General features: G+C 40.6%; 1 protein-coding gene across 2 annotated transcripts; it reads left to right on the top strand.

The window, feature by feature from the left end:
• Positions 1–50546: 50546 nt before the first annotated feature.
• Positions 50547–104679, top strand: ephb3b (eph receptor B3b; the record flags this gene model as incomplete). 2 transcript variants are annotated; one of them, XM_083887604.1, is made up of 16 exons in its annotated part: positions 50547–50604; positions 78307–78371; positions 83523–84195; positions 87255–87410; positions 88599–88934; positions 91077–91201; positions 91728–91884; positions 91999–92107; positions 93649–93701; positions 93940–94062; positions 96196–96443; positions 96830–97045; positions 98566–98715; positions 99050–99249; positions 102247–102402; positions 104529–104679. In XM_083887604.1, the coding sequence occupies 16 exons, from the start codon at positions 50547–50549 to the stop codon at positions 104635–104637; spliced, it is 2934 nt and encodes a 977-aa protein (XP_083743730.1). In that variant the 3' UTR covers positions 104638–104679. The 2 variants fall into 2 exon arrangements, with proteins under 2 accessions (XP_083743730.1, XP_083743729.1); XM_083887603.1 differs by having other exon boundaries at positions 91722–91884; positions 91969–92107.
• Positions 104680–144179: the final 39500 nt, after the last annotated feature.

Raw genomic sequence — 144179 nt, 5'->3', positions numbered from 1 at the left:
ATTAAAATTGATTTGATGGTAAATGCAGCAAAGATGAGTTATGTGGTGTTATTTATTGAAGCGTTTGGGGTCATTTAGTGGCATGTCTCTGTTTTCAAGGAGACAGACTCTGCATGTTGTTTAGTTCAATGCAAAGGTTTTTACATGTTTAGGAAATGAAAACAAAGCTTACAAAGCCAAATGTCTCAGCTCATTTTGGTTGGAAACAGACAATCTTTCAAGTCTGTCCCTTTCATGTTGGGACCTTCAGTCAGTGTGGCGATCTGTCCATTGTGTATTTGCATGCATGTGTGTATGCATTAAGTGTTTGTAGACGAGCATCTGAGCCAGCCCTAGATTCTGCAACCACACGATGACAGTGCCTGATGAAGTCATTGTAAACAGCAAGCTTGTCCTCATTATCACTTGTGTGCCTTTGGATTAACTTCACTCAGTTACTCATTTACGATCCACACCCCCCTGACTGAAGCACTTCAGTCAATAATCGTCTAACATGTTTTAGTATGGACATTCAGTGACAGTTTACCCGTGTGGCATCAAGTCCAGAGCCCCTGAACACCAAGTGACAGCTTTTACAGATTTGAACTTGAACCCAGAGCTGCCTCTCTTTTATTCAGGTAAAAATTGCTTTGCTCTAATGCTTGAGCAATGCACAGCATTGTTCATATGAAATTATTTCAACAAATATTTCAGCACTTGGCACAAGGCACTTGTGCACAAGGGCAGAGGAGGTCAAATGCTCCTCGGGGGCCTAACAGCCAGTATTTTTTACATTAAAAGAGAGATAATATCTCAATGCCTTTGATCAGCAAGGGTAAACCAATTGAGGGAGGATGGGAGTTCCACCATGGGATTGTCAGAGTCCTTTGGTAGAGAAAAATCTTACTTTTATGTTGTGTTAAAACCAAGATAAAGATTAAATAAATGAAGTTATTCTTGGAGGCTGTGCTAGTGTTTGTTTGAGCAGGATTGATTGACGAACCCTCACAACATAAGCCAACATCACACCCACTGTCATCACATTTAAGACCCTTTTAAACCGAGATCACACTATGTCATTAAGAAGACACTTCAACATCTTTGCTTGTTTAAATGGAACCAAACAATGACAACCACGAGTCTGATTTTTGCGAGCAATCATTTCCCAGGATCAGAACATGGAACACAATGGCATCAGCTGTAGTCACAAACAGGCTCTTCCTTTGACACAGATGTGGATTTGGTTCTGTATGAAGGCAGACAGAAGGAAGTTTCCCAATTGTGCGTGACTCATTTTATTCAGAACAGCAAGGCAGAATGAAAGCGAATCATTCCCACCAAGAATACGCTGAATAAATAAATGAGGCTTTAGATTCAAATATTGCTTATATCTGATTGCCACATGGGAGTTTGTGGCCTTGCTTGTTCTAAACTACTTATAAGTGCACAGAAAAAAAACCTCCAATACAGCAATCCTCCCCAAGAAACCCCAACAACAACCGGAGTTCTAAATTTGGCATGAAAATCTGAGTCCATACATCCTGATTAGAAATTGATTCGGGAAATAGGTTTTCAGGGATTTAAATAACCTACTCTTTTCCATCAATATAATTGTCTCTAAGATGGATTCTGAAACTGCACAATACAACCATCTGGGTAAAAAATATATCCATTCTGTCTTTTTCTTTTTTTGGTCGGTCAATTTTTCCCCAGACTTTACAGACTTTGACCCTTGAAGCATCTGGTTCAACTCATTTTCTTATCAGTGCTCGTCAATACTGACTGGACATTTTCCAATTTTTAAAGGCCAATGTCAACCTGATATTGTATATTAGATGTATTGGCCTAATCCTATCACACACTCATGCACAGACACACACATCACACACACACAATTTTCTTCTTTTCCCTCCTCTTTTAAAATATGTGTAACAGCCACAAACCCATTTTTTATCACCAGCTCCACTGCCTTTAGTCTCCATCCTTCTCATTAGCCATCACTGGGAAGTAAGGATTCAGTAAAAATACAGAGCGCCATTAAACACTGTAAACTGTACACTTGGAATGGCAAAACAGTCCCATAAAAAGGCTGGATGAGAGCCAGGGAACCTATTTAATCCCTCCAGCTGCTGGTGTGAGCTCCTGCTGCAAATCACCCGTGCTACAGGTCTAATTTGTAAAAGACAACAAAGTTAAACATATACAGAGTGTAAAATGTCTGCAGAACAAAGGTACTTGCTCTGTGCGGAGATATATGAGACTTGGTGGAATGTAATGTCTGAGAGATTAATAATTCTACACGCGTCCACGCTATCAGCCCACAGCACAATGAGGATGCAACAATGCAGATAAAAATGTTCAAGTAAATCTGTGGAATGTTGATTCAATAGAAAAGTGTAAAAGCCAGCAAACAACAGTTGGCAATACCGTGCAGCTGATTTTCACAATTATTCGGACAGTGGGTTAAAGTTAGTCCTCCCTAGCACTAAACCATGAATGTTAAACAGATTTCAGGCAAAAACATGAATAAAAGACGAAGGCTCTCAGCTTGTGGCTATTAGTTTAATGGCTGTCTTCCTTTCTTTACTTTCCCTAAAATGGAAATAACTCTAAACGATTCAAATATGTGGATGTTTCTGAGCAGCAAAGGTGACCAAAATATGCATCCAAAAATCTAAAAATGTGATGTTGACATTTCCACAATCTTACGTTTTAATAAACTGCGCTATGTGAGGGTGAATGAAGAAGACAGCATGGAAAAAAATGTTATTCTAGGTGGACATAAATAGTATCTTTGTGTGCACTTTTTAGCTGACGTGATTGGACCACAGACAGATCCGAGTTCTCAGGAAACTTGACCAGCGTATTTAACTTGGAAGCTCGAGGTGCCGCGAGACTGTCGGGCTGCGCAGAGAACCAGTTTACCTCACCCAGCCTCCCATAAATTCTCACCCTCTTCATTCCCTCACATGCTGTGACGCCTTATCCATTTTCCACATTTCGGTGGGGATGAACTTCTTGAAATTTGAGTGTGATGTCAAAGTGCAGCGCAAGACACCAGGAACCGGACCAAGCGACCAAAAATAGGGGCATAGACGTCGGCCTCCTCTGTGTCGCAGCAAGTCTCCTCCCAGGAGCACGTTTTTAAAGTCTGTCGTTCGTCTATTTTATGCTATTTTATTTTCATTTAAGTGAGGGCACAGTAAAACCTGAGTTGCCTCTTACCCTTTAGAACTCTTTATTTCAAACATATTACCTAAATCACTGGAGGTATGTTGGAAAAACAGGACACCCCATAAAACCCTGAAAAGGGCCTCTTGCTTTAACATACTCTAGGGGGGGACTGAATCAGGTTCTTTGTAAAAAGACCACTTGTGTTGGATGGAAGGACAATGAAATGGGACAGACAGAGTTCAGGTCCATTAATTGTCCCTTTCTGCCTTTTCTCAGTTGGCTCAGACCGCTTTGACTCAGAGGAGAAGGATATATAAACTGTATAGTGAATTGTGTCTTGAGATTGAAAACACAAACAGGCTATACTAACCAGTTATTTCAGAATATGAAACAGCATGGCTGCAGTTCTGAGGTTTAAACTGGTGCGATAGGTGAGAACAGGGGGTAAGAGGTTATTGAAGCTTAGAAAATCTTTGGCTCAACTTTCAATTTTGTTGATTGACAGATGGGCCAAACTGTGGCCTTTTTATCTTGTTGTCGGTAATCTGAGGGAGCGAAGAAGAGGAGCGGGTGGGCAGGAGAAAGACACAAAGAAAGACAAAAGTACATCATGATGGACAGTATGACATCATGCAGGTTGGAGGACATTAAATTGGTAAAACAATCTTCTAAAGTGCTTGCCAGATTTACCAGATTATTTTATCATTGCATATTTATAGGATTTGATGCATATACGCCAAGGTGCAAGCTCCAGGCTTCTAGTGTTGTCGGTTTTTGGGATCAGACAAAGTGCAGGACATGCGTTTGATTTGAAATGCCGGGCACTTTGCAAAGGCAGCTTTAGGTTACGGACAGGATTCCCCAAGATCACAGATGAACGTTACAGTAAATGCCTGAATTCCTGACTGTGGACATCAGACTTGATCATTGTTTTGAACACAGATTGTGCTGTTCACTTGATAACTTGTCAGACACACAAATGGTTGGAACTGCTACACATACTAATATACTTTTGTAGCATATTACACTTTTTTTTGCAGAGCATAATCTGTATTTGTATAAGTATTTGTCACCTGACTAACCAGGCACTTCTGCCTTGTCTCTACTGAAAACAGATCAATTCTTCTTGACTAAATTCTAGGTCATTATAGTTTGTATATTGTTTACATTGCATTGTATTTGAGTAGTACATTCACATATCTGACTGTGGATATGCATCTAACCATATATTTGCTCTCCTGTAAAGTTCCATATAGTATTAGTGGATGTTATGATAAATATATTATATGATAGTATTTATAAACTGAATGTATGCATAAGATACAAATCAAGTACAATGCTGCAGCAGTTGAATACACTATCTAAATCTTGATAATATCTAATATGTTCAATGTTTAATGCAACTTTTGTCATGCGTTTCTTTTTAAATTGACATCCCAAACCAGATAGAGGCAACATCACATCCACGCTCAGATTCCCACTGAATCAGGCAAGTGGGGACTCTCTCGTTTCATGCGGTAACTATAAAACATGTCTGAGTACTTGCAACATTTCTGCTGCAAGCCGCAGCCACAGTATTCCCCCCCGAAACACTCACCAAGGGGACAATTACAAACTTGTTGCAAATTACGGCCACATGCATTTGAGAGTTGTCACAAGACTGGAGTGGATTTAAACGCTTTGAACGCTGAAGGGATTGTGAAATATTGCTCTTTGTTGAGGCAGCAGTGGTAAGGAATGCTAGCTCAGGCTGCTAAGATCACCGTCAACGAATGTCAATGTGATTTATCAACAGAAGAGCTCTTTGGCATAGAGGGAAAAAAAAACGAAAAAAAAACGGTTGTATCTCAAAACTGTTCTCCGTTAACCTGAGCTTTCATGTCAATCAATGAGTGCACATCGTCACAGTGAATAATCATATCAGGCTATTTTTCACTCACTTGCCACATTTTTTTTTGGCCCAGCACTTCACGGGCTGATAATGAATTCCAGCGTGAAAAGCCTGCGATCGATATTTTTTTATTGCCTGTTGAGATGTTCTTAACCGCATTAAAGAAACCCTCTGGTGTCACAAAATAACCCCTGGCAGGGATGATGTGATTTGTTCCTCCCCGCGTACATTAGCAGTCTGGCAGAGATCATATTTGTGTACACGCCAGGTAAGAGATGTAATATTGATGAATTGTTATGGGATGAAGCTGGATCTGATGTTTGTTATCTCACCATCTCACGTTAAATCATCCCCTTAAAAGCTTGAACAATGAGCGTTATGCATCTACTCACGCACGCGCACACACACACACAGTCAGTGAGGGTTAAAGCTAACGTGCAGCAGATGCCCAGGCTGTGGTAGAAAGCAGAGCTAGCAATAGTTGCAGAGGGAGGAAGTCAAGTGTGTTTTACTCTCCTGCCATGCCACTTTATTTTTTTTTCCAGCTTGGCCAGTCCTGTTTGTGGCCCGTGATGCAGGGTCCCATGGGCCCGGCGGTGAAATAGTAATATGGACCATCTGACACCTGTCAAAACAGCCCTGTTAGTTGAGCGTCAAGCCCTGTCAGCTCGCGGAGGAAAGTGCTACGCAGCCTCTCAATTTACCCCCTCCTTCCCCCTCAAGTCTCCCTCTCTTCCTCTTCCCCCGTTTCTCTCTACCAACATTATCTCGCTCTCCATCTGCCTCCCTCTTTTCTTCACATCCATCTATATTCCTCATCTCCTCACATCTCTCTCACACTCTGACACACTCCCCATTTATCTTCGTCCGTCTTGCTCTCTTCGTCTGTGTTCGCATTGCAAATTTCCGTGCTCAACTCTCAATTGCCGCTGCGATCATTGTCATTTCAGATTCCACGCGTTCGGGTTCCAGACGCCGCTGACACTGATATGAAGTGACAGTGAAGAAGTCGCATTTGTTTCTTTAACTATGTTTCCCACAAGTGTCGTCTATGTGCTTTGAGCAAGCACAAGACCAGTAGAACTGCTCGGCATTCCAGCGTCTCAAGTGAATGATTCACTTGTTGTGGCAACACTGAGAAACTGGGATTTGGCATCAGGGTGTGGTTTCGTGAATATATATAAAACAGCTTTTGTTCATAACCCTTGATAGGAGTCTGAACTGAAAACATTTGTGTTTAAACTGAGCATCAAACTCTTTCTTTTCTCACATCTGTACCTTACTCTGTATGTTCTCGATTTTCTCCTTCCTCTTCCATAATTGTACCTCACAACATCGCACACTGACAGACACTGATAACACTAACACCACACACTATCCTCATCAGACTACAATGATTTCCTGCTGTGCTTACCTCTTTGCTCCCTTCACCGCACACCATGCACAGTTTCTGGTCCTACCTCCCTGATAGGCCAGCAGCTCCAGAGATGCGGCGGAGGAAGTGGGGAGGGAACTTCAGGCACTGTGCCACTATTAAGAAACACGTCCTGTCACGGTCTGTGTCAGTTTGGTTCAATTCAATCACTATCAGCCCTATCTGTTTACGTTGGATGTTTGCAATTGCTTAGTGTGGAACAGGAACCGAGCAGCGGGGCTTTATTTCGTGTGGTCTGCCCTCTCCCATGCTCCCGAGTCATTTTTTATTTAATAATGGTGAAAAAGTACGATGACGTTGAGGAAATTCATATTGCACTGCGGTCGACTTTTATTCAAACACCAACAAATCGGCTTTGTAGATGCATTTTCGAATGTACCCAGTGTCAATGAGTGAATGGTAAAACCGGAGTTAGGTTCATTCCTGTGGTCAGCAAAACAGATGTTCTGATAAAACTAATCTGGAACATTGCTGTCTATAGTTTATCTCACAGAGATTAAAACAAGACTGGTTTGGGAAGCAAGACAAATTATGTTTTACTGATCCAGGCCACTGAGTAGACATGGCGTTTTTTAGGCGAAAGGTTGGCGCTCTTTGGACAAAAGTATAAAACTTAACTGAAGACAGAAAGATGTTCCCAAGTAACCCACTGCAACAGGGTACACGTGTCAATAGGAAATGGTGGAAACATTAAGAAGACCCCACAAAGGAACCAGCTTGCTCTCCCTTCATGTCTTATTAGAAACATACTTCTGAATAATCTCTTATATCCTGCCCATTAAAAAGGCTTGTTGGAACTGCCACCACAGAAAATGAAGACAATTGTTTCCAGTGTAAAATCATTAGGGCTCATAATTAGTTTCAGACTGATGATTTCAGCCTTCTTCTTTTAAGTCATCCTTCTTCGTCAACCGTAGAGCTGTTAACGTTATTTCACTGATTCTGGTCCAAAATAACTAGGAAAAAAAGTATGATTTGCCCTCATGGATATGAAGCTTGACAGGAATTTTATAACAAAACCATTTTCACCCTGGAAAAATGACAATAATATTGACTTTCTTTTGCTGTGACCTATAGGTTGACTTTAAGCATGAGCCATGTATTTGATTGGATTCCACCGTGGCATTGATCCTGACTCACACAAGGCTTACTATTGAGGCTTTCGGTTTCTAATGCAAGCACTGCCTGAAGCACAAGCAGCAGATGCCGTAGATGTATTTGTGTTGCTTTGGGATTGTTTCTTTTGTTCTAGTTCCAGTTTAAGAAAATGGTGGTCCTTGAGTTGACAGAATGGTCTGAACCATCAAAACTGTCAATTTGTTCATAAAGCGATCTCATTTATTTTTGTTAAAGTTGTGCTCAATGTGGATTAAATGAACACTTCTGCTTTTTTTCCCCTTATTTTCAAATGTTTCAAAGTGATCATAGGACTGCAAGTGTCCACCATTATTTAGTGAAGAATGGTTTGAGGAATGACTTAGGTCTAGCAAAGTGGAAACAGTTGGTATTAGATTGAATTTAATGAACTTATGGTTCGACACACGAAGAACCACATGATAGGTTTCACTTCCCCTGCTTCCCTTTCCTCTTAATGCCACTCTGCTGCACTATGAGGAGATATTATGTACCAATATATGGCCCAGTTACATTTAAGTACATGAATTTCTGTGTCAGGATAATGGACCTTGACATTGAGATGTATGAGGTGTGTCTGATCCAAGTGGCTGGGCTGGTATCAGGATGGCTGATAAGAGCGTGGGATGGCGATGGATTCTGGCTAGCTTGGCTGACGTAAAATGTAGCTCAGATAAAAAATAAACACGCCCCTGTCCAAAGGGAATGGAAAGCATAACCCCAGTCAAAGTAAATGATATCGTATTAAACAGCGTTTATTGACAGCGCAGGAGACAACAGCTGTGACATCTTGGATCCAGGAGAGATGGTAAACAAGATGCGGCGGTTGGTGGCATTTATAGGCTTGTGAGCAGATGATGGTAACCGTGTGCACGATGTTGAAGGGTCAATAAAACTTCAAGAGATGCCGAGGAAAGATTGTAAAAACCTTTGCTCCATAATGATGTTGCACATGGAGTTATTTTATAAACAGATTCAAGCCTGACTGAGAAAATATGTATTCCCTAGTCATCATTAATCACCAAGGCTTAATGAATTAAGAGCATCTTTCATGTTCAATCTGATTAACCCAGGATGAATTCACAGTAACTATAACAATATCCAGAGCATACATATCTCTGCGTGTGTAAACATGTGTTTTCCACATGCTTTTTGGGTTTGTAGATTATGCCGAAAAATTGCAAATGAGTCACTTCAAGCCACAGATGTTTGTTTATATTGTTACTTTTCAGAGTAAGTTTGATTAAATGCCTCTTAATCAAATGGCGCCACTATGCCCTCAATGCACGGCAGTTGTGTATCCTAAACTCTGCCTCCTTTGCCATCATGCCATGTTTGCACATCTCTGGAGCAACTGAACTGCCTTCTGTTCTTGTCCTCCCTGGCTTTGTAAGGGTCACAGGGTGCTGACAGTGACAAGGGGGGAGGCCCAAAAATGGGAGGAGAGGCAGAATTGGTTTTGGCCTGAGCCACAGAGACTAACTGGTCCTTCTGTTTCTGAGCTACACCTGGCCCAGGACACAAACAGAGTGGCCCCAGGCCAACATTCTTGGCCCACACAGGCCAAAAGCAAACAGGTGGTGCTTGATATTGTCATGCTTGTTGGTTTGTTGCTTGGTAAGCATTTATTACAGTGACTCAGCCACTCGTAAACAGATATTAGTAAGGGATTTTTCCCAGCTCAGATTCGGCTTGGGGCTTAGCAAGCTGAGGCACCAAATTGTAGGTTGGCAAAAGGACAACTATCCACATATTGCATCAACATCTAAGCACTGTGTGGTGACTTCTCTAACTGGATCATCCAAATATCAAAGCAATGTAACTTTTTAAACCTTGTGTCTTTTGCTTCACCGAGATTGTGCCTTGGGGTCCATTTCAAGGTCAGCTTCAAAAATGCTCGTCCAGAAAAAACATCCTACAATTTCATGTCAGCAGTTCATATCTGTTCCTCGTACTTCCGAAACTCAAAACTAGATAAATAAAAAATAAAAAAACTGTCTGTGGGTTTTGTTACATCTGGTCTTAAGCTCTCTTACATCACAGTGAATTGTTTCCTATCCAAGATTGTGGTCCCTATCATAGCCCACAACTTGTGAGTTTCTATTTTGCTTTTGGACGTGAAAGCATATTATTTTCCTCTTTAATGGCATGATCTCTCAACAGCGACTGTCAGCAGCTCGGGACATGTTTTTTTCCTGTTCTTGCTTCAGTGGACAGAACTGTCACAAGCTCCATTGATAAGATTTTGACAAAATAAGTGTAAGCTGTGTTTTACAGCTCCTTCAGTACTAGATTAAAGGTGGGCATACAATGTTTTTTTCAGGGTGCAGTAGATTGTGCTGTGATGCGCAAAACCATTCTTACAATTAGTTCTCTTGTATAATCCTTGATATGTTCCATCCTATTAATATATTAAACTTAATTTATTCTACCTTACATTATATTTGACAGCAAATACTCACACCATCAGTGCTGCTGTAGTTTTGTTTTAACTGTCCACTAGATACAGTCTTTGGAGAAACTGTGCTTCAGTTACAAAGGTACAAAGGGTTTGTACCTTTCAAGGTATACAGACACACCACATAATCCCTCCTCACATTATCTTGCAAATGTCTGACAGGGACAATAATCCAAATATTACCCATTGCTGTTAATCATTTTCATTTAAAAGCTTGATAATATTCATGTCAAACCCAGCTACACTTGAATGCATCATTTTGCAAATCTGTTTGCAAACAGATGTTTCCTCATAATACATGCACTGTTTATATGCAAAGGAGGAGGCATCATTGATTTAGGAGATGTTTTCTTCTCAACCGCGTGCCAGGCCATCTTGTACATCAGTGCACATAGTTGATATGTTTTTTTCGGATAAGGCTGGTTTTACACTGGATGCATGTGCAGTGCATCACAACACTAGCTATGACTGGAACAATCTACAGAACACCCTCAAACTCCACAATCTGGTTTCTCTGGATCATTTTAAATGTGTTGTTTGGTTAGACTCTCTATTGTCTGTTATTGTCTTATTGTAACTTGGATGAGTCTTTGTTGAAAAAAAAGGATCCTTTTCACTGAGATCATATACATATTTTATTATATATTTACTGTGATATGTGTGTGACTGGAGGTATAGAGTTGATAGTTGTACCACTTGTGAGATGTGTAGCTCATGCAGTGTGAACCTTCTCATTAGTTGACATGTGAAACTGGCCTAAGAGTCGGAGCTTTGTGCATGTGCAGAATTAAGTTTGTTGTTGTTTGCTGACTCCAGAAAAAAAACTATTTTCTTCATCAAAAATTCTCTGAGCAGAACGCACCGGAGGGAGATGATTTCTGTTCTACAGATCTGCCGCAACATTCAGTTGTGCAACCATCATTGCTAATTAAGGGCTTTAGGGCTGTGATCTCAGCTCCAGTGCTAGTGTTTTCCCACCCAACGCAGGGCTCTCAGACTCAGTGGGCATCAGAGAGCTACTGAAGAACTTTGAGGGGCAATGAAGCATTCCAACTATGTCACATAGTGGGTCACTGTTTTTACCCAACTGGGCTTTTACTCTCGATCAGCCCCCAACATCAGGGTCTGCTGGTCACACAAATTAATGGGCAATTAAGGAAGTGAAACAGCAGAGAGATCAAAGTCTACTCTACTGGAGGAGAAGCCACTCTGGAGAGTTAGGCACTTTCATAAAGCAGTAACAGTCGAGCTTAATAGAAACCTCAACAATGAAAATACATCATATTGTTCTCTGCTATTTCAAAGTGAAAACAAAGAGAGAACTGTTTCAAGCGGGGTTGCATACAGCTTAGCCATTACTCTACAAGACATGTATATAAACAGTTTTTTGCATTAGTGCTTAGTGTAGTTACATTTATCCTAGCTATATCTCAATTGTTCAGTCAAAAAAGAGAGAAAGGCTTCAACAGAAACGGGTCTGCCGAGACTTTCAACAGCTGTAAACGATCATCAAGATTTCTTTATCTTTGCTGATTTTCATTAGCATGACAGAGAAAGGGGGAAAAAAAAGAGAAAAAAACAACAAACAGCTTTCATCATTCCTCGCTTGTGTTTCATTGTCTTGTGCGTGGCAGTAACTCTGTCAATCTCAGTCCAGTCAAACAATTTCTTCAATGGATTTGGCTTCATGGATTAAAATGTAATTTGCTACAGCTAATGAAAATGCGTTCTGTATAAACACATGAGTGCTTATTGAGTTGGGGTTTTGGGAGGTGGAGGCTGGCTTTAAACAAAGGGAACCAACAGGACTTTCATAAAGAGGCTGTCTGATGTTCGGGGATGGGTCCTGCTGCTCTTGGGAGAAATGAGATACCGTTAGCTAATTTAATTTTGATACGCACGTAACAGTATCTCACTGAGTACATGTGGCCTTATTTATTACGGGTGCAAAGATACATATTGAAGACCCAGGCATGTGTATGTGTTTGTAATAATTTATTTATGACTGGTCACATGTGTGTATCTGTTTTAGAAACTAAGCGAAGATTTAATGACCACCCATTCATGTTTAGTCTCCAATCCGTTGACCCACTCCATCGTGAATAGAAAACACAGTTGTATGGCACATTGAGGAGTTTACTGCACAGCCACACCTGTCTAGTTGGGAGGCTACATGAACATTTTTTTCAGCATGCCATGTTGCTTAGAAATATGTCAGATTCTCTATGTGACTTCTGTGTCTGTGACACCCAGAGAGCACATATTGATATATGTGTATCCGACTCAGCAGATTCAGCCTCGGAGAAAGCATATCCCTTGAGAATGTGTGTGCATATATATAGAGGAATGTGCACTGCGTTGGTACATTTGTCTGTCCTTGATCACATTTTTTCCTGAGTGGGTGAATATTTTCTTGTTTTAAACGAATGAGTGTACATTCACAGAGATTTGCGTGCTTTGCAGTGCTTCCCATAGACCCCGGCAGCATGACTATGTAGAGGTTAGGTTATATCCACTAAGAGGTTCTGTGAGTGTGGTGGTGTGTTGGGATTTGCTGAGAATGTTATCTGTCGGAGAACATTTGTCTGTCTGAATGTCTCCTCGTGTGGATGTGTATATGTGAAGAAGCAGCTTGTGGTGTGTCTCGTCTTCTTGGCGTAGAGAGGGTTTTGGCTCGGGGTGAAATGCACTCCACAAGTCTTATAAGAATATGTTTTATAGAAAAATTGAAGAAGCAAGAACATGATGGATTGAATGAGTAGAAAATGCATTATCTCTAGTGATTCTTAAATGATAGTGGAAAAACGTGTTTAACTCGGATCAAGTTGTTAAAATGAGGTATGTTGGGGAACCAGGCTTTGAGGCCAACTCACAACTCTCTTAAGTGGTTATGGATAAGGAAATTGATTCCTGGGCTGGGCCAGTCCTCTAACATCTGGGGGATACTTTATTGATTGGAAATTGACCGTGACTGTGTTCCTTGAATATAAATGATCACTTGCTGACTTGTTAACAACCCTGCATTGTGAGAGACTTGGCACATGCCAAGTAATAACAGGGTTTCAGCAGCCAGCACATTCATAGCCACCAAAGTACTAAAAGGATGAAAGGTTCCTAAGGGTGCTTTCACACCTAGAGCATTTGGTGTGTCCCAAACGTGTTTGTTTGGTCCCTTGGTTCGGTTCATTTGCATAGGTATGAATGTAATCTCGGTACTTTGGTATGCACCAAATCAACCAGTCCGAGACCTGCCTGAAGGGGTGGTCTCGGATCACTTTATCTGGCCTACTTTGGTACGGTTCCTCTGGTATGAAAGCAACCAAACCAAATCAGACGAAACAGTCTAGTTTAATGCATTATGGTTATGAGATGATCTACATGATAACCCTGAATTTCCACCAGGCACATGTGAAAGCAAACCATACCCATATCTGTTTGCTATATTGTAACATTTTTCTGAATGGTGCAGACCCAAGCAATCAAACTATAGGTGTGAAAGCGCCCTAAGTGATACAACTTTGGTCTTCATATTGACTCATTGCCTGCTTAATGCCTAAACTTGTGCGTATTGTTTGACAACTTCATTGTGAAGTGAAAATTGTATAAGATGGCTATTTAGAACAGGCAATATAACATCTTCTATATGTTTGGCCTCCCCATAAATATTATAACAGAGCAATTAATAAGGAAAACAGATGTGTGAATTCAGTTAAAAACAGCACGGGTGCCCTAAATACACACACACCAATGGCGTCATAACTACCGGCCTCCTTTTGATCTGCTCCCAGCGTCGTGATTGATCGCTGGGGAATGGGGAGAGGGTTGGGGGTTCACTGTAACTCATCTGCATGTGAAGGGATGCTGACACAAATGGTGCTGTCTGAATGTATGGCTCAAAATAAAGCCATTAATAAAGATCTCTGAGGTAAGGGATCGCTGAGGTTGAGTTCAAAGAAAGTAGTCGAGGGACTGTGCTGTCCTTAAAGATGTGGGTGGGACTCTGATTTGCCCCTCTGTCATAGGGCAAGATACCAAAGGGGTGCTTGTTGCAGGAAAGCAGAGGCGTCACAGAGAGCAAGAGGATCCACACATACTATATGAACCTCACCCCCCACACACACACTAACATTACATTGGCATCACAGGCCAATCTATCTCATTGACAGGTCACTGGCGTCAATTGCCAGGGGGGTGTGACATTGCAGAAGCTGGAGTGTGCCCTACACACACACATACACACATTACAGGAACTTCAAGAATCCTCCTGACTCACATCTGGAGAGGGGGCAACTCGATCTGTGTCTGCTGCTTGGGGGGTCGTAACAGGAAGGACGGGTAGAGGCCCTTTTACTTCAGCTGATCTCTTCCATGAAACCCTCTGGCACTTACATGTGAGGTCAAGATCGTAAACCCTCAGAATGTACAGTTGCTGGGGTTGGAGAGGACCTGTGGGCCACGCGGCTGAGGACGTGTGTTTAGTCCATGACTGGGCGCTGTGGCTGTTTTGTGCTTTTACTGATTCTGTCACAGAAGTGTTCAAGGTTTCCTGGAGTAACGTGCTTTGACTGCAAACTTTATCTTCTCTTTGCACCTTGTGGGAAAAGGCTGTTGTTTCTGACTGTGGAAATCAGCATAAACGGTCTCAATTGGCCCAGGACCTGTTCCGGGCCAGTTTCCCATTCATCCTTGTCATGTGGATGACATTGCATGCATGTGTGACTGTTTGACTTTCCCCTGTAATGAAAGTTCCATGTGTGGCACATCAGACAGGGCTGACGTGAGCTGTCTTTCCTGCTCTCTGCTCATCCTGGTCTGAAAGGCCACTCAGACATGCTCAAAGACGTACATAAGACCATGGAGGAAAAAAAACAATTCATCTTGATAAGCTGAATTGTTTAATTTTACACTTTCAAACCTCTTTGAGACTGCAGTGACATTGCATTGCACTCTCCTTCAGCCATTAACAACAACAAGCAGGAATGTAAAATTGAGTTGTTCTGAACAAAGCTGTTCTTTATCCTTAAAGGTATTTAAATACCAAGAACTTGTGCGATTGTGAGAATCAAAGCACACGCACCTTTTCAGACAAGGAATATTAAAGAGGCAGAAATGTGTTTGTCAATATTCCTTCGTTAATGTGCAATCGATGCAGTGACAAGGGGGTCACTTCACTGTGAGATGCATTCCATCGAGCTGAAAATCGACCAAAGCAAAATGGCCAACAAGTGCAAATCCAAAATGACGCCTTCTCGCTGAATGGTGAGCGAACATTTTCTGACACATTGTGATTCCCTATTCTGTAGAGCGGCTTTGAAAATTGCTTTGTGTTTTGGTATTCATTCCCCCATACTTCCCCTACTCTCTCTCTCTCTTTCTCTTTATGTATGCTCTTCACAGTGAATGGTGACAACAGGAATGGATCTTTAATAGATTTGTCTCAGGCAACACAATGGGAGGAGGGATCGTTGTTAACATTATAACGTATTGATCGTTTCGACTCCATTTCCCAAGGCCCTGTCAGATAGGAGCCATTACTCACAGCAGTCAACCCCATCATCGCCGCACATACACATGTATCCCTTTCACGTAGACGGCTGTGACAGTGCATGTCTCCACCATCTCACTATGTTCATGTCTTTTGACCCCTTTTATTCATGTTGTATACAGTTTCTTTACAATTTTACAAACACTGTAGTAACTTTAACTTTAAAAATAAAAACATAAGGTACATAAAGTAAAAACATAAAACATATTTAAAGTAATATTTGTTTGACTTTTTGTCTCAATGTCCAAAAACCGGGCAAAACAATGAAATTGTGACAAAGATGCCAATTTGCCGGCTTCTGGCAACAGAGAGAGTGAAATTACCGTAATAACCATATATTGACTCTGACTTTCAACTTCTCAGCTTTCAGAAATCGAGTAATTACGGTAATGCAAAGTGCGCTAACACGTCGTCTGCGATACACTCTGTGTTCAAGGGTTATTGGAGGTGCTGCGAACATCCCCCATTGTTCATGCTGATTTATTTATATAAGTGTGGTAGTCATGCCCTGGGGCCCAGCATACCAGTTGGTTGCTGAATGCACCCCAAAATAATTGGTAATATCTTGTTATTCATTGAGACTCTAGCAGCACAGAACAGCCTTTCTATGCATTTCTACTTTTCGTACATATAGAACAAAACAATTAGATTTAGATTTTATTTGGCAGGTGCAATGTTTTAACATAAAAAGGTCCCACATGAAAAAAAGTGATGCAGACAACCTCAAACTCAGTATATTGAATCACCTCTGTACTTCTGGCCGGTCATAGTGTGACAGTGGCACAGTGACAACCATCCCTGATGGTGGACACTATTTGCTTTAAAAGGCCCCTTTAAAGTCAGTGTGTTCAGTGTAATCCATTGAGTGTGGTTAGGTAACCAAGCAAACCACAAATGGCTCAGATGTTCTGCCTTGACGGTGATGGTACGTGGACTAGCTATTGTTCATTTTCAGTTTTTTGTGAATTAGAGGACTATTATACCTGAAATAATGAATGAAAGTGAACTCTGTAAGTAGGGATTGCTGCTATCACAGAAGAATAACATCTAAGTATAAATCTCCAGACTATCCCTTGACCTTTAGACAATATTTTATTCTACGTCCAGTAGATTTTAATTCAGCCATCGTAACTATTAAGTTGGTTCATAGGGACCAAAGGCACTCAACATCACATCATGGAGCGGGCAGGAGGAAGGCTAGTACTTTAAGAATGCTACACCAATTACCTATTTTTTTTAATCTTGAAAAAGCAATTTCCATCACCAGCCTCTGTAATTACTGCACTTGTTATTGTTTGGCAGTAAAAGGGAGTTAGTTGGAGAGCATAAAGGCAATTACTTTGCCTTTAACATGCAATATGTCAGCCATCATGTTTGTGGTCTCAATAGTGCAACAGAATTGCCGTTATACGTACTGCAACGATCAACTTCAGATGGAACATTGAAGGGCAGTAATGAGAAGAGTAGGAAAAGACAGAGGTATCTTTCTGGTCTTCAGATGTCTTCCAGCTGTAGAGGCTGTATGGGATGGAACTGACAAGCTTGAAATGTCCAGAGACAATTGGCTTCAGAGGGACTGTCCAAGCCAATATCCAGGGCAATGGATCGTCCCGGATGATAATGAGTTGCGATTGTTACCCGCTACAGGCTTGACCTTGTTTAAAATCTTTGTTGTGTGTGTGTTTGTTTTTAATGTAATGATTTTCATTCCAAAAACAACTTACTAATAATTCTTTTGCTGGTTTTCATACATCATGACACAAAATCTCCACTCTTCATCCCAGTGTTTTTTTTCACCGTTTTCTAAAAAAAAAAAAAAAAAGAACACTCAGCAACTCTTAGAGTGGATCCATCACAAATGGTGAATCCAATTGCCTTGGCCTTCTCTGTCCCTGCCCATTTGATGACCTGCTGAAGATTGATGAGCAGAACACTCCAGGGTCAGGGAAGATACCTTCTTTGTCCCACCACCTTGACAGTGAAAAGTCTTCCATGATCCGTCTTCTTTCTTTTCTCCGTATTCCCTTTGTTGAAAGATGGTATGGATAACGGAGGGCGAGGTCTGTTACTTAAATATCAATTTCCCAGATGGTCACGCATCACCTGCAGGTTATCTGTCTCCTCTGTTATTCTTCTGGGGTTTGATTGACTCCGGGCACATGCATATCACAGGCCTGCTGTTTGTAAAATCTTGGGTTACAGAGTTCATCTACGACCTGCTCCACCTAAAATAACTTTACTGCTTTAGGTCTAATGTATACTTTATGTTAATGGGCTCATTAGAGCACATTTGTGGAATGAAGACACTATGTCAGCTGGATGTTTGAACCACAGTAAGCTTAGTAAATTACATTTGTCTTAATGACATGCTTTATTACATGGGTCGGTCATCTTAGAAGCTGTAGGTCAAATTACACATGATTATGATCATACACAGGCATGTTATGGGAGCATTAATATGTGCATTTGTTTTGCCAGCATTTCTGTTTCAAGTACATGCTCACAGCTCTTGGAGCGATAACTTGGGCCCCAATTAGAGTATAGCAGAGCATGTAGACTGACCCCGACTGCATCCTCATTTAAAGGATAATTAAAGGCAATGGAAAAGGAAACACTTTATCTGGTAGTGAAAAGCACCCCCCTCTGCCAGGACATGTTCTGGTACACATCTTTTGTAGAGTGAGGTTCACAAAAGATGTGCACAAAAGGCTGAATGAGTGACTGCACAGCAGGCTTTGAATGGTGACTGCAGGATGGCCCACTGAACAAATCGCTCAACTCACAGAGGAAAAGGTTGTTCAAGCCCCTGCACTGAGCCCTTACGGAAAGAAAAACAACCACAAAAAAAAATCACCTTATGAAAGACTAATGGCGCCATGAAACAGCTGATTCAAACAGGCACAACAATGATAAACCTGGTATCCCTGCTGCTTGGAAATTATATCATGCAATATTACATTTTGGCTGTGGTAATTACTGTCATGATCTGAACTGACTCTATAATAGTGTTAGCACAAGCCAATTGAAAGTGCAAATTGGAAAATAGTTACTACTTTAAAGTTTTTTTTTTTCCTCTCTGTTTAAATGATCCTTTATCTCTTGAATGATATCAGAAATACCAGTAATAAAATAAACGTTGTGTTTAGAATTGCAGATGAGCTGAAACAAACAAATACTTCATATGTTGCTGCCATTGTGCAGGATCACTGACACAGTTACTCTGTCAGTGGCTCAATATGTTTGGCTCTTCCTGCAGCCAAAATAAAACAGACCATCAAATGTCCTCCCATTTCAAGGATAATCACCAAACATGTCAAAAAATATGACACATTTTTATTTTCCAATCATCTGACGGGCAGAAAACAGCGAAAGGTGCAAACAGGAGTCGGTACAGGATCCTGCGTTGTCACCGCTTTCCTCAGCATCCATCCATCTGCTGTCATCCTACATTCTGTCCACGGTACTTTGTCAAGTTATTACTATCATCATTCCTGGTCCTCCGGAGGAGTCCACTGCTGTCCTTGAACCGAGGGAGGGGTCGAGAAATTAATTTGTTGACTGGCATCGAAGCAACCCGGCGCAGTCGGTGGCCCCGACCCCGTGTGAGGTGTGTTGAATTTTAATCATGCGTGAGGCTGGAGTTGGGAAATACTCCCAGGATTGTCCATGAAGGACAAGCGGTGACAGCCCTCACTGGCTAACACTGCAGGTCCCGACTGCACTGTGCGAAATACATATTTTATTGTTTTTGCAGGTGATGGATTGGAAAAGGGCATACGTTTTGGTGGCATTAAGTCAGAGATATATTCACATCATACAGACAAACATTGTGCAACAAGACCTCACGTATGATGCAAATTGACATACATGTCACAGTGTCAATGTCGCTCGACATCTGATTCAAAACAAGGAGGACAGAGAAAGAGAGGAGGGGAATTACAGATTAGCAGGTGCATGTATTATAAATCGCAGCAAGTAGAATAGAAAAGTCAACTTTATTATTGTGTTTGCAGAAACTAAGGATTAGGGTATTTGCCATGTGGATGCTTATACATCAATGTTTGTTTAGAGCTGTTTCTCCGTAGTCTCAGATGTAAAAATACACAAACTTTTACCTTAAAAGGTCATCTCGAAAGACGTTACACTGAACAAAAACAAAAAAAAAGAGGCTGTGTGCGCTGGAACACTGGCAACTAAACACACAAACACACAAAAGGAAACGATAGAACAGCTAATGGTAAAGCTTGCTGAGTAAGTCTGTTTTTCATTCAATAACATTGGCAGACTCACAATACACAGTTAAAAAGGGGGGATCAAAATCAACACAACAGCACCAGGGACGTCATGTTTGTTTATTCCATGCACACTTCTTCCTGAGCCTATAACCAAAATGTAGCTCGTTCGCAAAGCAATTTGTAAAAAGGTTTAAGCATAATTATGCTACTAGAGCATCTGGTAATATAGTTCTATTTGTTTAAGCTTGTAGTTTCTAGTGCCAGTGTGATGTCACGTTTGTCGTAATATGAACAGCTTTACCCACAGCCGCAATATTTATTTGACAGATTTCCATTAATGCTAACGTACTATTCAAAAAAAACTGTAACGTTTGCCTTTGAAGTTGCACTCCCTAATTTTGTAATAACACCTACTATAGACCACCTATTCATATGTATTTAGAAACTAAACACACTTCACAGCTGCTTTTTCAAAACAATAACACCGAGGAGGAAGAGAAGAGGGTTTGTGGCTTTGGGGGCACAAGAAAAGAGCATCTGTTCCCACAAAAGTAAAGCTTGTTACAGAGACACATTTGTTTCACCAGATCTGCAACTTCCAAATATTCATGTGCTGAAAGATGTTAACATACTCACATGAAGCAATTCGTGCATGGTTGTCTTGTTAAGATTTAAAAATCAATACACTCTATGTAGGCACACAAGGTCAACAATAAGAGACTTAGTCTACAGAGTCTCCAGAAATGAGTTTGTTGTGTGTGAATGCAGTGGATTCTGAGTTTTGACTCGGTCATTCCTCAGCGCTGAAAAGGAACAACACCAACAAAAAAAAAAAGAAAGAAAGCAGAAAGAAACAGAACGATTTTTTTCCCCTTTCCTTTTGTTTTTTTAAGGCCCACAGAGAAGAGATGTCAAACCCTGGATGTCATTTTAAGGTGGAAGTGTGCTATTTTGTCTGCTGCTTTACAGTGACTGTTATAAGTGCAGTTTGGTTCAAAGATTTTTGGAGAGATTCCTTCGAGCATAACTATACCAACTCAGCTCATTTTGTGAGAGAAAATAAGTGAGCAGTGGTGTTGTCATGGCAACCACGGAACATTAAATTCTGATGCAGGCAACTACAAAACCCTCACAAACCAGACTGTTATTCATCCTGGAAGTATATGTTAAAGTGCTAATTGTCTCGCGGTTACTACATCTTGCTTGTTTCTTGAGGTTTGATGAAGTGATTTAAAGAGACAATGTAGGATGAAGTCTCCCAGATTGTTTTGCAACCGGGTGAACGGCACCGCTGTCAAAGCCTGAGCAGGTCTGCATCGTCTGCATTCTCACGATGGGACTTCTGGTTTTGGATGCAAGCCACAAAAATAACTACTTTACTTTTATTCTGCTAATGAAGGGATACTCGACAGAGGGCAACCTGGTCCTGTTACTGTTGGACTAGTAGATGTAAACTACTATATCTAGAGAGTTTCAACTTGTCAGGCTGTGACACTGAAGTCATCTTGTTTATAAATCGAGTACTTCAAAGAAGTTGATTTCAATGAGTTGAAAACGCAAGCTGCAATTGTTCTTTTGTCATTGTTTTGGGCTTAGTTTTCATTTCTAATATTTCAAAATAAAACAATGCGATATCTGTATAAAATGCTGGCTGCTGTACCTGTTCTGAAGACATGGTTGTTGTAAATTTGGTATCGCTGGCTGTGAAACAAACATTACCTTTTACCAACTGTGGGGGAGCCCAAGAGCAAATCCTAAGTTGTGATACTTTAATGTGAATACTTCAGCATCGTTTTCCAAAGTAGGCTATAGTTTTCATTCCTCTCAAAATCCCACAAGACACTTTTCTGCTGATCCACTAAATGATCCTTTATATTCCGTTCGTGAGATCCCACAAACTTCCCCAGTCTTTCTCTGCCTCTATCCATCCGGTCCTCTTTCCTTTTCCCCCCCAAATGCTCAGCATAGGGGTTGTGCTTGACTGAAGCATTATAATAGCTCAAGGAAATGGCCCTTCTTGAGAAACTTTCAGGGAGCTGTCAACGGGAGAAGATTAATGCCTGGCCAGGCTCTCCGGGGGACTGGGACCCCCCCCACGCCCCCACCCCTATTTCTCCCATCCTTACCCATTTTACCTACCCCCCCATCCCCACACTCATCATCCACACAGCCAACAATGGCATGTACCAAGCAAACAAAAGGTTCAGTCAAAGATCCACGCAAAATGCCAGACACATATTCACTTAGTTTAGTCACATTTTACTGAAGTTGTTGGTATTTTTTTTTTTTACCTCCTCTCAGGTGACACCTGAGTGTTTTGAGGACAATACAGCACTGATGCAAATAGATTATCTGCTGTTTGACACAATGAAACGTGTGAATGGCTGTCGTTTAAAGTACAAGGATCAATCTATTGCCCACATCTTTATGGAAATAAACGTATTAGTCACTCTTCTTTCTGAGTTTTGGAAATAAAAAAATCAGCATGCTGTGATAATAATAGTTATTGTGAGTGATATCCATCTAAGTACACATTTTCTCACAACTGGCACCTACTCTGCTCGTCACCAAAACTTCACTTCCTGCTGTTGACACTCTTGACACTGAGGCCTGTTCTGTCTCTGGGTCTTTCTTCCTCTTTGCACCCTCCCTCCCTCCCTCTGTCTCTTCTTTTCTTGTCTGTCCTCCACCTCTTCCTCCATCCATCCCTCACACTAGCTGTCTCTCATCATTTCTCTCCATCTTGCAGTTGATGTGCTTGACACAGAGGTCTTGCTCTAGCCTCTCGGTCTGGTTCCTCCAGTCCTTCTCTCTGTCTCTCATCATCTTTCCACCTTATGAAATGGAAGCAGTTGACATGTGTGTCCAGTCCGTGGTGTTGTGTTTTAACTGATCACAGGATAATGAGTTTTTTTGTTGTTGTCGTTTTGGCCGCCTCCTTTTCCCTTTGTACTTCCTCTGTGCATTTTTCAGAAATGGGTGTTTGACATTATGCACACAACTGTGTTCCTAATTGAGGGGAAATGTACGATAATGAGCTCAGCTTTCAAACTGTGTTCCGTGAGATTAATCTGCATTCTTATAGACTCTCCATGTGGTTAACATGAGATGAACATACATTTCCAAGTTTGTGAACTCGGACCCATCCTGCTGCACAGCTGTTGAGAAGATGGGAGGATAATCAACTACTCAAACAGTCCTCACTCTCTGTCTCTCTCTAGAACCCCCCCACCACCACCCCCACCTTCGTCTTCCCCAGATTTCAGAAAAGTAGGGGAAGTCTCAGCGGGGCATCTTCTCTCTCAGCTCTGTTGTAGAATCGCCCGTCCTCCTTGGGGACTGCTTGTTTGAACTTTCAGAATCAGAATTTGTAACGATAGAGAGCAAAGCAGAGAAGATGCAGCCCATAACAGAGCGGCACACATCAGACCGTGGTCGAGGAGGGGCCAGATGATCAAACATGCCTCTTATGTAGCAGTGTTGAACCTCAGAGTGAAATCTCAAAAAACTCATCCACAAAGCGTGGCTAAATTCAAGATGCCTTTTGTCTCGCACACTTTCCCCGACCTTTGTGACCTCAGTCTATCATTTACATCCAAGCAGCATAAACAAGCGTGTTATTCATGTGGTACCCACCCATCCCTTCCACTGACAGCAAAGAGAGAAATAAACCCTTTAGGGCAATCCCTGATTTTCTGCAGCATACACTTTGAACAAAAAAAGCAGACTAAAGCCCCTCCTAGCAGAATTTTATGAGCCAAGATATTTCTTTTTTTTTTTTCTTTTTTTTTTTAAACCCAATTCTAATTTACTATTGTACATTTATGTTGGCTCGGCTGCACTGGCTGTGTGATAGAGATGACAGGACTAATTACATAGCTCAGAAAACATACACAGAAATGAAAACAGTCATGTTGTTTTAATGTAGGACTGAAGCAGACAGCTGGTGGCACTGACCCCAAAGTCACACCGTATTTATTCCTCTGAAATAAACCAGGGCCGTGGTGCCACATGGACTTGTCTACATTGCGGGATCTAGCCATTTTAAGTTCTGCCAAGCCAAACCAATAACTTGAAACAAAGAGCTCTTTAAAAAAAATGGACTGTCCTTGCAGTTGGACACAGGTGAACTCAATGCAGTTTCCTGTGAAAGAAAAGCTCAATGTCAAGTAGTTTTTAGTCCTGGCCTGAACCCTAATCTGGGTGTAGTGAGGAAAAATACTATGAAGACCCTATAATATATTTTCTGCTGTAATTATACTGCAGTCATACAATGTGTATACAAAGCACATTGTGGTATAACAGTGTATGTGTGTGTCAGTGGGGAGATGTCTATAAGATGTCTTTTTTGAGTTCAAATGAAGTCAGTCCAAAAGAAAGACAAAAAAAAGTGATATGTGTGTGCATAAACATGCATATGCATTCACATGAACTGCTTGTTAACATTTTGAACTGTGTGGTCTATCGTTGCAGCCAAAACTATATTGGGTCAGACACCCACATTAATGTCTGTCTTTACACTGGCCAGACGCACATATTAGTGTATTTGACAGCTCTCACGACTGCTAACAGAAAAGGAAAAGGGAAAAAAAAGGGGGAACACGTACAACCTCTTGTGAGAAGTGGAACGTCATCTTAACTCAAGCAGTTACCTTTATCTATTACCATACAACGACGTGGACGACTGAGAACCCTCACAGACAACATGTGCAGTACATAACGGACGATAAGGTCATTATTTACAGAGAAAGAAAATAAACCAAACCTCCTCACAATGATGCTCATCCTTGTTTCCTTGTGTGCTTAACCCTGGACAATCAGCAAACCGGTTGTCAAAGCAAACCAGGCTGTAGTCATGACAATAGGCTATAGAGCAAATGAGAAATATTGGAAAACTCATCATTTGAAGTCCAGTCCCAGACCAACATCTGGTTAAGTCAAGAAAAAAAACACTAAAGGGAATGCAGACCAGGTCAACATGACGACCACACATGTACTAGAAGGGGAAATGAGATATTATGTGATTGTATCTGTCATAATGCTTTGTATGAATGCCAATCGCTGGTTTGGAAAAACAATGACCACCCGTAAAAAATCTAAACTCAAGATTCTTGATTTGAACACCACCATGGTGAGCTTTTGTAACTTGTAAATTCACAGACCTGCAACCAGGCTTCTATTAGACAATACTAGCTGTCAGTCACGATGGTGTCCACTCATAATGTGTTGTGCTTTATGATCTATTATAAGTGGAATTAAAAATGACAAACTTTACATCATGCTTTATTGAAGAAAACCTGAAAGTGATGGATGGATGGATGGAAGGACGGAAGTGGAGTTGCTTTCCCGGTGGCTGTTCAACAATCTATACTTCCAGGTTGGCCTCAACCAGCAAACCAGTCTATGTTGTGGTCATACAATTCCCATTGAAATGTATTATATATATATAAACAATAGAACAACAGGTAAAATGAGACAAAGATAAAATGAATTAATTAATTTTGAAATGATCAGTCCGACTGCTTTTTCTGACTTGCCCATCTTATTGCTTCCACACTAAGACTCTGACATGGTCTTAAGCTCATTTATGGCAGGTCTATCCATATCAGGAGGGATTAAGTGTGCTTTGTTCACCCAGCAGCTCCAAGTGTTAAAGGTGTGTAAAGTGTTATTGGCAGTAGCCCTGCCTGACCTCCCCAGCACAGCTGCCTCCCTTTTAACCAACAGGGTTGAGAGAGGTCACAGCTTAGCTAACCATGTGACCAGAAGAGGCCACAGGGGAGAGGTGAAAGGATCAAGTCCACCTCCAGAGAGGCCAGAGTTTAGAGGCAACAGCATAAATTCTGTCACAAGGTTATGGTACTAGTGGTCAAACTCCACAAACAATGGGTGTCGGTTTGTGCTTAATGGTGTAAATAAAAAAATAAAAAAATGAGTAAATAAAACCTCCCTCTTCTCTGCCCAAACGAGAGCAGTCAAAGTTCATAATGGATAAGTTTAGGCCTCGAGGATGCGCATGTCCTGCTGAATAAAGCATAAGCACGGAAGTGGAGTCTCTTTTCTCCTGACATCAAAGACAATCACTCGCACATGCACACATATCACACAAGGACACACACTTGTGTCAACTTGCATACATGAATGTCTTTCCATTTTCGTCTTTGATCAGCGCCTCTATCTCCTGTTTTCATATATCATCTTTTTCTCCCCTCTTGTTTCTCACACATACACACGCACACACCTGCATATGCATGCACACATTCATCAAAGCATGCATACATAGCATATGAAAAAAAAGAAATTGTCTCACAGTTGCTCCGTTCAGCCTCTCCCCCCCCCCCCCCCCCATGGTTCCTGTTGTCTCTTTCACAGAAACCTTTTCAGAACCATAAGAAAAGTGATGATGAATAGCAAAAGTGCACGTCAGACAAATTCTGTTAAGATTAAAACATTTATTAAGTTTGAATGAACCTGCACAGTTCTATATATATTGTATAAAAAGTCATTCAACATAACAACAGATTCAAACAGATGTCATATTACTTGTTGGTACAGTCAGCCAGGATGCTACTGTTAAGTGAGCAGCATTTTTTGTGTCCACTTAGCAAAGTGGAACTGGTGATCAGTGTGTTTTCTGCCCCTCTCTGTGTCCTCCCTGCAGACTCGTGTGTTCTTTGCAAAAAATCTGTATCTGCCAAATAAATATTGCATTTCACTTCTGTAACATAAGTAGGAACTGCATCCCTAAAGTAAACAACGACCAGTAGAAGCCTCAGTGGTGGGGGTTTAATGCTTCCATGATATTTGGACTGAAACTGTAACAGATCAAATTGTTTTGCTACTTTGCAAACACCTGGACATCTGGGAATGCATTTTTTTTTTTTTTACGAGTTTATTAGTCATCTGTAATTAAGGTGCTGCTAACGTCTTGCATCACGTTTGCTATGGAAAGTTGGCAAGCGCTTTTTAGATATACTGCCAGACTACTGTCAATCACACGTAATAAAAAATATATAACAAAAACAAACAAGCCAACAAACAAAAGAAAAATCTCCATTATCACCTCCAATAGTCTCTTATTTAGTTAATAAGCTCTCATATCTTTTAATCATGTGTTTTAATCTATTGATACAAAACACATCTTAAATGTTTGCTAAAGGTGTGTGTGTCTGCCTGGCAGCAGTGCTGAGACACGCTGAGGAAGAAGCCTCACACTTCGTGGTAGAACGCTGAAGTTAGAGCTTTGCTAGAGCTAATCAATATGTGAACATGATTCAGTTCAACTATTGCTTTTGCACTAGGACTTTCAACTAGTGTTTGACTAGTTTGACTAACTTTTTGCAGGACTTTGATAGGATAAATGTTTGTGTAATGTGCTCAGATGAACAGTGGTACACTAATTCTAAGCAGTAATATGTGTGTACTTACAAACAACACTTACTTGCATGGACGGGGCAGCCAATGGCGTATAGTGGAAAGGGAACTTTGCTTGTAACTGGAGGGTTTGCCTGAAAGAATCCTGACAGGTCGGCCCTAAGCCCGGATAAATGGGAGGGTTGCATCAGGAATGGCATCCGGCATAAAAAAAACCCTCATGACCTCATGGATTTTGTACCCACAAGTTTTTTTTTTTTTTTTAACTGTGATAAGGATGTTGTGATGAATAGTGAAAGCAAATGTGATTTCCCAAAGACAGCAAGAGACTTGCTGCCTCCTCTAAAATGTCAGAAGATTAATGGTCAAATATGGTCTGTATTTCAATTATACACACACACACACACACACACACAAACATTCTATAGAACTAGTCAGTTCAGAACCGCTGTTTATCCCAGATCGTCTGACACAGTTTTATTCTCATACATTCCCGTAGCAGCACACCACATTAAGACTATAGTAGAAGCTCATCTTCAATTTATCTCTACAACACAGCACAGGATACCTTTTTTATTTATTTATTTATTTTTTATTGCAGTGAGCGTGACGGTGATTGGGAAAATGTGGCAAAATCATCAGTGTCTCTGGGAGTCAATGGTGCAGTGGGCAGGCGCGGACACTGGACTGATTTTCAACAAAAATACACAATATTTTCAACAAAAGGAACTGAGAGCAGATTTTATGTATAAATTACTGGAACAACTGACATGAGCTTCCCCTGTTTCAAAGACCAGCAACTGCTACTGGATGAAAGATACATTGCCATGGCTATGCGCTACACTGAGGCCTATCAGAAGAACTGATAATATTCACTTCCCCTCAGGTACAGTGCTGGCACTTCCTTATATGACAAATTATTTATCCGGTTGTCAGTTGTTTACATTTATCTTGCTTTAGATAAAAAAGGAAATCCTTTGGAATACTTGAGGGTAGAGGTGAGGATCATAAACGTGGAATGTAGCTGACACCTTTCACTGAAGACACACCCACACATATGTTCATCGACACTCCTCTCTCACCTCCTGGTTTCCAGCTGTCTGAAGCATCACTTTATTCCTCCTGACCACCTACCCAAACATCCACTTGCTTATCGCCTTGCTTCATTGACGGCAATCATTCAGTGTGACTTCTCACAGATGAAGTGACCCACAGATCATCTACCCTTCCCCCCTCCACCTTCCCCATCCCTCCCTGCTGATTTCCTCACTCCCCCCGGTGTCCAGAAATTGTTCATTTAGGAGTGGATTTACAAAGGAGGGCTGTGTGCTTTATCTGTGTCGGGATTAAACTGTTAACTAGGGTGTGACAAGCTGAGGAGGCTATGTCTTTGAAATGCAAAGTGAACATAAATGGGGGTAAAAACCATGATGTTTTTTCTTCTTCTTCCTCCTTCCTGTGAACGCTGGTATGAATCTTGTCAAGGATTAAAATGATTGCTTGCTATGTATCAAGTCAATTCCTGAGAGTGTTTGTTCTACGTCTCGATAGCCCTGAGGCCTAGTGTGACTTTGAAGTGGTTTTGTTAAAAAAAATATATATATATATATAAATCTGCAGCATTTCTTTAAGCCCTGACAAATAATAAAATGGTCATAGCCAGAGAATGAAATTACTGGGCTGTTGAATTCCCATTCATCATATTAAAGGAATGTATTCATCCAGAAAAAAAAAGACGGAATAAAAAGAACACATGGGGAACGAGTGAAATAATCCTCTACCCCACTGATGCTCGGGCCAATTTTTTTTCTTTAATTACATGTGAACCAGGTCACTTTTGACAGTGTTGTTAAAGGAAACATAGCAGCAGTCATGTGAGGAAATATCTCAACATTTGTAACGTACAGAGACTAAACCAATGGACACAATACATCTGGTATGTCTGGTCTTGCGGAGACACATTGGGACAAATGGTCAGGGGTTAGTGGTTTTACAGAACCAGACAGCTTTGTGCTGTGAACCAGACTGCTGTAACAGAGAGTGAGCACTAAAACCTGAGGTGACAGATGGGGCAGGAAGTGTGAGCCACTTGGCCACCAGGACATCCTGTGTGACTTATTTTCAAAGGGGACAGTGGCCAGGCTGTTTTTGGATAGCTGGTCTCTCCGGCAGATTGAGTGCAGGCATCCATTAGGCACTCATTACATCTAAAGCGGCCAAATTTCAAGGAGTTAATCTGTAGGCCATCACAAGGCCCCACGCTGAAACAAGACCTGACTCTGAATAAAGCAATTATGAGGTGCACACATATAAACATGAATAATGAATGACTGCATGCTGAATAAATGCATTCACAATCCTGGCATGTTGGCTGAAAATGTGCCAGTTTTATTTGTTGAAAATCTAAATTTATGTTAATTTGCATCCCTTAGTATACCACACTGAAAGTGAAATGGTTTGCATTTCAATGACAAATCCACACTGAGCCTCCACTCAGACATTTAAATCCAAAGTTTGAAATTCAAACGGAGAATTTTCATTTCAGGCTCAATTCATCACCACCACCCTGTTAGCATCTTACTCTCCGTCTTATTGACACAAAGTCATATTGTCTGTGGTCTATTTATTTTGATGAGTGCGCATCTTACCGACATCCACATAATGGGGGGGGGCGAATGCTGTTAATTTTCATCATGGCATACAGTATGGCAGTGAGGTGACTCCAAAGCCAATGGAAAACCTAGATCATATGGTTGCTAGGATGCAGAACAGCTCATATTACGGGACAAAGAAACTGCCGATGATGAGAGGCCCTGAGTGGAATGGGGACCTGAGCCAAAAGATGGTTATAATAAAACTTTAAAGAGAGATCAAACCAAGTGATAACATGTCTAAATTCAACTAATGTAAAAGGAAACATTGACGAGAATCCATCTTGCATGTCATACCATTTTTTTTTCCAGAATGGCTCCATCGACATGTAAGTTTTGGCTCTTTAAGACGCAGTGTAATAAGCCAGGGCCATCCCTTCAATAACAGGTCATTGCCAACTTCTTTTTCTTGACTTGTCAGAGTCCTTCTTTACATAATGAAATGAAGCCTTCCTTTAATTCTCTGCCAACAAGTCTCTTTTTGCATTAACATCAGTGCATCTATAATATAAATTGTAATTTAATCACGCAGGACATGATTTATTTGCATTTTTCCAGGGCAACATATTGTAAAGTTACAGAGGGGACATTCGTAAAGAACAAGAGACAGAAAGACGTAGTGAGGCAAATATAAACGAGTTCACAGGAAGGATTGGGATCATGGAGGAATTACTTGTGTCTGCCATAAGGTTTTGGCTTGGGATCCACTCTGCTTGTTTGTGCAGTAGCCACTGACATCTCCTCATAGCGGTTATGTGAAAGATAGACGACATCGTGATCCAGTTAGACATAAACCACATTTTGGTCAGACCTTTCTTTGACCTGAAAAAAATCTCAAATATAAAACATCCTTTTAATTGTGTGCATGAGTGTAAAAGTTGTGTACGTGTTCATTTGTCATTTGTTATGACTCACTATAAATCCCTTGGATTATAACTACTACTTATGTGACTATGCAGGTGTGCTGCGTGGAGGAGAACCTTGTAAAAACTGTAAGTAACTGTCACCTGATGTATAATTAATTTGGTCGAAGCCTTTTCAGTGAAACTAAAATGATTTTTCTGCATAAAAGACAAGAAAAGATATGGAAGTCCTCCAGCTTCCCCTGGTTGTTCCAAAGTTTTGAGGGTTGTCTCATCTCATTATACCTTTTCATGTTCAGGGGGAAAGTACAGGATGACTGACTGTACTCGATTCAGCCACGAATCACTGAAAACGCTGAAACAATATCGTATATGAGATGTATCTCTGTTGGCAAAGAGCAAAAAGCAGCTCAACTCTGAACTAGTCTGCAGCAACCACACTATAAAACTCAGTGACATCTTTATGTTCTCGGAGGCATGTTAGTGCAGTTGGAACCATTTTGTAGGAATTTCCGGATCAGTGATGTTCAGATGCAATAACGGTACACGTGCCCAGACACACCCTTGAAAGAAGAAACGTCACCAGGCCAAGAATAAATAAATAAATAAATAGATAAACCAATCACAACATTTGTGGAAGGTTAACCAGTCCTTCTTTGGTGAATAACACACTCAGTCTTACAAGTTTTCCTTTAATTTCATCCTTCATTGTCTGCCAATTTGAATTGACAGTGATTCATCAATGAGCCCCCGTGAGGCTATACGTGTAATATATCACTCAACTTCAGACAAAATATGTGTAATACTGACAACAAGCAAATACTTGTAACGTATTCAAATCAGGCCACAGGCAGCAATTACACCGGCTCTGTTCAGCTTTGGCAGAGCAGGGATCTCCACCTGAGGTGAACTGACTCCACTAAATTCCCCTCACATCCCCCCCAGAATGTGTCCTTGCTAATAGCAGATGTCAAAAAATGTGGGTATGAAGGTGTGAAGGAGGAGAGAAACAAAGCAAATATCAGCAGTACAAACAGGGATGAGTACCAAGGTCTTAAACCTATTGTGTTTACAGATGGGGCCTGATTTTATATTTGCTCAGCAGAGGTTACCTGAGGTCAGCGTGATGTTTAAATAACTAATGTGGGTATAATGGACGACATAATTCTGCACTCCCTCACAAACCTACAGCAGAGGCTTGTGCACCAGACACAATTCAATCAAGGAAATGAATGTAAGGTGTAAGGAGTGGGGGAGATTTTTGACACAAAAAAAAATGTAATTTGTTTTTCCTCATCCCAGGGATGGGAGCCCGGCTGCCACTCCCATACCCACACCCCTCCTTGTGTGTGCACCTTTCAATTTTCCAGATTAGCACCCCTATTGTACCTCTGGCATGTACCAGAGATGCACAACGGCACAGCACAGCAGCCCTCCTCGAAACATCCGTGCTACCCCCGCTGCTCATATCCTCTGGTCCAAACACTTCCTGTCTCTCCAATCATTTTAAGCTAATTAACTCTTTCCCCCACTACCAATCTCTTTTAGGCGTTTCTGCCCCCCCCCCCCATTCCCCCCACCACCACCACAACTTTAATCACGTTTAAGGTGAATCTGCTGCACCTCGACCCCAAACCTTTGCTCTTGGGCACCATGTAAGCTGTGAGCATGCGTGTTCCTTCAAACAATTTCTACTGGGGATAAAAAAAAAAAACATATTAATAAAATCCAAGCCTTTATGAGACCAAAAAAAATCTGTTTCCATGGCAATATGGTATTAGACAAGCTTCAAGCAGCATACCATATGACTGTTTCAGGGGGTTTTTTTTTGGGGGGGGGGGGGGTTTATTCAAGCAAAGGCGCTCAATAGAATGTGACTGAATGTACTCTGATGGTGTTTTGTTCTTTAACCTAAATCTAACTTACTTGACAGGCTTATATGTCTTTTAAAGTAAAATTCTGCTCTGTGACAAAATCTGTATCAGCAACAAATGCTACTAAATCCAAAGAACCACCGAGAATTGAATAATCCTGTCTGTTCATAATACTACAGTTCATTTTATAATATGACAGTTTTCATTCATACTATTCAATTTTACAGTTAAATAAGTAAGTATTTACATTTTGTGTATCAAAATAGCAACATTCAGCTATGTGTGCAGAAAAGTGGTTCAGTGTCATTTTTATTAAGTACATTATTTCTATGTGCTTTGCCATTGGAAACTGCGTAATATTTAGGTCGAAAACTTGAAATAAAAACTACTCACACCTTCAAATAAGCTTGCCTTGGCTTGCCTATCCATCAGACCACTGCGCGGTCAATTTTAAAATAAATGATGTCAAGTGTATGTTTAATCATCAGAGTCTCGTGTTTACACCAGTGCATAAACACACAGTTTTGAAAAAAAAAAAAAAAGCAATACTCCTCTTCCCTGCAGCACATGTCTCACTGCAGGAGAGGATGTGACCTTTCCACCTCAGGAAGGAACACTTATGTGTGATGAGAGACAGTTTTAGTCAAAGGCATAAAGGTTGGTAAGAGGGTAAGATTATATAGATATAGATTGTTTTACATTGTCAACATGTGCAATTATTTTACATCCTCAAGAAAAGAAAAGAAAAGAAAAAGACAAAAAAATCACAAGTTTAAATAAACATCCTTGCTGTTATTGTCACGGTTCATGCTGTCATTGACTGGATTTCATTGTCACCGTTGTTTTTAGTGGTTTTTTTCTCCCAGACCAATCATCTGACATGACTCACTGCTTTATCTGACATTACAAAGGAGTGTGTTTGCGTGTGTGTGTGTGTTCCTGCTTCTAGTAAGATCCTATCAGCATTCAGTGACAATATCTCTTTTTGCTTTGCTTGCCTGAGTGTAAAGGCCACATTATACTTCTCCGACTGCGTATGCGTTATCCGTCTGCGTCACCACGGAGACGCCTCGAGCATTTATACTTCTGCGTCGTCGTGACGGACACTCGCTGCAATTTCCCGCCCGATCAGTAGGGGTCGCTACGCAAGGTTGTTGTGCTTCTGGCTACAGTGAGCAATGGCGTCCGAGAAAGAAAGAGAGAGAAAGACTGTTGTTGTTGAAAAAGTGGCCGTTTCTCACTTTTCTGTGTCACGGAACGCAGTTTTAAGATAATTTGAGGCGAGAAATTGGCCATTTAGAGTCTAAACATGTGCTGTGTGTGTTAAGATATGACGTATTTATAGTTCGGCAGCGGCGTTATCGGCGGGGATCAGCTCCGCCTCTGTCAGGACGCCCGGAGCGCACTGAGAGCCGGCACAGAGCAGCTTAGCTCGGCCTGTCCTGAGGACCAATCACAGCTCTTGCCGTCTCCGTAGTCCCTTGACGGAGTGACGGACACTTAAAAAATATTTCGTGCACCCGGAGACGACGCAGAGGCTCTTCGACAGGTTCTGCGTCGACGCAGAGGACTCTGCGTAGCTACGCAGAGCACTTTACGCAGGAGTATAAATTGGGCTTAAGTAGATCTGACTGAATGAATCATGAATCCTAGAAGTTGATGTCCTTCTGGGTACATTTAAGGCATTTTTTATACAGGCCAGTGTGCGAGACGTCACAATGGAGCAGTTTGCAGCTTGATAAGGTGATTGGTTAGCCGTGAGATTAATTGCAGCCTCGATCTGGGTTGGCAAGTGTTAAAAATAAAACCTGCTAAACAGAGTGGTCAATAAACGAGGAGTCCAAATATTTCCTAGCACACAATATGACACGTCCTCTAACCCCAGTACTCGCAGCTGAGGATTGCAAAAGTGTATTTCCTATCTGCAAGGTCACCCAGAGTCTCATGGTCTTTCAACAAATTCCTCCCCCGGTTAAACCAATAGAGCGCCTTAAAAACAGAGCCACACCTTAGACACACATCCCTGACCAACCATCGATCCTTGATTTTAAAGTCTGGATCCTGACTCCGCTTTTAACAACACAAAGCAGGACCCCTTGAAGGATTAACATAAGGCATGGACAGACAGACAGAGAGAGGGAAAACAAGGGGGAGACGGAAGGATGGATGAGCCCCCTGGTCATGGGTGTTCTAGTGGCAGCTGACAGAAGCCACATTTTCAGTAGGGTGTGAAATTCCTGCTTAGATGGGACCGCGGTCTAGTAAAAAGCCACCGGGACAGAGAGGGAGGGGGAACAAGTCAGCCTGTCTGCCCACACTGGTCCCCTGAGTCTTCCCATCATGCTCGGGGAGAGACGAGAGTTTAGAGGTGGTTGCCGATGCCCAACCGATCTCCCCACTGACCCCAGCAGGGAGATGGTTGCACAGACTTAACTTAACACAGGGCACTGCTCTGTGTGGTCTAAGCTGTCATAGAAAGAGCGTTCATGAATGAACCCTCATCAGGACGACCACAAGGGCAACAAATTAAGATAATGCGTCACAGAAAGGGACTGAGAGTGCAAAGAAATTCGAATACATGCTGTAACTGCAATTTCTACGTTATGTAATGTGATGGAATGTCGCTTTGATGAAAAAAGGAAGGGGATAATAGACTCAGTTTGCTCAAATGCACAGCTGTCACCACATTATTGCTTCAAAGCACGCTAAATACTTTACACACTGCAACCGTGATGCAAATTAACGACAATGTAAGCCGTCTCAGGAGAGAGCCTAACCGTAACAATCTCTGCCATATGAGATGTTAAAGAGGAAGATTTCAAACACGAGCGCACTTCGGGTTCAATTTCATTTGGAAACTTTCCAGGTTTAGAAGTGACACAGTTCCTCGACCTTTATTGGACCAGGGTCACACCACTCACCTCAAACTCTGCGACACATTTCTCCAATAACAGCCCATTATTAATTAGTTGAGCGCATTACTCTGTTCAGAGGTAGGACATTTCTTTGCCTGGAGCTGGCCACCGCGTCCCGGGTGGATAGACACATGCAAATCTGTTTGTTTCATCAAGTGTGAATTCAATTTGTGAGGTTCTTTTTAATCTAGAGCACCTTTGCCCCCAGCGCATTCAGGGGGAGAACCACAGAGTTCCCGTTCTGGCGAAGTTTTCGTGAAAACAGGGCAAAGAAAGGGCAAAAGGAGAAGGAGAGGCAGAAAAAAATGATGTTATAAAATGAGTGTTGTTGTGGGGGGAAGAAAGAATGTCCTGCAACCTTGGGGAGATTATATAAAATGGTCTCTTTCCCTATCAGCACCCATGGGAAACTTCACAACATTCACACAGAACAGCAGAAAACACCCAACACAAAATGACAAACAATGACGGACAGCGCTGGATGGGAAAGGGATAAAGAGAATGACATTATCAGCACTTCTGTGCTGGGCGCTCACTGTTTGTAGTCTGTTTTGTCAGTGTTTCTCATGCTTGTCTGTAGAATATGTTCTGTTTCCCCAGCAGACGCAGCCAGTTGAGAAAACAGGGAATTATAACAAAGGCAGCGTAAAAAAGGACGGTAGCTCGGTCCCCTGTGAAAGTTTTCCTTAAAGGAAGAGAGGAGAAGCGTTGTCTGATTTTTTTTTTTTTTCCCACGTGAAGGAATACTCACTTACATCCAGACACACGTACAAACACAGACAGAGACACTAAAAAACACACCTCACATGCCAAACACTTCTCCCATAAAAGGGTTTCTTTTGCACACACTCACTCACTCAAGCTCCAACTCTGTACTTGTTAAACTCGTTGAGTAAACACCCACACACACACACACACACACACACAGAGCTATTGTCACTGCATATGCGTACACACATCAATAAAACACACGACTAAGATTCTCAATCATCTTCCAAACTGGTGACTAAGTGCCACGGAATGTGTGTGAGCTCAACAGAGACGCTCTCGAACCCATGATCCTTCGCACAGGTCTCTGTGGGTGGAGGCCATACTGTGTCAGTGGATGCTGATGACAGATGAGCCAGTCTTGGCCCTGCACTGTCAGGGGTGAGGCATGCAGTGGCATGACATAGTCTGTTATCACATGAATGTGAATCAGCCCCAAAAGCAACAGACCACAAATCACATCAGCGAAAGCGACTAGGCAACAGTTTTAGGAGGTTGTGGGGATGAGCAAAAGGCTCCCCAGGCCAAACGGAGATGTTGTTTGTTTATTTGTTATTTTTTGATGGCAGGCAACAGTTTCATAATAAGAATGAAAGTGAGGCATTGTGGGTGTAAAAAAAAAATAGATACCAAATTGCTTTCTTACATTGCTCTTTGTGGTCATTCATGTTTACAGTATTTTTCACTTGGTTCTGGCAGGAAATAAGTAAACATGGTATTTATTTCAAAATAAGTCTCACCATGAAGAACTGGAATGGAAACATTCACATAACCCTTTTCTCTCAAATGTATAAAGCAGGTGAACACTGTCCCTTTGCCGTTTCATAACAAAGGAGATGAAAATGAAGTTATGGGAGATGCATTGCTTTTCATGCTGTTTCATTAAAACTGGCAATGGAAGATATAAACTGTCAGAATTTGCTATAAAATTGGATTCATGCTTTAACAATATTATCTGATTGTCTTTGGAGCACAGGTGAAAAACAAGGGATCAAGTTTTTATTCCTTCTGTTTTGTATTTTTTCATTATGATGTTAATGCTTTTCATGATCTCATGGTCTTGCTTATTCTCAGACTGGTCTCGGTCTGGTCTGCCATTTTGATTGCAGAGCATTCGGTCAAGTGTTTTTAAAAGTGATTTTTAAAGAAATTTGACTTTGAAGATTTTTTTTCTCCTATTTTTCCCACGTGTTCTGTGTGGCATTGTATCATAGATTTGATCAGGTACGGCCCATTTACAATCCATTCATGCCTGTCAGCTAATCAGTTACAATTTCAATTTCCAGTTTGTTCCACTACAGTTCTCATGTCCCTTGAAGTCAATGAAGCCCTAATGGCAAAAAAATGAAGAAAATTGCTGCAATTTATTCTGTGTAATTTAGTTTTATATTGAAAATTAGCCCAAAAAAAATATAAGCTTTTTTCAGATACAATGGTCAGGGTCGGTACCTTTGTGAATGCGAGAATACCTTCTGTGTCAGTGAGCAATTACCTGCTTTTAGCTTACAATAACTGATTTCAAACATGTCTCCATTTTCTTTTTTAAAGACGAAAGAGAGTAGAAACTTCATCATTTTCTATTTTTATGACTACATCAGGGCTATTCAACTAAAATTTCCGGAGGGCCAGCTTTTCGGAAGGCTGTCCAGCCGGTGGGCCGGTCAACCCCTGTACTACTATTTTGTGTTGCATGTACAGTAAACGGATACAAATAGATAAAAATTATTATACATTATTTAGCACTTATTTATTGACATGGCTGCTAGTTTTGCGCCAAAAAGGTAAGTAACAAAACCACCAACATTCATGTACGATACAATGTGCGTATAGTGCAAAAAGGTTACAGTTACAGTACCATAAATATTTGGGTATAACAGTCACAATTGGCTCTTACAAAATTAGAGGTAACGATATAAACAACATTAAGTTGCAATGGCCACAAAAGGCTATTTTTGCAGAAATATAAGTAATAATACCAATAGTACCAATAATATTCAGGTACAACTGCTTCAGTAGGCTCATAGTACAAAATAGTATATATATATACATAGGCTGCCTACAATTACAGATGTACTAGTATTTGCCAAAAAGGGACGCAAAGAGTCGCAAAGTGCCGCAAAGTGCCAGAAATAGGCGAAGCTACGGTTTTATTGATTTTTAATAATACATTCATTATTAATGGGTTAATGGGCCGCAGGCCAGTCCAAATTGCTCTAAGGGCCTGATCTGGCCCCCGGGCCTTAAGTTGAATAGCCTTGCTCTACATTGATATTCTGTTTGATGACGCAATTGTTTTCTTTGATTAAGACTGTGAAGGTTTGGGATCTGGCTTTAACTACAGTATGTGTAGCTCACTGTTCCAATGACAAGTCGCAGCAGCCTCGCGGGGACGAGGACAGACAGTCGAGACAAACACCACACCACTGTATTGCAGCACCTCAGAGAGTCGCAGTAATCCTACCATATACCATTACACCTCATATAGACTAAACACAAGGTCAGGTGAGAGAATGACAGAGTGTGGCGTGTATGTGTGTGTGTGTGTGTGAGTTCACAGTGTGCGTTTACCTATAAGCACTTTTTTTCGGTTAAAGAAGTGTGTGAACGTGTGCGTGTGTGGGCCCGGCTCACCCTGTGTCTCCACTCTCACAATGCTTTTTATGGTGAACAACACCAGTGAGTGTGCATGCAACCAAGCTTGTGTGTATGACAACATAATGCAGAACAGCCTTACCTCCTGCCCCAACTTGAGAAGAAGAAGAAGGAAAAAAAAAAAAATCACAGCCAGGAGGCCACTTTGAAACACCAGGTGCTCATTTGGCAAATCCAGACAACTGGGGTGTTTACATTTCAGCAACTGAGAGGGGAAAAAGACCAGATGCCCCCTTGAGCTGTGCTGCTCAGCAGCGTCCATACAGAGATCACTCATATCGCCATGGATGACAGACCTGTGTGTGTGTGTGTGTGTGTGTGTGTGTGTGTGTGTGGTGGGAGGGGTAGACACATACAGAGTACTGGGAAAAGTCACTAAACACCCCATGATGACTTGCAGCAGGGGGACAAGAAATAATGCAACAATGCTGAACATTTGCTGGACGTTTGTTTGTTTGAACACCTCTCTCTGGCTTTTGAAAAGCTCTATTGTTCTCTCTTTTGTTGACAAAATGGTTTACAAATAGCTATCCATGGAAAAATATAAATATACTGTGTATATGTATAGGACATACACACACACTGATTTCCATGACTTCAGAGGGCATTGCATTGACTTTCCTGTAGACTTACCTTTTACCATAATTACTACTCACCTAATCCTAACCCTGACCTTAACTTTAACCTTAACCTAACCCATGACCTCAGCCTAACTTGTCTTCACCTTAAAATATATACATTTACGTTACAGGGAGTTGATTTTTGTCCGCATAAGGAAGGCAAGTCCCCCGTAATATGAGATTTAGGTCCCCACGACATAGGGAATACCAAATGCACACATGCACAAAAGCTTGGTGTCCGTAACCACAGAGCACCTTGTACCTGCAGACATGTTTATTGTTTCATGATATCTGATATGAATTTATGAATCATCAGTTTTCTTTACAGCACCTGCCCTTAACAAAGGCGACAAAACGTAAATACAGACCATTTACCATACTGTGTTTGACTGATTTCCTCTTGACTAAGAGTCAGTGTCTGCAGCATGCAGCAGACTGGTGCTTATGGGCTGGTGTGTGGGTCAGTGCTGTTTCCTTGTGTGTGTGTTTGTGTGTGTATCTGTGCCACAACCATGGGTGGGGCAGCTTGAGAGGGGGGGGGGAAGGCTGCACATTCACAACTTGTTTCTGTGTCTGTGATTGTGTGCATGCCAGCTTGTGTGCTTAGCAGAGTGATTGACTATATTTTTTTACGAGGGACTGCACCCATTTAAATATAGCATTATCGCAAAGCGTTTCTATTTGTGCCGCGTGCATTGCTTTTTAACGGCCTTTCTCATATCAGCACATTCTCTGAAGCGTCTAAAAAAAACGTTTCTTAGTCATAAACTTTCACATTGTGTGTTTGTTTGGGTCAGCGTCAACCTGTCTGTCATGTAAATGCCACATGGGGATTGGAAAGTGGTTGAACTTGTGTGTCGCTGTCTGTCAAAACACTTGCTGCGTACAGTCGTGTGTGGCTACACAACTGTGTGCATTCATTCCTGCTGCCATGTGCACGCTGTGCAGACTTGTCTGCGCATGGGTCGGCGTTCTTGAATTACATATCCGCTTTACCAAATTTCCTTCTCTGCCAGGGACCTTGCTTTTCTCTTGGTCTGCCGGTTCGTCGTCATAGCTTGCATGAGTAGAGAAAGTGACACTCCTTGTATTTATACCCACACGACCAGCTGCAGTGTTCATTCAGCTTTTAGCTTTGATTGTGCGCAGCATTTACGATGGACACAACATTTGACGATCGTAGAGTGATTAGGGGAAGAAAAAAAAAATCATTGGAGATATAACAACATATAATAACAACAAAAACAAAAAATTTACATTAGGATGTGAAAACTGATAGTGTTTGAGTGGAATCAAGTGAAAGCACTGACTCAACATTACCACCAACAGTAGTGTGTTGAAAACCATTTGCATTCAGTCTGTAATGATTGGTAATAATGACCATGCTCGGGTTCAGTCAGACAAAAGACGACAGTGATTAAGTGTGAAACATCCGCCTTCTGGATCAACATCTATGTGTGGCAGCTCAACTTGTTGTGACTCATACGTTAGGGAGGGATATTATGAGTTGCAGCCTAGCAGCCCTAGTTTTACTTGTTGATGATGTAATCGTGGGTAAATGCATGGACAAGTCGGAGCCCTGGGGCAAAATGAAAAAAAAATTTAAGTTGCCTTGCATTTTCTGCCTCAAGTCTCGTGGAAGATGAGGCATCTGTGAAACTGCATGGTGACGGTGTCGAGTTGTTACGTCTGTGGCTAGACTTGAACGCATTTGTCAAAATGACATATAGCTGGGTCTAAATTGAATATTTGACCTGATTAGCGGAAGCATATAGGCTCACAGTTAAAAGCAACTACATTTTAATAGTGTTAAAACATCATTGTCTTCAATAAAAAGTAAAAATATTTACAGTACAATGTTGTACCACATTGAGGAATGTGGGGCTGAAAGGCTAGCTACTGTTTGATATGTTAAAGGTGCCATATGTAAGAATGTGGCCAAAAAACGGTTACTACATTCAAATTCAAAATACAGAGGTCTTTTAGGTTTCGTTTTCTGACGTAACTGGGAACTCGTGGTTGCTCGGCAGCTGAGACTCTACTGACTGCAATGGTTGGTAGACGGCGGTAGGTGGCGCCACATGCCAAAACAATGATTTCAAAACATAAACATGATTTGCAGTCTGGAAAATATATATTTTAATGCAAATATTTTGGCTGTACTGTTGTTGTTGGTGAGTTCAGTTTGTTATATGAATATTATTCCTGAGTATCTGTGACATATTCGGAGGATTTTATGGCAAGTTGCTTTAGATTTATTACATAATGCACCTTTAAATATACTATAACTGTTGTAAAGGAATGTGCACAAAGGTTTTATCCAACTGTGCAAGGATGGAGGAAACACCAAGCTTGAAATTGTGTGTGTGTGTGTGAGAGAGAGAGAGAGAATCATGGCAGTTACTAATGAGAGGTACTAATGACACAGCAGTTGTATCTTGGTAAATAATGCTTGTTCTTAGTGTTTGTGGCAGTCCTGGCAGGGCCTTGCTGTGTTTTGTTGCTTAGCATGCTAACGTAGTGCTCAGGGAGTATCATCTGGGCTGGAGGAAGGAGAAAATGGGGATGATGAACACACACTCACGCTTATGCCATGCCTGGGTAATAAGTAGTTTGGTTACATTACGCATACGCTAAGGTAATAAGGACTTAGCACGCACACACACACACACATCCACACACACACACACACACACTCACAACACACAACACACTCTCTCATACACAGACCATCTCACTCCCACCCACACTGAGGTAATAAGGGCTTGGCTAACACATGAACTCGCACACACGCACACTGAATGACTTGTCTTGCACCATCTTGCCAGGTGTCTCTGATCTCTGCTCTCTCACCACATACCAAACAACAAGCCAAGCTAATAACCAGCTGACCAGCTAACCAGCTGATTCCATATGTGCCACTACCACCACTGCAATGCAATTTGCCCAGATTTAGATATTTGGAATTCACTTTCAGATCCTGTAGCAAAGCCCTTACCCGTACAGGAAGAGTCATTAGAAATATAACCGGCATTTGCTCAGGGATGTGGCCGACTCTTTCTTTTTTGCGTGGCCAGATTTTGGGTGGTAGTGGTTAAAGCTCTCTACTTCTCCTTACACATAGCTTTTGGGTCGCGGTATATCATATATGAGTGGTATGATCATGCAGAGACAGGAAAGCAACCGGATGGGAGCCACATTGAATGGTAGCATGAGCTAAACTGGAACCATGTGCCTTTGTGGTTAGAAACTTTGTCATGACTAACTACCTCTGGGAGGGCTGCTGTACAGCTGGACACCGAGGGGGAAGAAAATCACTTTCCACCTGACTGACAGTAACTAGACAGGGCTGATTTGTTGTGATTTGATGCTTCAAAAAAGTAGAAACCATACGTATTAACCTTTGCTTCGCTGAATTGGCTCGAGTACATTTTCTGAATGAGTTTGAGTGCAGCAGTAACTACGCTATTACAGATTCTGGTGTGCTTCCTAATAGCAGGACATCCCCACAGGCCGGTTTAATAAGTTGGTCTCCAGCCTTGTTTTTGAGGGATATTGATAGGGAGCTCCAATGACCTACAGTAGAAAGCGTTTGACACCGTTTGCCACTGTTGCAAACCCTCGGGGTCACGGAGCGCATTGGAAGATTGCATTTTGCAGCTGGACATGCTGAAAGGTCAGGGATCAACAGAGAGTTTCTGGGTATGGAGGAAGAATGGGGCCCATGAGGGAGACACCGTGTTGACATTGTGTTTGGGCACTTTGAACAATGTTATCTCAGACAGTGTGAGGCTCTGGGCCAATCAATCATTCTGTTATTGGACCAGCTCCGGTGATTATTCATCCTAGACCCTTGATATCGGCTGGCGTCAAATGGATCCTGCATGAGCCTCGTCACTCCCTCACTGTCTGGATTTTGTCCTTGGACTTCGCCGCAGCTGTAATTTCTTCAAGACTGTTAGTTACTAACGAAAATTGAGCGCTCTTTCCTCCGTCGTGTTTGCTGAGATGGAAGTATTCACTTTACTTATGAATCCAAAGCACCAGATAGTCCAAGCTTAGCCATGTATGTTACAAGGCAGCTTATAAATCTGTAAGATACAGGTGTGTGTAAGTAGGTGCAGGTGACACATTACGACCGGCCAGTGTACCTGCATGGACCTCGCCACATGAACGCTGCCTTTTAGGCTAGATCTAATACAGATATGCTTGATAAATCATCTCTGGAGCTAATTTTAAATACTTGTTTAAATACTCAGTCTACCTACCTAAGTCTCTTGTAGTTTGCTTTTACATGGGCTTAAAAATGTCACTAGAATAAAATAACTTATGTTTAACCCCTAGTGCTCACATGGCACGGATCTGTGCCACAGGTCCATCCTTTATAAATTGCAGTGGGAATTTAGGAAAGTCACATCTTCAAGCTTTACAAAATGCATTTTTTTTTCGTCTTCTTATGTGTTGTTGAGTCAAAATACTGATTCATTTTATATCGTATATATATATATATATATATATTTATATATATATATTTATATATATATATATATATATATGTGTATATATATATATTTAAAAAAAATTTAATTAAGTGGGAGTAGTGAGAATTGTGCAGAACTCACAAAATAATAATAATAATACATTTACTTTTGGTCATAAAAACAAGGCAAGCAAACTTTGAAATGTGCCGTATTTCCAAATTTCACAAATTGAATCCGATTTGAGTACTTTTTTTCTCAGGTGTGTTTATGTAGTTGGTGAAAATGGAAACAAAAATCAGATTGCTTATAGGTTATGCCTAAAAAGGGGATATAAGACACTTCTTATAGCCTCTGTATTTTTTAAGAAAAGATACATGTGTGGCGATACCTGCTGTTGAGTAAAAGAACAGCACTTCAAAAGTAGTTATCGTGATAATGTCACGTGGAAATATCAGCCAACACTTGAGTTCAAGTGAAGTAACACAGTTACTGCAAAGGTCAAACTCGGAAAGCTTCTTTTACTGCTCAAAACCTCACACAAGTTCTTATCGACAATCTCAATTCTTTCAACTCTGCTTCTATCCCAGTTCTCTACGTAAGCCTGTCATAAAGTGAAAAACCTTTTTTTTTCCTCTAATGTTTGTGCAGTATATAATTTGCATGCTTCGGTTGTTTGTCAGCTGTGCATGTGAGTGCATGTATTATTACACTGTTCTCCTCATATGTGTATGACTGCATCTAACTATGACTGTCTGTCTGCCTGTCTTGTCTGTCTGTCTACGCAAAGACGACGCAGTCGGAGGTTGAGTCATAAATTCGCAGTCAGCTGAGACAGTGAAGTATCACTTTTTTTCTCAGTGAGGTGAAGAATGCACTGAAAGGTGATAGAGGCTCACCAGAGACAGACAGTAGCTGGTTGTGGCAGACGTGTGGGTATTGGTGGTGGTAAGGGAAGTAGAGAGTGTGTGTGGGGGGGGGGGGGGACTGGAGCTGGAGGTGACACAGTAGTGGTGGTGTTGGGTGTGTGTACGTATGTGTGTGTGTCATTGTGCCGGCGTAGTGTGGATGATGGTGGTCTTGAGGGGGGTGCAAGTCTGGTCTGCATTTGTGATCCTGTGTTAAGTGCTCGGTCAGTGGTGAAGGCCTGGAGGATTAGACCCCCACGCATCCCCCCCAATACTCTTGTGAACAGCTCCCCTCTCTCTCCCATACTCACAGCATGTCACTTCGTCTCACACACACACACACACACACACACACACACAAACGCACCTCCTTTCTCCCCGGATTCCCGCTTTGAGCTCTAGTGAGATTCTCCAGAACCACCTAACACCAGCTCCTCCTCCTCCTCCACTAGCACTACCAGTACTATTTTCCTGTTCACATGCACACACACATACACACACACACACGAAAACACATGTCAAGAGACGCTCTAACATAACCTATGGCTCGCCGTTCCCTCAATATTGCCAGGGTAAAGCGATCCTCACACACTCACATCACATTAGTGCTGTTATTAGACCAGACCCAGACATAAGAGCTACAGGCTGTGTGTATGTGCACGAATGCGTGAGAGATAGTGAGAGGGAAGGAGAGCGAGAGAGAGAGCACATGCAAAAAGTGCTATGAGTTTCATGCACACTAGAGAGGGAGTGAAATATGTGTTTATATACATTGTCTGGCATGTTGAATGGTGTGGGAGGAAGTGAAGGAGAAGTTTCGCTGTATCAGAAAAAGTGTCCGTGTGTTTGTGTGTTTGTGTGGGTTTCTGTTTTAAGAGAGAGAAGGTAGAGACAGCGATATCCTGGTACCAGATGAGTGGGAGGAAGGATGGATGAGGTTAGCGAGGGTCTGACGAGGGCGCGTTAGGTGTAATGCCGGGGAAATTTCCATATGGCAGTAAAATGTCGGCCGTTTACTTATTGCGTTTCTAATGTGTGCCAGGTGCTTCTCAGGAGGAGCACTTAGTGGACCGTTTATCTGCATCTGTACAGTATGTGTTTTTATGTGTTTGTTTCAGTTGGAACTAATTGTGGTCTTTAAGCCAGTTCAGACACGACTTCAGGATAAAAATTGGCGTCCTGAATTTGGTTTCAGAGAAGTCGGGGAGTCAGAATATCTTTTTGTTCTCGTGGAGCTTATATCATAGGGTAATGGTTAAAGACGAGCATTTTTTGGTTGTGGGTAATTGGTGAGCCACCAGGAAGTAAGGGGGGAAAAAAAGTGTTGTCTCCAGAAATATCTTTGTGCCGATGGGTGTTTTCAGTGCGACAATAGTTCCCCGTTAAAGTCATTATGTAACAACAGCGCTGTACATAGAGTTTTACTGCTGCCCTCCATAGACAGGGAAACTCTTAACCATCAAACCATCTCGAATAACACAAACTATAAAATGTAGAAAAATAAATCAGCTCCATAGGTTTTGTGAAAAACGTAACCATAGAGTCGTAAAGTGCAGGACGACTGATTTATTAATGTGGATGTTCCAGTCATTGGAAAAAGTCTCTCCACCTAGTGTACTGGTTTAAACTAAGCCCATATTTATGGTTTGACACACTTACTTTTTACATTGGTATACTGTACGTTCAGAGGTTGAGGAATTCTCTGAGAAAAACCCCTGGTAATCTTAGACCAAGACTTTTGCTCTTTGATCTTCTGGCAAAATAACTTCAAAGGTGTAACACACTCCGAACAACAATCGCTGAACTAAACATGAAAGCTAAAACTTTAGACTTACCATTATTTATTTTGCCTTCTTATTGAGTTTTTTCTTTTTTCTACCTCATTTCCTTTTAAAAGCAGTCAGAAGCATATGGGGTGATAGTTATGAACCCAGTGGTTGCCGGAGAAACCGGGGCTTCTGTGGTTTTGGCAACAAATGAGTCCACCTCTGATCTTCTTGCCCACGTCACTTCACTTATTAAATGATTTTTCCTTCAAGTGAACTATTTCCATTTGAGATAGACAGGAATTAATGTGTGTATGTAAGAAACGGTGTACGCCACAAAATATCATGAGTCAAGTCTGCGGCACCTTTTAACACATTTTTCTTGTTGTCTCCCAAAAAAAAGGAAAAAGATTATTTGGACAGGATTTCATAAAACATGTTCCATTAATATGTTTTTTATTGGTGCAGAAAGCAAACGCTTTGACAAAGAATGCTTGTATAAAGGTTTTATTTTTCTCCCGTCATTTATCGTTAAAGATGCAAAAAACGTTACTGAGGCTATGATGTGGGTTCCTCTGATATTTTTAGGCATCGTAAGCTGCTACGACACCAAAATACACCGTTGATAATCACAGACGCTAACTACACATTAAGTTGTTTAAAGATGTTTCACGTGGGTTGATTATACCATCAGCAGCAGAGGTTATGGTTTCGATATATTACTTTGTAGTTTGGTTTATTTTAGTATCATAGCTGATTCTGAGTTGTATACACAACATATATATATAAAAAAGTAAACCATTGCTGTGACCATTTCCATTTGTTTCTCCACATTCCTCCTTGCTGGTATCTGTCAGGTGGTATCTCTCCAACTTTAAACAAAAAGTAAAAAAAAAAAAAAAAAAAGGAGATTTAAAGTTTGTTATTTGTTGCAAGTTTGAGATTTAAAGAGTTATTTTACACAATTCCAAGTTAATGTTTTAGAACTTAAAGAAAATCAATCAAAAATAAGGAGTAAAAAACTAAAATGACAATATTATATGTGACAAAACGCCTGCCCTTTCATGCAAAGGCTCACGGTGGAGTTGCGAAGATTTGTCAAATGGCAGCATATTAACTCATTAAAGTGTGTATTACCTGCTAACTCTGTGAGAGTGGCTCATAATATACAGCCCACACGACGTTGGAGCATGTGGTCGCATCCGTTTGCTTGCACCTCTCAGGAAATGGCATCCAATCACCTTTCAACTTTACACTAACACACCAGTCATTTGGCTTCGGTTTGACATTTCACAGATCTACTCTCCTCCTCAAACACCAAAACATTTCTCTGTATATATACATATACATATATATATGTATATATACATATATACCCCACGTAACAGCTTTAATTCTATTGTATAAACACCAGGTGCTGTCCTTTGCACCCAGGGATGAAATCAACCAAAAGATGTGGTTAATGACATCATTACATAAAGTTCACAGTAATAACTGTGTTTGAAGAGCAGAGTTCAGCTGCCCACTGGTTTCCTTATCTCCACTCGGGCAACAGCAGAGAACACATCAATATTCAATATGATTAATAATGGAGTGGACTTTGCTATTTAGATGCCTGGTATTAATGCTGACTGTGCCAACTCCAGCCTTTCATATTGCAGAGCTGTCTGTCATATCTGACTCTGTTATGTATGTCTGAGTTAATTAAATGTAACAGTGAACTATTGCTGTTTTTTCTTTTTTATTATTATTTAAATAAATAAAGGGTGCGTTGCACAATGTTCCAGTAAATCCTCTGAAGGCTTTTCAACAGTCCTGAATCTTCAATCACAGATCACAGGGTTCTTACATTTATTTTATTTTAGGGACCAAAATGGCCATTTCCGTTCCTTTAAATGACTCTTAAAAGTCAAAAGACGTGCTCTAAAGGACAGTCATTTATTTCTGCCACTAAATAAAAACACATGATTTGCTCCCTCGGATTGAGACTGCTTTACTCTTTGCACATACTTTAACTTTGTTTACTGCTATTCTGAGTATCGACTGAAGCACTGACTAATAAAATAAAACGGCTTTTAGAGGCAGGCAGAGGGATTAGAGAGAGAGGCTGTAAAAGCAGGAGATTCAACTTGGCGTGGAAAGAAACATAAAACAGCTTTATTATTATTTGTTAGTATGATTAATCGAGACAATCCATACATTTGAACATCTGTTCTATTCCTTCTACAAAAGTTTTTTATTTATTTATTTATTCTAAATTAGTCGGAAAGCAACACTGAAATAAAAATGAATAAATGGACAACGTGGACATTTTTGTGAGCTAATTCTTCAATTGCGTTTTATTCAATAATTTTATTTTCCTAAAAACGAAGTCGAGGATATAAAAAGTGACAATACTGACACACAACTCTCCAAATGAACGAGGGTTCAGAGTGGGACAATGTCCACAAGTGTCCTCCTGAGGATTTCTAGGAGGTTGCAGAGGTTTTTTATTTTATTTTCTGTTCGGTATAGTTGAAGAAAAATAGTTTTAATCATGGCCAGGGAAAATAAAGTCAGGAGAAAGTTATTTCCTTCACATATATATATATATAGCAAAACAAAGCAATCCGCAGGGGGGCGCTGTGCGTCCATGCCTGTGTACAAGAAGTGCTGCGAGTGTTTGGAGTGGCAGAGCAGCAACAACACGGCGCAGAGACGTTGACATAGAAAATAGGAGACGGTTAATTTTGGGCGTTTTTTTTTGTTTTTGTTTTTTTAAACGAAACAATATGAAAACCAATCATAATTAGACATTTTTTATCTGTAGTTGTGTCTTGGTGTGTGCAGGAGGAGACAGTGTGATGCAGAGCTGTGCTGCAGCACAAACAAAGAAGGCGCTGGAGAGGAAAACACGGGCAAAAGCTAATATTGTAAAAGCGCGTTTTTAAGCGCAAAACGACTTGATTTTCATAATGAATGTGAGATAAAAATGTTTCTCAAGGTAGACATTTTTATGCAGTGCAGCTGCTTCAAACGTAACCCCTCCCTCCTCTCCTTGCTCTCGCTCTCTCTCTCTCTCTCTCTCTCTCTCTCTCTCTCTCTCTCTCTCCACAGTCAGTATGTGCTTCATTCCAGTGCACAAGCCGAGCGAAACAGACGCTTCACGCGGCAGCAACAAGCTGACAAATTCGCTCAGGGAATAAATATATCCACAGACCGCGCGCGCGGCAGTTTTCTTCTCCACGGGAATAACGCTCGGTCGTGGACGCGTGGACTCGAGCGCACATGCTCGGCTGCGTGGGACGATACAAACCATGGTTCTGACACAAGTGCGGCTCTATCTGCCTCTGCTCCTCTGACCACAGAAAACAAAAGTGTTTGGATTTCAACAAGGCCGCTACTATTTATTATTATTATTATTATTATTTTTATTATTATTTTCTCTGACTCTCAACAAAACAAAAATATCGTTGGAGATATTCTTGTCCCGATGGTGACAGTGGACACTGGACGACCTGTTTACAGCTGATTCGCTCCACGCGAGTGGAAAGGGACTGTGGGACTTGTGGTGGCTGCCTTTTTTCTCTTGGAGATCACTGACGGACTTTGTGCATTTTTTATAACCACGGGTGTTGTTGTTGTTGTTGTTTTTTCTCCCCCGAACTCTCACGTGTGCGCATTTTGGTGAATGGAGGTAACTGTGGTGCTGGAGGCTTGACGAAGCTGGGACAGGGGACGGGAGTTGTGTGCGTGGAGCGTCGGATAACCCCGGGATTGTTTTGCCCTCCTCACTCTCTCGCTCTCGTGGGTCTATTTACATGTCCGACCTGAGCGCTTTGTGACAATGGATTACTTTCTGATTTTGTGCAGCCTCTTGCTGCCTGTGGTGTCCGCTGTTGAAGGTAAGACATTTCATGTTCTCTCGTATCAGATTTTGTTGCTTTGCAGGATGCCTTCGCTGTTCTTGCACGCAAAGTGGAGCAGCGCGCATACACGCGTCTCACAGGCGACGGGCAAATCTCCTTCATTATCACCAGATTCGTTATTTTCTAGATTATCTCGAAACAAAAGTAGGGTCTTCACTTTTCAAAGTGGCCACCTGGTTCGATTTCAGGGATCGCTAATGTCTTTACGCAGCCAAGCGCTGCTGTGGCCGGCACAGGTTTCAATACACTATTGTTGCGCGCGTCAACGAAAGCTCATCCATTTCAATGGGAGTTGTATATTCCTTTTTTTGTAACGTCAGCTTTTGTCAGCTGGTAATGCTTTCTTTGTCACTTTAAGGAAATTAGCGCCACACTGTAACTCATCGGGGAGTCGTGGACCAAACCACCCACCAGCAGTGCCTCAGGTCGGCTGCTCGTGTTAATAGGGCTGCGTGAGTGTGTGGCCTTTTGACATGTGGACTATCAGTTTAAGCCCAAAGCAAACTATTGAACACAAAAATGGTATAATTTCAATTTCATGGTGAGATTAAATTAGATAAACGACAAAATGTTTTTTTTTAAAAGGTGTGCGTAAAACTAAAATTAATTATTATACTAATCAATCCCTCTGTTTTAATTTGGTTTTCCCTTCAGTTGTTTATATCTCTTGCTGTCTCCTCCAATAACAAAGCCATCTGTTTTAGCTGAGTGTTGACGTTGGCCGTGCGTAAAATCGATGGGAAATCTCCTTCTCAGCGAAATAGTGTTCCACTCCTGTGCAATATTCCTTCTCTCCATCTTCCCGTGTCTCGCTCTGCTCGGTTTGTGGGGATAAAACATGGAAGAATAGTGGGGATGAGGTTGATTATTGGGGCCGAAAACTTTAACTATGAATGCTGGAGCACAGGCGGAGGCTCCCGTTTGACTTGTGATGCCAGTATGAAAGTAGGACAGTGGGCCACTGGTTCGCTAAACGCCTTTCTCTCTCTCTCTCTCTGTCTGCCTGTGGACCCGTGCGTCTTAACTTTGTTATTCTGATCTTTCGTGAGAAGCTCAATAAGCCCGAGGTAGTAGTGAAATTATGATTTTAAAATTCATCTTGCGTTGCCTTTATGCTTAGTTAATGTTTTACAGTTTGGTAAAAATGGAAATCAAGTATCTCCTCTTCCTAAATAAGTGTATTAAAGTGTCCTTTTAGTCAAATCCAGATTTAAGGGGGGGGGGAAAGGTGCAGGCCTGAAAAAAAACAGGAAAAAAAACAGATCACGCTGCTTCTTTGTCTCTTCGTGAAATCACCATTCGGACAAAAAGCTGTTTTCCACGCCACTGCTTCCTCTGTCACGACCACGCACACACACACACACACACAAACAGCCTACTGGACGTACTGTAAAACCTTATCTGATAACGGCTGTAGTTTTATGTACTTATTGATAACGGGGATCGAGCACAGGAGTCCCAATCCAGGAGTCACTTTATCAACCTATACACCATTTCCCCCCAGAAAATACATGGAACTATTAATTGCACATCGTTATTGTAACAAGAACTAGAGTCACCGTCGTGCAGGAAGTAGTGACCCCCCCCCGCAAGTGTGTCCCTCTCTCAGTGACCCCTGCAGGTCACAGATGCGCCACAGTTTGGGAAACACTGACTGAAAACACATGGTTTGAGTGAATATGGGTGGATTTCTGAAGGTTTACAGGTAAAGACAGGAGGAGAGCGTGTGTGTGTGTGTGGGGGGGTGACAGTAGTTGGAGCTCGGCTGCGCACCGGCTGTAAGTTGAAGTATTTCGTTAGAACAATCTATTCCCTACATAAGTGATGCCATAAATTGTTCCCGACTGACCTGGCAGCGGGTTTACCTAAGCTTTTAATGCAGCCTCTGCGATTTATAGCCGCTGCTTTAACTTCTTTTTCGGGGATCTTATAGTGATCATAAGGGGGGGGGGGGGGGACAAGCGGCCTGGCTGGGGAAGTGAAACCTCGGCCTCGGTGTGTGCGCGTCTCTGTGGGTCACACAGCCCCCAGGAAATCATCTCATAATCAAGTCACGTTTTCTTTAGTCTTCGTTTCCACTTCACTGCTTCGTCCTAGATGATCATGGAATAGTTAAACAAAGTATATTCATATCTCATGAATTATATTTGCTAATTAATTATTTAATTACGGATCAACTACGTGGCACCCTTTTATAGGTGCCAACAATCACAATCTTATTTCCACGTTATTGTTTACTGGATTCATTCTAATGATTTGTGAGTAATGAGAAGTTGAGCTGTCGAGCTGGGGTCAGGACGTCCAGTGGCCTCAGTGGGAGAAACACACACAGAGAGAGAGAGAGCGAGAGGGAGACGGAGGCCTTGGTGTTGAACTTCGAGCTGCCCCCGGTGTGAGCTGAGGAGACAAATTGCGTCGATGACAGTCCTGTATAGCGAACAGGCGGTTTGGTTACTCTTGGGTGTAAATTACTTGTGATGGAGGAAGGAAACACACGAAAAAAAAGCTGTAGGCGCACATAATGATATTCAGGCCAGGGCAGCAGCAGCAGCAGCAGCAGCAGTAGTAGTTGACCCACGTCGATGCCGTTTGTCTCTGTTTATTGTTTTAATGCGCCCTTGGATCTAAGCGCTCATGTCAAACTTATAGAAATGTTTTATTATTGATTCTCAGCCTCTAAAATGAGTTTGTCAAGGAAAAATAAAAAAAAAGAAACTTTCCTGGAGCTAAGAGTTCAGTAGATGTAGGATAAGTGAAGAAAAAGTTTGGTGCGTATTTAGAACAAAAAAAAAAAAAAAAAATCCATCCCCGTTCCACTCACTTAAAACTCAAAAGTGGGACAGTTTTCTCTCAAAAATAGGTTTTTATTCCAGTCGCAGCTCGGGATTTAACTCTCGATCTCTCTCTCAGCGTGCGTTATTTGTTCACATTACGCCAATTCTTTGAAAAACACATGTTTATGTCTTTATGTGGGTGAGCTCACACCTCCACGGGAGCTTTCCTGAGCCGGTTTGTAGTTGGCACATTTCTCATCACACAATTTATTCTGCCCCTGCTCTCTCTCTCTCTCTCTCTTTTTCTCTCTCTCTCTTTCTCGCTTCGCTGTCGTCATCACCATATTTTTTTGTTATCAGTATTATGAGACACTGGATGAGGAGGTGTGTGTGTGTGTGTGTGTAAATAAATAATCGCACAGACAAACCCCCGTGTCTGAATATTAATGCAGCGATGTCATAATAACCATTATTAGGCTGTTATCTATGTGTCAACTGTTCTGTAACACGGAGGAACACGGAGCCATTTTTTTTTATTTTTCTTCTCCCCCACCACCAGATTCCCTCTCTCACACACAAAAACACTAGGTTTTTAGGTCAATCACAATTAACATTCATGATAAACGGGGCCATTTTGTCCTGCGCGCACACACACACACACACACACGCAGCACCGAGGCCTTCATTTCAGAGTGCAGCATGTGTGGCTCGAGCAGGACGCACCGGGAAGCTGGAATAATATATATATATATTAAAAAGTTGATATATAAAGGCTAATAACTGAACAAAATGTATTTAGCGGCTCAAAAGTGACAAAGTGTGCGATTAGTGCCTGTATGGAGGCGATGATGTTTTAATTCATGCATCCTGGATGAATTATTCGTATATAAAGTGTGTTTATTTATAATATAATATAAATGTATAGCGAGGGGTGATGGGGCACACACACACACACACACACACACACACACACACACACACACACACAGTGTTCAAAGTGTCAATTGATGCGCTCTTATTGATCGAGCAATCAGCGCTGCTCAGCCTTTTAAAACCGCAGAATCAGGTTTGATGCGGGACACTGGCCAGCTGTATAGTAGCAATTAACAATTCATAAGGGTGTTTATCAATTTGCTCGGTGAAATGAGGAGTTGCAGAAAGCGCACACTGCAGGGCACAGAGGGCTTTCTGTCATTTCAAATGTGAAGAAAAAAAAAAAATGTTGATAGTTGATCATTTCACTTTCATACTAAGATCCAGTTAGAATAATGTGTATTCCTCAAATATGAATTAATGAATAAATAATACAGCGTAAAGCACAACATAATAATATTATTTGTATTTTATAATAAAAAAAACACCACAGGTACAGTATTAACATACATTAAATAAAACATTAAAATATAAATACAATTATATTATTTCTAAAAGTGTGTATATTTACAATGAGACACTTTTATTAGAGGAAGGTCGAGCTCAACATTCAGGGGTCTGCGCTTGTTTAAAAAGCCTAAACAACCAAAAGGACTAAAGACGAGAGAGACGAATGTAACTAGTATCTTGACCTCGCCGTAGGTCACATGCAAGGCAGCAGCCATGTTGAACAGATGTACAGTGACTTAGATTGGCATGAAAAAAAAAAAAAGCAGCTCAGGGAAAATGAGGGTGTGTGTGATGACATATTGGGAGTCGGGGTGAGATGGTCTTGGAGGGTGGGGGGGGGGGGGTGTTTGTGGTGGTCGGGTTATAGGGCAGATCTGGATCAGAGAGACCCAGAGAGCAGCAGAGCAGGCAGACTTTACAGATGCCATGGGCCTGCGGGAGTGCTCATGTGCACCGTCTGATGGGTCAGAGCTTAAATGGCGGCACGGAAAGATTCACTGAGCTGGAATTTACATGAAGGCAGGCAACAGCCGCGTCAGGCCGGCTGGGGCCCTCCTCGCACCAGGATGTTGGATGACCGGTGAAAATGGCTGCCGTGTTGGAGAAAATGAAAATGGACGTTGTGAACGTTTTAAACTTTGAATCTGCACAGTACAATGGTGCTGCGAAGTCTGTGTCGAACAAAATAGGACAACCGGGATGTAGTTAAGTCGTCGGTTTCGCTGTATTTGTTTTGGGCTTTACAACATAAAGACACTCCCCGCGTTGTTCTGCTTACAAAACAGAATGATCAGGGTTAAACATGAAATGTGAAATGATACTGTCGGAAAAATCGGGGTAAACGTAATGTGATGGTGAAAGTGTATGTGACAGTGTGACATAAGTGAGGACTTTATAAGGTAAAGAGCTGCTGTAACTGTTGTCTGTCAATCCAAGTAAAAATAAGATTCTCCCCTTCACACATTATATATTTTAGAAAATAGTGGCTAATAATGTCTTGGGGGGGGGGGGGGGGGGGAATAATACCACTGTGGATTAAGGAATTACTGAGTAAACATTTTCAGTTTTTTAGGCGTGTCAAAAATAAAAAAAAACAGCTGTGTGCTGTATTGAAACTGGTCCTTCCCTTTTCACAGTATTGTTACCGTTTTATTTTTGTGCTCACAAAACATTATTATCCCTTGAGAATATTTTCTGGACGAGCTCCAGAGCTGTGAGCGGGTGTGCAGCTTGTGTGTGTGTGTGTGTGTGGCTGTTTTGTAAATGGCGTTTGTGTGTGCAGTCCATCCTGGCATCCGACAGAGGGGCCTTGTGGGATGGCAGGTCTTTGACACCCACTGTCGAGAGCAAGCAGGAGAGGGCGAATGTGTCTGGGCCTGCCCACTGCACAGACACACTGCTGCTGTCTGAAGTCAGCCAAGCAGAACAAGGGAGAGAGACGCACACACACACACACGCACGCGCACACACACATACACACAGGCACAGGGAGAGAGAAAGTGAGAGAAAATAAAGGAGAGATTTTGATCTATCAGGGAGAGCAAGATGAGTCGTGCACCAAGGGGGGTTAGCGGGTGTGTAGTTAAGATGTATGTTTATAAGTTTGAGAGGTTGGTGTGCGTTTGTGTGTCTGTTGCTGAAGGTAAATGTGTGTCAAATATTGCTCACTCTAAGGTGGATAGATTAAAAAATAGTGCAATGGCAACCTAGAACAATTGGGATGTCATCTTAAGTTCTTAATACTTTTTGACAGATGTTCTCTCGCAGTTTTTTTTTCCCCCCGCATTGTGTAAAAACTCATTCATATATTTTGCCAAGAAAAAGCGCCACATATTTAAGTTTTATAGCCTCTGTGTGTGTGTGTGAGTATGAAAAGATGATGGGTGTTCCACACTGCCAAGCTCGCTCAGACATGGATCTATTCCCTCTTTTGTCTTTACCAACTTTTATAAATGGCTTTCAAAATGCCGATGAAATGCCTGACATAAGAGTTAGCGGTTTAAAGGCCCTGTCTCCAGCGGATGTCCATAAAGTGTGGCTGAAATGACCATGTGTCAAAAAGGACCGGATTATTAGCGAGTTAGGACCTGCTGTTTTTTCCACCCACACTTCCGTGACCCTTATCCACAGGTCACAGGGGGTGTGTTTGGATTATTTTCAGGGCAGTCCACTCCCCAAGTACCCCTGCTTCTCAACAATAGCTGTTTTAACACAATCAAGCTCCAGGGTTTTTCTTTTCCAGCGGTGAATAAAAATAATCCGAAAGAGGATGTGTTTATTTTGAGAGACCCGACTGTGCAGCTCTCCACGGCTCGGTGACACACATAAACACTCGCAAAACACACCAGGTTAAAAGCACGGTGGGAGACTGGATCAGTGATGTGCGATTGACTTCCTTTTTGCTGTCACGGCAGGTCGTCAGTTTCATCTTTTGCACGTAGGACCACGTATGAGGAACGACCGAGAGCGTGTATGATCATAGCCGTTATGTTGAGCTCAAAAATGGAAGTTTTTAAGGGTGGAGTTTAAAGGGGTTGACTTCTCCTAGCAGCAGTCTGATCCACCTCGAGGCCTCCTCCCACAATTTCTTTACAAGCCGCGGACTCTTGTAACAAAATTTGCAGATGGAGCAGAAAGAGATCTTTTGATATTTGACTTTTAAAAAAATGGCCAGCTACATCTGTCTGGAGAGTCAGTGTTGCTGTAAAAATGGTGAGCCTTGAGGGGGAAAGACAGCCACATCACCTTTCCAGCTTCTGCCAATCTTGTTAAATATAAGGAGAAAAGAGACATAGGGGAAATGGGGAGGGAAATTTCTTTTTAATTTTATTCGTAGCTGGATGGTTTATTGGTGGAACTTTTTTTTTTTTTAGGCAGAGGAACTCAAGCTACAGCCCCTGCTCGCTTCAAGGGCAGAAAAAAACAGCTTCTGTCAGCTTTCTAACAGAGACTAGGAAGGGCTTTGGTAGAAGTAATAGGCTTAAATGTCCACTGTAATTATCCATAATTCATGTGTGAAAAACAAGTGTTTGTGATGTGGGTAATTTACATGCTGAGGATCCTTTGTTTGAGTCGTTCTGTTTACACTGGAGTGGCAATGCAACGGGCGACTGCTATACCTTAATCTGCCCCACTTCTCATCCTTGGTGTCAAAAACACTCACCACCTGCACTTCATCTTCACTTCAAAAGCTCCACGGGCAAGAGGAAGGCTCCTCGCTGGAATTGAATATTTCCCTCTTTTTCTGTGAGCACACAGTGCCCCGTAATTCCGTCTTAAACACAGTCTCTTCCGTACAGCTCACACAGGATGAATCCCAACACACTTCAGCGGCAGCGGCACTGAACACATGTGACCTTTTGTCAGGGTATTTACATAATCCCCATGGTTCCACGCGGCAGGCTCCTGGAGGCACTGCCACCTGTGAGGAGCATTTATTTAACCTCGGCTTAAGTCAAAATGGAGTCTGAGTGATATTGTGACATTAATGCTCAAGTGAGTGCAATATTTAGGAGACAATGAAAGGAAGTTCAAGACTTTAAAAAGTCTGACTGGGTATTATGGACACAAGTATTCATTCATTGGGTGGAGGGGGATGCTAGCAGATGTGAAGGTGTTGGTTGATTGTTGTCAGATGGTCCCAACACCTTTTGGTCGAGCTGTAGGTGGTAGAAAGCTTCAAAGAGAGAGTGTGTGTGTGTGTGTGTATACTTGTAAAAAACCATACAATCCTATTTTCAGGATTAAGACCTTATTTTAGGGTTAGAATTAGGTTTAGATTAGGGTATAGGTTAGTTGTGATGGTTAAGAATCAGCCTACATAATTACTTTATACTTTTTAGTAATGATATTATTTATTAAATAATTACTTCTACTTCACAACAAAGCGCATTAAGGATAAAAAGCAAATTCACATTTATCATATGATTAAAAATACATACATCTATGTATCTACGTGTGGCCCGGTGTAACGTGGTGGTTGTTCGCCGTGATTTAGAAGCAATTTTGACTACGCATAATAGTAATAGAAAAGACAAATTGCACTGAGCCAGATGAAAGCACCAGACAGTATAGGCTGACCCCCTCCCTCTGTGCTAAGTTAGGCCATAAAACGCTTCCCTTTCACCCCTCACACCATCTGGAATTCCCTTCTGACCCCTCGACGCTCTTCATCACATGCACACACACTTAACAGACATGAATGGCGACAGTTGCTTGATCACACAGACAAAGTGCACACGCATTACATCTGCCCGATACACATGCACACAAGCGCCCAGTGTAATCCTCACCCATGCACCTTTCTGCTTCCAAGCCCGCATCCACATCCCCCTTTTGCTGCTCTGCTAATGAATCAGTCAGCTGGTTTCATTCATTTTGTTGCTGTCAGACTCCATCGATCAGCCCCTTTCTCCCAGTCCCAACAGAGCAGCAGGGGATCCCAGAGAGCAAGAGGAGGAAAGGGGGCTTAAAAGTTCAAAGAGGCATCATTTCATATTTGGTTTGGTAACAAAGAGATATTGCAGTTGGGTGGTTTCTGGCAGTGTGAATTTACAGTGTGTGTGTCAAAAAAGGGGGTAGGGTAGTGGTTGGGGGTGTTTTTTATACATGGTATCTGACCTTCCTCTTACCTTTGAAAGCCTAGTGTGTTGGCTCTGTCAACTGCAACACAGGAAGACTTGAATTAGCAGGTGGTGGATTTCAGCCAGGTGTGCGTGTATTCATTTCCCTTATTTGCTATGATGCGTAAACTGTCCCACGGCACTTTGGCAGTTGAGCCTCTAGCTAGGTTTAATATATGGTGGATCCAACCTCCCACCTGTCGAGTCAAAGTCAGAAAGGTTATTGATTATGGAAGAAGCTCAAAGTTGGAGCTCGGTATGTGTGTGTGTGTGTGAGAAAGAGAGATGGTGGCAAGAGAAGAAGTGATTTTTTTTTTTTTCAAAAGCCAGTGTTTGTTGGCCAGCCAATTCCTTTCAAAAGGTGTTGAGGGAAGCAACTTTGCAGCCAGAGGTTGTAGAGAGGCTACGAGGATCCAAGGTCAAGTGAGTTGAGGTGAGGGATTGAGGAGGAGAGGAAGAAGGTGGGGAAACAGGATGAGGACTGAGTGTGCGATGCATGTGAGCAAAGAAATTGTAATCTCCTGGTTTGGACATTTGCCACCAATCTCAGTCCAAGTCTCCATTTTCACACCGTGCACCACAGGATCCTTCCTGAAACAGAGTTGTGCCAGAGAAGGGAGCTTCAACCTTTCCACCAGTAACTTTCACTATCTTTTTACCTACAGTCTTGAATATGCTCACACATACACTCACGCTGGTCTCGGATAAAAGGCATATGAAATGAAAGGCTTTGATGCAGTGTGGCTGGAGTCTGCAGGCAGTTTTTTTTTTTAATGAACCTGAGAAGCAACCCAGTGTCGATCAATGGAAACATTGTGTGATGATTCCAAGAAGATCCAATCTCTGATGGTGTCAAAATAGGTGAGTCATTGACAGATGGAACGAAATAATTATCGTTGAACAAAAAGTAGAGGCAGCGAGTGAGTAAACGCACATTACAAATGAGCTGTGATTGCAGAATTACTAGCAGGAGCATTATGGAAATTCAAAACCGCATGACACTGCGCTCTCAATGTAAACAAAGCTATTATTTTTCTATATTTGGTTTCCTGTGTCTGATATAAGTACCAATTATAAGCTGTTGCCAATTCATTAGCAAGTCTGAGGTTGTGTAAATACAGTGATTGAATAACATATGTTTATCGGGTACCACATCTCCAATGTCCTTGCATGTATTGTACCAGCCAGACAGCTGGCTCAGTACTCTGGTCTGCTAAATAGTAAGAAAAGAAATCAAAAATCCAGTGCCAATAATGCCCTCTTTTATATAGTTTATATATTTACATATCCCTCTTTTCACCTTTATGACACTTTGTGGTTTCTTCGCCAACATTGCTCTTATGTCCACCCCCTCTCTATAACCTTTGTTTGTTCATTCTCTCACTCATTCTTTTTGTCCACCGTTCTGCCCTCTGCCCATGTTCAGTCCCCTCTTCTGTGGCTGCAGCTTATCACAGTAACCGTGGGTCCTAATTGCAGTATTATTTTCTTTCCCCTGTTATCTTGTGCCCTTGTGATATCAAAATACCAATGGCGACTGTAAACAGCAGGGAGACAGATGCTATTTACTGCTGCGAGGGCCTTTGTTGTTGCCTACCACTTGATAAGGTCTCGACTGTCAAGATGACTTCCTCTATTGTGTATGGTGAGAGGAAAGTCTTAAGTTAAAAGGCATGGCAAATGCATGTCCTTGTTGTTTGTTCCCAGATTGTTTCTTGTACCTCAAGAAGGCCAAATGGTGTTCTGTATACAGAACAGAGAAACCAAAACAATCAGGCTCATAAATTGACACTCAAGTGACACGTCTTACATGCACACGTTTCTTTCCATGTCATTGCCACCCTCTATTTTTTTTTTTTTTTTTTTTTTTTTACAAATCATGTTCCTTGCCTGTCAACTTGTACAAAAAAAGATTAGAGCAGAGAGAATGGCTATATAAAAGAGAGGCCCCAGTAAGCTGTAATGCAATATGTTGGTTTAGCTGCATGGCCAAGGGTGTCTAAGAGTGAGTCGTGGGAGGTGTCTGGGTTTTTAATACCACTGCCACATAAGCGTAGTGTGAAAACAATCGGCAGAGACATGAAAGTGCGAGCAGGAACACACAGAGGCATCAGATAACCCATGGCCAGATGGGGATGGTCAAGTGAATAAAGGGAGAGAGAGCTGCTGGTGGAGGTTACAGTGTTGGTGCCACTAGTGTCAGGAAAGCGATACAAAAGCATTACCCCTTATGCCACTTTTGGCCTCTGTAAATCCTCAGGGGTGCAGGAACTAAAAGGGTGGTGATGATTAGAAATTCAATTTGGCTTGCCATCAATCAATCCCACCAAGACAGACAGGTTTGCTGCCGAAAATCTCTCCTCGCCACCAGATTTGCTCTGTGCCTCTCGGGATTCACACCCTTTTTTCACGCTTTGTTAATTAAGCGACCAAGCTGCCCGTGCACTTACTTATTTATGAATCTTGGCTTCGACCGGTTCTGAAGGCCACTTATTAGTGCCCTAATTAGTCCCTCACTAATGGCCCTGCTTCGAGATAATCCATACATTCTCAGTCCACACCGCTGACCCATTCTGTCTGTGCACACGCAGAACCCTAATAACCATATGACCTTGACATTACGCAGTCCACATTGTCTGGTGTTGTGTTTCTGTGGTACTGGATAAAGTGGCCCAAGTGGGATAATGAGGCAACACTTAAAAAAATCAATTTCCATCTCTGTGCCTGTCTAAGTAATTCCTCACCTGTTCGTTAAGCCAAGAATAGAGCGTCACCGGATGTGTTGAGCCTTGACAGTCATTAGATATGTAAGAAAACCTGCAAACTGGGAGTTCAAGATGGTGAAATATTAACACTCACCTAGAGCTTTGATTACATTGCAGATTTAAGTCCAAGGCAAGGGTTTGTTATGACCATGCATGTAGAACAAATTCACACTCCTGAGTTCATAACACATTTTTGAATGGTGTATGCCAGTAGCATGACATAATTCCTATCGCACCAATCTTTTATTGTACTGTAACTACCAATTTGTCCTACAAACACCCTGCCCAGAAGCCTCTTTCCCTTTTTTTTCAATAAAGTCAGCGTTCTGAGTCAGTAAGCTCATCGACTGTGGCCTTGTGCTGCATGGTTTGAATCCCATAAACACTGGTCCTGAGTCAGATTTACTGGCTAGCAGCTCTGGGGATTCATTTGTATTCTACCCACTTTGGCAGTTTCAGGGTCAAGGCCAATGAGTAATCAGGTCAGTGTTGATCCACACCCTGTGGTTCGAGTACAACCAACTCCACCTTGCTCACTTGGACCTCCAAGAGGTCTGAATTCTGTATTTATATGTGTACAATATGTGCTGTGCTGAATAAAAAATGAAGCACAGCACTGTATCTCATTCTCCATGTCTCCAACTGGGGAGAAAAACAAAAGTTAGTCTGTGTTGTTGTTTATTGTCTTTAAATTGTCTCCCCAAAGGCCACATCAGAACTGAACCAGGTTGGACACATATGTGCTACTACTGTGTGAGCTTAGGTTAAAACACTCTTTGATTTTTACCCTGGTAAGTTTGGCTGGCAGGTAGGTAGAGGTAGAGGTAGAGGTAGAGTTTCTCTTTTCTAGCTGTGGTGCAAAACAAAAAAACCTATAATTTGTGTTTACTTGAATGCACAAGTACAAAATATAATAAATCTAGTTCTCTGGCAGCTCCCCTCAGAGTCACTTCACCCCACCCTCTCTCTCTGAGGAGCATTAAACAGGTTTACCATAATCCTAACCCTAACTTTAATTAATTACCCAAAACTCCACTTTTCCCAAGTGGGGACATGGCCTTAGTCTATCCCCACTTGGGACAAGCTTATTAACATTTTTTTTCTTCTTCTTTTTTTTGTTCTTGTTGTTTTTCAGTCTGAAATATGTCTCCAAATTACAGCAGACAGACAGACACAAAACACAGATGCGCTACCATTCAAAACAGATATCCTTGTTTTTTGATAGAGGGAAATGTGTGTGCATGTCTGCAAACATGCACCGCGTGTGTGTCGGCGCATAAATCAATGGGCGCCTGGCGGCCTTGTGGCTACAGCTACTGTGTTTGTGTGTGTGCATGTGTGTGTGTAGGTGGTATGGGCTAATTGGTGACACAGTGCTCCCTACACACTGCCAGGTTTAGTTACACATCAATGAAGGGTGAATAATGTATTTACCAGGATAGCCCATATTCATCTTATACACCCCCGTGAGAAAGACAGAGTTATTTTATTGACATATGACAGAATTAAAAATATCAACAGTCAGTATTTTTTATAAAGAACAAACAAACTAGAAGAGAAGATATGTTAGAAACAAATCTGCTATGAAGATATAACAAAGAGCTTCATGTCCCCTTCCAAAAAGTGTCATTTGTCAGAAACCAAACCACCAATCTTCAGCCATATCTCACTTCCTGTTTAGATAGTTCTCCTCGTCCCTTGTTTTAATATAAATTCAGCTTCTTTCTGTTAGATTTATGTCACTGTTTAGGAGCTTTAAGGACAGCAGGGCACCTTCAGATGAAAGAGGAATCGAGGCATAAACTCTAGGCCAGTCATCAGGATTATGTTTAGAGGACTTGCTGGCGTGTGTGAGGGTCCTTGAGCAGGAATCAGTGATGCAAGTGGTACTGTAATCATGGTGCAATTACTTCGACATCCATCTTACTGGGACAATGACAGGATGCATATCAGTTTGTGTAATATGCTAGAGAGATAGGTAAACTAACTATGTGTTTGTGTGTGTGCTTGTGTCCTTGCCTGTGTTACTGTATCTGTGCAAGTTTACAGTGGGTGTGTGTGTGTGTACGTGAGGCCATGTATATGTTAGGCCACTAAATGTTGTAAGATTTATTCCTTCTTTCTCTGGTGTTGCTGTCTGAGCCTTCTGTGAGTCTTGCTAATGCACAGAGGTCTTTATGTAATTGACATGGGCCTCTGAAAGCCCCCTGCCATATGGACTAGCAGCCTTGGATGGCTGTCTGTCCATCCATCAGTTTCTTTTAATTGCCGAGAGCCAGGATTTTGTGCTATTACCATGAGCTGAGTGGCTTCTCTATAGGTTAAATACATTAATGTATAATATGGTTTGGGATCTCGCAATCCCTGATCGTGAGATTGACCACTTCTGAGCTAGGTAGCAGGTAAAGTGGAAACTGAGGGTTTAAGTCTGGGCTGCAACTCATCTTCTTTTCATTTGCACCTGCTTTCCCTTTCACTTTATTTTATATACAGATGGTACATGTATTTATTTTTACTTCTCAAAGCTGCTACTAAAGACAGTACCTCTACTGATCAAAGAATAAGAATATAAACGATAACTCTTCATGGCCCTGATAGGTTTATATTGAAATCATTTAACTAATTTGCTTTTATCGTGTACAATAATAGTGCAGTTATTGTTTCGTATCATTCCATCTTTTTTTCTCCTTGTATCTCGTAGTTATTTAGATCCTTATTTAATCGTAATGTGAAGTGTAAACGTCACCAGTTATGTGTATTATGCCAATTATTTTTGGATTAAATTAAGCATTAAAACTGTAATGATTTTCAGGCAGTACAGCAACCAGTACCTTTAGACATAGACTTACATCTGTTGTCATGGTGTTTATTCTCTACCCCGCCACACTCACAAGAAGACTAAGCTTGGATGTAATCTAAAGCACAATGCTAATATGTAAATGTAATATGCACATAAGAACAAGCACGGCAAGGCCATATTTTAAGCGTTTTTATTGATGTGCTCGCTGCGTCTGTCTCCTGCCTGCATTATTTGTCAATGTTGTAAGTTGCTAAAGAGGTGAAGTCCATTTTGTGCAGAGGAGCTCTAACACGTCAAGTTATTACAGCCGCCAAGTGCTAGATTAATTAACTCAGGGGTGATTAAGAATGCAGCTCCTACAAAACTCTTGGTGCATAGAGAGAGAGAGAGAGAGAGGGAGAGAGAGGGAGAGAGAGGGAGAGAGAGAGCTTCCACCTCAAAATTGATCAATGGGATTCATCTCACATAACAATTTCTGAGTATGCAACATGGAAAAACTAAATATTCATACAAATAATGATCTTTCACTTCTGCACTTCATACCATACATTCATGATTCCAAATGCAAAAAAAAATATGTTTCATTACCTGCTTCAGAAATGAAATACATGAAGCTTTGCCAATAATCAGCAACACGGCTGTTTGTCGTTATAACCCGTTAACCATTGTTCCCTGTGCAAAGAATGAAAAAGGGCAGACAGCAACAAGGTTGTTTCCAGCTGTCGAGGTTTTGCAGGGAGGGAATTTGAACTACTTCAAAGTGTCAAAGCTGGTTAGTTAACACACACACACACGCACACACACCTGGGCAAGAGACAAGACTGGGAGTGGTAGCCGTGTGTGAAGGAGAGACTCTGTCATAAAGGTAAAGACAAAGTAGAAACAGAAAAGGAAGGAAGGAAGGATTTGTGAGGGACAGAAAGGCCAAAAACTAGATCACCTGCCCACTTGACTTTGACAAACGCTTTATAAAAACGACATCTGTTGTGTGAGCCATTGTTACCTGTTCCTGTTTGCATTTGCATTGTCTCATGCTGCATTAAGATATAATTTGTTTGACATAAAGCACCACTCCCCAAACGTCTTTGTGTGTGACGGTCGCGGAGAACGAGATATCTGCGTTTTTATGTGATCTTTGTGTATGTGGATGTGAATGTGAGCGGCTGTTGGAGAGGAGGCGTGTGTGTGCACGCACATGCGTGTGTGAGAGAAAGAGATCCTCTCGGTCTCACAGTCGCATGGAGCCCTGACCTGGCAGGCTGCATTCCTAACTTAAACTGCTCTAACCTCCCTTTTGTTCTCAGTGTCTTTGACCTGAATGGCAAATGACTGGGCAAGCAGGTAAAGTGTAACAAGCCCTCTGTCTGCTTAACAAGCTGGTGTGAGAAGCACCAGTCTGCCAGCAGCGTTCGTACGTCACCTTCCTTCCTGTAGAAAACACAGGACAGATGATTGCAGGTGCAATGGTGTGTATGTGTTGTGGTGATGAGGGTATAGTAGTAATTACTCATCTTCTCAAAATTCCCCATATGCTTTTTTTCGTTCTCTTTTCTCCCTCACAGGTAAGCAATGGCATACCTGGGAAATTAATGACTGACGGTGATAATTGAGTTGATAATTACCCTACAACATCTTCATAAATCAGTGGTTGCCCAATGAGCCAAAAGGCTTTTTTTTTGTGTGTCTAGCCGCCATACACGCTAATAGGGTAGTTACGAGCTCCAATTCTGGATCTGTTTTTTGTTTATTTTGTCTTTGCAAGTTTCCAAGGAGATGTAGAAAAGAAACAACCAAACCTCAAAGACTTTTGGTCTGTACCAATGTGGTATTTTTTAAAACAGTTTTAAAGTAATTGGAAGCCACTGGCATGCAGAAAATGCCGACCGCATTGGGGCTTTGCCCCTCACTACAGACACACAGGCAGCTGTTCCGGGTGGAACAGGAAGTAGACATCTTTAATTAGATTCAACAATCACTGCGTGGCTGCACGGGAAGTGGATTGTAAGGTGATCTGATGTTTGCGGACGACTTTATTAGAGGAGACTGTATTAAGAGAAACAAAAGTCGAGTGAGAGTGAGACGGAGCGTGTCTTCGCTGAGATAGAGCGCAGTAGCTATTGAAACAGAATGGCAAAGCTGGGCGCTAAGCACTTTTCTCATGGTGTGCAGCCATTCAAAAAGCAATGCCTATTATTCAGTGCCTGGTTCCAGCTCTTTCTAGGCTACACCCATAGAGAACAGACAGGACGCGTTTGTGTGCGCGCGTATCTCTGTGTGTGCATGTGAATATCTGCCTGCATTCTACTCGTATGCGCGTTATAATCGTTTTAATAATATATCATTAATATACGATGCGTGACGTGTTTTAGCATTAGCATTTTGTAAGTGTAAGGTATGGGCTTGTTTTTTCCCATGTGATTTGAGTTCTGTTTGTTGAGTCAGCCTTTGCTGACACACAGAATGGTCTGAAACCTGCTATTAGAGGAGCCGTGAAGTAACTGCTCACACAAAACCATGACTGCACAGACAGCACAATAGCCCACCTCCCACTTAACACTATAGTCTGTGTGTGTGTGTGTTTGCATGTTTATGGTGTTGTGCCTCTAAGACACTAATCACAAGCTTCCACCCTCACAGGCAAATACTCATTCATTTACACAGGTGAATGTGTCCACGCACATACACACACACACAAACACAATTCTCTGCACCTATGAAATGCCTTCCATTGAAATTCATGTATACAGTAGCTCCCCGGGGACATTTGCTGCAATCACATTTTCATGCACAGTATCCTCTCCGGGAAACTGTGCTGTTATTTTCAACAGAGTTTGTCACAGGAGCGATTGTGTCGTTATGAATGGTAGCCCTGCTTGGCACAGGGGGTTAGGGAAGAGAGGGGAGCACAAGGGTGGAGAAGACACGAGAGGATGAAGAGACAAGGGGGGTGGGGGTGGGGGGGGGGGGGGGGGGTTAAAAAGAACAGAGACGGGGGGACAGAAGTGAAGTATCGTAATGGCTCCCTGTCCGGCAGTACAAGCAGTGAGCAGAAACATTTCCCATTGAGCTGCATGTCACAACACACACTTGAAATGAACACACAAACATACACAGGACTCGCAGAACTGTGTCAGCGTGCCAAAAACACAACAGCTATGAAAGACGTGTCGGGGCTGTTGGGAATACGAGAGAGCATGTTCTAGCCTCTCCATCCTTTCCCTGGTTCCCTCTCCTCTGTGCCCCCCCCCCCCCCTTGTTACCTTACTGGCCCCCTCTGCCTTTCATTCATTCCAATCTCTTTCTCTGCTTTGTTTGCTCTCTCTCTCTTTGTCTCTACTTTGAATATCTTTTTTTTTTTGGTACACTCCCATCTCTTGCTACCCCCTTCTCTCTCCAGTTTTTGCCTTGACTCTTCCCTTTTTTTTTTTTATCCCTGGCTCCTTCCACTTGTGTTAAAATCTGTGGAGATTTGCCGCTCAATAAATGAGTGTGCAATGAATTTCTGCCACACCCAACGCTGGGAATCTTTTCTCTTTCACTATTTCCCTTTGACTTGTCCTTGCTTATCTCAACAAATAACCCTTCTATTCAAGTAAATCCACAATCAATTCTCATTGAAGTCACGCTGTGGGTGTATCAGGCAGAGGGGTTAAAGCTTTGAAAACGCAGGAGCTTATTGGCACATGTTGTTATTGTTTCAACACTGTTAATTCCCCCATTCGTTGCCTTTTGTATCTCCTGTGCGTGTTCCAACATTAAAAGTAGTGGCTCAGAATTTGCACAATTGAAGTTTGATTTGCTTCTCAAGGGCAATTTAACAGCCCATTAATAGACACACACTGACCTTAGAGATAAAACCTGTGATGTTTAATCTAAGTGGTTTCTGTGTCCACATGGCCACTCTGTCATGGAGCCTTTCATTTAAGGACACATTTGTAGATCTATGAAAGGAATAAGTAGAGCTGATTGTTGGCTACCAAAACTAGAAAATATAAAGATAAAAAATAGATAGATAGATAGATAGATAGATAGATAGATAGATAGATAGATAGATAGATAGATAGATAGATAGATAGATAGATAGATAGATCCTATTCATTATCATCTGCACTATCAGAGTGTTAAACTACAAAGCATGGCATGTTCATTTGCCACATCCACGGAGGAGTCATCAGGGAAGTGTGCAGGTTTGAGCAGACAAAGCAGCAAATTAAAGAATATCGACTCTGCTTTATCTCATCAAGTGCATTACTCCACTGCCCCCTTTCAGATGAGCATATAATGAGGCACATTTTGAACATCAGTAAAAAAAGCTTTTCATTAAATTGCAAAGTACAAGAGATATGAGATGAAAAGATAAAGAGATAGGCATCCGTTTAAAAAAAAAAAAAAAAAAGATGTGAAAGGAAAGTTTTATCTGGCTGGTAGAATTGCTGCTAAAAGCAAGAGCAGTGCAGTGTTTTATTAATTCCCTCCACTGAGGTGCTCTTGAACAAGGTTGTGAAGTGCTGCGCATAAAGGAGTGCTTTGGTGAAAACATGCCAGTGTAATTGACAAACTAAGGATAGGCAAAAATAAGCCTCGGCTTCAGCCTATTCCTTTTTCGGTTACAGAGTTTCTTTATAATTTTGTTGTGAGCAAATGTTGACTGTAAGTCTGTGGTAATATTTGCCGATTAATTGCATATCATTTAAATATTTTATATTGTAACCGAAATAAAACTATTCATTCATTCATTCATTCATTCATTCAAACTAGGGAACTTCTAACGCGTGTGTTATGAATAGGTGTCGCTGAAAGGAAGGTTGTAGTGGAGCTGATTATAAAATGCAAGTTGCTTGTTGTTTTGATACACGTCAGACAATCGTCTTCATAGAATTTGAAATACGTTTGCATGTCTACGACGAGCATATTTGTTTGCCTTTATCTGTGTGCCAGGCTAGTCAGTCAACCACATCTCGGTGAGGTTGCAGTTGTACTATATCGTGTTTTGAATTTTGAATCATATTCCAGGTTTTTCTGTCCCCCAGGGAGCGTGTGGTGGAAAAAAGAATGAAATAAACAGCTGTAGTGACACACACACACACACATTCGCACACACACACCGTGTCAAGCATTAACACACACGCAAACACACATAAGCAGACAACCAAATTAACAAATGCCCACAGAACTCGACGAGGAGAACTGTATTTCCATATGCAGATGCTCGGGGGGGAAGAGAAGCTGCTCCTTTGCTCGCTTGTTTGCATTTTTCAGTCGCAGTTGGCTGATTCATTCGCCAGGAAATCAGATGATGGCACCTAGGCATCTCACGCAGAGGCACACACACACACACACTCACACAGTCTCAGCCTATGACTTGAGCGTTGTGCCTAAAACAGTGTTTACTGTCCGTTTTTTGATGTGGCATTTTACTGTAAGGAGAAAAAAAAGCCCGACTGAGTTATGAAATGTAAAACAGAGAAGGAGAGGTGTGGAAAATGTCCAGAAAAGGGGTGCACAATCACATGAAAGCCAACTTCATTCATAGTAAAGTTTGAGGTAAGAGTTTCCATGTTAGGTGGTGTAAACATTCCATGTCCCAACAGAAATCTGGTCCCATGCCCACTTCCTGGCGGTGGTTAAACACAGACCTTATGCCCTTAACATAATCATTTGCAAATGAAGAACATGCATTTCCCAAGTGATATAAGTGTTAAACGTGACTCCAATAGTTGGTACAATAAAGCAACACTTGGTAGATTACACATATTTCTTTTATTATAAACTCATAAAGCATGAGAAGCGGAGGCTTTTTAGTGACAACCTTATTGTTTATTGCGAATGTTATATTGAATTTCAGATGATGTCAACATCAAATATGTGGCCCCACGCTTAGTTTCTAGTGAGAGGTGAGTTAAAGCACCGGCGGCCCTAATTAGATTTCACATGACAAGGCCAAACGTCTCAGTTGTTGTAAATCAGCATGAGCCGGGATGACTCCTCGAGAGGAATATTTCAGTCATCACGTCATCTCAGGGAGGCATAAATTTGAAAAAAAAAGAAAAAAAAAAGAAGGTGGTTAGGTTTTTTGAGACACAGGACGAGAGGTCTGTTATTAAGTCGAGAGAGTCAGCATCAGCAGTCTTGTGGGGAGCAGTAAACACACGTGAAGATAACTACATGCATGGTGAAGGATGGGGCAGAAGACACATGGGAGATAAACGTGTAATGATATGGACGGGAGAACAAAAGCTTCTGCGTACCTAAAGGTTACTAAAAGGGTTCAACTTCAAAGCCACAACATTAGCGAGCCAAACTTGACCTGGGCAATTAGTATTTTTATAATGACAAACTGTTGCTGAGTTACACAGTACAGTAACACAAACTCTAACATGATCAAGGCTTTTCCACTGAACCTATCCAGAACTAGATGTTGAAGGCAACCTCAAGTGCTTGTCTCAGCCAATAAAACAAGTATACATGGTTCACCCCCCGACTGAGTGTACTGCATGTGTGCATTTGTTTTGTTCTTATAAATGTTGATGAAAGAGCTCTGACTTTTTCAAAAGCAACAGAACACACCAACGCACACCGCTGTGAGCGCACTTGAGAGAAGACAATACACACATGCACAGTCAAAGGCTACTGTAGACAAATTCTGCTTAAATTCTGCTCATCTATATGACGTGAAATACTAAAAATGAACTCACCCCTACGTGTTGAAACACGTACGTACAAAGTCAACTTAAACAAGAGTTAGCTTTGGTTTTGAACCACTTACATTTAGAGAGACATATGTACTGTCACTCAGACTTAGCAGCGCTCTCAGACACCAGTTTACTGAACGTTGACACATGCGTGCACGCACGCATCTCATAGCACACGCATACTCACGCACACCTGGTTTTGTAGATGTTGCCCTCAGGGCTACCTGTTCGTCAGATCCTCTGTGCTTTGTAATTAGGGGAGTTAGTGAGAGAAGGGGAAAGGGAGGGCTAAAGAGAGACAGATGAGAGAAAGAAAAGAGGGAAGGCGTAAAGACAAAGAGGTCAATTCCCTTGGAAGAACAGGAACTAGACTCGACTCCGTCAGCCCTCGAAAAAAGGCAATACCACTCTTAGTTTGGTCAGAGCGCTCACACGCGCACACACGTCTGTGCAGCTATTCTTCTTAGGACACTGCAATGAATTCTATTCATCTCGACAGCCTGGTCCTGACAAGGCCAGTGTTTATGCCAGAGGAGGTCCTAAAGTGGTAACAAATACAAGCACATAGACACACACACGCGGTATACAAGCATACATGATTGGCAAATGTGCTTTTCTTAAAGCAACTGCACTTGCTCAAAGTGACCTCCTCGCTGCTATCAAAGCTCATTTCCCCCCAATTTCAAATGTTTTGCTTTGCTTCCGCAAAGCCTTTGAAAAAAAAAAAAAAAAGAAAAAAGAACATTGTAGAGTTTGGTTTTGTTTATTTATCACAAGAAAACAGCATCGCTGGTTAAGAGCTTGCTGCTTGTCAGAAATTGCCTTGACAGACACAACAGGCAGAGGAGACAGGAAAAAAAAAAGTGGCACGCTGTTACAACCCAAATAGTACTCTACCCCAAGGTATCTTCTGATGAGGGGAAAATAATTGAGGCCAGAGGCCCAGTGACGAATGCACAGGGCGTGCATTCATTAGACTTCCCCCCACAGGGAGAGATGAAACAAGAGTTACTCTGAGAAGGTAGGAGTCTGGAGAAAAGACAAAAAAAAAAAAAAAACGGGGAAAGATAAAGAAAGGTAGACTTTATTTGCCAGATATCTGCGGTGTAACCCTGTTAGCACACACAGGACAAACCTCATGTGTGACAACCATTGTGGGATGAGTGATAGTGAGTGTTAGCAGCATGTGTGTGTGTGTTGATTGGGCGGTGGAGGGGGGGGGGCGGGGATCCGTCCAGGAATTCCACAGAGGAATCACCTACTTGGCCTGTCCATGTCGCAGAAACCAATTACCGTGACTGTGAGTGTTTGTGCGTGGGTGCTGAAGGGGAGGTCTCGCCACAAAATGGAGGGGACTTCTCCTAATCATTGCACTCTGGCCCCGCACAAAGGCAAAAAGGCTGCCAGGACAATTTGAATTTGAATGGCATCTCTCCTCCTGCTCTCTTTTTTTCAGTGTCTCTCTCTCTCTCTCTCTCTCTCTCTCTCTCTCTCTCTCCGTCTCTCTGTGCCTCAGCCTCACATCTGATGACAAAAGCGAAGCGAACAAAGATAGTGCACAAAGCAATTAGGCTAATAGCGCTATTAAGTTGAGCGTGGGGGTCCTCACTCTCCGTGTTGACACATTTCACCGTTTCTGTGGCTAAACAGAGGCTCAAGTGTTTGGCAACCAGACGGCATAGTATTTTAATGGAGTGGCTACCCCATGCCAGGTTGCCATGTGCGTGGTCTGTTTGACTGTAGAAGGAAACAACAAAGGCAACTTGGAGAAGAGGTGGCAGAAGATAATTAACTAGTGGAGAAGTCTAAAGAGAAGGATTTTTTAGGGAAAAAGCCGTTGGGGATTAGATTTTTGTTTTAATTAAAGCCAAACACAGAATCTTGCCGTCATTGTATTGCAGTGCATTAACACAGAAGCCTAAACCTTATCATTAACTGTAAATAATGCTGAAAGGAATAATAGCTAACACTTAACTTTTTTTTTTTTGTTCACCTGTGCACTCGTCTCTCCCCAAGGTTGCGAAGACGCAACCTGTGTTTTAGCTCCCTCAGGGATTGGTCCAGTTATTTTGCAGTTGTCACTGGTGTGACACTAACAAAGACAAGGCATGCTAAAAACCTCACAGTAGTTGAGGTAAAATCTAAGTTAAATTCCATACCTGTCTGTCCCATGTGACCCACAGACATGACCCTATAAGGCCCTACACATTCCTCTCTCAATAATAGCCTTTCTTCTCCTTTCCTCCTTTAGTCAGTCTCTTTTTTCAATCTTTTAGGAATCCTACTTGTTCGAACAAAGGCATATTTTAAGAGGCTTGTAACACGCTCTCTCTCTCTTTTCTGTGTGTGTGTGTGCGTGTGTGTGCGTGTGTGTGCGTGTGTGTGCGCGCGCATATTGAACGTGGCCATAGGGACGAATGCTTCGTTGCCCTCCCCTGTTATTAGACCTGCCCTGTCATTATGGGATTAGATTGTAAGGGTTGGCTTTGTATGTGTGTTTGTGTGTGTGTGTGTGCATATGTGTGTATTTGGATGTATTTTTCCCCATCTTATGATCTACTCAAACTGTTTGTATCTCTGCATTTTTTCTCACACAATCAGAGCATGCAGATTTACACTACTATTACTTACTACCCCCCCATGTTTGTTCCATTAATCCCAGGTGCATTTGACCTCCGTGATAAATGACACTTTGCTAAGGCAGTCCTCAGGTTACTCAAACAGCGACTCTCTAATTGAACAGTCTTCATAAGCAGTAGGAGCTTGAAAAACATTCCCCTGTCCACCACACATCACATCCATCACAGCGCAGCATGAAAACGCAAGCACAAACTTAGAGACATTGTCAAGGAAGACGCAGACAGAAAACAAATGAAAAAGGGGTTCAGACAAACGGAGTGTCGAGAGAGAAAATAGTTACAGAAAGTGTGGGATAAATAGGGTACAGATGAGGCAGAAGAAATGGAAAGAAAGAAGTAATGAGGAATATGATAGAACATTTCATAGGATTGATAAGACATAGATGGAAACTGAATAAGAACAAAAAAAAGCACAAGAAGATGGATTATACAGGCTTGTGCATCCATGTATGCGGATCAGCACTGCATTCTACATGTACTCGCTTCACTCTCCCTCAGTGTATTTTTTGATGGCATGTTCATTTCCCTGATTTACTCTGTTATCAAACCTACAAGCTAAGTTATCATTTTACTCTTCCCAAGTGAAGTGACATGTTTGGAGCTAAAAAAGCAAACAGCAACGCTTTCTTTGCACTGAGCAGGGTCTCATAGTCACATACAAGTTGTTTGTCCCTGAACTTGTCCGTCTGGTTCGCTTCCCAGCTATTTTCCTTTTTTTTCTCTTTCAACTAGGTCCATTAGGAAAACCCCCAACGAGGTCTTAGAGGCTTTCAGAGCTTGTTTGCTTTTTAAAAAAAAAATGGCATCTGTCTCATTCAGAGACAAGCATTCCCTTTACCATTCTCTTTATCATTCATACAGCACTAAGTCACACAAAACAGGTGCTTTGTTTGTGGCCGTGCACCTCCTGTGTGTGTGTGTGTGTGTGTGTGTGTGTGTGTGTGTGTGTGTGTGTGTGTTCTCTGTGGCTGTGCAGGTGTCTGAATTTGTTATACAATCATGAATATTGCAGTGTGCCTCTATCTCCTGATACACACACACATGCACACAGAAACATAATGTGCAGAACCAAATGACAACAACCCCCCACATGCACATACACACACACACACATACACACACACACACACACACACACACACACTGACACAGAGGGAGTGTCCGGGTGAGGTGAGGGTCATTCAGTCCTTTAGCTCCAGCCCATTGACTCAGGACTGGTGCTCCACTTTGAGCACAATAAAGGGTTTTGCACCAAACACACACATTCAAATACGCACACTAGCACAGACCCAGGAAGCTTGAACAATGCAGATGCATCGGGATGGGAAAGAATTCACGTGCCCCTAAATGGTCCACTGTTCAAACCAATAATTCAGACTGCATCGGTGAATGTGTTTGTGTTTAAACGTTTGTGTTTGTTGTGCTGCAGCTCTTGTTGTTTCTCTCACATTTCTTTCTCCCCCAACTGCCCCTTCTCTCCCAGTCTGGCTTTGTGTTTCACCATGTGTTGCCATTTTCTAGCAAGGTCAGCTCTAATGACAAGCCATTGTACCACACAAGGCCTAGTCATAATAATAAACATCGAGCAGGAGAGGTGTATCATTTCCACCACACCAGTTTTTACCTCCCTGCGTATTGCTGACGGTAACAGGTCCCAAATCACACACTGTCATTGCATGAGTCAGGGGAAATCCTGCAGCCAACAAGCACAGACACAGTTTCAGTTATGAGAAAAAAAAATCTCAACCGCTCAACTTATGAATGTGACTCAAAAGGGCCAGGACGTACTTACAGTGTTCTGCGTCCGTGGAGAGCTGTTCTGTATTTCCACATACAAGCAAGTGGTATTGTTCATATTTAAAAAAAAAAAAAAAAAAAAGGCTCTGCATCCACCTAGCATTCCACGCATGCATACGCAATCTCATATTCCACTCCAGTCGTGGGAAATTTGCACAAGGGGTTCACACTCATTTGTAACACCTTATATTCTTTGTGTGTACTTGTAGACTTCATATAACCTCAAGCAAGTTTCTCCGGTTACTTCTTCATTGTTATCTCTTTTGACAAAAACAAGTTGGTGTGCCACCAACTGGACTGGGAAGTATCGCCCTACCATGTTCAGACAGTGGGGAAGGGCCCATGTGGAACCAGACTGGAGCTGTGTGCAGATTCATCCATATATGGTCTGCATGAAGCATTGCTGCAATGGGCAGATGATGAAATATACAGTATATGTCACTTCGACCATACAGGAATTACTATGCATGCACGGAAATAATCACAAAAGTATGATCCAGCCCGTGCCAATAGCAGGGTGCACTCGTGATTTGTAGCAACACATTTCCACACATAGATCGGCACACATAGAACCATGGATACAGGACAGAGAGGTAGAAAAGATCCTCTGTGACGAAGTTTGCGAGCCAGCTCTATGAGTACATGAGATTCACTTCAGTTCCCAGAACCACTCCCAGTGAGACTGCATGAACTGGCTCCAAGTGAAGCTTCCAGACCAGTAAGAGGAACACGCCAAAGCTACATCTAAAAGCTGATTTTATTTATTTATTTTATTTATTTATGGTAAGAGTATGGGAAGATATCTGGCTGGGACTTTCTTGTAAATCATTTTTTTTTTTTGCCCGTGTAATAGGCACATAAGTATGTCAGAGACACTGTCACTCAAAGCTTGTGGGGGAAAAAATTCTGTGGGAATTCCCAGCTGTAGGAGCCCGCCGTCTCTACAGAGTTGGACATAATTCTCGATGTAGTTGGAGGGTGTTTGGATTTGTCACTGCTGGTGCTCCTCCTGAATGCAGCAGCAGTGGCAGTAGGTATTTGTGGAGGAAAAAGGATGGTGAAATCCTGGGGTTATAGCACTTATTATGCTCCTCCGAATGTGCCATTTTCTGTCAGGTTACCCAGCAGGATAAAAAGTGCAAAGACGAAAGGGGACGACAGAGGCAGAAAAAAAAAAAGTGAGATGGTGATAGAATAGCGAAGTGGAGGTGGAGAGACTTCGTCAGGTTTATCCCCTGCAATTGAGCCAGGGAAACATCTTACATTTCCCACCATAGTAAGGGACAGTGGAAGCTCACTTTTGTATCGTGCTGTTTCATCTTCTTTAACTATCTTGTAGAACAGCACAGTGGTTGAGATAATAACGGTGGATGCGTACTGCGCCTTGAGCGCCAGGTACTAAAAGACTCGACATTTACAGTCTTCCCTCTCTGCTCTCACAGTCTACGTCTTTTGCCAATAGAAACAAGAGAGTGGAAAGCGAATAGGAGAAAGGGAGCTTTTTGGGGGGGAAAATGTTACTGCCGTGTTGTGTGTACTGAGCATGAGAACGCTGTGCATTCCGCTGTGTTTCAATACTGTAGGTGAACAAATACACTTAAAAAGGTGCACTGGTTTTTATTCAAGTATTTATAGAAAGTGAATCCAATTCAAGCGTTTTGACCTCTCAAGAGCACCTCTTTTGTGATACCTAACTTTATTACCCCCCTTCTCCATTAAAACCTTCTGTTGGGTAATTTATCTCTGAGAGTTTTACAGTCTGTTGCTCGCAGTGTGTGTGTGTTTGTGTTTGTGTCAAAGTGCCCTGTGGGAAGTGGGACCATTTCCCAGGGAGACCCACCGTTACTTCCTTTCCACTATATAAATGCAAACGTCTAATAGCTGTCCAATTAGCCATATGAGGAGCTATAATAAAACGTTAGACAATATCGCACGGATCACCCACTTAGATCTCCTTCTCTGGTTTACTCTCGTCACAGACACATTTGTATGCATGCAGTTCTTCTTGGTTGAATAAAGTCTAATATCGCACTCACTTTCTGTCACTGATATCCATCTGTTATCTGAAAACAACTTGGGCCAAAGCCTCTTATCTATTCATTTTAAAACTTTTATGACATTGTTGTAAAATCATTCTGTTCTATTGCTCTCCCCTGTTCCCTGTTCCTCTTATTCTAACATTGCTGTCTGTCGCTTCCATTCACAGAGACACTGATGGACACGAAGTGGGCTACAACAGAATTAGCATGGACTGCACAACCTGAAACTGGGGTGAGTTTCCCAGGCAATGAGTGTGTTTGTGTGTGTGTGTGTGTGTTCGTATGTGGGAGTGTAAATTAGTATATATGGAAAGAACCATTAATTAATAAACACACGGTGAAAAATACTTTTTCTAATTTACACCTTATGTTGTTTACAGATTTATTTATACATAGACAGCAGCTGCGACTCTACAAGCAGGGTTGTCAGAACAAAGCCCGCTTAAAGATTACATAAAGAAACAAATCAGAGATTAAATTTGAAGTTAACAGATGTGTCGTGTTAAGATATATTACTGGACTCAATTTTTTTTTTTCCATAATTGATTTACTCAAGGAATAGGCTCAGACATGCTGAGTAACATTGGACTATGGTTTCAGTTGGAGTACTCACAAAAACATAAATATAGAAAGAGTGGTAAATATTGTTGAAATTTAGGAACAGCACATACAGGCTTGTAGCCACATTTATCGAAGCCAATCATTTGCTCTTCTCGATCATTTTTAAAAGACGTCTAAAGCTAAAAGATAGCAAAATGAGACAAATAAGCAGAAATGACGAGCTGGATGTGGCCTGTGGGCTTTGAGTTTGACATCCCTGCTCTACACCATGTTGAACAGTCAACAAATTACTCACCAGGACGCGTTTTAGCGTTCAACAGGATGCGCTTTTTAGCGAGAGCATTATTAAAAGATACATCGCATTCCAATCTCAGTGACCCGCACGGTGACAGATGCTCTGCCCCTCTTGCCTCATTGCACTTAAGATGTGTGAAAGGCACCAGTTACCTCATGAAGTCACCTTTTAAAAACTGAAATATTTCTTGCTGTTGACCCATTGCACGTCCAGGCATTCAAATCTGCCACACACAAAGTGCCAGTGACAGCCTCATCTTCTTTTCCCATGTGGTCCACACAATGGGCTTAAGAGGAGCCAAAAGAGCACTGACCCCTCCTTAGCTGTACTTCAAAGACTGCCAGCACTCCCCCCCCCCCCCCCCTCGCTTTTGTGTGGTCCTCTGACTTGGCCCTTGTGTTTTGAGAGGAGGCCCCCCATTTTTTTTATATTTTGTTTTTACCCCGGTGCCCTTGCAGTGAGATTGCACCCCAACTGTTCAAAGTCAACCACCCTCCCTATTCTCCGCTCTCTTTACTTCCAAGTAACTAAGCACTAATGAAGCCAGACACACTAGCCCCCCATCAGTGGCAACAGTCAGTAGAACAAACCCACTCACAGCCTGTCATGAACTCTTCTCCCTTCCTCCTTCCCTCCTCCTATCTATTCATCTTCCTTTGCTTCCTTTGCGTCCCCCTTCCTCATCATTTACCCACTGATCCCAGAATGGCATAGGAGCTAAAAAATCTGCCTTCCTATCTGCTTTTCAACCAAACCCACAACAGATGCTCCTTTTCAAAAGATGTATATACAGTGAAGAGACCTTTGTACTCCATATTTCCAACCAAAGGACAGGAGTGTTTTCGTTGTGCAACAGACTGTGTTGTCCCTGAGTTGTTTGATCCCATTTCTATCTTGGTGCACGGTGTATTGTACGTGTGTTTACTTGTATGCTTTTGCAGTCCTATTATAGAAATGTTGTAGCGTGACTGAGAGGACAAACAAAGTGGCAGCGCTACGAAAAGAGAGGGGGAAGGCAGAGAAACTGGAATGAAGTAAAATCCAGAGACATTTCACCACAAAGAAAAGGACAGAGAGAGAGAATAAGTTGTAAAAACATTAAGTCTATTTAATGTTTTAATTAGCACCATACAAGTGTTGTATAGACACCGGACACTCAATTGGTACATATAATGGATCACAAGCATTAAAATATGGGACCTCTAAATCTTTTAATACACAACAATACTGGTACATCCTTTATGTGTGCTCTCTTTTTCTTTTTCTTTGTTTTTTTTCCTGAGTCTGCACTTACATATGTGCATTACTCAGTCTTACTCTCTGCATCTGTCAACATAGCCTGTAGTATTTCTACATTATTCACATCTATGTTTAAGTGTGTACATGTACAAGTCGGGGCTTATGTTGTTTCCACTTCCCTTTAGCTGTATTGTGTATGCTTGTTTGTAAATTGCGTGTCATTTGCCGTACAAAACAGATGGGATATAAAGGGGGAATTCCGTTTGTTTTTTTTAACAGGGCTCTTCTGCTCAGACACCTACATGGTTATCTGTAGCCATGCACTGATAACAATGTCCTAAATTAGTTAGCTTGTGGAGATAATAACTATTGTAAGTGTTTTGGTGCCTGTTCCGTGGGCCCCCCCAGCGTGCAGCAACAAGTTTAAAGGCCACATTATACTTCTCCGACTGCGTATGCGTTATCCGTCTGCGTCACCACGGAGACGCCTCGAGCATTTATACTTCTGCGTCGTGGTGACGGACACTCGCTGCAATTTCCCGCCCGATCAGTAGGGGTCGCTGCGCAAGGTTGTTGTGCTTCTGGCTACAGTGAGCAATGGCGTCCGAGAAAGAAAGAGAGAGAAAGACTGTTGTTGTTGAAAAAGTGGCCGTTTCTCACTTTTCTGTGTCACGGAACGCAGTTTTAAGATAATTTGAGGCGAGAAATTGGCCATTTAGAGTCTAAACATGTGCTGTGTGTGTTAAGATATGACGTATTTATAGTTCGGCAGCGGCGTTATCGGCGGGGATCAGCTCCGCCTCTGTCAGGACGCCCGGAGCGCACCGAGAGCCGGCACAGAGCAGCTTAGCTCAGCCTGTCCTGAGGACCAATCGCAGCTCCTGCCGTCTCCGTAGTCCCTTGACGGAGTGACGGACACTTAAAAAATATTTCGTGCAGACGGAGACTACGCAGAGGCTCTTCGACAGTCTCTGCGTCGACGCAGAGTCTCTACGTAGCCTACGCAGAGCACTTTACGCAGAAGTATAAATTGGGCTTTACAGTAGTGTTTGAGAGAGCTCATCCACACTATAAACAATCAGAAAAACAAAAGAGCACTAATTACTTGCACCAAGCCTGGTTGTCTGCAACATTTGAGCTAATGCCTGCAGCTAACATCACAAGTTAATCTGCCACCAAAGTGAGTCCACCTTGAGGAATGCGTCTTAAAGAAGTACTAAAAAACACTCAATATCTCTGTCCTCGTATTCTATTAATATAGTGAAGTTGATCCATCAATTATGCTGCTTATCCTTTGAGGATCACAGTGGGCTGGAGCCAGTCCAAGTTGTCACTGGGCAAGAGGGCACGATTCACCATGGACGAGCTGATAGTCCACCACAGGGCCAACATATACTGTATAGTCAAACAACCATTCACACCCACAGAGTTAGCAGTAAATCCAGTCTTTTAGTGTCTTTAGACTTGGAGTAAAAGCTGGGGAAGCTTTAGAAAACGTGACGGCAATCTAACGTCACATCAACATTTTAGATAGAACCAAACTAAAAAATGCTTTCTGTGTGATTTGAATGATTGGACAAAGGAGATCACACTTCTTGCATAACCTTTATTGTGTCTTTTTTTCACATGACCCACTTAATACATTCAGGCTTGCTTAACAGGCACTTTGTAAGACCACTTGTGTATGTCTTGCAATTGTGTTGTCTCCCTGAACACAGACACACACTTACAGTACATACACTCACACTACACAGACATATCATGATATCATGATCAGCTGTGGTGACCCGTAAAGGGAGAAGCTGAAAGAAGTAGATACACTCAAACGCACAGACAGAAACACATACTTATGTGGACCGTACATTTAAACAAACATGCATACTCATACATACACCCACAAACACAATGCCTTGCTGTTTTTTTTTGCTTTGGGTGATTTATTACAGAGAACTAAATACCCATTGACACTTTATGCTTTTAGCCATCCCATTGACCTGGCTGGTGATTACTGATTCCCTCTGGTCGCTTCCTCCCTTTTCTTGCTCTCGTTGGGCCATCGTTTTAATGCCACGGCTGAGCTGTGCCCATTCTACTTCTCTTCCCTCAATGGTCTCCGAGGTCTTGGATTAATAGCCTTGTCCTCACCACATCCATATCACAGCTTTAATTAAGATACTCTGAGCTCAAACGGAAACATTTTGCTCTGGACAACAAATTGGTGACTTAATGCCAAAGTTAAGAAACAATCAAATGGTCCCAATCGAACTTTGGTCACAACGGTATAACCGCAGACAGTTTGTTATTTATGTATCTTGTTATTTCGGTCTTTTAAGGTGCTAGTCGAGCTGAGTGATATAAAAGACCCCCTAGAGTCAGAGGGTCACAGTTCTTGTGGATTTAGTTGGCCATTTTTTATGGGTTTTAGCTCAAAGTAAATCCAAATTTAATAGTATTTTATTTTACTCATTGTCTTTTAAATGCTTCAGTGCATGACATGTGTCACATGCAAAACACTTTGACATATTTTAAATGTGGTATGCAAATAATTTTGCTAGACCATGGCCTAGTTGAATGAAAATAAATGCACTTTGTCTGTTTAATAGAAAAAGGGAGCGGCACCTTTTACACAAAGGAATTGCCATTTGAAGTGCAACGATTTAATCCCGGTTTCCATGTTTGAGATTGTAAAATGCATTACATTACAATGTCTCACAGCAAGTCTTTGCAGTCTCGTTTGCTCTTGTTCATTTAATGAAGCTGGTAATCAAAGTTTAGCAAATTTAATCCCATTTTAACTGGGGTAATTCACCCTCTGGGTACTGTAGTAGAAGTGAAAACGCAGAGGAGTGTAAAAACAGAAAAGCATGAAGGTTAACTGGTGCCTTTTCCCTGTATTTATTAGAGGACATTGCGATCATTGCTCTGTAATTGAAGCGTAATTGGATGTGAAGCCGTGTGGCTGCTACTTCCAAACAGATATGAGGTAAACATGCTGTAGTGGGTCTATGGTGAGGCGGTGACAGATTGCTATAATTGTGATGAATTTGTAGTCCTTGTCTCCGGCTTTTACACTACACGTAGCAGGGATTAAATTCATAGCATGGCAAAGACACAGGGATGTTATACACCCCAAAAAAATGCATTATGCAATGATCTCTTTGATCTTTATTGCAAGGTGTGCAGAGATGGGTGAAAGTACATCCCAGATACAGATAAAATGTCTTGCATCTGCCGCAGATATCAACATTTACAGCCCCCAACTATGTTCTTTTTCTTTTGTCTTCACAGTGGGAGGAAGTGAGTGGCTACGACGATGCAATGAACCCCATCAGGACTTACCAAGTCTGCAATGTACGTGAGCTCAACCAGAATAACTGGCTACGCAGTGACTTCATACCACGGAAGGATGTGCTGCGTGTCTATGTGGAAATGAAATTCACAGTGCGCGATTGCAACAGCATTCCGAACATCCCAGGTTCCTGCAAAGAGACCTTCAACCTCTTTTACTACGAGTCTGACTCAGACTCAGCTACAGCCACCAGTCCTTTCTGGATGGAGAACCCTTATGTCAAGGTGGACACCATTGCCCCAGATGAAAGCTTCTCCATGCTTGAATCGGGGAGAGTAAACACAAAAGTACGAAGTTTCGGGCCACTGTCGAAAGCTGGCTTCTACTTGGCCTTCCAGGACCTTGGGGCTTGCATGTCACTCATCTCAGTTCGGGTGTTTTATAAGAAATGCTCCACCACAATTGCCAACTTTGCAGTTTTCCCTGAGACAGCAACTGGGGCTGAGGCAACTTCCCTGGTAATTGCACCAGGAACTTGTGTTCCTAATGCCGTTGAGGTGTCTGTGCCACTGAAGCTTTATTGCAATGGTGATGGGGAGTGGATGGTTCCTGTGGGAGCCTGCACCTGTTCAGCTGGTTTTGAACCAGCAATGAAGGATACCCAATGTCAAGGTGAGTGTTTGTTTGTTTTTTTGTTCATTGCCGTATTTAATTTTTCTGTGTTTGCAATTGTGAATTATAAGGGATTAGACTATAAAGAGATATACTAGAGTAGCAAGAGGCCAGAGTCCTGCTGAAGGACACTTCATCTGAACACGTTTGGGTTCTTGGGGAGATTGAATCTGTATTGTTTTGGCTACAGGTTACAGTCCATATCACTAGATTGCCCAGCTGCCATTATATTATGAGTCATTTATTTGCCTTGTATTGTCTGACACATTAAGCCAATGACTACAAGGTAGAATATTACACACTAGATGACACTGTCAGTGGGCGGCAGTTCACTCCATTGACCTCTGCCTTGCCTGGCAGCTGGCTGCTAAATAAATGGAAATGCAGGAAGGCTGTCTGTTTATGAGAGCTGGGAGGCCAAATGATGCTTTCAGGTCTGATGGAAAAACATAACGGGTTGACAGAGGTTGAGAGCAAGGTGAATTCAAACACCAGGTCTTGTCTGGAATGGAGTGCAGGTGAAAACAGCACGAGAGGGAAAGATAAACGGAGAATGTGTGTGTGCTGAAAGATATGGTGTGTAAAATTAAGCTTTGGGAGCATAGGGCAACTGGAGGCAGCAGAATGGGGGGGGGGGGTGATAGGGTTATTGATCAGTGGGGTTGATTGCAAGGTGTCATATGTGCTCTGTGCCCAATTTGTACATCATCCTTGTTTGTCTTGGTTCAAAGGGTTCATTCTTCTTTATATAGCAGTAAGGGATAAGCCTGAGAAGACCTTTTGTTCAGCACACATACTGATGATCAGGCAAAGTGGGTGGATACTTCTTTCTGCCAGGTTTTGACAGACTCTGAATACTGAATACAGGCTCACCTTTAGAAGGAGAATGTATGTGAGTCAGTGTGTGTGTTGAAAAAAGGATGGTAAATATAAAGTATAGTGTATAGTATGTGGTTTAAAAACTCATTTGTTTGTTCTTGGCAGCTCAAGGTTAGAGCTTTGGCGACTAAGCTCTGATAAAACAACGTCTAATCAAACTTTACTTGAAACCACAAGGGATAAATCTCTCCCTTTTAACTTTCTTCTCACATCACCTCTTCTCAGGTCCACTCTCCTTTTCTTTCCTATGCCACTATTAAGCTCCACACTCATTTCTCATCACCCTTTAGCCATCACTCTTCCTTTCTCTTACTTTTATGTCCAACTCCACTGCTGCTGTTCTACCTTTCTCTCTCTTCTCATCTTTACCTCTCTCTCTCTCTCTCCTTCCTAATCTGAAGGCTGTTGCTCTTGTTAATATGGCAGCCGAGTTACAGTAAGGATGTCTGCATGAATATTAATCAGTGAACCTTTTTTTTTTTTTTTTTTGCCTTTACACTCATTTGCCTCACATTTTTCATCCCAATATTCTTTACTTCTATTCTCCATGCTCCACACTTTCCAATTTCAGCATTCACTCTAATCAGTTCCTTAAGCTCTATGTTCTGCATGAGAGGATAAGACACAGGGGAGGGGGGGGCGGGGGGTTTGGCAGGATTAGCATTTTCTATGCCTACACCTCTTCCTCCACTCCCTCCCCCTTTTTCTCTATCCCCTTGTTTCTCTCTCTTCTTCATTCTTTAGTGGTTCCTCTGGATAAAATGGATGAAAGGATGAGGATGACCCCTTTACTCTTTGGAAGTGATTGATCAGCACATTCATCCCATGCATAAAAAGGAAAATATATATATATATTAATATAAATGCATCTCCCGCAACCTGTTAGGCTAGCATTTTCAAAACCAATACTCTCGTCCCCCTGTGAGATGATGAATTTCAACAAACTTGCAGGGGTCACGATAAGTAATCAAAGAGGCTGTTCTCCCACCTGGTTAAACTCTAGGTCATTTCTTATCTGTTTATCAGGCAGTACTTCCTCTTAGTCAGTGGTGTGAAGATTCTGATTAATGGTGGAAGAGCAAATACACTCAGTGCTAATGTACACGGCGCAGTCGACTTTGGTTTCTGTGCTAATATTGAACTTACAAAAATGATAAAACAGCGGGGCCAGGCAGTTGTCGGCGTAGATCTGATCTCAGCGGGTTTTCTAACGTGAGTGAAAAACAAACTCACATGTTTATGTGCAAAAGTATAATTCAGAGGGACAAGCGTAGCATTGTGTCCTTGACATTGAATCGCTAACACACTTATATACTATATATATACTAATCAACTGGCCCCTGTAAACTTTGCCTGTCGTACCTGCTCTCGTCTTTTTTTTTTATTAAGCACCACAGCAAACTCATTCATCTTTTAATGAGATAGTTTATCAAAGATATGGAGCCTGCCAAAGTGTTCTGGATCACAGTGCAGCTGTCAGTGTTTTCCGGTGCGTCTGCAACTTATCACCTGAGTTATAAACTTCCAAACAGCCGCTATAAATGGAGCTATGGCATTTACAAAGACTAGCAGTGTTTTTTTTTTTTCTGATTACAAGGCCTCACCTAATCAAAAAAAAGGTAAATCTATGTCTAAGTTACTGCCTGCAACGGTGTTTAAGGTGTGAGTCCATAAAGGAAGTGATTTTGAAAGCAAAACTGAAGATATATATATTTTTTTTAAAACAGCTTCTTATATCTGAATGCAGCCAAGAATCCTGTTTGTGCAGAGTAGACATGTATGTCAGCACAGGAGTGTTTAAACCCATGGTTGTGTACACATCAGCATGTGTTGTGTGTGCTCCTGGTTCTCTGCAACTGTTTATTTGTATTCCATTGAAGACGCAATTCTGATGAAAACACCATGCCAGCATTTTGCCTCTGAAGGTCGTGCATGTAATTTGGATTGACAATCTTTTTATACGAGTTTATTCAAACCACTACATGCTGCTCACACACTCCTTTCCCGCTACTGCTTGCTGAATACATACACTCCATAATTAAGCAAAGGGGGCGTAAGGGTTCAATAAACACATTTGTCAAAGCCAAAGTATAATTTATTAATCTCATTTCATCTTACCAAGGAATTACTTGCTTAACTACAATGTTAAAGTCAAATTTTTTTCTCTCTTTGTACATCAGCCTGCAGCCCTGGCACCTTCAAGTCCAAACAGGGAGACAGCTTCTGCTTGCCCTGTCCAGCCGACAGTCGTGCCAGCTCGGGAGCAGCCAGCATTTGCTCCTGTCGAAATGGTTTCTACCGATCAGACACAGACTCTCCGGACACCCCCTGTACCAGTAAGAGAACACTGCTTTCAACGGACTGTGAAATTGGCATTGTTTTAAAGCCATCATAATAATGTTTATTACTGTTTTTGCAAGCCATACAAATCCTCTTGTTCTCAGTCAAAAGATAGAAATGAGGCTAAATATCAAATCCAAATGGTGATAAAATGTTACATGTTTTCCCAAACATTCCTCTTTGAATTGTGTCCTCAGTGGCTGATAACGCCTCCATTCCTGCCACGCCATATGGACGACAAACAAGTCTGCTTGTTTTCCCAACCATATCCAAAACCTTATCATCAAAACCCTCCCATTCGCGCCTTTCTATCTGTTCTCCACACTGCCACTCCTTTACAGAGAGAGAGAGAGAGAGAGAGAGAGAGAGAGAGAGAGAGAGAGAGAGAGAGAGAGAGAGAGAGAGAGGAATTATTCTGGTAGCGGTGCCTTCGTTAACAGCAATTATTTACATGCAGGAACTAATTCATTCACTGCTTTAGAGAGCAGAGGATTCTTTTTTTTTCATTTGGTGGGTTGGGAGACTGCTCCTTTCACAACAGTGCAATGAAAGATAAGACTCTGGTAATTGGATAAGAATTGCTAACGCTCTGCCAATAGTTTGTCTCCCTCGTCTCCTCCAGCACTTTACACACACACACACACACACACATGCGCTCAGTGGAAATGAGCATGCAATTTAAACTCCTGTCCTTGTTTTTTTTTTTGCATTTGCTGATGCAGTCTCTTGTTACGTGGAGGAAAAATGTTGATATTAATTCGTGAAAACTGTACCACAGCACAAGGCAACTTCTTAAATGAAGAATCGTGTTGATACACAGCATTCAAATAATTTATCTATCTATGTAAACTGTTTCTATTGTCATTCTAATATGCTGATAATAAATAATAATAAACATATTTATATAGCACTTTTCTTAACAATGTTACAAAGTGCTTAACATTCAAATCAAATCAATACAAATATCTCAGGGTATTGTACATGGTAAGGCAGAGAAAAGAAATCCACCAGATCACACAATGACCAAGCATGTGGCGTCAGTGGAGGAAGAAAATTAGTCTTTTTATGTCTGCACAGTCACCAAGACAGGTTTCTTTGCTCCTTTTGTGCATGGAGAATAAATTCATCCTAATTTCAAACCTCTTCTCCTCATCTATTGCAAATGTGTGTCCCTTGCTTTGCAGCGGTTCCCTCCGTGCCACGAAGTGTCATCTCCATTGTGAACGAAACCTCGCTCGTGCTCGAATGGAGTGAGCCACGTGAGTTGGGTGGCCGCGATGACATCTTCTACAACGTCATCTGTAAGAAGTGTCTGCCTGAGCAGGGAATGTGCTCGCGTTGTGACGACAACGTCGACATGTCGCCTCGCCACCTGGGCCTGACCCAGCGCCGCGTGGCTGTCCGTAACCTGCAAGCCCACACGCAATACAGCTTCGAGATCCAGGCGGTCAACGGAGTTTCCCACAAGAGCCCTTACACGCCTCATTTCTCTGCAGTGAATATCACTACAAATCAGGCTGGTAAGTCGTTCTGCAGCCTCATGGCTCTTTGTCAAAGATCAATATTGAATCTGTAGCCATTGCCAACTTTCAAAGGCTAGCACAAGAAAGACTGCGAAAGAATGTCAAAGAAAATGTTGCGTCCTGAAGAAGTCCATATCACGTTCTTGTATCCATGTAGGAGTGTGTTCCATATTTTCTCTTTAAACAAGGATTGAGAAGGAAGAAATTATTCTGAATGAGCTTAGATAGGGACCCTTTTCACACTCCCACAGCATGCTCTGTACCAACACAGCTGCAAATAGCTACTGTATAACATGGCAGTGTAGTGAGCATTCAAAATGGTGAACCTTCAGTAATCTAGCTGCCCACTGCTTCCAACCCACCACTCCACCAGCCCACAGCTACAACAGAAACTAGGCCAGTATAGCAATCAATGTTGAGATGAAACCAAGATTGAATCTCAGCTAACGTATATGCATAAAATTTTATTATGATAGGCTAGTGCATAATTTATAACTTTGGAATTTATTATGTAAACTCTCTCAAAGTGGGTCAGAAGTTAGGCATGTGGATCATTGAGATTAGCATTTTTTTTTTAGTTCCTTTAAATGAGAAACAACCATAGCAAATGCTGTATGCTGTTGAGCTTGTCTGGATTCTTGTTCTTTGGAGTCGGTGTCTGTGTTGAGTTTCTCTCAGGGATTTTAAGTGATGCCTTGGATGTGTTTATTCGCTTTGTTAAATTTGCTAAGACTGCACCAGGGATTATCCGTTGCTCCATCCCCCATCATCTCTCCTTGTCATGGCCCTATGCTCATCACCTCTAACCTTGTATTCCCATGCCTCAAAATGCTTAAGATTGGCTTCTGTTTGAGGGTCTAGGACCAAAACGCCCCACAGCACCCGGTTTTAGGGCCTCATTGTATTATGAGGGCTCCGGCACTGGGCTGACAGAAGTCCTCAGTGGGGGTCAGTTGGGTGCCGAGAGAGAGGTGAAAGGAAAGGAGGGGGCAAAAGAGCATCAACTGTGATCAGATTATCCCCTGGTGTAGTCCCAAGACCATTCCTCCATGTGCATTCACCTTTTAAGAACCAAAATAAATAGTAGAGTAGTGATAAGCCGCAGGGGCTACCTCCATGGTTACTGCAACATCTTCTCCCAGAGGAGGGCCCCTAATCTCTTGGCTCGAGTAACCAGGGGATCTGGCTAGGAAGTATTGTCATCAGGGGAGAAAGAGAGATGTGGAGGGCCTGGGTGGATGGGGAGCAAATGAAGGAGGAAAATGTTTGGTAGAAAAGAGAGAATGGGGATGTCTGAATAAAAAACACATGCGGGAGGAGAAAGGAAATGCAAGGCTTAGGATCAAAGAATGTAAAACTGGGGATTAAAAAGCTTTTAAGAAAAACAGTCAGTGTTTTTGGTATGCCACGGTGAAAAATGAAGCTGATGAGCTGAGGAGTACACTGAACCTGGGAATTTTAAAAAGTGAGATACTTCATTTTTGAAGAGCAGGTACCGCTGGATCTCCAGATTTAAAACTTCGGAAACACAGGCGATGGAGTAGACTGAGAGGTGAGAGTGAGTCAGAGCTACAGAACAAGCCTGAACTTAGACAAAAGGGAAAAAGAGAGACAGGAAAGCAGACAGCTCTTGCCCATTAATAGGCGCATGTGAACATGAAGTATGAAGCTCGGGTTGGTAGAATGCCTGTTTTATGGTCTTCTGTGAGTGTATGTCCACAAACTACAGCAGGTATCTGTTTATTTGTGTATGTTGTATAAACCTAAGAATCAACATGGCAAATGCACATTTATATATAAAAACATTCAGTTCAGCAATAGAAAAAAACAAAAACAATGACATGTCTTGTTTTATGTTTACCTACAAGGATTGCATGTGTCTGATACTTATCTCTCAGTTTTGTCGTGGAGTTAGACATCCTGTCTTACTCTCCAGGGATTCAGGGAGGAAAAATTTGAGCTTTAGTGGAGAATGGTCCTGAATACTAACTATTGGCCCAAGCTTTTCACAAAGCCCACAGCCAAAGTCTTTATGTTTGGGCTTACGTGAAAACACAAAGGACATCGAATTTGAAAAAGGTATCAAATGGAAAACGAGAAATAAAACGGCTCACCCCTCGTTTCTTTTGTTCCATGCAGCTCCATCTGCAGTACCTACAGTTCACCTGATGGTGGCTACAGCAAGCACAATGAGTCTATCCTGGCTGCCTCCAGAGAAACCAAATGGAATCATTCTAGATTATGAGATTAAGTACCATGAGAAGGTAAGCAGCAATGTAAGTCAACACCTCTAATTTGATCCAGTTTCTATGTCTTGCATGGTCTCTGTTTCGTCTGTTTCTCTAAATGTGGGAATTAACAATGCCTCCAGTTGCAGTAAGGTAGCTCCCCATTTCCAATTGTAGATTGCATAATCATTCGTTCTTGTTTATGTTTTCTGAAACCCTGATTCTTCCTCTCCGTCTTAGTCTCCCCTTCGCCCCATGACCCCCCTTAATCCATACATTAACAAGAATCTCTGTTTTCCAGAGTAATAACTGGATATTTGGGGAAAGGACTGTAGCACTGTAGGACTGTATTGTGTTATGTCCTGCTTGTTAGCTTGTCCTTCTCCTATCAAATTAACACTGACAAGACCTCCATTTCCCTCTCTCACACTCGTCTGCGTATTTCTCTCACCCTTCATGGTTATATTGGTCAGATTTGTCAGAGAATGAAGATGAATGAGCACAAGAGGCTGCCATGTGGTCTAATTTTCATCCCTGCATGTTTTCATCGCTACAGGATCAAGGTGAGGCTATTGCCCATACCATGACTGCCCAGCGGAGCAATGCACGCATCGAAGGTCTGAAGGCTGGTACGCCTTATGTTGTTCAAGTTCGGGCCCGAACAGTGGCCGGTTATGGACGGTACAGCAGCCCAGCTGACTTCAGCACCAACTTGCAAAGTATGTTATTCCCATTTCCCATGAACAACAACTGAAAAAAAAATATATGTGATTGGTATTGCGACTTCATTCTGCCTAATACAGCTAATCATTTGCTCTCTTTGATTCCAAAAGGTGATCCTCCGAAGTCGTGGCAGGAGCAGTTGCCACTAATCGTGGGATCAATCACCGCCACTTTGGTCTTCATCATTGCAGTCGTGGTCCTTGCAATCGTATGCCTCAGGTTAGAGAATAACTCCCTCATCAGCTTTCGCCAGAAGTTAGAACATATGATAGATGAGCATGTGCATCTGGGGCTGTGAACAGAGACTGTAGAAAACAGTGTGACAGGATATTTCAAAATCTATTCTTTTTTTTTAAATCTATCCTAGGTAATATTTTGGGGGTAAAAACAGCCTTCTTTCAGGCTGAAAAATATAAGATAGCTTCAAATGCCAGCTTTGTTAAACCACACCAGATCAGTTTAAGCTAATTTCTGTGCCACCTGTGGGGCCACTGAATGCTAGATTACCCCTTTGAATGTGCAAATGGTAAACAGATTTGCCCAGAATGCTACTTTGCTTACCGGACACATCATTGTGGAGCAGCTGTTAGGTCTGATAGGCTTGCCCTCATGGCCTAAGCACTCGGAGTCAACAGTTGAGTTTACTGAACATGAAGAAGCCACATGGACCCCAATCTGCTTAGTCCAGTTCCCTGGTAAAATGTGCGCTGTAGCTGTTGACATGCCTTACATTGCAACAGCTGGGTCTAACCACATACATTGAACCTTAAACCACTCATTTGTCAAGCAGCATATTCAGTGTGCTTTTGTTTTTATGTGCAAAAGGTTTGGCGGTTGTGCTCACTGGATTCCCACCGACAGCCAGTGCAGGCTATTTCTGACAAGTGTGGGCATCGGTCACACTAGACTGAATAATAATCTCCCCCAGGCTCCCCCTGTTTTCTCCCCTTTGCCTCTTTATTCTTCTATTTTAACACCGCTACACTGCATCTCACTCAGGGTTTTGGCTGAGCTCCTGCTCTGACTGCTGCAGAAGACGAAGAGAAAACAGTAATAATACAATAGTAAAAACACAGAGCTTCGGCATATTCTGGAGCTAAATTAGAATTTAAAATAAGATGCAAATCGCCACTGGGTATTATTGCCCCGGTTACTGGTTAGACAACAAAGGAGCACATTAACATGTAATTTCAACAAACCCAGCCCTCACTTTGTCACTGCCTCTGTGCCGTCACACACCATGCAGAAGGGACACGTGGAAGAAGATCCAGATTCAGAAGGACATGATAGAGAGACATGAGAAAAAGAGAATAAGAGAGAGAAAAAATGGGAGATGAGAATGACAGCAAGTCCATAAGGAACAAATAAGAAGCAGATTGAATTGAAACAAACATTGTGATGTCTGTGGGGCTAGAAAGCCAAGACAGCTGAGCTTGCTTTTTAAAGTCTGCTTCTGGGGGTATGAGAGTGAATGGCTTTCACTTGTGGTTTAAGACAATGGCACAATATCCTTTGTTTAGACTTGTCCCCAAGTATGAACCATCTTACCACAAGCCATTGATACAGTCTTTATCTACAGTATATCCCTTGCTCCCGCTGCAGAAAAACTAAATATCTTCATTACGCCACACTGTTGTGTGGCTATATCTCTGCAGACATTATTAGGGATCTGTTTTCTTCTCAGGCCTTTGTTCCTTTCCAGTTCTGGCACCTTGCTGCGAGTCCATGTGACTCACTTTGTGTTTCATCTTTCCCAACAGAAAGCAGAGAAATGGTTCGGAGTCGGAGTACACAGAGAAACTGCAGCAGTACAGTAAGTCTCTTTGCTGAGATACTTCTCTTTGTTATATTACTCCACATCACATTTCAACAGCAGTATTAGTAGCTCATAGAGCATGAATTGCTGATTGATTGATCTAGGGCAGTTCTAAGGAGTGCTTTGTTTTGCAGTTAGTTGATAAACAATGTATTTTCTTTATACACTGTTGACGAAGAAGTTTATTTGGCAGCATAGATTCACTTTCCTGTTCTTGCCACTGAATCCCCTATAGTAACGCCGGGAATGAAAGTCTACATTGACCCCTTCACCTATGAGGACCCCAACGAAGCTGTTCGCGAGTTTGCCAAGGAGATCGATGTCTCCTGTGTGAAGATCGAGGAGGTCATCGGCGCAGGTAACCCACCAAAGCTCCTGAGCTACAGGGGGAAGGCTGCTAGTCACCTCCAGGCCATACCATTAGAGGACTTCACATCAAGCGGTACTTTCATTCAATTCATCGCTTGCCCTCTACATGCCCTTACCCTACCACACTTGTCACATCTTAGGAACCCCTACCCAGATGTTTCCAGCACTCAGTGTACTGGAGATATACTGAAACTAGCTTCAGTATATCCTTAGATAGACACACAGTCCTAGCACCCTTGAGTTATTTACCATGTTTTGCGCATCTAAATCAGCTGTGAAACATTTTGTTCGGTGAATTACCATTTCACCTGTACCCTAAGAGTGGAGACCAATCCTGGAGCAAGATAGACTTGATTTTATTGATTTCAAATTGGTATGACACTGCAGAAAATCCTAATGATTTGAAACTCCTTTTGAGACTATTGGAAGACAAATGCAAATTTGCTACCTCATACAGTTGCTGCCTCTTAAGGAAGTAAAAAAATAAATAAATCAAGGGCCGTCAAGTGTCCCAAAAGATTTAACTGACTGAAATGTATATGATGCAGGAGAAACATGGGCTTTAATAGGATTTAATCATCCATAGAGAAATAAATCCTGGTGGAGCATGTGTGTGATTCTTATAACAGCCAGTATTAATTGCAGCTCATCGTTTTTTGTGTTCTATTTTTTACTTCCTTCAGACAGACAGTCTGTGATTTAATGTGTTAGACTATGCATTTGTCCAAGTTCCCCCTCTCTAATTTTTGAACTGCAGCAGTGTAAGGAAATCCTTGTATACAAAACCCTCACTTCTCTGCTGAGTTATATAAAGGCAATGTGGAGAATCAGACTTACCGAATAATCAAATGGATTCACTGCTATCTTGCTCTAAACTGATCAGTGGCCTGTGACATTGGAACATCTTTGAGGGTTTGTTGTTCAAAACACACTTCTGGGGAAGATTTGTACCCAAAATGGGATTTAATATATTGAGATTACCTTGTTCAGGATTGGCCGTCTCTGACCCTGCCCACTTTTTTTTAGTGTTTTTGAGAACCTCTTTAAAAAAGAGAGAATCTTGTGGATCACTTTATTTGACCCCTTTTCCTGGCACATACACCTTTTCCAATTTGTGGTTGTGCCCCCTCCTTTAGAGACCCCCCCCCCCTTACATTTGATGTTGTAGATAGTAAAACATTTTATGTATTTGATATATTTGATAGTAATATTTTTGCTCAAAAGCTACAGGACTGTGCCAAATGAGGTTGAGTTTCTTTAGCATTGTATCTGAGCCAAAATGGAAGACCTTGTGATGGCAGAGATGGGAGTCCTCACTTCTGCTTCTGCTACTACCAATACTACTGCTACTACTACTACCACTATGACAACTCTTCTACTACTGAGGCTACTACATGAAACCCGTCGCTTCCCAGCATTCGCCTTAAAAGTGACAATCCCTCAACCCCTGTCTTCCCTGTCCCCCTACTCTGCCCCTTCCACCATCCATACCTCCATCCCTCACCCCTTCACCCTGACTTTCCCAACTCTGACACCTCTGCACCCCTACCAACACACATTGCTCTAACTGCCTAATTTTGCACTATTGCATACGCTTGCTGTAGACTCGAAACGTAAAGCGTCCACAACCCGAAGAACCCCTAAGCTTCTGTCTCCACCTACGTCCTCTTCCTGTGCCCGCTTCTCCAGCCCATCCAATGCTTAGCACCACCCCCGACCCCCCCCCCTCGTTCCTCTCACCCTGTCACCCTACCTTACGATCTTTTTTTTTTTTTACATTGTTTTTTGTTTTTCATCTTCATGTCTTCTTACCCTCCATCATCATGCCTCACTGTCATGCAGTTTCTTTAATTCTTTAGCATAACAGCATCGATTGTATGCTTCCCCATCACCACCACCATCCTTTGACACTGAACTAGAGTCCTGGCTTCTCTTGCAGTTCCCTTGTATCACCCCTCCTGCTCCCCTTCCCTGGCTCCTTGGTTCTAACCAGTTAACTGTCCCCTCTCCCCTCTTTCCCCCACTCTCCTCCACTCTTCCATCATGCCTCTCTCCCCTTCCTCTCTCTCTCTCTCTCTCCCTCTCTCCTCTTTCTCTGGCTGTCTTACCTGGGCTCCCGCAGGAGAGTTTGGGGAAGTATGTCGCGGTCGCCTCAAGCTGCCTGGGCGCCGGGAGATCATTGTTGCAATCAAAACACTGAAGGTGGGCTACACTGACCGCCAAAGAAGAGACTTCCTGTCTGAGGCTTCCATCATGGGCCAGTTTGACCACCCCAACATCATCCGCCTGGAAGGTGTTGTCACCAAGAGTAGGCCAGTGATGATTGTGACTGAGTTTATGGAGAATGGGGCACTGGACTCTTTCCTAAGGGTAAGGAAAACACATCATCAGACAAACATATCACATCCAAGAAAAGCTTTATTAATAGCTACTCCTTATGAAAAATGTATGTATAATTTTTGTCAGTAATGCAAAACTACAAAGCCAAGCCAGATCTGCCTGAACTTGCTTTTAGTTATCTAAGTTTCTGCAGAGCCATGAAAGGACATTTACAAATAGCTGAGACCCCAATGAATCTCTCCTTCAAAGTCACATCATGCATTGTCTGCCAGAAGAAAAGGAAATTATACAGTCAAATACAACGATGATACACAGGGCAAATACATTTAAAAAGAGAAACAAACAAACTTTATTTTGAGCGCACCTCCTTGATCTACAATACAGTTTATTTTTGCCATTCTCTCTTCCTTTTCCAGCTCAATGATGGACAGTTTACAGTGATCCAGCTGGTGGGCATGCTGCGTGGTATCGCAGCAGGCATGAAGTACTTGTCAGACATGAACTATGTGCACAGAGACTTGGCTGCTCGTAACATCCTGGTCAACAGTAATCTGGTGTGTAAGGTGTCTGACTTTGGCCTTTCTCGCTTCCTCGAGGACGATCCTACAGACCCCACCTACACGAGCTCACTGGTGAGTGTATACCTGTGTACATAATGTGTGTGATTGTATTTACATTTCAAAACCATGCTTGAAGTTGCTGTATGTATATCAATATATCACTGGCCCCTTTCATAATTGAATCCCTTGCAAGTATCGGTATATTCCAAAAATAGATCTGTGTCAAGTGTATTCCCAAAACACATGACCAGTGGAAAAGGATTTTTTTTCTACCGTCTTTAGATAGCAAGGACAGAAGAGAGAAATCAGAACAGACGAAAGAATCAGAAAACATTTATGTTCAGTATATGTAGCTGAAGGATTGTTGAAGTGATTTATTTGAACTTGGGCATGTTGTCGTGTACTGCAGCAGATATCTACAAGAAATAGAAGACCATGTTGACAGCTGTCTGAAATGTCTGATATTAAATAATGATTATTATACTAATTCTCCCACAACAGAAGATGTAAAACTGCCAATGCATGACAAGGCAGATGAAAGGGTCTTATGGAATTATCATAAATGACTATGGGTTCTGGTGTGAAGACAGGCAGCTTGCTCTAGCCAATATGTAGAAGTTAAGTTTGTGTGCATCTGGATTTGGGAGACTGTCCTCCAACAAAAACGTTACTATGGGTTGTATGCAGGAATTACGACCCATAGGTACGTTTTTAAAATAGGCGTCCCTTAGTGGTAGTATGAATAATATCAATGTGGTGCCTTAGGTGTGTCATCATTAAGTATCTTTGATGGGGTGTCCACCAGCAGTTTGTGTTAAAGCGTTGTATTTTGGTGTGATTGACATGGGTTCAACTCCCACATTAGACTTTTACCATGCAACACAGAACTTTTTTTGTTTTGCTACTGCCTACTCTGTCTTTTTTGAGCCCTAACCCTAACATGCCTCATTCTGTGAGCCCTAACCCTAACCTCACTCATTCTCTGAGCCCTAACCTCGCTCCTGTTGTGAGCCCTAACTTCACTAACATTTGTGCCTAGCTGAGTTGAAAAGTAGCGTTGTGCTAAAAACTTACCCATGGGTCGTATTCAGGGGTTGACCAATACAACCTATAGTTACATTTCAGTTGAAAGACAGGTCTGGTTTGGTGTCACCAAAGGAAGTGATTCAGGTCATTTCATATGTTTAGCAAAACAACTCTAAAAAGCAAAGCACCCAACGCAATGGCAGTGAGATGAATGGTTGTACCATGAAGCTATGGTGTTACTTGATAATTGTGAGCTTTACTTTGAGAAAAAAAACTGGTGACATAGGATACCATAAGATTGATATATTGATATTGAAAAATACAGTTTGTAACACATTTAATATTCATATCGTGTAAACTGTTAGTGCATGTGTTGTCTGTGTTACTAACCTTCTGTGTATGTGGTGTATGGGTTCTACAGCATGCACCCATATGTTGTGTATCAGTGTTTCCCTCAGACTATTTTTTTTCTCTCCCTTTCTCTCCCTCTCGTATGTGTGCGACTCTGTGTTTGTGCTCCATCCCTCCAGTATTTCATGCTCACCTACTCATTCGCATATCCACAGGGAGGCAAGATTCCCATTCGCTGGACAGCTCCAGAGGCAATCGCTTACAGGAAGTTCACCTCAGCCAGTGATGTCTGGAGCTACGGAATTGTCATGTGGGAAGTGATGTCGTATGGCGAGCGGCCATACTGGGACATGAGCAATCAAGATGTAAGCTGATAAAAAAAAAAACATTATTCATTACACTTAAATTGTATTTCATCTCTCTAACTAACATTCTTCAGTTGTTTCTACAGCACTCCTACAGCTACTCACTTGTAGCTATTTTTCTTTCGAGCCATTTATTTATTTATTTATTGCTTGTTTTATTTAACTTGCTTTTTTTCTATTTATCTCTGCCTCTTCTATCATTTTTCTCTTTTATCCTCTTCTGTCCTCCCCTTCTTGTTCTTTTCATCGACCATCTCTCTTCTTCTTGTTGCTCATCCTCCCCCCTACACTATGTTGCATGACTAGAAGTGATTTCTCTCTTGTCCTTCCTCAGGTGATAAATGCCGTGGAGCAGGACTATCGACTGCCCCCACCCATGGACTGCCCCACAGCGCTGCACCAGCTCATGTTGGACTGCTGGGTAAAAGAGAGGAACCTGCGACCCAAATTCACCCAGATTGTGGCCACACTGGATAAGCTTATCCGCAATGCTGCCAGCCTCAAGGTGGTCACCAACAGCGCACAGTCCACTGGGTAAGTCGGAGTATATTGGTCATATTAGGCTGAGAATCGGTATGAAAGCCATGCTTCACAGAAAATGCCCTTTAAGCTTGGAGGATATGTGAAGCTAGAAATGATAGAAATATACTTACACCTGTGATTGTGTGTGATTCTCCTCTCTGAGGTCCTTGTTGAGTTTTATTGGGTGGATCAATGATTTAAATTTCATGGGCAATAATGCTACATTTTGCTCATTGCATTATGGATATTAGAGTTTTCTTAAGTCATATATTGAGTAAGAGCAGCTGAACTCTTGCGACAGAATGCAGTTAAAGGCCATTACTTTGTCGAGTTAAATTGCTTCTTTGCAGCCATGCAAGCACCGGCCAAGCCATTTAATTTACACCTGAGCCAGAGCAACAGTGATAATGATTTCCTCTGTGCAAATATTCCTTATCCAAGTTGATATAGTGTGTGTGAGTCATGCTGTACACTCAGCTGTAACACTCTCTTAACTTCTTTAAAGTGCAGCTTTATTCTTGTATGACCCTTTGCTTCTTAAAAATGCAACCATTATGCAAATCCAAATTACCACAGCTCAGTACGGCCCTTAAAGCACGTCCTCTGTGGACTGTGGGCTCAGTCAGTGGTGTCACATCTACATTAAGCTGCTCTACCTTTCTCTGCAACCTTCTTGTAAAGAATTTGAAGGAGATAAGGTGAAGCACAGAGGAGGAGGGGGGGGTGGATGGTGGCCTACCTACAGTATCTGTCCCTGCATCAGGGTCTTTGTGTCTTGAGGGAGGGCCGCAGACAATCCTTGGCTGAGCTCATGGGGGAAGTCGGGGTCTCAGTTGGCCACCGGAGTGACGTTCTGAGAAGATTAAGCTTGCCGTTAATTAGCTCGATTAAGGCGATGCAAAAAGAGATGGGAGCGCTTTTTAATTAGCCACTAACGAGATTTTAAACGGGCCAGCAGAGAGGTGGCCTCTTGCTGACAGACCTAACAAGGGAGGAGTGAGAGATGACACTGTCATACTGGTCTGCACTGAAGTGTGGCTGGAGGGGAGCTTGCACTGTCTGACATAGAAGACTGCTGGCTATGTACTTTCTGTAAGACAACTGCAGATTGCATGCCATTTCTGCATTTTATTAACTGTTTACTACTTCAGAAGGGAACTACCCTGATTCTCTGAAGTCCTTTAAATGCAAAATAATGGCCTAAACCCATGGAGAGACTGTGACACTCCCAGCAAATGAACATGGATTTCATCTGGTTCACGAGTTAGCATACAGTATTAGTATGCTCTCCTGCTGGTTTTCTGCTTGTGGCTCACATGTGGCCTGGTAAGGTTCTGGACCCTTTTGAAGCCAACTTTAGAGAAGGAGGACTAACAATACTCCATTAAGCGAAAGAGCCAGAGTCTGGCATTAACAACGGCCTGAGGCCTTGGGCTCTGAAGCACAAGCCTTATTAAAAATCACTCCATCTACACCACTCAAAGGAGCCTCTGTATCACTGTTATTAACTCCCTCTCCATGCCTTTACTCTTTTCTCCCTCTTTCTCTCTCTCCATTCCTCTTTTAATTGTTAATGAATCTAATGCCATCAAAAAGGATGACAGGGATCAACAGAGCAGAGAGGAGGGGAGACAGTGGCGCTCATTCTCTTTGCCCGGGCCCTCATCTGTTTCTCCTCCTTCACCTCCCCACACCTCCCCCCCACCCCCTCTCTTGTTCATCCGCTCCACTTCGCCCTGAGTCGCAGCACAGTTTTATTAAAACTCCCAAGGTGGCCTCTCTATCTGCACTATTGATCAGCATCATTAGTTGAGATCTTTCTTAGAAATGCCCCTTTTCGTGCTGTCAACAGGTGTGCACGAACATGCAAACGTATATCTTAAGGGATACACACTGACAAATTGCTAAAGAAGCCATCACACAATCGAATGCGTCCACATGTGCAAAGATACACAGACAAACACGCATGCAGCTCTGTGAGTCACTCCTTCCACAGGTTCATGAGTAAGTTTCAATATGAGACCACACACGCACACACACACATGTGAGCTACATCTGTGTTTACATTCCACAGATATTTCTTCACTGTCACAAAGCATTTTCCCAAAGTGACTTTCCACCTCAGTGGGATTATGTTGCACGCAACCAAACTTAGACGTGAGAACAAACTGTATCAAAAGAGAACATGCTTAAACAGTTCGGTTCAAACACGTCCTGAAAATGTTTTCTAAACACAGTAATTATATACTATAAAACATAATGACTTATAGCCTCAGAGTTGTGTGAGCTATGTTCCTACTCATGACACTATTCTGACTTGAACTGACAAGCCAAACCAGAAGGAATCCAGTCCTCCCAGATCAGATTTTGACCACATTCGTAGGTAGTTTGAAAGTGGAAACTCAGAACAAGCGCTTTTTGGATTGGATTTCAAGTTTTTATTTTTTCTTTTCCGTCCCCACGGAAGACGATGACATCTAACTGCAGCAATATAGAATCATTCAGATATCCATATGGCTTCATGTGGCACGTTCTCCACTCCTATATCACTGATACTGACATGCAAAGGCGTTTTTGAATAAAAACATGCACACTTTCTTGCAGTTCTGTGGCTCCTGTTTCTGTATTGACAGCAAAGAATTATAGTTTCTGAACATAAAACAGACCTGTTTCCATGTGCATTATAAGTTGGTAGTTTAAAGTCGATATCTGCTTTATCAGCACATACCTTTTAGCCTCACCAGCTGCAGTGCCAACATCCACCACCCAAGCCTCCAGTCAGTCTCTCTACAGTCATAAAAGTGCCCACTCCCCCCAAACACAACTCCTTACATGTGGAGGAGAGGAGAAGGGGATGAGAGAGGAGGAGGAGAGGTGGAGAAATGGAGAGGTGGCGCTCAGCTGGGGGCGTTTGGGGGTGAGGTTTGCCCGTTAAAGGCAGTAGACTGACGACCTTAACCCTCTCTCTCTTTCTCTTTCTCCCTCCGTCCTTCCCTCTCCCACGTGTAGGGTGTCCCAGCCATTGCTTGACCGCTGCATCCCAGACTATACCACTTTCACCACTGTGGGGGACTGGCTGGATGCCATCAAGATGAGCCGCTACCGTGACAACTTTGTCAATGCTGGATTTGCTTCCTTTGACCTGGTGGCCCAGATGACAGCAGAGTGAGTGGAGTGAGAGAGAGAGAGAGAGAGAGAGAGAGAGAGAGAGAGAGAGAGAGAGAGAGAGAGAGAGAGAGAGTGCATGTGCGCACGTGCATGTGTGTGTGGTTCCGGCTAATCAAGCCTAAAGTGACTGCCTGGGCTGAGTTTCAGAGTCAAATTAGTGTTACACAAATTGACCTTGAGGGAATAAAAAACAGTCTCATGTCTAAATGAAACAGGATAACATGTGGACAGTGAGCTCAGAGAAGGCTGCAATGAAAAATGACAGGACGTGAAGCATAAAGAAAATCTCATTATGCGGGTATTTCGGTAAGGAATTTGTTTTGTTGGCTCAATCAATGGCGCCAAAAAATATCACAGTTGTGCGTTCCAGTATTTATATACAGCTAATCTACTGTAGTTTAAAAAAAATAAATACATAAATAAAAATGTGCATTAGCGCGAGCAAGATTTAGTGTAGTAGAATATGAAATGAGAGACAAAATCACTACATTTTCTGTGATTATTGAAACAAAATTTTGAATTAAAAAGTACCACTAAAAAACAATAATTATTATTGCATATACAGAGGAATGGGTAACAACCACCTGCCTCAAAATCAGACAAATATTCATACATAGTGATCAATTGCACAATTTCAAAGCAAAATCGGATTTCTCAGCAGGTACTTGTTGCTGCCTCTTCATCTCCAATTGACCTTGATGACTCACCCACCTTTTGCCCCGTTTGTAAACAGGAAATGATGTAATGGAAGCCATGGAAATTAGAGGCCAGTGATGATCAAATAAATGAATTAAGATTATAATGATAAATAAATCATCCTCATTAGCTGCATAATAGGCAATGGAGGTGGAGGTAATTTATTTCAATTTGGTCAGGCTGACAGGTGTGGTGTACTGTGGCTCTCTGTGGCCCTTAATGGCCAGTAATTCCTCTAATGGTGCCCATTTATTATCATTTCATCCACCGTTGCAGCACTGATGGAGATGGCAAAATATGAAAAAATAAACCACTATTTACTTGTGGAAAATAGGGGTTCCGGTTTGGCAGTGGTGTGTGTGTGTCTGTGCAGTGTGGTGGTTGTGTACATACTATATTTGTGTGTGTGTGTGTCTGCCGTGTGGGTTAGGTGTGTGTGTGTGTTTGTGTGCTCAAAATGGATAGGGCCACAAAGTCAGTGAGACAAGCAGAGTGTATGGCATCTGTGTGTATTATTAGATTATCCACTGTGTGTGTGTGTGTGTGTGTGTATGTGTGTGTGAGAGAGAGAGACAGAGTGGAGAGGACGTAGACTTTGACTGAGCACAAACAGTCTGCTAATCACTGTCCCAAACGCCATCTACTCTCTCCTCTAACTATCAGCCAGGGAGATCAAACAAGAGCGGAAAAGATATATTCCTGTTCCTCTTTTGTTGTACAGTGTTAAACCAATCTGATTTTGATTATTGGATTATGCATTTGACTTATGACGGCCAAAGCAGAGGCTCTCTCCTTGGCCTTTTGGTGTGGTAATGTCACCATGAATGTTCCTGCTTCACCACTTCAAGATTATGGGCCTCTGTTTTTTACCAACACACTACCGGTAGCCTGTTAAAGCCAAATTCTCCCGTCTTTTTCACTCTAGTTGTTTTCCTATGTTGTGCAACAGTGGTCAACTCGAAGCTAATTTACTGAAACAGACTGAAACGACATGAGCGTGAGTGATCAGTTTAATCTACAATACGTTTCAGACTGCTGTGAAGTCCACCAGCTGTCAAACAGTAGCTGAAGAAGTTTGCTTTTTAATCATTAACTATCACATTATGGCTCTTTTACTCCCCTCTGCTTGCCCACCTGCCAGGCAACAGAAATATGCTGCAGTAAGACTAACATTTGCTGGCTGTAGATGGATGAGCGCCCCCCATTTTGTTGACATACCCTCTGGAAGCCATTTTATGGGTGATTGCCAAAGTGCTACTTGTCCCCGTTCCCACCTGGTAGAGAGCGTGAGAGAGTGTGTGTGTGTGTGTGTGTACTTGTGCAAGACGTGTTATCTGCACTTCAACTTCATAACGTGCGGTGTCTGTCTACTTTTATGTTGACTCAGCCACCTGTTCTCATTTTCTTCCTCTCTGCTTCCTCCTCAGGGACTTGCTGCGGATAGGGGTGACACTGGCTGGCCATCAAAAGAAGATTCTTGGTAGCATTCAGGACATGAGACTACAGATGAACCAAACTCTTCCTGTCCAGGTGTGAGCAACTGGACGCACAGACCGATGCAGTCAAAGGACGGCCAGACAGGAGAAGGGGGAAGGAACTTTGGCAGAGGAAGCCATTGGAAAACCCTAGCTGCCTGACCTATCTCTGCCAATTAGACGCGATGAGACTGGCTTGCGGTGCCTCTGAATATTCTTTTCTTAATTTCATTACCACTTCCATTCCCTGTTCTGGCTTCTTTTTTTTTTTGTTGTTGCCGTTTTTCATAATTTCCTTTCATTTTTCTTCCCGCCATCCAATCATAATTTGTGTGTTTTTGAAGGAGGACGAAGTGTTAACCCTCTTAAAATCCCACGTGTGCCTCACCAGCTCTGGTGTGGGGTGACATTTGCATGCAGGTGTCTTTGGTGAAGTTGGCCTTAGCCCTGTAACTGAAAACTTCACAATACGATCCTCGTGCAAGGACCCCGCCCTTTTGCCCCGTAACCCTGTTCTGACGGACGTAATATATATAGTAAAGAATGAACTCCCTGCTATAAAAAAAAAAGAGAACAAGTGTTCACACGTGTAAAACAAAACAAAAACAGAAGTGTTTTGGACCCACAGGAGGATTCTTTCTCTGATAGACATTGTTCTACTCAGCACGCTTGTTGTTCTCCATCTTCATATTGAAGATGTGTTATCTAAAAGGGCACGAGCTGAAGAATGGTGAGGTGGCGAAGGAGGAAAAAAGAATGGGCTGAGGTCGAAGGTAAAGAGGATGACGGAGGTCAAAAAGGTGCACCCACGTTTTTTGGACACGTATTTCGGTTCTTCACTTTGACCTGAAGTGACTCAGGATAGTTCCACAGCTAGGAATCACTTGTTCATCAAGTGTGTTTTTACACATTGAACTGTTTTGATTTTGTTTTGTTCATACATTTTTTTTTTTCTTCCACCGCCCTCCTTTTTTTCTTTTACTTTTTTTTTTTTTTTTTTCAGAATCTCTCACACATTTTTGGGAGAATTGTGTGACGGCTGGCCAATCCTAAGTACCCCCACTGGACTATGTGATTGGGGGGAATTGACTGTGGCGTTATAGAAAGACCACTTGGCCTTTTGTGTGCGTTTTTGTATGTGTGTGTGTGTGTGTGTGTGTGTACACATGTATGTGTGTGAGTGAATGTTTGATTAAGTGTGCATGGATGTGCGGATGTGTCGAGTTGCACACAAATATACTGTACAGTACGGCCTCCGCGATTTGCTTCCATGGAGAATTAACGCATGAACTGAACCATGACAAGGAGCAAATATATCTGAAACAATTATGCTATAGTCTGTGGACAAGTGTTCAACATTCTTTTTTATTGAATCCAAAACAATAAACCTTTGACATAGACACGCATATATAATTATATGTGCAGAAAGTGAGAGACATCTTGCTTTTTACATACTACTATCTGGATTTAAAAAAATAATCAAAGTTCTTGTTATGATTTCTTGACATCCTCCCCTATGTATTTATTTGTACCTCGCCCACCAACCCCCTCACCCCACCAACACTCAGATGGACTATTGGTGGACAGTGGAACAATCAGAAGGAAGAAAAACTCCAAGAGGATTCACCTTATGGCTTGATGATTATTAAACAAAAGAAATTGCATATAAATTGGATATTGTATTTTTGTTGTTGTTCTAAACAGCCTGTACATGTTTTGTAACAAAAATATGATAAATATGAAAAGAAAATGGTGTTTTGACAAAATGGAAGTGTTGTTGTGAAATGATTCACGCTGAAAGGAAGTATGTGACGATCAGGACGTGAAGAGAATCGGACAAAGTTAGACAGCTGGTGACGACACGTCGTCCCTCTGCTCTGTCTGAGGTACATGTGCTTTGGTTTGTGTGTGTCACATAAACTGGAAATTACGCTTCCCTAACTCAGCATACAGAGCAATTGTGAATCCCTGAGCTGTTACTATTAACTGTCTTCCAGGCACATTTTTTTATTTTTATTTTTTTAAATGCAAAACCTCCTACAGACAACTCGGATGCGTATTACCTTTGTTTTAATTGTACTTATTTGCCATCGAGCAGTGAGATTCTTGCAACCTCATCTTATTCTAGGACGGTTCAGGATTCATTAAAAGGAAGGTACAGAGTTGATGCAGCCTAATTGCCAATCATGTCAATCTTCCCCAGAAGCAGAGCTCCATCACAAGGCCTGCACTTTGCTTCCTTGCAACAACACCCTCATCAGAGAATCCGAGCTGTCACGGGAGAGACCTCTCAGTCCCTGTCTGTCAGGTCGATTCATGCAGCAGCCAATCACTGCACTGTAAGGACGCAAACCGGCGCGAGTGCATGAACATACGGCGAGCTGACCTATCATTATCTCTCTTCATTTTCTGTCTGACCTGCAATCATCGTGTCTCAGGCTGCTGCGTCATTAGTACAGTGCAGGATCAACAGCCCTGGGATTCAGACAGCCAAATTCTGCAGGCCCACTCATCCTAAATGATGGCAGCTGCATCACAGAGACCATACTTGCAGAGGGGTGTTTGATTGTGGTGGATTAAGGGAGCGGGTTGAATCACTGATGTGATAGTCCATTCTCCATGTTGTCTGGGTTGGAGCTGATCGATGCAATATGTGACTATTATTAGTTAGGATAGTTTGATGTTAGGGGCCATACAGTGTGTCTTGCCATATCACTTTAGTCAGCCACGCTTCAGATCCCTAAAAAGCCATGGAGAATTTATGCAAAATAGCAATGTGTTCCTTATTTTATATTGTTTCATCATACCCTGCATACAGGTGTTTTTTACTGCTCCCAGTGCATTCTTTAAAAATAGGCTTACTCACCTATAACAGTTGTATTACAAAACCAAGTAGTCGTGTTAACAGTTCTGTACTCACACCTTACAGGAAATGCGTCTCAAATGTTTAAATTGTTTCCATCAATGAGTCGGTTCTGATTTCCGATGTGATGAGTCAGAGGTGCCGTGTCAACGTAATGAAAATGTGCTGAAAGTGCCTCTTAAATGAGCAGACCAGATTATTTTAGATAGATAAAGTGAATACTACACACTCTCACACACATTCTCATGCAGTATACTTACAGAGGACACTCATAGACACAATGCATCCCCTAGCCCCTTACCCTAACCTTTACTCACCACCAATACCTACCCTAACCATTGATCTAAACCCAATTCTAACCCCAACCCTAAAATCTGGTCTAACCCTCCCAAAACCAAAAAAGTAATTTAAAGTTGTGAGGACCAGACAAAATGTCCTCACTTTTTCCAAAATGTCTTTTTTGGTCCTAATAAAGATACACACACAAGAACACACGCACACATTCACATACGAGACCACAAATAATGCACTCACTTTTACTCAGTCTCTCAGGAATTTCCATTTCTCCCTTTCTCTCCATTCAGCTCATTCATTTAATCAGTTAAGTTCTTGTGGCACCACACAAGGCACAGTCGAAGACCATGAAATCAAGATGGTGGTGGTGATGTTGGGTGGGGCTCATACTGAAGCAAAACACAATCAGATGGCAGACATGCCCACTCATGAAAAAAATGGCACCGCTTTTGTGTTCACCCGCACAATTGATGAGGTGCACATGGTGCTCTGGGATCTGAAGTTCTGCTCACCAAAGTCAACCGGCCATGAGTGATGAGCTCGACTGGCACATCTTAAAATGATAAAACTGCCACCACACGAACTGCAAACAATTAATCAGTAAGTGGATTTTTACACACATTTATGCTGAACGTGTGTTTTAGATTTGACTTCCACGCAGAGAGGGGAGGAGGGAAAAGTCCCTGTTAAGAGGTTGCAGAAATTATGATGGACTGTTTGTGTGTTTGTAATAAAAGAGTGTCTTTTTTATACAGGAACATTTTGATCAGTAGAATCTAGGCTTTGTCGGATGTGGTTATCTTTTTTGTGCCAATAGGATTCAGACTATCCCAACTTTCCTTCTATCTTTCTTATTTTACATCCTCCACAGATCATCTAATAAGCCTGGCCTGGCCTCACTGAAACCCCTTTACTTACAGTTTTCTAACTTTTTTTTTCTTCAGTTGTCTGTTTTAAATAAATATACACAGTTCTGTCCTTTCTTTTGTCCTGTAATAAGCTGACTGCGCTTCTGTCTCGGACACTTCGGGGAAAAACTCCGTCTTCTAACAAAGGAGCAAGATGTTCCATAGTACTGTACATGTATAGTGAACTGGGAGGGGACGTAACAAAGCGCCAAGAAATGCAATTGTTAATTCCTCTTTGAGAAGCATTGAGATGTATTTAATAGTACAGACATACACATCAAATTACTAAAAATGATGATGCATTCTTGTTGAAATATTTTTAAAGACCCTTTTGCAATTAAATTATTTAAGAAATGTGACCTGATCTCCTGGTTCAGTCTTTGTGTTGTGTTATGAAATGATCTTTCAGCTATTCCTTCCTTGCTAAGTCATAATCTCCACTCAAGTAATATACCAAGACGCGTGCATTTGATTTCTCTGCTTATCATTCATGGCCATCTCTCAAAAATGACCATTACCTGATTGACATGAAGGAGCAACACGTCACACTCCCAGATGCAACTGCACATTTGTAATAGTGACAGTATACACTGTTTTAAATGACTAGCTTTTATAGTCTGTTTATTACATTAAGATGTGTAATATTACTCTAGAATGGAATGTCTTATTTTATTGTTAAATATGGGTTATTTTATTGATTTATTGAATTATTAATAATGTATGTATATTATTCAGCGTGTTTACCTGGATAAGGTGATTCATAATCTGATTACTCCTGCATGTATACGTTTAGTCGGACTGGATTTATCATTCTGTTATTGATTGATTTAATTTTTAATAATGTATGTGTATTATTCAGCGTGTTTACATGCAAAGTCTGATTATAGTCAGACTAAGACAATAATTTGGTTTTCTTAACTTCACGTAAACACCTTAGTCTGACTAAAATCAAGTTAGTCTTAGTCGGATTAACATACCTGGATAAGGTGATTCATAATCTGATTACTCCTGCATGTATACGCTTAGTCGGACTGGACTTATCATTCTGTGCATGCACCAACATGTTCCCGGTCTTTGACCTGGAAGTAGAAGGCGATGACTTATAAACTGCAGTACCGTTGCCGGGAAATGATACGTTGGTGGCGTCTTTCTTTGGACAACACAGCAACCACAAGAGTCATGCTGGATCTAATTTGTATCAGCATGATCCAGCTCACCATTTGTGAGAAAACTGATTCAATACCCACTAGCTTATAGAGAGATACAGCGCCACCTACAGAAACGGAGTCAGACATACACGGCCTATTAAATCAATTTTCTCCTCCGCGTGTATACTTGGACTCCGCACATCTTAGTCGGACTACGGCCTGAGGTCGATTAAACAGGGTTGAACGTGTGCAGTAGAAGAATAAAGTTGGATGTTGGACCTGTCCTGCCACAATCTGCGCAGCCCAGTAAACACCCATCAAGAAAAGGGGTTACATAATGCTGCTCAGTGTTCCTGTAATCAGGAGATGTTCCAGGCAGTTTCAGTGCTGTATCATCTTCTTGCCTTGGAAAAGCCTGAGGAAATTTAGTGTCATACTGTCTGTAAAAATGTACATTCTTTGTAATCCTGTCTTTCATCTTTACAGCTACGGGCACTTGATGAATGGATATTGATCCTTTGCGAGAAGTCACCCAGAGTTCATTTGTATCTAATGTGTCATTCATTGCGAAGTTCCTTGCCGTTACTTTAACCTGTAACTGTCAGCAGAATGCAACTATTCGAGCAATAGTTTGACAAATAGTTTGCAGTGACAAGCTTGACGTTATTGCACATCTCTCTATGGGAATGCCAAATATGCAACGGCATAAGTCTGCCATCACAACATGGCTGATTTTTCCTCACAGTTCTGCACATTTGAAAGACATGTCACAACCAAATCAACAAGCTTGCAATTCACAGTAGAGTTGTGTCAATAGCTTACAGCTCTAAAACTCCCCATATTGGCTTTCAAGTCCACTAATTAATGAGTTCCACCCAGCTCTGCAGGCACTGAACCAGCAGTTTTGTTTTCCAGCAAAAAAAAAGGGGGGTGAAGATGCTCAGATCACAGATTCTACCTTATCTGCCCAGCACTTTGTCCCCTGGCTCCCCACATCTCCCTTTCCCTGTCCAATTAAAGTCAGAGCTGGGGATCACGCGGCTTCAGTGTCTGAGCAGACATTCACCCGTAGATGCGCTTGGTGAAGTTTCAACAGAGGATTATGTGGGGTTTTCTTTGTGATGCAGCAGACAGAGTAAATTTCATCTCAGATACCTACAACTTTTGCAGCCTCTTGTTTGCCATTGTTGTTATGCTATGATGAATTCAGTTGACATGTATTTGAGGTGCCGCTGCATTTCATGGACAAAAAATATACATTTTCTTCTGTATTGTCATTTAGTGTCAAACCCAGCCATTATTTTTTTTTTCCATTGTGTCACAACTTTGACAGCCAAAGCTTATACATCCCTTGTGAGGAAAATGTAACAGAGTACAGAATAGGACTGCATCATAGGCTCTGAGTTGTTTTGACTGGCCAGGTGCTCATTCAGTGCTCAATACAAAGAATAATTTGTCAGTTTTGAGTATGTTTGGACCAATTCCAAGAGAAACTGGAGCTCTGTATACTTTCCTACGGGTACTGACACAGTGCTACCTTACTCCAAACTGGAGAATATGGATTACATTTAGGCTTGTTTCATCAAAATATGTCATAAAAAGCGAGAGAGAATTATTGAGACATCAATTAAGATTAATTTCTTATCCCTACTTGTTCAGTGACGAGGCATTAGCATAAATATCGCTATGCATTAGTGTGTCTTAGCCCCACAACGTCGGTCATGACGAAGATCAATGCAAAACATGATCACACGGTTGTAGAAAAAAATCCACTTCTCTGCTTACACCCTCACCCACTCCTGCTCCTCATTTCCAAAGCCAGACTCTGTCTCCTTTTATCCTTTCTTATTCCCTGCAGAATATCCCTCACTCTCCCCCTCCACTGTCCCAAAACCCCCACGTTCATTCCATCTACTTTTTCATCCTGCTCCATCTTCTGCCATAATCCCCCTCTTTCACTTTAGCTTGGCACAGCTAATTGGTCACGTCTGTACTGTGACATGGGGACCTGACATAATTGCTGGACAAATAGCGAGGCGTTTAGCTTCGGACCTGTCTCAGCTAAGCTGTGCACAGACACCAGCTGACTGGAAAGCCTAATTACCACTCCAACTCCACCACTTGCTAATTGGCAAATGCTTCCAACAAAGAAGTATGTGTGCCTCCGTCCATGTTCATGTGCGCGCGCATCTTCACTTTTATTTCCTCAAAACTTTGGTCCAAAATTGGACAAAAAAATCATACTATACTATGTCTTCCAAAATAGGAAAATTAAAAAAAAAATTGTTTAGCCCAAAATGTGAACAAAACGTCATACTATACTATGTCCGCGACCTCAATGTCATACTACACTATTTCATTCAAAATCTGACAATTTTTTTGAAAAAATTGTTTGGTCCAAAATTTGACAAAAACGTCATACTATACTATGTCGTCCAAAATCTGAAATAATATTTGAAACTTTTTTTTTAGCCCAAAATGTGACAGAACGTCATACTATACTATGTTGTCGACCTCAATGTCATACTACATCATTTCGTCCAAAATAGGACCATTTTTTAGAAAAATTGTTTTGGTCCAAAATTTGACCAAAACGTCATACTATACTATGTTGTCGACCTCAATGTCATACTACACTATTTCGTCCAAAAATCGGACCATTTTTTTGGAAAAAAAATTTTGGTCCAAAATTTTACAAAAACGTCATACTATACTATGTCGTCCAAAATCTGGAAAAAAATTTGAAACTCTTTTTTTTAGCCCAAAATGTGACAGAACGTCATACTATACTATGTTGTCGACCTCAATGTCATACTACATTATTTCGTCCAAAATCTGACCATTTTTTTGAAAAAAACATTTTGGTCCAAAATTTGACAAAAACGTCATACTATACTGTCGTCCAAAATCTAAAAAAAAAAAAAAATATTTTTTTAGCCCAAAATGTGACAGAACGTCATACTATACTATGTTGTCGACCACAATGTCATACTACATTATTTCGTCCGAAATCGGACAATTTTTTTGAAATAATGTTTTGGTCCAAAATTTGACAAAAACGTCATACTATATATACTATGTCGTCCAAAATCTGAAAAAAAATTAAAAACTTTTTTTTTAGCCCAAAATGTGACAGAACGTCATACTATACTTTGTTGTCGACCTCAATGTCATACTTCATTATTTTGTCCAAAATCAGACAATTTAAAAAAAAAAAGAAATATTGGTCCAAAATTTGACCAAAACGTCATACTATACTATGTCGTCCAAAATCTGGAAAAACATTTGAAACTCTTTTTTTTAGCCCAAAATGTGACAGAACGTCATACTATACTATGTTGTCGACCTCAATGTCATACTACACTATTTCGTCCAAAAATCTGACCATTTTTTTGGAAAAAATGTTGGTCCAAAATTTGACAAAAACGTCATACTATATACTATGTCGTCCAAAATCTGAAAAAAAAATAGAATTTTATTTTTAGCCCAAAATGTGACAGAACGTCATACTATACTATGTTGTCGACCTCAATGTCATACTACATTATTTCGTCCGAAATCGGACCATTTTTTTGAAATAATGTTTTGGTCCAAAATTTGACAAAAACATCAAACTATATTACGGGTTCCAAATTTTGTCAAAAACGTCATACTATACTTCTTTGGTCGCTGTTTATCATGTGTATGTAATAATAATGTAATGTATTAATAATTATAGTTTTATGGAGGAGTTACACAGCCTCAGTGGCCTCAAGGTTAAAGCACAGGCCTTATAAGTTGAAGATCATGGGTTCAAATCCCCCTGTGTCAAAGATTAGTGTGTTGGATTAAGTTTGACAAAAACTTCATACTATGCTATGTCATCAAAAAAAATTTTTTAGCCCAAGATGCAACAGAATATCATACAATACTATGTTGTCGACCTCAATGTCATACTACATTATTTCGTCCAAAATCGGACCATTTTTTTGAAAAAATGTTTTGGTCCAAAATCTGACAAAAGCGTCATACTATATTACGCGTTCCAAATTTTGTCAAAAACGTCATACTATACTTCTTTGGTCGCTGTTTATTATGTGTTTGTAATAATAATGTAATGTATTAATAATGATAATTTCATGGAGGAGTTACACAGCCTCAGTGGCCTCAAGGTTAAAGCACAGGCCTTATAAGTTGAAGATCATGGGTTCAAATCCCCCTGTGTCAAAAATGAGTGTGTTGTATTAAATTTGACAAAAACTTCATACTATACTATGTCGTCCAAAATCTGAAAAAAAAATTGAAACTTTTTTTTTAGCCCAAAATGTGACAGAACGTCATACTATTCTATGTTGTCGACCTCAATGTCATACTACATTATTTCGTCCAAAATCGGACCATTTTTTAGAAAAATTGTTTTGGTCCAAAATTTGACAAAGACGTCATACTATACTATGTCGTCCAAAAACTGAAAAAGAATTTGAAACTTTTTTTTTAGCCCAAAATGTGACAGAACGTCATACTATACTATGTTGTCGAGCTCAATGTCATACTACATTATTTCGTCCAAAATCGGACCATTTTTTTGAAAAAATGTTTTGGTCCAAAATTTGACAAAAACGTCATACTATACTATGTCGTCCAAAATCTGAAAAAATATTTGAAATTATTTTTTTAGCCCAAAATGTGACCAAAACGTCATACTATACTATGTTGTCGACCTCAATGTCATACTACACTATTTCGTCCAAAAATCTGACCATTTTTTGGGAAAAAAATGTTGGTCCAAAATTTGACAAAAACGTCATACTATACTATGTCGTCCAAAATCTGAAAAAAAATGTGAAACTTTTTTTTTAGCCCAAAATGTGACAGAACGTCATACTATACTATGTTGTCGACCTCAATGTCATACTACATTATTTCGTCCAAAATCGGACCATTTTTTTGAAAAAATGTTTTGGTCCAAAATTTGACAAAAACATCAAACTATATCACGCGTTCCAAATTTTGTCAAAAACGTCATACAACACTTCTTTGGTCGCTGTTTATAATGTGTTTGTAATAATAATGTAATGTATTAATAATGATAATTTCGTGGAGGAGTTACACAGCCTCAGTGGCCTCAAGGTTAAAGCACAGGCCTTTTAAGTTGAAGATCATGGGTTCAAATCCCCCTGTGTCAAAAATGAGTGTGTTGTATTAAATTTGACAAAAACGTCATACTATACTATGTCGTCCAAAATCTGAAAAAATATTTGAAATTATTTTTTTAGCCCAAAATGTGACCAAAACTTCATACTATACTATGTTGTCGACCTCAATGTCATACTACACTATTTCGTCCAAAAATCTTACCATTTTTTTGGAAAAAAAAGTGTTGGTCCAAAATTTGACAAAAACGTCATACTATACTATGTCGTCCAAAATCTGAAAAAAAAATTGAAACTTTTTTTTTAGCCCAAAATGTGACAGAACATCATACTATACTATGTTGTCGACCTCAATGTCATACTACATTATTTCGTCCAAAATCGGACCATTGTTATGAAAAAATGTTTTGGTCCAAAATTTGACAAAAACGTCATACTATAATATGTCGTCCAAAATCTGAAAAAAAATGTGAAACTTTTTTTTTAGCCCAAAATGTGACCAAAACGTCATACTATACTATGTTGTCGACCTCAATGTCATACTACACTATTTCGTATAAAAAATCTGACCATTTTTTTGGAAAAAAATATTTTGGTCCAAAATTTGACAAAAACTTCATACTATACTTTGTCGTCCAAAATCTGAAAAAAAATGTGCAAAACTTTTTTTTAGCCCAAAATGAGACAGAACGTCATACTATACTATGTTGTCGACCTCAATGTCATACTACATTATTTCGTCCAAAAATCTGACAATTTTTTTGGAAAAAAATGTTGGTCCAAAATTTGACAAAAACGTCATACTATACTATGTCGTCCAAAATCTGAAAAAAAAATAGAATTTTATTTTTAGCCCAAAATGTGACAGAACGTCATACTATACTATGTTGTCGACCTCAATGTCATACTACATTATTTCGTCCAAAATCGGACCATTGTTATGAAAAAATGTTTTGGTCCAAAATCTGACAAAAACGTCATACTATATTACGCGTTCCAAATTTTGTCAAAAACGTCATACTATACTTCTTTGGTCGCTGTTTATAATGTGTTTATAATAATAATGTAATGTATTAATAATGATAATTTTATGGAGGAGTTACACAGCCTCAGTGGCCTCAAGGTTAAAGCACAGGCCTTATAAGTTGAAAATCATGGGTTCAAATCCCCTGTGTCAAAAATGAGTGTGTTGTATTAAATTTGACAAAAACTTCATACTATACTATGTCGTCCAAAATCTGAAAAAATATTTGAAATTATTTTTTTAGCCCAAAATGTGACCAAAACGTCATACTATACTATGTTGTCGACCTCAATATCATACTACACTATTTCGTCCAAAAATCTGACCATTTTTTGGGAAAAAAAATGTTGGTCCAAAATTTGACAAAAACGTCATACTATACTATGTCGTCCAAAATCTGAAAAAAAAATTGAAACTTTTTTTTAGCCCAAAATGTGACAGAACGTCATACTATACTATGTTGTCGACCTCAATGTCATACTACATTATTTCGTCCAAAAATCTGACAATTTTTTTGGAAAAAAATGTTGGTCCAAAATTTGACAAAAACGTCATACTATACTATGTCGTCCAAAATCTGAAAAAAAAATAGAATTTTATTTTTAGCCCAAAATGTGACAGAACGTCATACTATACTATGTTGTCGACCTCAATGTCATACTACATTATTTCGTCCAAAATCGGACCATTGTTATGAAAAAATGTTTTGGTCCAAATTTTGTCAAAAACGTCATACAACACTTCTTTGGTCGCTGTTTATAATGTGTTTGTAATAATAATGTAATGTATTAATATTGATAATTTCGTGGAGGAGTTACACAGCCTCAGTGGCCTCAAGGTTAAAGCACAGGCCTTTTAAGTTGAAGATCATGGGTTCAAATCCCCCTGTGTCAAAAATGAGTGTGTTGTATTAAATTTGACAAAAACGTCATACTATACTATGTCGTCCAAAATCTGAAAAAATATTTGAAATTATTTTTTTAGCCCAAAATGTGACCAAAACTTCATACTATACTATGTTGTCGACCTCAATGTCATACTACACTATTTCGTCCAAAAATCTTACCATTTTTTTGGAAAAAAAAGTGTTGGTCCAAAATTTGACAAAAACGTCATACTATACTATGTCGTCCAAAATCTGAAAAAAAAATTGAAACTTTTTTTTTAGCCCAAAATGTGACAGAACATCATACTATACTATGTTGTCGACCTCAATGTCATACTACATTATTTCGTCCAAAATCGGACCATTGTTATGAAAAAATGTTTTGGTCCAAAATTTGACAAAAACGTCATACTATAATATGTCGTCCAAAATCTGAAAAAAAATGTGAAACTTTTTTTTTAGCCCAAAATGTGACCAAAACGTCATACTATACTATGTTGTCGACCTCAATGTCATACTACACTATTTCGTATAAAAAATCTGACCATTTTTTTGGAAAAAAATATTTTGGTCCAAAATTTGACAAAAACTTCATACTATACTTTGTCGTCCAAAATCTGAAAAAAAATGTGCAAAACTTTTTTTTAGCCCAAAATGAGACAGAACGTCATACTATACTATGTTGTCGACCTCAATGTCATACTACATTATTTCGTCCAAAAATCTGACAATTTTTTTGGAAAAAAATGTTGGTCCAAAATTTGACAAAAACGTCATACTATACTATGTCGTCCAAAATCTGAAAAAAAAATAGAATTTTATTTTTAGCCCAAAATGTGACAGAACGTCATACTATACTATGTTGTCGACCTCAATGTCATACTACATTATTTCGTCCAAAATCGGACCATTGTTATGAAAAAATGTTTTGGTCCAAAATCTGACAAAAACGTCATACTATATTACGCGTTCCAAATTTTGTCAAAAACGTCATACTATACTTCTTTGGTCGCTGTTTATAATGTGTTTATAATAATAATGTAATGTATTAATAATGATAATTTTATGGAGGAGTTACACAGCCTCAGTGGCCTCAAGGTTAAAGCACAGGCCTTATAAGTTGAAAATCATGGGTTCAAATCCCCTGTGTCAAAAATGAGTGTGTTGTATTAAATTTGACAAAAACTTCATACTATACTATGTCGTCCAAAATCTGAAAAAATATTTGAAATTATTTTTTTAGCCCAAAATGTGACCAAAACGTCATACTATACTATGTTGTCGACCTCAATATCATACTACACTATTTCGTCCAAAAATCTGACCATTTTTTGGGAAAAAAAATGTTGGTCCAAAATTTGACAAAAACGTCATACTATACTATGTCGTCCAAAATCTGAAAAAAAAATTGAAACTTTTTTTTAGCCCAAAATGTGACAGAACGTCATACTATACTATGTTGTCGACCTCAATGTCATACTACATTATTTCGTCCAAAAATCTGACAATTTTTTTGGAAAAAAATGTTGGTCCAAAATTTGACAAAAACGTCATACTATACTATGTCGTCCAAAATCTGAAAAAAAAATGTGAAACTTTTTTTTAGCCCAAAATGTGACAGAACATCATACTATACTATGTTGTCGACCTCAATGTCATACTACATTATTTCGTCCAAAATCGGACCACTTTTTATGAAAAAATGTTTTGGTCCAAAATTTGACAAAAACGTCATACTATACTATGTCGTCCAAAATCTGAAAAAATATTTGAAAAGATTTTTTTAGCCCAAAATGTGACCAAAACGTCATACTATACTATGTTGTCGACCTCAATGTCATACTACACTATTTCGTCCAAAAATCTGACCATTTTTTTGGAAAAAATGTTTTGGTCCAAAATTTGACAAAAACGTCATAATATACTATGTCGTCCAAAATCTGAAAAAATATTTGAAACTTTTTTTTTAGCCCAAAATGTGACAGAACGTCATACTATTCTATGTTGTCGACCTCAATGTCATACTACATTATTTCGTCCAAAATCGGACCATTGTTATGAAAAAATGTTTTGGTCCAAAATTTGACAAAAACGTCATACTATACTATGTCGTCCAAAATCTGAAAAAAAATAGAATTTTATTTTTAGCCCAAAATGTGACAGAACGTCATACTATTCTATGTTGTCAACCTCAATGTCATACTACATTATTTCGTCCAAAATCGGACCATTGTTATGAAAAAATGTTTTGGTCCAAATTTTGTCAAAAACGTCATACTATACTTCTTTGGTCGCTGTTTATAATGTGTTTGTAATAATAATGTAATGTATTAATAATGATAATTTTATGGAGGAGTTACACAGCCTCAGTGGCCTCAAGGTTAAAGCACAGGCCTTATAAGTTGAAAATCATGGGTTCAAATCCCCCTGTGTCAAAAATGAGTGTGTTGTATTAAATTTGACAAAAACTTCATACTATACTATGTCGTCCAAAATCTGAAAAAATATTTGAAATAATTTTTTTAGCCCAAAATGTGACCAAAACGTCATACTATACTATGTTGTCGACCTCAATATCATACTACACTATTTCGTCCAAAAATCTGACCATTTTTTGGGAAAAAAAATGTTGGTCCAAAATTTGACAAAAACGTCATACTATATACTATGTCGTCCAAAATCTGAAAAAAAAATTGAAACTTTTTTTTAGCCCAAAATGTGACAGAACGTCATACTATACTATGTTGTCGACCTCAATGTCATACTACATTATTTCGTCCAAAATCGGACCACTTTTTTTGAAAAAATGTTTTGGTCCAAAATTTGACAAAAACGTCATACTATACTGTCGTCCAAAATCTGAAAAAATATTTGAAATGATTTTTTTAGCCCAAAATGTGACCAAAACGTCAGACTATACTATGTTGTCGACCTCAATGTCATACTACACTATTTCGTCCAAAAATCTGACCATTTTTTTGGAAAAAATGTTTTGGTCCAAAATTTGACAAAAACGTCATAATATACTATGTCGTCCAAAATCTGAAAAAATATTTGAAACTTTTTTTTTAGCACAAAATGTGACAGAACGTCATACTATTCTATGTTGTCGACCTCAATGTCATACTACATTATTTCGTCCAAAATCGGACCACTTTTTTTGAAAAAATGTTTTGGTCCAAAATTTGACAAAAACGTCATACTATACTATGTCGTCCAAAATCTGAAAAAATATTTGAAATGATTTTTTTAGCCCAAAATGTGACCAAAACGTCAGACTATACTATGTTGTCGACCTCAATGTCATACTACACTATTTCGTCCAAAAATCTGACCATTTTTTTGGAAAAAATGTTTTGGTCCAAAATTTGACAAAAACGTCATAATATACTATGTCGTCCAAAATCTGAAAAAATATTTGAAACTTTTTTTTTAGCACAAAATGTGACAGAACGTCATACTATTCTATGTTGTCGACCTCAATGTCATACTACATTATTTCGTCCAAAATCGGACCATTTTTTAGAAAAATTGTTTTGGTCCAAAATATGACAAAAACGTCATACTATACTATGTCGTCCAAAATCTGAAAAAATATTTGAAATTATTTTTTTAGCCCAAAATGTGATCAAAACGTCATACTATACTATGTTGTCGACCTCAATGTCATACTACACTATTTCGTCCAAAAATCTGACCATTTTTTGGGAAAAAAAAATTTTGGTCCAAAATTTGACAAAAACGTCATACTATACTATGTCGTCCAAAATCTGAAAAAAATTTGAAACTTTTTTTTTAGCCCAAAATGTGACAGAACGTCATACTATACTATGTTGTCGACCTCAATGTCATACTACATTATTTCGTCCAAAATCTGACAATTTTTTTGAAAAAATGTTTTGGTCCAAAATTTGACAAAAACGTCATACTATACTATGTCGTCCAAAATCTGAAAAAATATTTGAAATTATTTTTTTAGCCCAAAATGTGACCAAAACGTCATACTATACTATGTTGTCGACCTCAATGTCATACTACACTATTTCGTCCAAAAATCTGACCATTTTTTGGGAAAAAAATGTTGGTCCAAAATTTGACAAAAACGTCATACTATACTATGTCGTCCAAAATCTGAAAAAAAATTTGAAACTTTTTTTTTTGCCCAAAATGTGACAGAACGTCATACTATTCTATGTTGTCGACCTCAATGTCATACTACATTATTTCGTCCAAAATCGGACCATTTTTTAGAAAAATTGTTTTGGTCCAAAATATGACAAAAACGTCATACTATACTATGTCGTCCAAAATCTGAAAAAATATTTGAAATTATTTTTTTAAGCCCAAAATGTGACCAAAACGTCATACTATACTATGTTGTCGACCTCAATGTCATACTACACTATTTCGTCCAAAAATCTGACAATTTTTTGGGAAAAAAAATTTTGGTCCGAAATTTGACAAAAACGTCATACTATACTATGTCGTCGACCTTAATGTCATACTACATTATTTCGTCAGATTAATGTCGGACCATTCTTTAGAAAAATTGTTTTGGTCCAAAATATGACAAAAACGTCATACTATACTATGTCGTCCAAAATCTGAAAAAATATTTGAAATTATTTTTTTAGCCCAAAATGTGACCAAAACGTCATACTATACTATGTTGTCGACCTCAATGTCATACTACACTATTTCGTCCAAAAATCTGACCATTTTTTGGGAAAAAAAATTTTGGTCCAAAATTTGACAAAAACGTCATACTATACTATGTCGTCCAAAATCTGAAAAAAAATGTGAAACTTTTTTTTTAGCCCAAAATGTGACAGAACGTCATACTATTCTATGTTGTTGACCTCAATGTCATACTACATTATTTCGTCAGATTAATGTCGGACCATTTTTTAGAAAAATTGTTTTGGTCCAAAATATGACAAAAACGTCATACTATACTATGTCGTCCAAAATCTGAAAAAATATTTGAAATTATTTCTTTAGCCCAAAATGTGACCAAAACGTCATACTATACTATGTTGTCGACCTCAATGTCATACTACTCTATTTCGTCCAAAAATCTGACCATTTTTTGGGAAAAAAAATTTTGGTCCAAAATTTGACAAAAACGTCATACTATACTATGTCGTCCAAAATCTGAAAAAAAATTTGAAACTTTTTTTTTAGCCCAAAATGTGACAGAACGTCATACTATACTATGTTGTCGACCTCAATGTCATACTACATTATTTCGTCCAAAATCTGACCATTTTTTTGAAAAAATGTTTTGGTCCAAAATTTGACAAAACGTCATACTATACTATGTCGTCCAAAATCTGAAAAAAAATTTGAAACTTTTTTTTTTGCCCAAAATGTGACAGAACGTCATACTATTCTATGTTGTCGACCTCAATGTCATACTACATTATTTCGTCCAAAATCGGACCATTTTTTAGAAAAATTGTTTTGGTCCAAAATATGACAAAAACGTCATACTATACTATGTCGTCCAAAATCTGAAAAAATATTTGAAATTATTTTTTTAGCCCAAAATGTGACAGAACGTCATACTATACTATGTTGTCAACCTCAATGTCATACTACATTATTTCGTCCAAAATCGGACCATTTTTTTGAAAAAATGTTGGTCCAAAATTTGACAAAAACGTCATACCATATTACGCGTTCCAAATTTTGTCAAAAACGTCATACTACACTTCTTTGGTCGCTGTTTATAATGTGTTTGTAATAATAATGTAATGTATTAATATTGATAATTTCGTGGAGGAGTTACACAGCCTCAGTGGCCTCAAGGTTAAAGCACAGGCCTTTTAAGTTGAAGATCATGGGTTCAAATCCCCCTGTGTCAAAAATGAGTGTGTTGTATTAAATTTGACAAAAACTTCATACTATACTATGTCATCCAAAATATTTGAAATTATTTTTTTAGCCCAAAATGTGACCAAAACGTCATACTATACTATGTTGTTGACCTCAATGTCATACTACACTATTTCGTCCAAAGATCTGACCATTTTTTAGAAAAAAAAGTGTTGGTCCAAAATTTGACAAAAACGTCATACTATATACTATGTCATCCAAAATCTGAAAAAAAATTTGAAACTTTTTCTTTAGCCCAAAATGTGACAGAACATCATACTATACTATGTTGTCGACCTCAATGTCATACTACATTATTTCGTCCAAAATCGGACCATTGTTATGAAAAAATGTTTTGGTCCAAAATTTGACAAAAACGTCATACTAAACTATGTCGTCCAAAATTTGAAAAAATATTTGAAATTATTTTTTTAGCCCAAAATGTGACCAAAACGTCATACTATAATATGTTGTCGACCTCAATGTCATACTACACTATTTCATATAAAAAATCTGACCATTTTTTTGGAAAAAAATATTTTGGTCCAAAATTTGACAAAAACGTCATACTATACTTTGTCGTCCAAAATCTGAAAAAAAATGTGAAACTTTTTTTTAGCCCAAAATGTGACAGAACGTCATACTATACTATGTTGTCGACCTCAATGTCATACTACATTATTTCGTCCAAAAATCTGACAATTTTTTTGGAAAAAAATGTTGGTCCAAAATTTGACAAAAACGTCATACTATACTATGTCGTCCAAAGTCTGAAAAAAAAATAGAATTTTATTTTTAGCCTAAAATGTGACAGAACGTCATACTATACTATGTTGTCGACCTCAATGTCATACTACATTATTTCGTCCAAAATCGGACCATTGTTATGAAAAGATGTTTTGGTCCAAAATTTGACAAAAACGTCATACTATACTATGTCGTCCAAAATCTGAAAAAAAAATAGAATTTTATTTTTAGCCCAAAATGTGACAGAACGTCATACTATACTATGTCATCCAAAATATTTGAAATTATTTTTTTAGCCCAAAATGTGACCAAAACGTCATACTATACTATGTTGTTGACCTCAATGTCATACTACACTATTTCGTCCAAAGATCTGACCATTTTTTAGAAAAAAAAGTGTTGGTCCAAAATTTGACAAAAACGTCATACTATATACTATGTCATCCAAAATCTGAAAAAAAATTTGAAACTTTTTCTTTAGCCCAAAATGTGACAGAACATCATACTATACTATGTTGTTGACCTCAATGTCATACTACATTATTTCGTCCAAAATCGGACCATTGTTATGAAAAAATGTTTTGGTCCAAAATTTGACAAAAACGTCATACTAAACTATGTCGTCCAAAATTTGAAAAAATATTTGAAATTATTTTTTTAGCCCAAAATGTGACCAAAACGTCATACTATAATATGTTGTCGACCTCAATGTCATACTACACTATTTCGTATAAAAAATCTGACCATTTTTTTGGAAAAAAATATTTTGGTCCAAAATTTGACAAAAACGTCATACTATACTTTGTCGTCCAAAATCTGAAAAAAAATGTGAAACTTTTTTTTAGCCCAAAATGTGACAGAACGTCATACTATACTATGTTGTCGACCTCAATGTCATACTACATTATTTCGTCCAAAAATCTGACAATTTTTTGGAAAAAAATGTTGGTCCAAAATTTGACAAAAACGTCATACTATACTATGTCGTCCAAAATCTGAAAAAAAAATAGAATTTTATTTTTAGCCTAAAATGTGACAGAACGTCATACTATACTATGTTGTCGACCTCAATGTCATACTACATTATTTCGTCCAAAATCGGACCATTGTTATGAAAAGATGTTTTGGTCCAAAATTTGACAAAAACGTCATACTATACTATGTCGTCCAAAATCTGAAAAGAAAATAGAATTTTATTTTTAGCCCAAAATGTGACAGAACGTCATACTATACTATGTCATCCAAAATATTTGAAATTATTTTTTTAGCCCAAAATGTGACCAAAACCTCATACTATACTATGTTGTTGACCTCAATGTCATACTACACTATTTCGTACAAAGATCTGACCATTTTTTAGAAAAAAAAGTGTTGGTCCAAAATTTGACAAAAACGTCATACTATATACTATGTCATCCAAAATCTGAAAAAAAATTTGAAACTTTTTCTTTAGCCCAAAATGTGACAGAACATCATACTATACTATGTTGTCGACCTCAATGTCATACTACATTATTTCGTCCAAAATCGGACCATTGTTATGAAAAAATGTTTTGGTCCAAAATTTGACAAAAACGTCATACTAAACTATGTCGTCCAAAATTTGAAAAAATATTTGAAATTATTTTTTTAGCCCAAAATGTGACCAAAACGTCATACTATAATATGTTGTCGACCTCAATGTCATACTACACTATTTCGTATAAAAAATCTGACCATTTTTTAGAAAAAAAAGTGTTGGTCCAAAATTTGACAAAAACGTCATACTATATACTATGTCATCCAAAATCTGAAAAAAAATTTGAAACTTTTTCTTTAGCCCAAAATGTGACAGAACATCATACTATACTATGTTGTCGAACCTCAATGTCATACTACATTATTTCGTCCAAAATCGGACCATTGTTATGAAAAAATGTTTTGGTCCAAAATTTGACAAAAACGTCATACTAAACTATGTCGTCCAAAATTTGAAAAAATATTTGAAATTATTTTTTTAGCCCAAAATGTGACCAAAACGTCATACTATAATATGTTGTCGACCTCAATGTCATACTACACTATTTCATATAAAAAATCTGACCATTTTTTTGGAAAAAAATATTTTGGTCCAAAATTTGACAAAAACGTCATACTATACTTTGTCGTCCAAAATCTGAAAAAAAATGTGAAACTTTTTTTTAGCCCAAAATGTGACAGAACGTCATACTATACTATGTTGTCGACCTCAATGTCATACTACATTATTTCGTCCAAAAATCTGACAATTTTTTTGGAAAAATGTTTTGGTCCAAAATCTGACAAAAACGTCATACTATATTACGCGTTCCAAATTTTGTCAAAAACGTCATACTATACTTCTTTGGTCGCTGTTTATAATGTGTTTGTAATAATAATGTAATGTATTAATAATGATAATTTTATGGAGGAGTTACACGATTTCAGTGGCCTCAAAGTTAAAGCACAGGCCTTTTAAGTTGAAAATCATGGGTTTAAATCCCCCTGTGTCAAAAATGAGTGTGTTGTATTAAATTTGACAAAAACTTCATACTATACTATGTCGTCCAAAATCTGAAAAAATATTTGAAATTATTTTTTTAGCCCAAAATGTGACCAAAACGTCATACTATACTATGTTGTTGACCTCAATGTCATACTACACTATTTCGTCCAAAAATCTGACCATTTTTTTGGAAAAAAAATTTTGGTCCAAAATTTGACAAAAACGTCATACTATACTATGTCGTCCAAAATCTGAAAAGAAATTTGAAACTTTTTTTTTAGCCCAAAGTGTGACAGAAAGTCATACTATACTATGTTGTCGACCTCAATGTCATACTACATTATTTCGTCCAAAATCGGACCATTTTTTTGAAAAAATGTTTTGGTCCAAAATTTGACAAAAACGTCATACTATACTATGACGTTCAACATTTGAATTTTTTTTGGAAAAAAATTTTTTGGGCCAAAATTTGGCAAAAATATCTTACTATACTATTAACAATGCTTAATAATGTAATAACTCGTTAATTAATTCTTGTATCCAAATCCAAATCAAAAATACACTTTTATTTACATATATTGATTTAAAAAAAGAAACCAGTTCAATTCAATTTTATTTGTTCAGCGCCGAATCACAACATACATTATCTCAAGGCACCATACATAGACAATATCATCGAGAGCAGAGAAACCCAACAATTCACACAATGAACAAACACTAGACATCAGTGGAAAGAACAAAACTTCCTTTTAACTCCCAATCACTTCTGAAAAAAATGGATTAATGCAAAGAAAGACAGAAAGAAACAATGGATTTGGGATTTACTCACTGAGTGTAGAAATTATTGTTAATTGCTTATGTATAATATTTGCAGACGACTGCTTTCATTCCCAGGAACATCACAAAGGATTATCCTATGGCAAACCCCTGAAATATTTGACCACCCGCTCGCATCAACCCCCTTCCTCAAAAAGGGGAGCCGGCCTTTTCTGCACCAGAACAAGCATCCTATTGTTGGTTGTTTGGGTGCAGCTGCATGGTCACTCTCTCTGATGAGTTGAGCATGTCTGCCAGCGAAACAGTATTCGTCAGGACTGCACCCAGGGACCATGGGGTGACATGGAGTTCATGGTCAAAGCTGGACAGTTGGTGGGAATCTGTCATATGCGAGAGGTATGGCAGGCTTTGGCTGTGGTGAGGCGATTGAACAAGCACATCAAAATGCCGCTGTGTGAAGATAAGATGTCCCCATGGCGGCAGTTATCAAGATAGAGCCTTAATTTACTGTAAACAGAGCGTAATAGCAGAGCCATGAAGCGTACATCACGAGACCACACTGATGTGGCCTGCATGGCTGCTCAGGGTTAAAGAGTTCACATATATACGGCAGTGCATACGTGATTCGTGGTGAGAGAATGTATTTACTTTCTTCTAACCCCCCTGCTAAGCTCGTGTCCCCATCACAGTACAGCAGATGCCATGCAAACTTGTATTTGGTGACTTTGTGGGGGTCTTCTCTGCTGCAGTGTTTGCAAGAAAGACTTCAGGCATGTTTACATTACAGAAAAATAGTATGGTGTCATTATACTAACCTAAAACATAAATAACGTCTGCATGGAAATGTTAATCTGTATCTATTTGAGTTTGTTTTTTTTAAATGGCTTTTAGACTTTGATGTCACATCTACCAACTTCTTCTTTTAGCTTCTCCCTTTAGAGGTCTCCACAGTGAATCACCTCCCTTCATCTTGCCTTATCCCTTGTGTCCTCTTCTGTCAAAAGAACTGCCCTCATGTCCTCCCTCGCAACATCCATGAACCTTCTCTGTGATCTTATTCTTTTCACTCCTGCCCGGCAGCTCCATCTTCCACATCCTTTGTCACAAAAATAATCACTATCCCTCCTCTGCACGTGACCAAACCTTGGCTGTCTTGCTTTATCTCCAAACCGTCCTTTAAGACAATGCCACTGTTGTCATAGCAGGTCTCATTACCGTCTTGCACTCTCTCCCTTTCGGTTTTCGTCGCTGTCCTTCTGTCACGCATCAGTCTTGACACTCGTCCCCACCCACTCCACCCTGCCTGCACTCTTTTATTTACCTCTCTTGTGCACTCCATTGCTTTGACGTCAGGTATTTAAACTCATCGCAGACATCTCTGTACCTCCACAGGTTTGTCATCTGGAACACTTTCCTTTCCATCCTCCATCCTCTTCAGAGCTGCCCTTTACTTCCTCTTTACAAATTCTCTGCACTTCCTGAGGCACGGTCTCTCCTTCGTCCATCTGCCTCGCTCTCATTTTCCTCATTCATCTCACATCTCGCATTTATGATTTTTCTTTAACCCAGGAGCTTTTTGTTGACCATATGTATGTGTATGTTGTGAATGAAACAACAATTATAATGATGCCATCATATAAAATAACTTACAAACATGTGCTAGCCAGTATTTATTTGATGTGCATAATCTGTCTGCACTGCTGATAATTTGGCGCACTAAGGGTTATTAATAGCTTGTGCCGCGTGTTTACAATTGATGGCCATGACGTTGCCAAGTCAAGGTCATTTTTTCCCCTCCACTGGTGTCGTCGGTATGGATAAAGGGAAGGGCCTTGTTCCTGCCTGACATCTCATTAACTGTTCATCGATATTTATCAGTCTTAATCAGAGCTGTGGCAGGCCTGCTGTGATTATTTCCTGGGTGTGGACGCAATCACACCTCGTCCTCCCCCATTGTCCTTGATTTACAGAGGGGAAAAGCGTTCTGACATGGCTGAGCAAGTTTGAGAGAAAGCCGCGTACAGAAACTAGAAAGAGCACGTACTCGTCTTAGCTTCTTTGCAAGAGGAGCTCCATCAGCATTCATGTTAAATCCCAATAACGGAAAATTCAGAATAAAGATGGGAATACTGCTTTAAACATTTTTATTTTATTTTATTTCAAACACGTGCAACATTTACAATGACAACACACACATTAACATCTTGTCACATGTCATATGCACCTATTCCTATTACACACAACTCAATTCATCCACTACTTTATCCCATCACCAAATATTTACATATTTACAGTATTTTATACAAAGTTCTTATTGTTTTCAGTGCAACACAACAATACGTCTGGCTTTAAACGTGACCATTTCCATCACCAACCTGGATTAAACTGCTGATCTTCATCCTTATATTTATTGTATGTTGTATGTTCTTTTAAACTGATTTATGTTGTCCTGGAACACTGCATTTTTAAATGTAGTTTCCCTCTTAAATTATATCCCCCTTGTGTCTCTGCAAACAACATATTTATTTTATGTGGAAGTAAATTATTTCTTGCTTTGAATATTATTTTAAACATTTAAAAAAGCATGTATTAATTTTGTCCACATTTAATGGATACATAGAAGATATACCCAGTTCAATCATGGCAAGAAAAAAATGCATGACAAAAAAAAAAAATGAAGTGTACATCATATTTATATTATATATTATACACTATAAATTAAAAGTAGGAGGCACATTTTTTTTCACAATGTTTATTATATCTTCTATTTCTCCGTTTCAATATGTCGTTTATTATGGGGATGTCTCTCTGTGGGACACAGAAGGACATGGTTTGACGTTGCCAGTGAAGAAGGAAACAATGACAAAACATGGCATTGACTAAAGACAACAAATTAAGGAAAAATTGTGTGACAAAATATGCATCAATTTCAATAATAAATATTTTCTACAATACAATAATGAATGTCTTTATTTGTAGTGCTACATGAAATGCATGTCTATTTCACACCATAGTTTGAACAACCTGATACTTCTGTAGGAACAAAAACACTAAAACAAATTGAGATCAAGGGGGCTAATTAATTTCTTGTTCATACAAAAGCTATAGTTGACCTTTGACCTCACCAGGGAACCTCTAACAAGCCCAAAGTGAAGCAGTCTGATGTCAGGTGGCAGCCAGACAAAGGTAAGACAATGGGGGGGGTGTTTGATAATGTGTTAACATTCTTGTCGGATTCACAGCTGTGTGGGTTCGAAGGCCATCGAAGTGTTTTTATGTGGAACCGTTTGTCAACTCATTACGCACTTAGCCTCCCCCTTTTTCACCGCCATTGACCTGTGAACGGTACAAGTCGCCCCAAGTTGTCATGAAACAAAGGCGAAGAGTAAAACAGTGCTGCTCGATTGTGAGGCAAACACAGCGGGAAAGCCAAAGGGCTTCTCTACAGAAGGCAAATCATGAAAAGTGGGACATGGTCCAATTTCTCAGATTAAAAGCTTGTATTATGTCTGGGGTTTTAGGGATATTTTTTGCCGTTTCGTCTGTTCGCATTCATTCTGCAGTGCTCCTCCAATCACGTCTCTGGGCATCGTCTCAGCACCAGTCACAGCCATTCAGCGAAGGATCGTGATTGGACAAAAGTGACCGATATGTGACCCCGTGCGCCCGCGGCCAGACACTCGCGACATGGCGCACGGGGTCATAAAAAGGCCAGATCGCGATGCATCTTGGGTAAACTGTGCCCTCTTTTTCCACGGTGGAGAAGGACAGTTGTGAAAGCATAGATGAGGGACAGCTGGTAAACAGAGAACCATCGTTCTGTTAAAGTAGACACGGATTTAAACAAATTCTCTCGCTGTAAAGATAGTTGTTGGCCTAATGCTACACCATTGAACACTGTGTTTAATAGCTGTATTGAGAGAGAGGTCTAAACACACAGTACTCACATATGGCTCATTAAAAAAGATTTGCATCAAGCCTAATTTAGCAGAGTGTGTTATCAGGGTGTAAATGGTGTCCAATGAAGAACAAAAAAGACTTTCGATAGGAGCGTGGTTAGCGCTGGCAATTACCTCTCATTACTTTCTACATCGTTAAGGCTGTCATATTAAACACATGGAATATGTGAAATGAAAGCTATGCTCAACACATCAAAGGGCTGCCCATAAACTCGGCTTCCATAATGAGTTTTGAACATGCTAATTTTTGAGTTTTGTAGTGTTGTAGAAGTGGAAGAAAAATAAAATCACAGGATTTAAGGGGAAGTAAAAGCTATAAAAGCACTTTAACAACAGTGATGTCCCGTTTATTCACTCCTCTAAATTGCACTTGATCATAACCTCTTATTGCTATGTTGATAATTATAGTATAACGGATTATAGTATATAGCAAAACCAGCAATTTTTGTAGCTACTGAAGCAGGCAACATTGTAAAGCTCAGCAAGAACTGCTAATGTTGCTCTTACATTTCAGGGACATCTCAGCATCCTGTCAGCGTGGCTCTGTCCGACGTAAGGAGCACAAGCAACATAAGTCTGATTGTTAGAACATGAAAGACGTCTCATTGTGATTCTGAATTGAAATGCATTTAGAAAACATGTTTAAATTAACAGATACTGTGAACTGTGTCTATACAGATGTATCACTGTATTTCAATTTTTTCCATAGAACGAGTTAGTCCTTTAACACCGAGCGTATCGCAGACAACACGTTTGCACAAGCGCATTTTGCATTACAGCAATTCCGCGACGGTTCGGAAAAAACTCAGTTTCTGAAAAGCTAAGAAGTTGCAAGTCAAAACCAATATGCGGTTATTGCAGTAATTTCACTCGCGCTGTTGTAGGAAGCAGGCGAATCAGCGTCTTCGTCACCACAGAGGAGTTAGTATAGGTTTTGGCCTGTTTTTGCACATTGAGAGATATACAAATTGGTTTGTACTGTTTAAATTTCAAATTTAACATGACGAATCTACAGTGTTTTGAATTTCTTCATTTTAAATTGGTAAAACAGCATTTTAACATGCAGCAAATGTAAATAACTTCCAGATGATATTGGAAGTTATTCTTGAAAATTGTGAAAAGCACTTAGTAGAACTTTGTCGGATCCTTTTATGGTTAAAATAAGCAACAAAAAAAAGTCAGGACATTTTTAGGGTTAGGTGTTAAAGGGTTAAGGCCATAAGAATCCGAATTTCCTCACTGCAGGGCTCTCAAGCATCACCTTTTTTAACCATAAAAGCAACAGAAAAGTTAGTGCTTTTGCCCATTTTTCCCAGAATAACTTTCAATATCTGGCAGTTATTTAAGATACGATACGATATACCTTTATTGTCCCACAATGGGGAAATTCCCCAAAATAACAATTTACTGCATATTAAAATAGTGTATTAAAATGAAGAAAAACACTGTAGTTGTACATGAACACTAGATGCAACTTATCAGCTTTCACCGTTGAAAGCCCGTTGGCACATTTCTGATGCCACAAACTGTCGCGTAATTATGGTGATTCAAAGTGCGCTTGTGCAAACGTGTCGTCTGCGACGCGCTCGGCGTTAATGAGCACAACGGTGTGTCTGTCTGTGAGTCTGTCTGCAACTGTGTGTGGCTGTTCATGTTTACATTCATGACACAGCTGTGTCTTCATGGAGGTGGTTTTTCTTGCAATGATGAACACCATTTGTGCCTGACAGAAGCAAAAAAAAAAAAAAGATTAGGAGCTGTTTTGAAAAAAATAAAATAAAATCTAGACATGCTTGACAACAACACTACACCTCCTACTGCACACACTTCACTGGTTTACTGTGATGCGATCAAAAAACATCAAAAAGGCTGAGGGGCACGGCAGACGGTGGGGTGATGTGCACAGGCAGAGCACCGATAGCTTTCACTGCTCTTGGCACACAAGTTGTGAGAGACTGTCCTCCAACCAAACGTAACTATGGGTTGCATGCAGTAATTACGACCCATAGGTACATTTAAAAAAAAAAAAATAGGCGCCGCTGGTGGTCGTATAAATAACAGCGACCTTGTACCTTGGATGTGTCGTCATCGAGTAGCTTTGATGTGGTCTTCGCTGGCAGTTTGCTTAGTGGTGAAATCATTGTATGTGGGTGTGATAGACACATGTTCAACTCCCAATGTTCAATGTTAGACTTTTTTTTAGTCCTAACTTCACACCTAGTTGAGTTGAAATAACAATACCTATGCATCGTAATCAGGGGTTGGCCAAAACCACCCATATTTACGTTTCAGTCGGGTCTGAAGTTGGGTTCAATGACACAAATTGGTGACACATAATTTAATTCATTTGACTTCCAAAGCAATCTTTTGAAATTCACATTCATTTACTACCTCATCCCAACCAATGACTGTTGGTGAATATTTCATGCTAATAAAACTGACATTTTGAAGCAGTGTGAGAAATACAAGACACTTCCACCTTTAGACCCTCACAGTGTGTGTTTAATGGGGATTTTGTCCGATTTTTGTCTCTTTCAGAAGCACTTGTTATATCTCTTGAAATCCTAATAGCAATGAATAAATGAAATGCTCACATGACTGGAAGCTCTGCCGTCTGTAAAAGCTGCTCGGCCGTAAAAAGCTCATTCAATCGTTTTATTTGTCCCAGATGAAAAGCGCTCCGTGATACAAGATAGGAGACATATATTATGGCTCGAACTAGTAAACATTGTTGATACTTATTATGATAATTTTTTGCTGCTCTCGTCCCTGTGAATGCTCCGCACTCTGTAAGATTTACTTCTCTTTTGTGGCTTTATATGAAGGTCTGTAGGCGAGGTCTTGAATGGCTTTTTAAGTTGTGTACTATAAATCTATCTTTTCCTCTTTTCTCCAGCTTTGCTGACTATCTTCAACTAAATTTCACCTAACCTGCCTCAGCTGAAGCTGCAATACTGTACAATTACCACAGAGCATATCACAGCAAACGTGTTAATATGCAAATGTGTGATCATTACGGTAATTTCACTCGTGCTGTTACAGGACGCTGGGCAAATCAGTGGAGGAGAGAGTTGGAAAAACTCTTTTTGGACATTAAGACAAAACTCAAACAAATGTTATTTTAAATGTGTTATATACTGTTCTCATTTCAAATTTAATACACATAATCTGGTGTTCATGTATAACTACAGAGTTATTTCGAAATAAAACGTTTTGTTTCTCTTCATTTTTTCATTGTGAATACACTACCTGCCAGATATTGAAAGTTATTCTGGGAAAAATTGGGCAAAAGCACTTACTCAAAGGATAATTTCTGAAGCTTTTATTGTTAAAATTAGCCAAAAAGTCCAGAAGGTCATTCGGCATTCTTAGTTGCTAAAGGGTTAAAAAAAAATGTTTTTCTAAAAATCATTATTGTGTCCCTGCTGCTAAACCATTCCTTCCTTATTGCACTTTAGGGTGACAATCTTTGCTCAAGGACAAACATAATGACATGTTCAAGTTGAGAGGCAAATAGCTATCTTACACATTCCTGTTTAGTCTTTCTGGTCTGAACTGCAGAGCCTGAAAAGTTCAATTCTCTCACTGTTAACATGCCACTGTGTGTATTTGAGATAACGTGGCTGCAGTTACTGCCTGCGCGGATGTCTTCCTCAACACATGCTCTCTCCAGATATAGGTGATCATTGCCAGACTTTATTGCTTCTCCCACGGAACACATTCCCGACACACTTACATATACACACAAACAGAGGCACAACCTTCACGCATATATTACATGGACACAGAAACACACATTCCTGCACACAGAAGCCCACATGGTTCACCTTGAACATGCAGATACTGCTTCTGCTAAAGGACTTTGGGAAGAATGGAAGGAAATTGAATTGATTAAGAAGTGGCGATTAGGGTAATGTGTCTTTGTTATGGCACAGAGAAAACAAATGAAGACCTAGTTACGCTGAAATTGACAGTTTTTCTTCTTCTTTTAACCTCAAAGTCAACATTATTTTTTCATTTTTGCCCTTTACTTTGAGGGTAAAGAGTACGGATACGGAACCCCCGAAGTGACACGAGAAAAAAACAAACATTTTCAATAAAAAAAAAAAAAAATGCATTTTTTTGGGGGGAAACTCGAGATTTCTAATTATTATTTTTTTTTCGTCATTTTAAAAAAAATTTTAATGAAGAAATTTGTTTTTTTGGGGGGAAATCTCGAGTTTCAGTTGAGATCTCGAGTTTCCAAAAAATTATGAAAACATTTTTTTTCCAATTTTTTTTTTTCATATTTTTTGGGGAAACTCGACTTTTATACTCGAGATTTAAAAAAAAAAGACATTTCGTCATTTTTTTTTTGTCACTTCGGGGGCTCCGTACAAGAGTGATTAAGTCTACACAAAATCAAGTTTGGTTTCTGTGAGAAATGCTAACATGTAATGTAAGATAGTGTAATTTGAGTCATAAACAAGCTACATGTTCCTGTATATCTGAAAACAACACAAAACAGTAACTGTTTCTGCCAAACCACATCATGTACACAATTCAATGTTGTGTATTTATTCATTCAAGTACTGAGTATTTGCCATGTGAAAAGTGAAGGTCCTTAACACTCTTTAAGCTGTAAACACAAGCAAAGCAAAGACTGTGAGGCCCTGTTCTAAAATGAAAGATGCTTTTTTTTTTTTTTTTTTGCAGAGGACTGAGATGTGACACACATGCACCGAGAAGAGGTGGGGAAACTGCCAGCTGTGATGAATTGCTCTCAATCAGGCCACAGAATTGGTTCACACACCTCTTAGAGGGGAGTTTAGTCAGATAATTGCTGCTCTGAAGAAACGCTCTTGCATTACTTCTGGGGACATTCATTACTGTTTGTTGGAGTTCATCAGTAGTAAGCATAACAAATGTTTCACGCCACGAAAGTTTGTTTTAAACTGCTAACTGAGAATGTGGTAATAGAGAACATGTCAATCAATCAGTAGACATTAATCTGGCTGACATGAAGCCACAGTATCATGAACTTGTTATCTGAAATGTGCAAACAGTTTGGCAAAATACATCTTTGAATACTTTATACTGGAGATTTTGCCTTGCACAACTGCTGTGTCAGTCCTGTCACAAATGATATACTATACACTGTGAAAGTGACACATTATATGTCAGCACATCAGTTATAAAATAGTATGTGGTTGTTGTTTTTTTTTTCTTTTTTCTGTTTTCCCAGTTTTGGTTACTGTTTCCAATAATCTCCACTGCACTGAGAAACATGAAACCGTCTGTACAACTTAAAAGCAACACTGTCACATACAGCTAGGTTTTAATATGTATCCTTTACAACATTTAAAGGTGAAGTAAGTAGTTTATAGTGCCATCTAGAGGAGAGGCTGAAATATATATCTATATATATAAATTATTTACAACAAAGAACTGCTCCTCTGCTCACCCCCTCCCTTCCCTGAGCGCTACGGTATCCGCAGCCGGTCAAATGTCGTCCTCGTCGTCTTTCTCCGTGTCAGCAGTTGAGGTTCGTGAGGCGAGGGAGAGGGCGAGCTACCACGGCCGTAGCAGACGAAGCGGAGAGAGAGGAGGCGGGACTTCCGATACAAGTAAAGAGACGCTTGATTTGTTCTCTCGCGCTTGTCTATACAGGCTCCGGTAGAAACATGTCGTCGTGGCAATGCAGTAGCGGCCCGCGACCATGTTATTTTACATGACTTTTTGAAACACTACGAAAATGAAACAAAGAATATTATACAGCGACTAGACAATGCAGGAGCACATAATATGTATACAAAAGTGGATTTTGGGTCATATAAACCCATAAATACTACACAGTGTCCCTTTAAGCAGACCTTGACCTGAGATCTATAATATTAAGCGCAATGCTAAATAATTCTAAGTTCAGTGGCAGGCAACACAACAAAGTGGACAATCTAAAAGCAGGAGCATAATGGTTGTAGAAAATGAGAGTGATTCAAAATAGTGGTCACCTGAAGGAATTGGCGTAATCATTATGTGGTGGAATATGAACAACAATTCATATGAGTAACCGTTTTGTTGAGTGGCCTGCAGAGTTAAGGCCCTGGTATACTTCTGTGCACAGTGCGTGCATATCGTTCAGATTTTGGAACCGTGTTGGGTGCGCGTGGACAGCGCATACACAAACTGAATTTCCACTCCACCGGTACGTTCCCAGCTCACCAAGCAGAAAAAACATTTTGGCAACAGTAGTCACCAAGGATAGTCATTTGAACCCACAAACCGCCTGCCCCACCGAATCCCCTGTCCGACGGGCCTTTCAGCTGTGAACCAGACGTGTCCGAGGGAGCTGTACCATTGTTGTCTGCTTCTTTGGTAGGAATGTGTCATATTCCCTGCGTCTAGACTTACGTACCGTCACCCGATGGTGAAGTGGGATTACTACAGGTCCCTGACACGCGAGTATACCAGGGTCCGTGATATGTGCACAGAAGTATATCAGAGCCTTTGGGTTATAGTTATCACAAAAACATAAAATGTCCCTACAAATCCCCGCAATCAGCACATCTAACATAACCACTAAAGAAGAGAAGTTACTCTACCCGAAACCTTTCAGTTTGGTTGTGATACAATGAGTAATAGTGAGGTAAGACCGGTTGAGCAGACATTAGTAGATGCTATGGAATTCAGTGTCTTTCCAGTCAGATTAGTGACGTGGTATTACAAAAAAGACAGCGTATGATATAAGCAGACATGTATTGATCAAACACAAGAAAATAATTATCAAATAAAATCAGCATGGGCACTACAATGCAATCAAACTAAGGAGATCAGAATAATTAAACGTTTCTGAACAACACGTGTGTTGGTACATGGAGCAGACAAGGAAAGTTAGAATGCCATCACTTAAGGGGGAAGAGGACGAAGGCTCGTATTATGTAAGCAATACAGCAACGTTGAGAGCAGCCATCTCAGGAGTCTTGTTATGTGGGATATGTTAAAAAGCAGATCCAAAAAGTAAAGCAAAGTAATTGATGGCACAAGGCCAAAGAGCCAGCAATGACTTACTGAAGGAAACTCTATCTGTTGTTATTCAGTTTAGGAGAACCTTCTTTAAATCATTTCAAATGGGCTACGCAAACGACAGCATGAGGGAATACATTCCCAAAACTATACTCGGGTGATATGCACAGCAACCCGGTGTAAAGAGAAGTGAACATCTGGAACATGTGGAGGCTGGCTTTCGAGTATGGAGTTGAAAAAGATGCTGAGGTTAAATGTTTCTCTGAAGGCGAGCATTTAGCGACGCTGTGTTTGCAGTGAATACAGTTTTAATGTGCAGTAAATCATCCCTGGACCCAATCCCCTCTTTTACAGGTTGCAGGTTACCATATGGTGCTTCACATTCTCCAGGAAAGCATGTAGTAAAATAAGTATCAAAGCGAGGAACTGATCAATAGACTTTGAATAGACAGGAATATTATTCTGTGTGCATCAGCCCTCTGCTATCCAACTCAGTGATACATTCTTTTGCAGATTAATTAGTGATGTTTGCTTCAGACCTACTGGAAGAAAGGAACAATTTTTTTATTAGCTTGTTCATTTTAATATTTGACTTTTTTTGTTTTCACAGCTTTTTTTTGTAGGGAATCATCATTTGCTGTCAGCCTTGTATCATAATGATAATAAAACCATGTCGAGATAAAGCAAAAATATCTTCTCTCACTTAAACGACTACAGACCTTTTTTGATGAATATAGAGCTGTAAAGATATAACGTATTTGCTACATTCATGTGGGCCGGAGAAACATGATGATGAGCATGTGCCATCAGAGGCAGAGTAAACCTGGATTGTGAGCAGCTTGAGTGGAAGTGAAATGGGCTTTGAGTCTTCATGCAGCACGTCTACCAATGCTGAAACTCGAGCAGGTCAGACACAAGCTGATATCGCTGGCCTGCAAGAAGCAGTAGGGGAACATCATGAGGTCACAGTCTAACTGAGAACACGGCGCCAGCGAGGTCATCATGCTCTTCTGCTATCATTAGGGTAGAGGACATGTTGCGTGTGCCCTTGTAACCCAGGGTGCTTTACATGTACCTACAATCAGCTAGACAGTGACCTCTAAACCTTTGCTATGTCTGGTCCATACACAGAACACAGACACCATCAAGGCCTCTGGGAAACATAAATAATAGGTAGATTATGGTAATGGATTTTTTGGATTCAGAAAACTGCTATTACTTATTATGCCTGTAAACTTTGATGTAATACCAAAACCAAGAAGGAAAGGAAAGGCATTCAGGTGTATTGTCATTATACAACCGAAATTGCACAACAAAATATTGAGGTCAGATGGAGGGTTGATCAGCGCTGCCACAAGGGACCAACCTGACTGACATTCTAGCATGTTGTGATGGTGGGAGGAAACCGGAGAGCCCGGAGGAAACCCACGCAGACACGGGGAGAACATGCAAACTCCACACAGAAAGGTCTCAGACTGGGAATCGAACCGTGCGAACCACTACTAACCACAACAAGAACACAAGCATGGTTACTGCACCTTAAAATTGCATGTATTGGTTGGGGTTTGTCTTTGTCTTCTTCTATATAAGAAAACAGGTCAGTTCCAGGTGCCGGAAAACAAGCCTTTTTCAAAGAGCATCATTCACTTGCAGTCTCTCTGTATGACACTATCTGCTTGCAGTATGCGTTTATGTCAATAATGTAAAAAAACATCTATAAACACTAATATAAAATTCAGATTTTCATAAAACTGTCAACATGCTATTGATGTTTTGAAAAGGCGAGAGGCGTTGTTTATGTCTCAGTGACTTTATTTAATGCAATGAATCAGCGCAAATGAGATTAAAGATTAATTCCAAAAGGTAAATCAATTATTTTATTATGACAGTATAATAATACATGATGTACAACTATTCCACCTTTGAAACTCAATAGTCTATATGCAACTCAATATTGTTTCACTCTCTTCCCTCAAAGACTGGTACATTATCCAAAGCCATTACCTACCTCTTTCCAATTCAAGCTTACTTTGCCCCAAAGTGGAATAAAACACGATTAATGATTTCAATTACTCTGACCCTGCTTGCCGTTTACAGTGCCTGAAGTCTGGGCGAGGGAGCTGTGCTGCATAAAAGCCAATGGTGAAGGACATTTACTAGAGGAATGATTCAGTGAGGGGGCTGGCAGTTTGTGCTGGCTCATCAGTGGGGGAACAGAGCTTCTCTTTGTGCTATTGCTCAGCTTGGAAACCACATTGTAGATTCATGCTGCTGATGCTGCTAACCTGCCATACACGCTTACATGCTGGAAGATGGCAGATTGGTCTCTTTGAATTTGAGAATGAGTAAAATGTATTAACATTCAAATTCTCTGAACTCTGAAAATTGGGGGGGAAAAACAAGGAGGTTGAGATTAAACTGTAATTTATGTTTTTACCAGAGGTAAGGATATTTGTCATCAACATTTACAACATATATTAAAGTGTATAGTTTCTAAATAAGACTTTAGTGTAAGGGTGAAACCATCATAATTTTTGGTCTATATTTCATGGGATTTACCACTGTTTATCAGATGCATTTGTGCAGGTGTTGTGTCAAAATAAAGTATAACAGAGCCAACACAACTTACATCTTGTTTTGAAACAGTAGTGCTATGTGATCCGGTCTATGGTCAACAATGTGACTGATGATGACTTAAAGCTTCTTCACTCTCTTTAATCACCCTGGCTGATAATAGCTAGACAAGGCTGCAAATGACTGCAATTTACGATGTCACAACACTCTAAGTGCTAATAACAATGTTAACACGTCACCAAGTTGTCTCACTCACGTAAGAGCTACAGAATCAACAGGAGAGTGCAGCTGTCATTCAAACCTATTTTGTCCACATCCACAATTGGATATATATATATATTAGTGTACTTTACAAGTCCATGTTGCTGGGCCTTAATGATTTACACTGTATGCCAAGGCCCTCAAACTTAAAAATGGCCTGGGGGTTGGGGGCTACTCAAGTGAAAAAAGTCCAACAGTTTAGAAAAAAAAGTAACTGTTTGATGAATAGAAATTAAAAGGATATCTTGATAATCCATCATGATGCTGACAATGAAAACAATTATTTATGGTGCAAAAACAGACAGAAATACAATTGGAAAACAAGAGATTAAATCAAAATGACATGTAGACAATTGTAATTAAAACACAAGACATCTCCTGTATGCCATGTTAACATTTAATCAACCAACTATATGAGTAAGGTGTTGTCCAACAGTGCTGTTAGTATTCATGTGTATCTTTGTATTTTGACAGTTGTAGCTTAAATTGGGCATTCGCCGGAAATTGGCAGATGACTGGTCAAATAAATGCAGAAATATTTTTTCATATAGTGCATATACTCACAGTAGTCAACGTTGATTTTGTGGCTTTGAGACTTTTTTTTTGTAAGATTTGGTTGTGGACATCTGCAAAGGAAGGATAAAAAGAAGAGGTTTTTTGTTTTTGCAGGGTTTCAATTGCAGCAAGATACTAAAAACCCATGTTCTTAATACTCTAAGGTGCTCTGGATAAAAATACATGGTATAGAAGAAGACGTTAGCGGGAGGAAATGTTAGAAATGCTTTTTATAGTTATAAACTGAGAGAGGTTGCGTACTGCAGCTGGGGCGGTGAGTGCACATGTTTGGCCTGAGGTCAGAAACATAATAACTTTTTTATATTCACCTTCAGCAGTGAAATTGAGAAGGCACAGGTATGGCCACAGATTAACACAGTTCCCCTGGGTTCACCCCGCCATAGACGACACTTTCTCCATCATCTTCAAATAGGAAACCTTTTAATGATAAGGTCGCCTAAGAACTCCTTGAATATTTCACAGAAGTGAAAAAGTACATGCTCAGACAGTGGGCATGTGAGCTCATATCATTTTTTTTTTTAAATTAGCCAAACCGCTTCTCACAAGGCTTTTAAATGGAAAATGACACATGTAGCTTGTGAGAGCAGAAGGTAGCTGATGACACCGAATAAATGCATTAAATAATTGACATTAGATGCAAGTAATTCCTTTCTTTAATATTGGATGACAGTTTCCAGTTGCACATATTTCACGACTAATCATCTTCACTGATCAGTGTATGGTTGAGCTGAAAATAAATGCTTCAGTAAGGTATCATTTGGTGCTGCTGCTGCTGCTCTTTCCTCTGCCACATCATTGGATTTGTGACCTGGATTTGAGATGTTCACAGACTTCATGCCTGTCTTTCAGCCGAGTGTTAAGTATCAGCGTGCAAAGCAGTTATTACAACAAGAGGAAAAACAGGTGTCTCTCTTCAAGCAACACACTTCAAAGAACTGTGGTGGCCTTTGAAGCCGTCGCATGCTCGTACCTGGGCGGAACAGATAGAGAGCAATCCCATTTGTGTACAATTCCTACCTTTTCAAATGTCCACCACCGAGGGGAACGGGAGGAGAAGAAAAGAGAGAAATACAAAACAAAAACATGTTAAGTGGATTCTTTCGCCGCCTGTAATCCCCCCTGTACTGTCGAAACGCCTCTGGATGTCGGGCGGTGAGGTCTAACAGTAACAATATCCTTTTCAGCAGGTGATGAATGCATTTCAAGTCATTCCCTATTCTGTGCAGGCTTTCGAGCCCCTTATCCACTTATTCAAATCGGTGTAAACGACAATAATGTCATATTAGCGCGCTGAAACTGCAGCGAAAGAACTGCAGAAATGCTTTGATATGTGTGGAAACAAAAGTGAAAAGAGGGCCGACGTGCGCACACAGGCCCGGTTCACTGATCCCCTCCGGGGCTGCTGCTCTGTGACATCCTCGCTTTGGTAGAGGTTACAGACCACCACGTCTGTGTGTGTGTGCAGCTCAATGGATTTATTTATTCAATTCAATTCAAATGTATTTGTATAGCGCTGAATCACAACATACATTGTCTCGAGAGAAACCCAACAATTCACACAATGAGCAAACCCTAGACATCCATGGAGAGAAACAACTCCCTTTAAACTGGAAGAAACCTCTGACGGAACCAGACTCAAAATATGTTGAGCCATCTGCCTCGACCGGTTGTGGTGAAAGGAAAAATAGGTGACAGAGGAGAGGGTGGGAGACAGTAAGAGGGAAGAAGACAAAGACCATGGAGCAGATATACAACATCAAGTTATACATTTAGACAAGACAGTTCTGAGTAAGTGATGTGAAGCATGTTTCCAGGAGCAGCAGCAGAGTTTGTTGATGAAAATGGTTAACTTTAATTATAGCATAATAATAATAATGGTGATGATGCTAATGATAGCCTCGAAACTAGATCTGGAGCCTGCAACCTGTAAGATGAGGACACAGAGAGAGAAAAGACAGGAAGGAAAGACACAAACTAGGGAGAGAATGAACAAAGTTAATGACATAATAAAGTCATATCCATATCCTGAGTGTGAGAGAGTTTAGAAGTGAGGCCTTTTTATATGACACATACAATCTCCCCCCTCACACTAAGAGACAACTCCCTTCAGATAGAGGGGAAGGAATTCTGGGAGAATTAGTCAGCCAGACTGGGGCCGAGACTGACACAGTGGACTTGGATTGACAGACGATGCAAGGGAAGGAGAGGGAGGCTCTGGGAGCAGCATTAGGAGGCTGAAGTTGTCAGCACCACATCCATCATCCCTGCATATTAGTGAATGCAACAACTATGAAGCGTAATCATTAATTAGCCAGGGCATGAACTCCCCTTGAAAGAAACCCTGAACATTCCAAGGTCTTCCCACCCTCCTTGTGCTTTCACCCGTTTCCCCCCCAGTGGCCCTATCTTCTACTTTTAGACAAGAGAGGATAACAGCGGCCCTTCTTCAGCCAACAGTCCTGTTTTATCATTTCAAAAAACAAAACTAGAGAGGAGAGAGAGAAAGGACAGAGGAATTGGTCGGGGGGGGGGGAAAGGTCCATTCAGACTTCTGAGAATGTTGCTAAACAGGATTATAATTGGGTAGAATAGGGGTAAACAGTAACATGCTGCATGGGGGAGCAGTGGGATGAGAGTTTCCTCTAAGGGGTCGGATAGAGAAGACAATGGATAGATTAGCCATCTGTGGGGCTTCTGGTGCCCGGCGTCATTAACCGGCTTAGGGCCCCATAGTAACACAAGACACCCTCCTTCTCCCATGCATTAAATATCAAGCCCTGTGAGACTCGTGTGTGTTTGCAGGGATAGTTGGGTGACAGGGGGGGGGTAATGCTGTGACAAGGTAACATGCGATGCAGCTGATAATTTTATACACAAATACACGCACACATGGGCACATCAATGTGTGTCCTTGAACATCTGCTTGCACGTTTAAGAACTTGCTGGCACGCAGACAAACTCTTTTTGCATAACTTCCCCGAAAAACATCAATGTGCCCCCACCACTGCACCCCACACCCTGCACCTCTCCAATCCCAATTCAGGGGATCACAGTTTGACATTTGCTTTGTCT

Source organism: Microchirus variegatus (assembly GCF_963457635.1).
Source record: "Microchirus variegatus genome assembly, chromosome: 4".
Lineage (NCBI taxonomy): Eukaryota > Metazoa > Chordata > Actinopteri > Pleuronectiformes > Soleidae > Microchirus > Microchirus variegatus.
This window is presented reverse-complemented; position numbering and strand designations above follow the sequence as displayed.